The sequence below is a fragment of the Apus apus genome, chromosome 3 (assembly GCF_020740795.1).
Source record: "Apus apus isolate bApuApu2 chromosome 3, bApuApu2.pri.cur, whole genome shotgun sequence".
In the NCBI taxonomy this organism is placed as follows: domain Eukaryota; kingdom Metazoa; phylum Chordata; class Aves; order Apodiformes; family Apodidae; genus Apus; species Apus apus.
In genome coordinates, this window is record NC_067284.1 from 71587265 (window position 1) to 71730502 (window position 143238).

The 143238-nt window shown below is 38.6% G+C and overlaps 5 protein-coding genes and 1 long non-coding RNA gene across 16 annotated transcripts in view; 4 read left to right on the forward strand and 2 right to left on the reverse strand.

Moving 5' to 3' along the window:
- Nucleotides 1–10544: 10544 nt before the first annotated feature.
- On the forward strand, nt 10545–70719 carry PPM1B (protein phosphatase, Mg2+/Mn2+ dependent 1B). Of its 5 annotated transcripts, none has more exons than XM_051613760.1 (8): nt 10545–10766; nt 26743–26858; nt 36778–36914; nt 46907–47770; nt 49691–49808; nt 57781–57892; nt 61555–61612; nt 68865–70719. In XM_051613760.1, exons 4-8 carry the CDS (start codon nt 46925–46927, stop codon nt 68892–68894), a joined length of 1164 nt encoding a protein of 387 aa, XP_051469720.1. In that variant the 5' UTR covers nt 10545–10766; nt 26743–26858; nt 36778–36914; nt 46907–46924; the 3' UTR covers nt 68895–70719. The 5 variants fall into 5 exon arrangements, with proteins under 5 accessions (XP_051469720.1, XP_051469717.1, XP_051469719.1 ...); XM_051613757.1 differs by lacking the exon at nt 68865–70719 and adding an exon at nt 66872–68022; XM_051613759.1 differs by lacking the exon at nt 26743–26858.
- On the reverse strand, nt 10776–25168 carry LOC127382890 (uncharacterized). Its single transcript, XM_051615040.1, has 2 exons — nt 25089–25168; nt 10776–11601 (listed from the first exon to the last, which is right to left on the reverse strand). Exons 1-2 carry the CDS (start codon nt 25166–25168, stop codon nt 10776–10778), a joined length of 906 nt encoding a protein of 301 aa, XP_051471000.1.
- An 11484-nt stretch (nt 70720–82203) lies between the features above and the next one.
- Nucleotides 82204–96605, forward strand: SLC3A1 (solute carrier family 3 member 1). Of its 4 annotated transcripts, none has more exons than XM_051613858.1 (10): nt 82204–82714; nt 83530–83709; nt 84783–84937; nt 85967–86092; nt 89277–89396; nt 90380–90504; nt 91740–91938; nt 92734–92880; nt 94951–95067; nt 95648–96017. In XM_051613858.1, exons 1-10 carry the CDS (start codon nt 82288–82290, stop codon nt 95717–95719), a joined length of 1668 nt encoding a protein of 555 aa, XP_051469818.1. In that variant the 5' UTR covers nt 82204–82287; the 3' UTR covers nt 95720–96017. The 4 variants fall into 4 exon arrangements, with proteins under 4 accessions (XP_051469818.1, XP_051469819.1, XP_051469817.1 ...); XM_051613859.1 differs by lacking the exon at nt 95648–96017 and adding an exon at nt 95393–95639; XM_051613856.1 differs by having other exon boundaries at nt 82211–82714; nt 95925–96605.
- Nucleotides 96606–96816: 211 nt separating this feature from the next.
- PREPL (prolyl endopeptidase like) lies at nt 96817–115636 on the reverse strand. Of its 3 annotated transcripts, none has more exons than XM_051613853.1 (14): nt 114782–115636; nt 112325–112522; nt 111902–111968; nt 111036–111242; nt 108956–109079; nt 106475–106691; nt 105693–105878; nt 104085–104288; nt 103187–103362; nt 101470–101686; nt 101130–101279; nt 100088–100214; nt 98952–99034; nt 96817–96918 (listed from the first exon to the last, which is right to left on the reverse strand). In XM_051613853.1, the coding sequence occupies exons 1-14, from the start codon at nt 114998–115000 to the stop codon at nt 96838–96840; spliced, it is 2256 nt and encodes a 751-aa protein (XP_051469813.1). In that variant the 5' UTR covers nt 115001–115636; the 3' UTR covers nt 96817–96837. The 3 variants fall into 3 exon arrangements, with proteins under 3 accessions (XP_051469813.1, XP_051469814.1, XP_051469812.1); XM_051613854.1 differs by having other exon boundaries at nt 111036–111239; nt 112325–112525; XM_051613852.1 differs by having other exon boundaries at nt 112325–112525.
- On the forward strand, nt 98998–112496 carry LOC127382363 (uncharacterized). The gene is made up of 5 exons (XR_007888936.1): nt 98998–99086; nt 99839–99934; nt 105488–105532; nt 107748–108090; nt 112414–112496. It is a non-coding gene; the product is annotated as an uncharacterized LOC127382363 (long non-coding RNA).
- Nucleotides 115637–115689: 53 nt separating the features above from the next.
- CAMKMT (calmodulin-lysine N-methyltransferase) overlaps nt 115690–143238 on the forward strand; it is a 222510-nt gene continuing 194961 nt past the window's right edge. For both annotated transcript variants that reach the window (XM_051614202.1, XM_051614203.1), the window contains exons 1-3: nt 115690–116085; nt 121561–121727; nt 128756–128820. In XM_051614202.1, coding sequence (XP_051470162.1) covers nt 115987–116085; nt 121561–121727; nt 128756–128820 — 331 coding nt within the window. In that variant the 5' untranslated portion in view covers nt 115690–115986. The remainder of the gene's footprint in view (nt 116086–121560; nt 121728–128755; nt 128821–143238) is intronic.

Below are 143238 nucleotides of genomic sequence, written 5' to 3' on the forward strand. Positions count from 1 at the left end.
TCAGTTTAAATATAATTTGATTTGGGTTTCTATTTCCCAGAGAGCATAGCTTTTATTATGAACCTTTATCATGGCTTTTTAAGATATTATAAATTACATAAAATAAAACTGTCAACTGTACATCAGACCTTAACCTTGTAACTTGTGAAAAACAGATCACTTTATTAATAGGGTTCACACATGAGATGTCACCAATAAGAATGATCAGTTTAGGGTTTGGAGCATTTTCTCAAGTAACTTTTACTCCTCTTACTTCCTCACTGTGTCATATCAGAGGCTTTACAACTATCATAGTAACTTCCAGCTCTAATTCCCTTAGCTGTAGTTAATTATAAATATCCCAGCAGTTTCTCTCAGAGTTACTTATTCCAGACTTTCCTTATAGTGCACAGACTAATCAGAGGTCTTCTGGGGGGCCTTTCACTTTCAGAAATCTTGCTTTTAAAATGTCAAGTCGTATCACCAAGACTTTGTTGGTTTTGTTTCATTTTTGTACTGCACTGTATAAAATTAATGAAACTGCTCACTACTTCGAAGTTGAGCATTCACATTTAAAATCTGATGTCCTCTTGTCTCTAGCTTTAGATTATCCTTTAAATTAGAAAATATTGTCTAATAATTTGAAATACGCTTACTTAGTTGGATAACAGGTAGCTTGTTAAAAGGGTATGCTTTACACATTTCACTCAGTTAGTAGTTCCGTTGGCAAAAAGAACCTTTGCAACATGCTTATTTTAACTGGCCATCCTCTGGTGGAGTGTGGGAACAGAGTTCACAACATCCATAATACAGAAAGACAACATGCCTGTTCTTAATTTATATTTTTCTTTTTGACAGCTGCAACTACTAATTTTTTTCTGTGTTTCAAAGACACCACTAGACTTTATTTTTCCTTTGAGGGGGATCAGTCCTGTTCTTCTTACCTGGCTTGGATTCTTGCCAAGATAAGCACTTTGGCTGGAGCAGAGCTGAACCCAAAGGCTGTGATCATGATGTGAGTTTCCCTTTGCTGAAACAGGAGGGAGTTGGAGCACTTGGGACCTCAAAGGAAGCACACAGCATACTTAATGTTGACACTACTATTATGGTTGGCATATTTTGATCATCTCATTTTCTCTTTGATACTGATGTACAGTAAAGTGTGAACATTATCTTTAAGCTGCAATCTGATCTTACTGAGCTCTAAGTGCAGTGAAGGGCAGTGGATTTTCTCTTCAACAACAACATGAACAGCAGGAGCTCTGGAAATTGTAGTGGCAACAGCAGTTTCTGTTGTGACAGTTCTCTCGTAGGTCACCATGGTGAGAATGTATCTGAGTGGTGTTTTTTTTTTTTCTGTCCAGACACTAATATAATTTCTAGAAGCCAGAAGAATAGGTTATATAAGTTAATACCCTTGTTGTGAATAATTTCCATGTGCATATGCTAGTGAGAAACACATGCATTTTCTTTATGAAAAGGATTTAATAACTAGATAAAGAAGGACTTAAAAATAATTTCAAAACAAAATACAATTTATTTAAAATGGTTGTTCTGTCTGTCAGTACATAATTGGGAAAAATCCCACAAAACTGTTAATTGAAAAAAACACAAAACAAGCCAAAAACCTTAGCACATAACATAGAACCTGGCCTACGTTTTGCTTTGCTTTTCTTTGTGAAGGTTCACGACATGCTTACATGTTTTAACATTTAAAATGTTAATTTTTAAAGTGGGGATATTGCGCGAGAATGTGGGGGAAAAACCTGGATTTAGCATGTAGAAGGCTAAGCTCATTGCTCAGAGATCAAAACTGAAATGGACGCACCAAGACAAAGTGTCTGACGTGGGCCACTTTGGTGGTCAGGGATAGCACCTACACCACCCTACAGAAATGCAGAAAAGGAAGTATTTACTCTATTTTGCAACAACTTAGGGAGGGGCTCCATTTGGAATCAGTGTCATCCCTTTCGCCAATCATGCTTGCTAACTTTGCCTCCCAGCAAGCTGCTGTGCAGCCTTGTTGATCTTACCGGAGGGGTTTGGTGTTGGTGATTGTCTTTAACAGAATCACCACCAAGCATTTCCATTAGCAAGTTCACAACCAGTCAGGTCTGCAGCTCTGGCCTGCTAAGTCACTTCTTCTGGGGTTGTACAGCACTGGGATGGGTATCGGAGAGCACTGCTTAGACATAACAAGATTTCAGAGAAACAGTGGCCCCTCCCTTGCTGTGGGCTTATTTTTCTTGATTTATTTGATTTCTTGCCAACTTCCCTTTGTACTTTATCTGGAATTCAGCAGTTGCATACATCTATAAGTTACTCAACAGCCCCTGCTGCAGCTCATTTAGTTAGGAAAAGGTCAGTACTGGACACACCTCAAGTTTCTGTGAGAAGACGACCTGTCTCCCCACCCCCCTTGCCCAGTCTTTAAAATAATACAATTTAAAAATATTCTCAAGACCCACTTTGCTCATCATTTATGTTTCAGGTATGTGTTAGGGCAACCCTTCATACAGTGCACAGTTTGGTTGCTCGTGAAGGATGATGAGTCACATCCAGTCCAGTTTAACAGCTCAGCTGATCTTAACAGAATGCCCTTACCAGAAACATCCTCGAATAAAACAAACCGCTCACATAGATCAGATTGCTTCTGCCTGATGTGTTGCCCCATTCTAAGCAGCTTCTCTTACCCATGGGTAGAGGAGAACAGCATGGGTTAGGAGCTCCCTCTCTCACTGGGGGGTCTCAAGCTCCTGTTCAACAGTTGAGAAAAAGAGATGACAGTGAATAGAAACGTGAGGAAGCACTTTAAAACTGTCAATGATTTTATGAAGCAACCTTTGCCCTTCTCCTAGGGAATTACTTCTCATAATTACAGTAAAGGAGGGGTAAAATGGTGAATTAACAGTAGTGATGATTCCATATGAATTAGGAAAATATCACAAAGATTAATTAGGAAGCTGTTAACTCCTCAGTGTATTACTATTAGAGACATGCTTAGGACAGCAGTGCAAGTGAGCAGGAAAAAGTAGCAATGGAATTGCACCGACAGCAATGTATCTCAGCTAAAAGCTGCTTTTTTTTTTTTCTTTTTCAGTCTCATGCTTATTTTTGAATTTCATTAGAATGGCATGTAATGTATAACATTCTGTTTATATAGTATTTGAAAGATGTTTGAAGATTGAAAGAATATTGTTAACCAGAAGTAATTTACAGAGTCTAAAAGTAAGCTTGCTAGCCAAACTTGATTGACTTCTTCAATAACATGCACTTAAAAAGTTTAGAAGAATACAAGTGTTATACAGTTGGTTAACGTAAGTACTATACAGTTGAGCACCTTTACTACAAAGATAGGCTGAGAGAGTTGGGGCTATTCAGCCTGGAGAAGAGAAGGCTCTGGGGGACCTCATAGCAGCCTTCCAGTACCTGAAGGGGCTACGGGAAAGCTGGGGAAGGGCTTTTCATCAGAGAGGTCAGTGATAAGACAAGGGGTAATGGTTTTAAACTGAAAGAGGGGAGATTTAGGTTAGACATCAGGAATAAATTCTTCACCATGAGGGTAGTAAGGCACTGGAATAGGTTGCCCAGGGAGGCTGAGGAAGCCCCCTCCCTGGAGGTGTTTAAGGCCAGGCTGGATGAGGCTTTGTGCAGCCTGGTCTAGTGTGAGGTGTCCCTGCTCATAGCAGGGAGGTTGGAACCTGATGATCTTTAAGGTCCCTTCCAACTTTAACCATTTTTTATTCTATGATTATGCCTAAGCTTTGGAAGTCTTTAAAGCATTTTAAGGTCTCTTAATATACTTCAGTCAAATGGTAAAAAAAGTAATCTGAAGTCCAGATAGTGAAGAAAAAAACAGGGTAGTAATAATGATGAATACGTGTTACGGATGAGAGGTGAGAGTAGTGTAAGCAAAAATTAATATTCTAATGTCAAAGTAAACAGTTTAGCAAGGTTTTAGACTGCAAAAGGAGACATCTTGGCAAGAAGTTAACAAAACTATCACTTCTCGTCTATCTCCCATGCCACCTACAAGCATAGAATTCTGAGCTTCCCAGTAGCATGGAGAAAAGTGTGAACACCTGCTCACAAGTGATTGCGTTCCCATGGCAAATTATTGCTTATCAGCTAGGATGCTATTGCAGAGTATAGTAGCTTAAACTAACACATTTTACTTCAGCAGCTAGATGAGCTGGGAGCGTGCACACAGGCAGTTATTACAGCTTGTCTGAGGAGTAGTAACTTATTAAGCCATGCTAAGTCATGGCTTAATTACAGACTGGCTTGACAGCTTGTGGCTGTCTGTCCCTACCCAATTTAACAACATGAACAAGGCTCAAATGAGGGCAACAGAAATAATCATGGTACATCAACCCCTTCGGTTTGTTACATCTCAAAGCCAGCTCATGGCTGCCTGTGTGGAGCTCTGAATAAGTACTTCCACACTGCCAATTAAGTGCCTGTGTGAAGGCACTTAACCTGTTGCCCAGCCATGCTTAGGATTGCATTTATCATTCTAATGTTGAAACTGAGTGGCGTTTCATGCCATGCTGTGATGAACTAGAATATTCTGTCTTTCTTCCTCATCTTTTTGAAGTTATGAGCTCCCAGTGGCTAGGGGAAATTTCTGATATTAATCCCCAAATGTTTTGAAGTTAACTGCATTTTTATTCCTGCATCAGGTTTCATTGTGTATGGCTTCCTGGTTCTCTTGGCTGTTGGCAGCTCTGAGCACTGGGTCACTTACAAATTTTTTTCCCACCACCTTCTTCTGTCAGTGTCAGTAAGGAAAATATCTAATAGGTTTAAACCCAAAACTCATAGAGGGCAGGAGAAAAGAGAACAACCTTTACTCAGATACTTCACTGCTGATCATTAGATTTTGTTTTATCATCTATGGATAGTCCATCACCTCCATTAGTCTCTCGTACTGCTCTGCTACTTCCTATCACTTCCTCCTTTAACTAGAAGTTGAATGTTATTGTCAAAGAAAGATATTAGGTTAATCTGGTAAGGTCCATCTTTTGTAAACAAACATAACTTTTTCTCATTTACTGCTATACTTACTTTAAAAAGCTTACTGTGAGACAAGTGATTTCATTTGACGTTTTCTGACTTCTGGAACAGGAATTATCTGTTCTTTCTGCCCAGAGGATGTAGACTGTTTTATTTTAATCTTCTATGTGATACTAGCAATTTCCTTTCCCTCCTAGCTATTAGCCATCCGGTCCTCCAACCCTGTGCTCAACATCACCATCTTGACTGAAAACTGGGACCAAAAATATGCATAGTTTTAGAATCACATGCAGACTATCTCTAAACCCCACCTCTTGCTCACTGGAAAGCATAATCACTTCTTTTTTATAATGTTATGCCATATCTTGCTGGTTTTCCAGTTATCATTTGCAAGGTCTAAGTTAACCTGATTTTCCATATAAATTCTACCCTCATTCTCACGTTTGTTGACGTTTGAGATCTTTCTTGAACCAGACCTTTCTTTCTGTTTTGTTGTATGTTCTCTGCTTATAATTATTACCCCTCTCTTGATGCTACGTCTCTCCCATTCTTGCCTTGAAGCCTCTACCTGTAATTTTTGCTTTGTTTTGTGTGAGAAACAGAATCCAAATGGAATTAGCAATTTTGGTTTTAAGATACCTAAAGCCTCTTACATATTCCAATTTTTATTTTCATTATACAGTTTGATTTTTTTTTGCCAAGTCCCTTAATTTATCACAGCCTGCCTTTCTGAAATGGAGAATCTTCTACTTTCCTTCACCCCAGCCTTTCATCGGACAACCTGTGATCACATGCTCCAAGTTTATTATCTACACTCAGATCTTTGAGGGCATATTCTTGAACCACCCAAAAGCTTTACTTCTTATCGGCCCAGTAACAGTTTGGAGGAGGAATGAATTGACTGCCACAGTCCAGAATGTCCAACTAGGAGTAGTATGTATTCCCCAAACTCTTAACAGGGAATTTGAAATCTCCCTGACTGGTTCTTTGTATCCAAGCAGTACCATCTTTTTAATAATATGGAGTTTTCTAGTTGCCTCCAAAACTTCCACCCAAGGGTCTGTAACACTCCCAAATCCCTCTTAATACACTCTGTAAAAATATTTTCCAAAATTATAAGCTGTTTTCTTTGCAGAATATTGCTTCCTTAACATAGGATGTTACTACCTACATTTATTTTTACTTCTGTTTCCTCAGCTTCAAATCCCCTCTAATCCAGTTGTTCCAGTTAGGAACTCCGTGAGTTTTCTTTTATCACAAAGGGGTGGTCCTGTTTTATGAAATTCCTCCATTTTATTCCCAACATGCTAGAAATAGTATATCCACTTTTCAATTATTTAATTTTGACACAGTAACATTACTTGTTTTCTGCCTTTGTATCTGTGCCTTTTTCTTTGCTACTCATCCCACATTCCCCTATTTGATTCTAATCTTCCTCTTGTAGAGCAGAACCTAGGCAAAATATTACATGAATCTTTCCAAATTTTCTCTACTGATTTCTTAATATGAAGATGACCTTATTATCTGTGGTGATTTCTTTCCTTTCTTCACACATGGTGTAATCTAGAAGGGGTATACAGGGAAGTGGTGAAAAACTTAACTACTGTTGTTGAGTGAATTAATTTCCATGGGAAGTTACTCAGCTGAAAATGAAAGAGCTTGTTTGCTTTGCAGATAAAAAAATATTTGTGTATCGTGAATATTCTCAGTGTCTGAGAATGCTTTCTTGTGAAACTAGAGCAATTGTCACTTGTGGTCAAACAAGTGTGAAGGACAGTTAAAACACTAGATGGATACGTGCTTCAGATTAAAAGCTGACTTTTTCAAAAACAGAGGCAAAAGTTGAGATAACAATGTGAAAACACTGTCAGATTGAATAGCTTCCCAAAGTTACTGATATTTTGTGAAAATCTGTTTTACTGTTCATTCATTTGAACATGAGAAATTTAATTATTGAGGTTCATCAACAACTAGTCCTAAAAGAACAAAACTGTTCACAAATAACAGTAGAACATTAAAAAATGGGAATATAAAAAACTATGTATGGTAAGAACTCATTTTCATTCCTCTTAAATGCAGTATCAAAAGAAATTGTTTGCAAATTACCTTTATCCTGTACAATCTATTGCCCATTTATTGCTTAATATTTCTATAGCTCATAGTTACTTTTGTCACCACTAAGAATTAGATGGACATTGCATGTACTAACAACTGCACACACTTTTCAGGCATGCACACTTTACCATTGATCCAATACACATGTGTTCTTCCAAACAAATACCCTGCTTTACTACTGTTACACAAAGCTTAACTGAGGCCAGCCACAAAAAAGGCACAAAATCCCTAGATTAGCCATTAACTCCACATTGCCACATACAACCATTATTTCACTTAGTTATTACTTCACCTACCACCCCTGCTGCCTGTCACTATGCTACTTGCCTCTTGCCACACACACCTCTTAAGCAATGCCAGCGTTCAGTTTTAGCCCACATAAACTAGCCAGATATGCACATTTTCTAGTGATTAGGAATGTGCTGCTTACACTGGGTTAAGGACTCGTGCAGGGTGTAGATTTTTAGTTAATCTCTAACATTTAAGCAGGTCATTTTGAGTAGCAATAGGGGGTAAGATTTGTTACACTGGAGATAATGTAGGGTAATGTTTATTATTTTGGGAAGTTTGTTCTGTAAAGGTTGTACTGGTATTGATAAAGAAGTCTCTTATATTTCTCCAAATTTGTTATAAAACTATATATGCAGTTGGAGGTGAAGGTGAAATGAAGGGGATAAGAACCAGTGTCAAAATTAGAAGCAAGGAGAAAGGGTTAGAAGGTTTGAATGGCAACTGAAAGACTTGCTCGTGATTTCCTTCAGTATTTCTGTACATTTTTGTTTCAGTGGTCACTGTGGGAAGTACGGCGGCTACAGTAAATTAGATGGAAGAGTCAGTGGCAGCTGAGTATATCTTGGTCCTATTAGGCAAAATTACCTAATGCTACCTATGGTATCTCTCTGGCAGGTAGCCAGGAAGCAAAGTAGAAGGTGTAAACAGAGACCAGATAAAATTACAACCCAGTTCTGTATCTGCTAAAATCTGTGCAAGATTTACCATTACTTTAAACAGTCACAGGCCATCAAAAACAAACACACCCAACAAAAAACACCTGTCAAATCTCTTGAGATTAAAAACTATTTCAAAAGTTCAAGAAGCGTCTAGGTTGAATGATTTTTACATTCATCAATCCAAAGATACAGCAATTTTTAGCCAGATTTGTCATTGCTTTAATAGTATATGAAGTGTGTTTAAATGACTATGAGATAGAAGCCTGAGGAAAAGGGGAAAAAAAATTCCCTTGCTAGACATATAAATGTATCTTGAGTCCTAGGTCATGTGAACACTGCAATGTTAACTAGGTTGATTGGCAGCTGGGTCTGGGCACTCAAATTAGCTTGTCTAATGAGCAAGTTTTCTATGACAGATGCCTAACCACAGTCTCAGTGTTCTGGCTGCCCCTGAACCTGCTCACGAGTGCCTGTGCTGAGGCCATCCAGGTTTCATTCTCAATCAACTCTGTCAATTGGTAGAGAGCTGTGGCAAGCAGCACTATCACACTCGAGTGGCCTTTCCCATCTTCTTGTGGAGGAGAAGCACTTGAACCCACAGAAAACATAGCCTTGGCACTGACTTCGAGCTACGATTGCGCCAGTGAGCTGAGCTCGAAGTGCCTCCGTGCAAGGATTTTTCTAACGCGAGTGGCAGTGCGATGGCCTTAAAGCTAAAAGCTGCAGCGTGTTTTCTGTCCTGTACGCAGAACCCGGGAGAGTCTAGAAAAGTAACTCAACACTGCGTCTATGTCGAAGCCTGCCAGAAAACGCCAAGTGCGGAAGGGGAAGTTCCCATCTTTACCAGGGCCAGCTCCTTTCCAGACACAGCAAAAGATAGATGGGCGAATGGAAGTGTTCGGTAAACTGTTTTGACCTATGATCGAGTCCTGCCCACAACAAAAGCGTTCGCTCACACGGGGGGGCATAGAAAATACCTCAGCGTGAGGGTAGGAGGGCATCAGTAACCTACGATGGGGCAATTCGTGTGCCATTTGGGCAAACGGCACACTCAAGCTCAGGCACTGGGGAGAGCCGGGCAGGGCCGCCGCTTCTGTGCCATCTGGCTTCCGAGGGAGGCTTCAGTAACCGCACCACGGGGCTGCGGGGCAAGGCGGGAGTCGAGTCCCCCTCCAGAGACGGACCCCAGCCGGATTCCACCGGCCCCGTGAGTGAGAAAGATGGAAATAGCACGGAAGTACGAGGCAGCAGCAGGATCTTAAGTGTTCCTGACTGAACAAACGTGTTTTTTTTTTTTTGTTCTGGGGAAAAGAAAAGCGGCAGGTGAGCCCCCGCAGGAGGCTCACTACGGCCTCCCGGGGCGAGGCCCCTCGCTGGGGCCGGCGGTTGGGAGCGGCTGCCGTTACCCGTCAGGCGGCGGGTCCAGCCGCCCCGCTGCCGCCGCCGGCTCCTCGGCCCGCACCGCCGCCCGCACCGGGAGGGCGGCCCCGAAAAGCCGCCCCCGGGGGGTCCGTCCGCCCCCTGAGGAGGGCCGCGGCGCTCGAGGCCGAGGACCGAGACACCTCCAGCCTCCTTCCCTCCCGCGGTACGAGCGGCCGCTCCGCCCCCCCCCCTCCCGGCCTCCCGCCTCAGCCGCGGGCGGGGGAAGGCGCAGCCGCGAGCAGCAGGACGGCCCCCGCGCTCCCTCATTGGCCGGCGGTGACGTAATCGCACGCACATACGGGTACTCCCCGCCGCGGGACGGGGGCGTGTGGGGGGGGGGGGGCGGTTTAGCCGCGCAGTTCTGTGCCGCCCCGCCGCCCCTCGCCGTGCGGAGCGGAGCGCCGCGGGGTGCGGGACACGCTGCGCGGCTCCGCCAGGACCCGCCGGCCCTTTCCCGCCGGCCCCGCTTTATGGGCAGTGGCGACGGCCAGTCAGGAAAAGGCACGCCCATTTCGCGCAGGGGCCGGGGCGAGAGGGGCTGCGGGGCTGGCGGCGCGGGAGCCAATGGCCTGCAGGGAGCCCGCGCCGGGAGGGAGAGGCTGGGGCGGGGGCAGGGCGGCGGGGAGGGGCGATGGCGGTCGCTGGCAGCCGCGTCCGTCAGTCCCGCCCAGGCTGCGAGGCCGGATGAAACCGAGCGCGGAGACCAGAGCCCGTGGGCGGGCGCGCCGATCGACGGGCGCCGCAGCCAATCGCTGCCGGGGCAGAGGGAGCTGCCCAATCAGACAGCAGGGTTCGGGCGGGCTGGCCGTTGAGCGGCCAACAGACCGGCCGGTGGCGCTGAGGGAGGGCAGGGCCGGCGGCGCCAGGCGGCCAATGGCCACCGGGAAGCGGCGGGACGGGAGGAGCGACGGCAGCGGCGGCCAGTAGGCTGGGAAGGAGCGGGACGACCGGGGCCGGCACGGTGGCGGCGCGTTGGGGGCGGGGCCGGGGGCCGTGTCCCCACCCGCCCGCCCGCCCCCCCCCCCCCTCCTCCCTCGGTGCGCTCTGACGTGGGCGGCGGGGAGGGCGGGCCTAGCGGCGGCCTTTGGGACCGGGGCTCCCAACATGTCGGCGCTGCTGGCGGCGCTCGGAGTGCGCGAGCGGGCGGCGGCTGCGGGCGGCGGCGGCCAGCGCGGGGCGGCCCGCGCCTGAGGCCGAGCCAGGCCCCCTCACGCCTGGGCTGGGCTCTGCCGGCTTGCTCGGGGGCCCGGACGCCGGGGAGCGCCGATCCTTGTCCGCCGGCAGGTAGAGGGGTCAGGGCCGGCCGTGGGGCGCGGGTGAGCGGGTCGTGTCCGCGCTGGTTCGGGCCGAGGCGGGCGTAGAGGGATAAAGGGCCGAGAGGCCGGGCCAGGCCTGGGCGTGCGTGTTACCGAGCGGCAGGGCCTGCGCGCCTGCGGTGCGAAGCGGGGGCTGGCACGGAGGGGCGGCGAGCAGGGCCCGCTCTGTGCGCGTCCCCGGGGAGCGGGCGGACGCCGCGCAGGCCCGGCCTCCGCCTCTTGCCGTCGGGGCAGAAAAGCGGGCCGGGGGCCGCACCGATACGGTCTCCCGGTGGGAAAGCCGGGACAGGCGCACGGGAGAGGATAGGCGAGGAAGCGGTGATGAAGCCAAGCCCAGCGATGTAGCCGGGGCTGGGGACCGGCGGGCCCGCCCTCTCAGTGAGCCTCGGTGGGTCGAGCCGGGGCGGTGGCGGGGGGGGCTGACCGCCCCGGCTCCGCACGCCGGCCGCTGCGTATGGGGTGGGGAAGCCGGTGGGGCGGGGAAGGGGTCGAAGGTGGCCGGCGTGCCGGTAGCTGCGTGCGGAGCGGGGTTAGGGGACGGCCGGCGGGCTGGGCCCGTGCACGTGTATTGGCTGGGGCTGGGGGAGTGGCGGGCCGGGGGCTGGCGGGGCCCGGTGTTTACCGACGGGGTGGAGTGATGGGAGGTACGGACCCCGGTGTTGGAGGGAGAAGGTGTCGTTGGACCTGTGTGCCTTTGAGGGTGGTGGTGCGCGGAGGGTGTGAAGTCACGGGCGGATGGGCACTGCCTGGGCGCCTTTGGCGTAGTTGAAGGCAGTTTTCTCCTGTAGTTTGGAGCTTGCTGGCTCCGTGAACCCAACGGGTATAGAATTTGTGGCTAGTCGAAGGGAGGGAATGATTTTGAAGGACTGGAGGTAGCTGGAAAAATCTGTTTGTGTGTTGTTTTTGTGTGCTGTGGTAGGCTGAGGGGTGTGTTTTACCGTGAGGATGCAGATGGTGGATAAAACCACACATATTTAGAAACAGTGGTACGTGAGGGCACATGAATTTAGGAATTATAGATAAACAATCTTGTGTGTGTTGTTAGAAGTAAGGTGGTAAGTTGGCTGGCTTCTAAGTGTAGAGGAGGAAGAGTTTGGGTGGTAAGTCTATGTACAACTCACAGGCTCAGTGGTAACAGGTTGCTACAAGGTTCTGAACTTGTTTTGTTTAGTGGCCAGTGTGGTTAGACTTAATATGCGAGACCTTCATGTGTAATATGAGATGGTATGTGGACAGAAAGGCATGCATGTTTTTACTGTGTGTAAGTTGGTTTTGTGTGGTGCTCACACTGAGAGAGAGACTTAGCTGTCACCACCTCTGTGAGCCCTGTTCCTTTTGCGTTGAGATGGGTTATGGCGGCGAGCAATGTAGTCTGTGTCCTGGCAATATGGGGGGGAGCTGTGAATTGGTGTCTCTCCGCTGTGATGAAACCGAAAGGCTGGATATTTGTTGTTTAAACCATGGGATATAACTTGGAAAACATGTAGCAAATGCCCTGTGTTGTTGTCACGATGGTGCTGTTTGGAGAAAAGTCTGTGCGTGACCTGGGGAGTTGTAGAACTGTAGTAATCTGTATTTGTGACAGGTGTATCAGGCAGTGTAAATTTCTGTCTATAAGGGCATCAGTGCACTCTTCCTGTGAGTAAATTTCCAGGGATTACCATGGATTGTGAGAAAATGATGGGGATTGAGTGGCTATTTAGAAGTAGAAATGAATGATGCGGAGTCTGAGAGGTTTATGTACATTTGAAAAGGGGGGGCATGGGATGAGTTTGTGAGGATTATACATACACAGTGTGAAGACTACATTAGGCTATGTATACGTGTGTGTATCAGGGGAATGGTATTTGTGCAAAAGGGAAACTGGAGTTTTTGTGTTGCTGAGTTAGTGGGAAGTCTGTGTATGGAGACAGAAGGCAGGCTTTTTTGGCTGTGACTGTGAAAAGTTGAAATGGTTTGAGGGAGGGATGATGAATTGGTTCAGGGTCCCAGATGTGTCCTTAGCAGGTGGGAGGCTGCAGGAATTCTTTGCTCTTCTTGACTAGATAGAAATATTTTATAGTTGTGACAGTTAGTGGAAACTAAAAAAGTGAATTAAGATGAGGCAATTTGTGATTATTATGATTATCAGATTAAGGGAGGCTACAGAATAGTCAATAGGGTTTCTGTTAAAGGTGTTCTTTTCGTGTTCTGTTTGTTCCACTGGCTAAATTGTCCATTAATTTAAGAGTAAGCTTTTGCTGAAACTAGCACTTGTAATAGTGTTGACAGGTCAGCAGCTAATTAAAAGCCCTTAAAGTGGTCTAGACAAGCCCCACATATGTGTGGCTCAGAGGCCTGAATGTGTCTCTGCTTGTGCATCATATGTACCTTAATACTTTACCTGAATGCATGTGTCCAGAAGGTATGAAGTCTTCTGTACTGGGCATATACTTGTGTTTGAAAGAGTGTTAGTGCAACACTTGAAGGCTAGACATCTTTGAAAAGATGATCTGTTTAGAATGGAAAGCTCTTTGGCTCAGTTAAAAGAATAAACTGCATAAGTATATCCCACGTTCTATGGGTTTGTCATAGAATGTATTATTTCTTTACCCAGCCCCTCATCTCTTGTTCTACACAGATATTTAGAGGAGGTTGTTAAATAGGATATGTGGTTTAATTAAGGCACATAACACCAAAATGAGATAAACAGTATTAATGTAGCATGGAGAGGGCTGTATAAAGAGTGCATAGAACCTTTTTTTTTTTTTTTTTTTGTATTGTGATAGCTTTGAGGTGGTCAGTTAGTAAGGTAGGGAGCTGGAGGAACAGTAGCCTTGTAATAGTTATCCTGCATAATCCATTTACCTTCTTGCCTCTGGTGTGGAATTCTCATTGTTCACTCAAACTGTGCCAATGGTGATCACTAATGTCAGATTCTGACTTACTAAACTTGAGACCTTGACTTGCAGAAATACAAAATTATCACAACCAAAAGTAAAGCTTATTGAATTTGTGTTGAACATAGTTGTTAAAGGTGCTCGGTGTCAGAAGTACTTGGAATGAGTGACTGAGAGTAGTGAGTATTTCTTACATGAATGTGTTGCCTCCGTATTATGAGAAGAGGCAGTAAAAATCCACTCCTAATATTGGATGTAAAAATCTGTCTGTGAAGTATTTGTGTTATAAGAATAAATCTCTTTGGAACATGGTTTATTTAGACTGCAGCAAGGGATGGGGTTGTAAGTAGAACAAAGTTGTTGGGAGAGTACTGGCCCTCTTGTATGAAGCAAACTGCAGCACACTTGGCTAAATGCTACCATAATGTTCCTTGGGGGCTGTGTGTGGCTTTTTGGTTGGTTTTGGTTTTAGGTGTTGTATTTTTTTCCTTCACAAAACATTGGAAATTGATAATTTGGTAGTGTCTTGGACCATCAGTTTAGGAAGAATAATTAGATGGGCCATATAGACCTATTGCTGTAGTTTAGCAAGAGCTAAATACCTGTTCTTTTCTGCTCAGCACTGAAAGATAAGTAGCTAACCATTGGTTTTTGCAAGCTGTCTCCCAAGTGAATCAGAAGGCCTTGAAAGAATCCAAGCTTTGGACTTCGTGTGTGAATTACGGAAAGTGATTACTTTCCATAGCAGATTATGCATATCTTTGAGCCTATAGTTGCTTTTCTCCCTCTAACATTGAATCTTTCTGCTCACCACCTTAACTGTATCTAGTACTCTGAATTTTGGTTTTGTGTTGTTTTGGTTGTTTTTTTTCTTAATTCTTGCCACCTTGTTACACCAGGTTTCTTTCTGCTCCCAATTCAGCACTACATGTGTTTCTCTTGTCTGTGAAAATGAAGAAGCAACGAAGCATCATTCACATCTTGGGTCTTTTAGCAACCTAGTAGTTTGATGTGAACATTGGTTGTCTTTCTATATCGGAAGAGAGCAATTGTGATTTCTTTAGAAAACTGTTAAAAGTAAAAATTTTCGCTATCTTGGCTCCTCCCCTATTTGTCACTTTTTTAACTCTGTACTTCAGTTTTTTATGCATTATCATCTTCAAGATTAGGCTTATAGATGTACAGTGTGTGAACTGTGGTTTCTTCCTTCTCACTGTCTATTAGCAGTGTGAATGCAGGGTGAATGTTTTAAGAAGCTTTTGAGAGGTCTGGTTTAGTCCTGGTCTTCAATGTACCTAGTATGCGTATAATCTTGGAATTTAATTTCAAAATCTAGACAAGTAATTTCAGATTTTTAATCTAAAAAAACCCACCCAAATTCAAATACCATTGGACTATAAAAGTCCAAAAAAAGATAATTTTTTTTGCTTAGACAGTGAAAGATGCATCCCTAATGCAAGATCAAGGATGCTGAGTTTTCAAAAGATAATCAAAACTGTTCTTCTTTCACAGACAATCTCACAACTCCTCAGCTATTTGGCAAATGTGTTTCAGTGTTAGGCAGATGTCTAGGATGGTAGACTTTGGCTGAAATGCTTAAAATTTGGCAAATAAATCTTCAACAGATTTTATCTGGCTTTAACACATGGTACAGATATCTGAGGAATAATTCTGAAGAATTAGCAAGTGTGACTCCAAAAGAAAACTGGTCTGAAAAGCTTTGCATGGGATGGTAAGAGATAAATGAGATGAGCTATACCTGCTCAATTGAGATGAGCAGTTAAGCTCATATGAATTTCTTGAGACATTATTGGCAAGATGAAACATAAGGGTTGCTAATGAGTGCAGGTTAAATCAGTCTTCTGACTTTTATAAAAACTTACATTGGGAGAAAAGGCACAAAGGTGTTTCAATGTAGAAAACTGCAGAAGGGAAAACCCAATATCTCAGTGGAGAACAGCCTTTTTTTAATAATTTCAGAAGAAATTATTCAGGCCCAGATACTGTTCTGCTAGAAAAAATAATTCACCAACTCTTTTTCCCCATGCGTCACTAGTTTCTCATTATCATTGCTTCAATGCATCATTTTATGATGTTACTACATTACTGTCTCATGGCATAGGTTCTCTGCATCTTTGATGAGAAATAACATTTTCATTGAGTTTTCTTTTAAATAACTGGTACAACTAGGTGCTTAAGTCTATTTTCACAAGAGTTAACATGAGTTGAGCTTAGAAAAACTGTCAGTTTGCTTAAGGCTGTTTCAGACTAGGCTAAGATGGCTCTTTAATGTATATGGTAATGACAAGTTAATGACCACAAACTTCCAGGTAAGTCACAAAAGAAAGCATCGGTAGATCTTCGCAGTTTCCAGGGGATCAGAATATAACAGAAAATGTCTTCTTCAATAATCCTACTTCTCTGTCTGCACACCAGTGTAGGAACTTGACCTTTACTGAATGTAGAGGAAGCACGTCTCTGTATTGTTGGTATAAGAAGTGTTTTTATTTGAGGTAATGAACTAAGATGATGATGGTGGTGTGTTGAGGAGATAGCATTTCATTGTAATTTATTCATGCAATACTGCTTTGGCCTGTTATCACCAGCTCTTCTGTCCTACTAAAGCCATGTATTATTTGTTCAAAACTCATGATCTTGTATTTAAAATTTTGTATAGCAAAAGGAAAATTGATGACTGTGGAGAACAAATCTCAAATGATGGAACTATTTGTAAAGAATTGATATTTTTATTCAAGTGGAAAACTGAAACAATGAATATTATGTTGGTCAGCTTATTCAAAAACAAAAAAACCTCTTATCTGGGCAGCTTTGTTGGTTAAGCTGATGTGCAAGTAATATAAAGCGTTATCGAGCACATGCTGCTCTTCCTTTCCTATCAGCAGCTACAGTGAAGCCATTGATGTGGATTACTGAGTTGTTTTTTCAGTGTTATTTAAAAAGTTTTATAAAACAGTAGATGTAGATGATGCATGAAATGTGTAGATCTTGGGGTTTTTTAAATTTTATTCAGAGAACTTTCCTAGATGTATCCCACTGGCTTTTGATACTCTTAATTGTAAAGGAGCGAAAGCAAAAGCCGATGAATGTTGGGAGAGTGCTACTATAGTTAAGTCAGGAAAAGGAATACTCAAATTCATGGTGCAGCCCTCCTTTTTAGGGCTAATGAGGTGTGGGTTGGCAGCTTAAGTCTGTGGGTTTAGTTACTGCTGCTCAGTGTTCTCTTAAATGAAAGGGCAGTATCTGCCACATCGATTATATTTACATTAGTGGTATGCTGCAATTGAGGAAGGTTGGGGAGTGAAGCAGTAAGTTAGACGCAGTGTCCACAGTGAATGTACTTAATGAGAGTTTATTTTAGACTAGTCTGGTTATGTGGACTGAGTATGCTCCAAAAATTACCGGGTATTAGGTGTTTTCCAGAGTTTTGGTTCGACTAATATGAGAGATGTCCAGATGATGTGTTCAGAAGCTTCTCTGAGATGTAAACCAAAGCACAGTGAGTGGGGTGACTCAGATTAACTTCAAAAGTATGCTCCTGATCCAAGCTAAAGTGCTAATGTAGATGTACTGCCCAACAGGGTCTCTTAAAAGGCACCTTGAAGCGTTGCAGTGGGTGTCAAGCTGTGGGGGGAACAGCTTCTGCCTTTTCCTGCTTCCTAAATGCTATTGGCAGAACTGTAGAAATTGTCCTGCTGCTCTCTGAGTAAGGATTTTTTGTTTATCTTGACTAGTAACTGAATCGCTGTTTCCAAGTTATTGTCCCTAGTTTTTAAATTGTGTGTGAAAAGGACTGGTGTTAAGAGCTGCAATAAATTCTGGAAAGTAGTTCTTTCAGGGTTTGACTTTGGTTAATCAAGAATGAAACCAGCTGTGTGAGCACCAGGTTATGAAGCCTGACTTCCTGTGGCTTTGTGTCTTGTGGTTGGATTTTTCTGGGTGTACTGTATTGTGAGCTCTGAAAGTATTTTAATGTGTTTGGGGGACTGTCTGTCCTGCTGTCCTGGGAGGTTGTTTCTGGTAACACAGCTGAGCTCCTGCTCGACTTGACCTCAAGGGGTACTAGTTTGGATGTCTCTTCTTGATCTGACTATTTATCTCCACAAAACTCATAGGACCTGATTGTCTCTGAAATATTTACCCTTGTGTTAACTTCCAGATCATAGCCAGTTTCAATAAAACTTGAGGGGGGTGGGGAGGGGTGGAATGGGACATGGCACACACCATAGCTCAGCTTCCCGAGGTTATATTTATTTATTTTTCACTATTGCTGTTTCTTGTATTACTGTCTCTTTACATTTATTACTATTTAAAATTTCTTCCAGAAGAGTTAGGAGGAGTTAAGAGTATCCCCGTCCCTTTACGATTCAGGCAGCATATCTAGAAGTAGGAAATTGTGTTTTTAAGGGCAGCTTCTTAAGGGGTGCTGAAAGTGTCTTCTCTATAGCCTAGATAAAATTTTTGAGAGTATTCAACATGCTTATTAAACCTCCTTCAAATAAATACAGGTCTAAAGTTGCCTTTGTTGTATATTGTAGCCTTTTTCTACTACATGCTAATACACTGTGGTACCACATATGGTAGTTTTGGACCATGATTCTAGGAGAGAAGTGAATGAAGGTTTTGAAAATGAATGGTGTATTGAACCTTTCAGAGTCAGCTAGATCGGATTTTGAGGGTGGTGGATTAGGAATTAGAGTGGGGAGGGACTTGTGTTTGTGATCGCCCTTGTGACCTTGAAAAACTGCTGAAACTTCAGATGAGAAGTACTGTGCTGAAGCTATGTGGTACTGCAGGCTGAGTTCTAACAGTTCTGTCTTCACTATATGAAGCTAAAGAAATTGTTCTTTTGACTTGTTAATTGTGGGCCCTACACTCAAAGTACTGGCTTCAGAGAGCTTCTGTAAAGGTATGAAAGGTGAATCTAGTACGGATGGTTTCTCAGTTTCTTTCTACTCCTGCTCTCTATTTCCCTAGTATAGTAATACAGTACTTGTTTTATTTGTTCTGGTTGCCAACAGGAAAATCTCATCCTGGTCAGAAGGTACTCTGCATACCAGTTTGTGCACAAAACCTTTCTTCAGATACAGTGCTAATTGTAGGCACTGTTTTCTGCTGACTGACATTGAGTTTGATTCTCTATGGGACGTTTGAGAAAAAAATATTCTGGCTGATTTCTCAGGAAGAGGTTACTCTTCTTTAGTTTTCAAGACAAACATGAAGTGCTTTTCTTATTTCAGCTGTTGTAAAACTTGAATCCAGACCTAACAGAGGTAGTCCATTGACTCCCCTGGGTCCTAGTCAGTCCTATGTCTTAGAAGGCAAAGAAGCTTCATCTATCTCAGTAGAGCCCTAGTGCACAGTACAGTCTGTTAAGACTCAAGAACATCTTGCTTTGAGTGTCATCAGCAGAACTGAAGTGACACCTCTAAGGAGGTTATTAATGATGTCTAATTACAGGTGGGATTTACAGGCACTTTTAGTGAGTGTTAACTGTGGGCCTATTACCTGTAGGTGTATCAAACTGAATCTTCAAATAAAATATTTATCCATTTACTAACTTGTCATATTTTGTGAGTCTCTATCACTTTTCCAGAAGATGCGTAATAGCAAGTGATTTTTTTCTTTCACTTTTGCTTTTCTTTGAGATGTCTTTTTTTAACATTCATTTATGGAATGCAAGTGTGAAAAATACTACTGTAGTTCTAATGATAATATTAAAATAATCAATACTTGATCTGAAGTTATTTCATGCTCTTACCCTTACTAATTGCTTAGGCTGGTGGATTAATTGCTTGGAATAATCCAAAGTCTAGGCAGTGGCTGACTCTGTTTCTGAGGAGCACTTCTAAACTCGTAGAAGGTTGTACACAAGACTTCAAGTCATAAGGGTTTTATACATAAACAAAATGAAAACAATCTTGTGAAAACAATAGTTAGAACTAGTACTGGGGGGAAGGAGGTGTGTAAAACTTGTTTTGTAAATCTTTCACAAGTTCACCAGACTCGAACTGCTATTTAAAAGATAACCTAGCAATTCATAGGCATTCAGTCATTTAAAAGATGACTTAGTAATAGCGTTTCTTTGTTTTGTGGAAGGTTTTTTCAACCAATGCTCATTTAAATTATGTGCATCTCTTACAATGTAAAGAAACTAAAATCAATTTAATGTGACTCTCCTATCTCTTTTACTATTAATTTGTGGGATCAAGAAAAAGACAATACCACTTTTGTGGTCAATTACAATGGAAAGAGAATGCTTCACAGTTTCATGTTTGCTAGTGTCAAATAGCTGTTCAGTCTCCTGTGGAGGCAGGCCTTGAGAGCTCACCTGTGTGTTATAACTGGTGAAAGCTACAGTTTTAACATTTTCCTGTGTTTTAAAATTGAAATAATAATTAGACTTGTGTGTGATGTGGAAGAAAAGCAGTGTTAGGTTTCTGCCAAAGTGACATGGGTCTTTTGTATCCTACTATAATCACAGAATCACAGAATGTTAGGGATTGGAAGGGACCTCTGAAGATCATTGAGTCCAACCCCCCTGCCAGAGCAAGACCAAAAATAAGGCAGATCACTCAGGAAGGCATCCAGACAGGTCTTGAAAGTCTCCAGAGAAGGAGACTCCACAACCTCTCTGGGGAGTCTGTTGCAGTGCTTGTTAACCATCACAGTAAAGAAGTTCTTCATCATGTTGAGGTGCTATTTACTGTGCTTGAGTCTATTGCCCCTTGCCCATCACAGGGCACAAGTGAAAGAGGTTGTCACTGCCTTCTTGATGCCCAGCCCTCATGTATTTATAGACATTACTTAGATCCCCTCTTAGTCATAGTAAACAATGCCATTTATTTCACTTCACTTTCCCCTTTGATTTGCTGTATTTTGAACCATGTTGTTGCTTCTATATGTTTTATTACTGTATTTAAGTGTAAGAATGATGGAGATTAAGAGCTGTTAAAAGATCAATATGTAGCTTGTAACATTAGATCCAGTAGGATGACTTCTCACTTTCTTGACTAGAATGCACAAGGGCAAGCAATTCTAGGCCAGAGAACTTCTCTAAAATATTTAATGAACTCAAAATAGTAGCTGTTGTTAACTGTAACAGCTTACTATGTGGTTTCAACTACTGTTCCAGGATTGGTTTAATTTAAAGAAAAAAGGGAATGCTGTCAACTTAGAATATCTGACTTTTGGAGGGAAGGAGATAAAGTTACAGACTGTCAAAACAATTTCTGAACAATTTTTTTTTTAACGTGAGGTGACATGAGTCTTGACTTAAAGTCAGCAGGGAAGAAATAAAATTCCAATATAGTTTAGCATTCTTGAAATGAGATTGTGTGCCATTATTGTCAATGGCAGGGAATAGAATTTAAAATGGGCAAAAAAACTCACTGGGAAGAGTACTCTGAAATTGTGTTTTTAAGCCCTTTATTAATATATATTTGGAAAATATTTTCCTAGAAAAATATTGCATATTCTCAGATATATTTAATTATCATGCTGTTTTCAGTCTAAAGTTTTCTGTATTTCTGAATCTGTGCAGAGGGAAAGTAAGACTATGTTGAGGAGAAGTACTAGTCAGTTACTACTTGAAGTGATCTGTTTTCACTGTTGTTTTGTTTTGTACGTTTACCAGATTCATGCAAAAACTTGAGATAGAAACTCCATAACAGAAGTAATTAATTTTTTTGAAAGGTGTCTTAAAGTTTGTCCAGACTTGAAACCTGGTTATGTTGTCAGTTTCATATAGAAATATGAAGCTGATTTGAAAAACTTCTTAATAGGTCTCTCCATATTATTCCTTCTTCCATAGGCCTTATTCATTGGAGCACTGATTAAAACAGAAGCTCTTGCAAACAGACAGCTTAGATCTGTCATGAATTGTCAGATTTGTGCTTGAAGCCTTTCTGAAGTAATGGTCCTAGAACACTGTTTTGGAATCTCCATCATCCTTTTCTGTTATCTTCTTAGTAATCATCTTATACTGTCACTAGTAAAAGAAGAATTGGTGCACCTGTGAGCAGACTTTCTTCTGCACAGTTTATTTTGTTCCAATTTTGAAAATGTTGATTCTTTCCTCACAGTGTTTATCTTCTTTCTTTGGGTCAAAGTCTGATACTGTAATTGTAGGAGGGAAACTGAAATGTGGCAGGAGAGGAAAAGAAATGTAGTGTTTTTAGTGGGGAAGAAAATTGCAATGATTTTAAAGAATAAATTCTATGAGAACTTAAGCTAATTCTGAGGATACTTGAGTACACTATTCACTGAGGAGTGTTCCTCCTTATTCTTTTATCTCAGGGTTCTGTTTTCTGCTAATCTGTCTGTTCATCATGTGAAAGATTTTTATCAGCAGATATACAACCTCTCATTACCAGGTTCTGGTGCCTGCCACTAACTAGTCTGCTAGAGTTATTTGCCTTTTAGAGATATCATGACTCTTTGATACTGGCATGGGTAAAAACCATCAAGTATATGTTGACCACTGACATCGGTATTGCTGGGTGGGATGGGGAGGAACTTATTAGTTTTCATTCTCTCTCAATTTTGTTAATACTTGGTTCCTTTGAGCTAGTTTTCTACTGCTGTGTCCCTCTTGAAAAGGATTGAAAGGGAGTTGGAGAAGCTTTAGTCTATAAAGCTTTCTCCTGGACTGTGTTAAGTAGGGTGTCTTTTTTTCACCTTGAATTGGGTGAATACTTAGTGCATGGCATGATCTCTTATTATTGATTTAAGGTGTCATGGAATTGGAAGACCTGAATTGCTGTGGAAGTGAAGATTCCTTGAAGGTCTTTGGGTGACTGAGAGGATATACTTGGACTAAACGGCCATGTTCAGAGAAGGAAAGGAAAAATAGAGTGGGCAATAAAGCAATAAAGCTTGTTTGGTTCAACTGCCAAAGGGTAGTGCCCTCCAAACCCTAGAGAGAGAGTACAAAGGTAAGCCCAGCACAGGTGAAGAAGTAGTTAGCATGTAATTCAGTTGAAGCTGAATTTTTAATTCTGAATTTCTTCTGTGTTGATTTCTAGTCATCAAATCTTGTGCTCCCTAGGTGAGAGTGCTGAGCACTAGGTAAGTCTGCTTCCTGGGTCAGCCAGACACTGTTGTTATTTCTTTGCAGCTGTTTAAAAACAACGGATGTGACATCTTGGAAGCTGGCTAACTTAATACACGTAACATAGCTTTGTTCGTGTCTCTCCATTTTGGGGAGTTCATTCCCTCTACCCAGACGGCTTTCTGCTACATGCTGCCTAGTTGGTGGGCATCTCATGTCTTTTTTAGTTAAAGGTCCTTAGAATAATTTGTTTTTTCACCACTTTTCAAGGTTGATATAGTGCAGAAAAGACAGGTTTTGTTAGGTCTCAGCATGCACTCAGGCACTTGCTTCTGGAACACACTCATAATCTTGACTGTTTCATTAAGGAAAAGGTTCTCATATGATTACCTAAATATGTTAGTGCTGCTATATTTCTGCAGTTTTCTGTCTCTGACCATGTGTTTCTCTTCCTCCTCATGATGATACTTGGCTGTGTTTCATGGTGAAAGTGAGATATGTGATGTGTTGTGTGATGTGTTGTATCTGTTGCTGAGATTAATTTTCTTTTAGTTTAGCTTCTTGAATCAGCCTGTTACATGAGGATATGAGAACAACTACTGATGCAAAAGTTGGGATGGAACTCCAACAGTGGAACTGCCTACAGCAGTTACCAGTTCAGCTTAGCGTAACTTCTTGTAAGACTGCACCCTGAGATGCTTCAAAGGAGGTTCTTCCAGAGTGTAGTTATTAATATTGGTTCTTAACACTAATGATTTGGATACATGATGTATCCTGCCTTGTGAGTAGAAGTCCTAAATTTACTTGGAATTTTAATGCTGATTAAGAAGTCACACAGCTGTGAGTGTTAGCAATGTCACTAGTCATGTTGCAATCCTAAAGTAAAAGAACATGCATTTAAATGTTGATGTCAAAACCTCTATTATAATGAAATTAAAAATGCCCATATCTTCTTTTGGTTTTTCCCCAAATGCATAGCCCGGTACAGGTGTTGATGGGTCCCTTCACAGTAGTCATTCCAGTTCTAATTAAAATCAGCACTTGTTGACAGGAATCTTTATTCTGTAAGCATATGAGAATATAGCAGAAACCAAACCTTCACATAGCAAAGGTCATGGCAAGGAGTTTGTCAGAAAGTTCTTGAACAAGTCAAGCTGTTTTTCTGTGCTTTTTGTCATTTTTGCAAATTTCCTTAGGGGATAAAAGATCTGCCTCTGTTCATCTGCTGTGTTGTTGGCATTGTTCACGACTAAATGTGAAGCTAGAGTATCTTATCTACTCCCTGCTTAATGCATGAGTTTTGTGGAACTGCGAAGGAACTTAAGTGTTTTGGGTGAAAAGTTAGTAGCTTCATCACTAGTAGAGATAAGTTTGTCATTGTCAGGCACTGACTTTTTTTGTGTCCAGGAGTTCCTGGACTTTTTCAAATTCAGAGGTCTCAGTAAAGTGAATTGTCTTTCAATATAGTCCTGGAAAAAAAAAAAAAAAAAACAACATGAAAAGATGTAAGCAATCGGAATTTCAGAAATTATTTCTAATGTGCATATTTCTAATGAACCATGTTTAAGTTTTCTTGGCCGTTTGCTATTCTTTTCCACTCCTTTCTCATCCCTTCCTCTGCTGCCAGTTTCTGTAATAAATTTTAGGTAGAGTTATGAACACCAGATTTTTCCTTTTATAACCATTACTTTTACTGTCTTGTTGCCAGATGCCTTGAAAATTAGCCAGAAATTCAATTGTTTGATGGCTATGTTCACTTGCTGAGACTTGTGTATTTTTATGCACAGAGTTCTTATATTTAGGCTTTGGAACATTTGAATTCTGTAAATTGTTGAAGCCTAGAGGTGGTTCCTGTTCACTGTTCCAGACACCCTTGCTATGTTATATAATAAAGAAAGCATTCTGTTTCAATTTCTGGAAGTGCTAAATACTGCTTCATTTGGATAACACTATCAATAAGCTGTTTATATCAACCTGTAGCAAAACCCTTCTGGGGCCCTTGAAAAAGAATGTGACTGGAAATAGCCAGCATGGCTGTACTAAGGGTTAGTCATGCTTGACCAGCCTGACTGACTTCTGTCAAATGACCAGGTCTTCAGCTGCAGGAAAAGTGGTGGATGTTTCTTTGCTTTGACCTTAGCACGGCTTTTACAGTGTTCCATAGCACACTCCTATTTGTAGTCTGAATGGGAGGATTACTAGACAAGTGAAAACTTGTGAAAGGTCATCTCAAAGGTGGCTGATGATGGCTGCCTGGACAGTAGTTACAACTGGAGATCCTCAAGGGTCTATTGTGACCTGCTGTTTTTTTGTTTTTTTTTTTAATGTCTTTATCAATTACCTGGACGAAGAGGTAGAATGCACTTTCATCAGGTATGTGGTAGACACAGAACTTGGTGGCTCAAAGGCAAGGGTGGCCATCCTAAAGTACTTGGAAAGGCTAGAGCAGTAGGCTCATAGGAGTCTTACAAAGTTCAACAAGTACACCTGCCAAGTTTTGTTTCCAGGGTTGGTAACCCTCCTGCAGTGCTACAGACTGGATTGTAGCTCTACTAAGAAGGACCTGGTTCTGGTGAACAGTAGGCTGAATACAAGTCAGCAGTTCATGCTAGTAGTGATAAAACCATAACAGCATTATTCCTCTTTATTTGGCATTGACTGCACTTGGAGAAGGAAGTTGAACTGGATGACCTCTTGTGTTGCCCCTACTCTGAATCATTCTTGGAAGAATCACCTATGGCAGGGACCTAAGTATCTGAAATGATCAATACATTTTGTCTTATTTGGAAACTTGGTTCCTTATGCAAGTGGCATCTATTTCTAGTGCTGCTAAATAAAATAGCTGGCACATAGTGACTTACTGTTTTTGCGTATTTTTTATATTAAGCATTGGTTACTTGAAATCTACCTGTTAGTTAAGCAAGGTACATTTATTGAATAGCTCATTTCATCTAAGAAAAGAAGGAAAAATATTCTTTCTCAGTGGTGAAAAGGAAGTTTTACAACTTGATAGGGATCAGTATATCTAGTTTCTCCCTTCCCTTCGCCCATTATTCTGAACCTTGGAATAAAACAAAGCAATTTGTAGAGCATTTTTGTTTGAAGTTTCTGTGGAGAAATAAAGATACTGGAAAAGGAAACTAATCTTGGTTTCTCTGAGGCTGAATCATTTCCCTCTTTGCCCAGGCCTATGAAGAGAAGCTGTTATCCTGGATGCTGCATGTAGATATGTCCAAAATGGAGAAAGCTGTAGTCAAAGTCACTCTGCAGAAGTTACATACTGGTATTCTCTCCTCATGGGGGGTTTAACCACGGTACCTTAACCCTTCTTGTACCTTTCGGCAAAACAGCAACTTTATTTCTTCCTTGTAGTCAAGATAATTTTGCTGAATAGTCAGGTATGTTTCTGCTTTTGCTTTAAAGCAATCTGCAGTGGCTAGTAACAGGCTTCTTTGTAATAATTTCTGTGATTTAGAATAAGTTTTCATCTCAACTTTTAGTCTTTTCCTTTGATTGTGGCATCTGTATATATTCTTGTAAATGTTTGCATTAGTATCCCAGATTTTTTCATCCTCTCTCCAGTTAAACATGCATGCAGAGGTATAAGTGTATGTAGGCTGTCTCCCTGTCACATGTTTGTACATGTTTCTGGTTTGGAAATGGATTTGCTTTTACGTCTCTTATCAAGGTGGTTCATACTAGCAGCAGGGTTTTCTTGGCAAACAGTGGCCACTGAGTGGTGTAGCTTAGTTCACTTCATAGTTTCACCTCTGACAAGTGAATGGCATTCACCTGAGCTTTTGCTGTATTGCCTTGGACAAGCAGAAGCTTCTTGACTAACTTAGCCACTTCAGTGATTCATGTCTTTTATTAGTTCCAGTCTAGAAGTTACTAGTAAGCAGTCTTGCTTGAGCTTGCTTGAGCTATAGATTTTATTGAATGTTATGTTGAACTAGGAGATAAATCAGTCAATTCTTCCATCTTACTACTTTCAGACTCACAGGCTCTTCTGCTTTATTTACCCCTAATATACAAAGAAGTCTCTCTAAAGTGAATCTTTATCAGAAGGACAAAGATCTGGAAGAATCTTGACTTTTGTACTACATTCAAGGTAAGACGCTAGAAATTGTTCATGATCAGATGACGAAAAGCATGAATACTGAGGCTTGCAAAATGATCCTGTTTCTGAGTTCTTGGCTACTTGCATATCATACTATTCCTACATAATCTTATGAATATCTATTAAATATTAAATACTTATGCATAAGTCTGTGGAAATACACTGATGATCAGAGGCATATAAGTTAGCTGTGGCTGTGTTGCTTAACTACAATAGTTAAGGAGGTAGCTACACGTATCTAATTTTTGCTACGCAAAGCTGTCTTTTGGGTAGCACAGGTGTTCCCACTTCCAAAACTCGTACACTAAATTGCATGATATAAAATGGGATGTCTTACTAAATTGGCTGTGTCTTAGTAACTCTTTTTGGATTACTTCAAGGTTTTGTGCTGAGCTTTTTGTAATTTCTCTCTGAATGCAGTATTGCAGCTCTTGAGTGACATTTCCAGTTAATTTCAAAATACCAGGAAATAACTGGCAGTCAAAGGGCAGGTTTGCTGCATTTTAGAAGGAATGGTAGATGCATTTCTTTCAAAAAAGCCATAACTTCAGGCGCTATACCATTGCCATCTGTGTGCAAGTTAGAGAACTGATCAAATGGTAGGAGCCATTGACATCATTCAGTAGAGTGATTCCACTGCCTTCAGCTTCCATGCACAGTTTTCCAACATACTGAATGATGTTTGTTGTGTCGTTCCCACACTACCCCTAGGGAAGGGTGGAGGATGTAACAAGAAGTAGGGGGATAAAGCCTGTAGTAGACAAAGTGGAATTCCGTCCAATGAGACCAGTTGTAGGGGGAATGTTGATGGACTGTTCTGTTGACTGGACTAACATCAAGTTCATGACAGTCAAAGGGCGGATCTCAAAGTGGTTCAGCAGAATGGAGGGGCACATAGCTATCCCTTGCAGAGATGGTGGTGTAAGAAGGGGAATACACAGCCACAGTATCCAGCCACAGGGCAGATGGCGGAGACATTCACATGGAGTCACAGAAAAGGCGGTAGGAGATGTTCTGGGGACTGAAAAGTACAAGAAAGTCTTAATGTAGGCAGCTGGTTGCTAGCTCTTCAATTTTTGGGGGATGGAGACCTGCTGAACTTGGCACTCATTCTGAATTCAGCACCTATTTGAAGGTTCAGTTCAGTAGTCTTTTCTATTCATGTACCTATTTCTAATTTGTTGTGACTGTGTGGTTCTGTTTTTTATATAGTAGGTTTTACTTGAATTATCTGTGTAATCCTCAAGCTGAATGCCTACTTTTCTTTTTAAACTGCTAAATTAATTAGATTCTTGCAGCTGTCATTCTGCAAAAGCCTGAATACTTGAGTATTCCTTTGTGAGCTTTGTTTTTTTTTTATGGATTCCTAGCTTAATCCAGGCAGCTTGTTAAACCTAGTATAGAATACATGCAAGTTAAGATTTACATGTAGTAAAGTGTTAAGATGGAGGTGTGAGCTTTCGAAGATAGAAATTACTTTTAAATACTTTGATGTGTTGCCTCTATAACTGGGATGACAGAGTAGGGTGTCTGCCCCCTTGCTACAGTTAATGTTTTCTCTCATGCACCTTTGTGCTAAGATGTTCCCATCACCAATCAGTTTAACAAGGGCATGTCTTGCAGCCAACAGTGTACAGGAGCAGTAACCTTTGGTGCAGCTGGTGATGGTGTCTTAATCCGTGTTATCCAAATTCGCCTTCAGCTGATGTCTGACCTGGTGAATAGCATAAAATGAACATTGAATTATTAACATGCTTGCTTTCTGGAATCCTTTTTGCTGTGAAGTCCATGTAAGCTTACTATTACTGTATTGACTGCCTACAGTGCCCTTTAAGTACTCTCTCCAATATTGATTTCTTGAAAATTGGCATGGTCTTTTCTGCATGTTAGTTTTAACACTCTTGTTGATGATATTGCTCTTTGAATTGCCTTCTGTAGATATGGTTTGAGATCTGTTGTGATACTTGACTGGTGGCAAAATTAAAACAGATTTTACTCAATAGATTTATTTGAATCTTCAACATTAAACCATATATAGCAAATCAGGAGAGTTTAAACAGTATTGATTATAAGTGAGTCAAACTTATTTGTTGTGAAACTGAAGTTGCAGTACTAATTGGACACAAGCTTGTAAGTTGCCAAATGGCTTCTTCTTGCCAGGAACTACTCTGTTTAGATAAGTGAAGCAGTTCAGATAGCCTCAGTGCAGACACCTGAAAAAGATTCCATGTGTCCAGGCAACAATAACGGAGGCTGCTGCCAGAAAGAAGGTAATGGAAAATTGCTTCAGTCTGCAGTTCCTAAAGATAGTAATTTTTTTAAGACTTCAGAATTTTACTGAAAAAGTTTCTCTAGCCTGATAGAAAAGTAGAGCATGTTATGAAAGTGCACAGGGCAGTACTGTGTTCTCTGAAGTAGTCTGACAAGTAATCTGTGATCTGAAACCTAAGTTCTATAACATACTCTGGATTGAATAGTATGTATATTGATTCTGTTACAGTACAGCAGTGTATCATTACATACCATGTAGAAGCAGCTGCTTCTCTTAAGCATTTATTTATAGCTGCCTTAAAATGTTTTGAGATATGCTTTATTTGAAATCAACCAATTCAGTTCAATTGTCTTGATTTAGGAAGATTATAAATTTGTGTTAGTATTAAGGAAGAGACTTTCTAAGCAAATAGACCCACTCAAAATTGCTAAGATGTCTTTACATTTCTAAGTGTGGATTCTCTTCATACTACTACAGTGCTGTTACTGAAGTGACTTTGCTAATAGGTAGAAAAATACTAACATTGAAGAGACTAAGGAAAAAAATGTTCAAAAACTGTAACTGAGATATAAAAATAACTATGTATTTTAACAAGTCTTGTTTGGAGGCTTCAGTTCCTGAATTATTCAAATTAGGTATTTTTAAATATTTTGTGTATGTAGACTCTTAGTTAACAGATGCTTGAATTATCTCTTTCCAAGGTGTGTGCTTTGTAGTAAATATTGAAAGGCCTATAACGTAGTAAGTGTTAATATTTGGCAGCTTGGAGTACTGGTGTTTCTGTGTTGCTGACCTGAATGTGCTGGTGATGTTATTGTGTTGAATGACCTTATTTTGCATTTAACTCCTTTTGTGCTTAAACCTGCAAAGTAGTAACACAGCTAAAAAACCACATAATTAGATCCAAGAGTTAAAGTAGCATGGTAGAGAATTTATGCCTTTACTAACTGTCTGCATAGGATCAGCAGTAATGTCCAAAGTTTTTTTAATCTGTTCATTTATATGTGTAGACTTACCCTTAGAAGATGAGGGAGGAATAAGAACCTTGCAGTCTTGAAAAAAGGGGAAGCCCTTCTCCTTGTTACCAGTATCATATATAAAGAAATAGAAAAATAATTTTTCCTATCCCTTATAAATTTGATACAGCTTGATTTACATCTTTGTCAAACATCAATGTTAGAGAATTCTTGCTGTACTTTCTGTAACTGGTGATCACTGAAATAATGTAATTTTCATCTTTTTGCTTGTTTCTCACTCCACATTAGAGATTAACTTCCTCATAAATTTTGGATATTGTGGTGCCACTTAAGATTGTATGTTTTATACATTTAAGGTAGGGAAAATGTGATTAGTTAACATGCATGGCTTAATTACTCTGATAGGAAAAACGATATGCTGTTGTATCTTTGAGAAGCCTTTGCGGGGTATTTGCTCTAAATATAGGTTCTATAGAGAATGATGTGTTGCAGAAACTGGTTTTAAGCTTGATTTTTTTTTTTTTTTTTTAGGACCAGCAAAAATATAGGATGTCATATTGAAGATAAAAAAAACCTCCTTATTGGCTTCAATGGTAGTAGCCAGACTTCATTCAAAAGCTAACTTGATCTAACTGCATTGCTACTCACTAGATGCTAGGGTGAGATTCTCCACTCAGATAAAATTACCTTTTGTGAACTCTTAACTTTTAGCTGGCTTAAAAATCACTGAAGACTGTTCGAAAAAGAACTAGTCAAGATAACTCTCTGCAGAGAATCTGGTCTTCCTACAAGAGACTCACAATTATATCAATCCTTTGAAAATTATCAAACTTCTTTACTGTATCTTACAGCTAGAGCATCTTAACTTTTGGAGCTCCGTCACCTTTGCTGTCTTAACAATAGAAGTAGACAATTGTCAGTTTTCTTACCTCTTTATCTTACAATGTTTTGAAGTCTGTAACAATGGGGTTTCTTTGTCCAAATGAACATCCTTGCTACAGAGTTAACCAGTCTAAAACCTGATGCTTTCTCTGATTTTCTTGACAACTGCTTCTGTGAGAGTTCTTTATGGTCTTAGACTCGAGAAATTTTCTTGGAAGGCCTGAGGAAGAAAGGGCTAAGCCCTTTCTACTGCATAATAAACAGGAAGTTTTTATTTGCAAGATTACTTCTGAATCATCAATTGCTAAAACCTTTCTCTTCTGGGGAAAGGAATGACAAACTCTGGATGCTCTTTGGTACTGCTATAGTAGCTAGAGTGGATGAGACAGTCCACTTCTATGTGAAGTGATGTGTGGTTTTGGAACATGCCGTTTTGGCCTAGGATACTTTAGATGTGCCCTGTAAAGTTACTACTTGACAGGTGTGGCGGATTCCTTCTCAGAACATTTAACCAGTGATCAGGTTGTGATTTCTGTTTGTTTTAAGCAAATGAATATTTATAAAAACCTAATCCATCTGTAGTGACTGTATTTTTAAACATTGATTTGAAGGCCAGATGTTCAGAGAGGCGACAAATGGACAGGTGGTTGAAAATTGACTCATTAGTTGCTACCTGGGTATTCTGTCTAGTAAGCTGATGATAAACTTATCTCATCGGGAAACATCATAGCAATGTGCTCAAAAAATAAGCACTTCAGTAGTAGTAAACATGATCTTATGCCCATGTAAATCACTCTGGTGTGTCAGCTGGAATTTTGAATCCCTGTCAGGAAGATGGATGTTTGTGAACTCTGCATTAAGAAAAATGAAACATGCCTTTTTTTTTTTTTCATTAAGAAAAAAAATAAACAGCCATACATAGTATGAACACATCTTTCTCAATTTGCAACTCCTGTATTGCTGTGGAAGGCATAATGCATATCTAGAACTTGACTTACACTGTAGCCATAATGTGTTAAGATATTGATAAAGCTAGTTAGAGACTTTTGGAAGCTCTTCTTTAGAAAGTCCTAGCAGCCCCAATAAACTTCTGTGGGTTTTTTTTGTTGTTTTGTTTAATGCAGCAGTCCTCCACTTACAATCCTGTGTAGCTTTAATTGAGATTTTTTGTTAAAGAATGCTAACTTAGAAATGCAATAAATTTTAACTCTTGAAAATACTCTCTTCTTCTTAGTTCAGCTGAAGATTGGGTAACTCATGGGGTTCTGTACTTGGGTATTTTTACTGAACCATGTTAGGTGGTCTTTCTCTTCAGCATTCCTGAAACTGGATGTTTGAGAAGCTGTTCAGCATAACTGATTGAGAGATTATTCCGTATTTCTGTTCTTGAGTTACGCTCAGCATGACTGTGATCTGTTACAGAAGAGAGGAAGCAGTAGGTGTTTGCCAGCAGTCTCCTAGTTAGGTAAATGTAGATTGCATATGTGCATTCTGAATTCTAGTAAGGCTGGCTTTTGGTGTTCCTTTATCTTCTGCTTGTGTAATTCAACAGAGTTTGAGTTATTCATCAGCTAGATGAGCAGTCTGTGCTCCCGGCATTCACTTGTACCGGGAGTGCCGTGATCACTTGTACCTGGCATTGAATCGTGGCATTCACTTGTACCAGCGTAGCGTATCTGTGTGGCTGAGCCACAGACATTAGCATGGAAACAGAACGAGTTGCTGAGAGTCAATACTGCTTAGGCTACAGCTGCTGCCGAGACATCTGCATGGCCATAATATGAATCTACTGATCTAAAACTTACGTAAAAGAGAATCAGAATAGAGGAATTAAAGAAGTGCCTTACACATGTGTATTAAAGATAGGGAAAAAAAATGTCCAGAATAGCTTATGTACTGCTTTCTAGATGTGTCAAAAGTCAGCTTGCCAATCCTGTAGTCCGTTTGTGAAGTGATATCTAGAAGTAAGGAAGAATGCTAAGTCCATACGATTTTCAAGTTTTTAGACTAACGTAAAATACTAGTGTAGTAATGTGTTCCTGCTGGAAATTCAGCTTTGAATAGTTCAAATTACTAACTGGCAATGAATGTTTGAACTGCAAATTTCGAACTGCTGAACTAAATTTTCACCAGAACCCCACTTAAATTTACTTCATGGCATTTAACTTCTTAAGAAACCCTGGTTTTGCTTCTAAAATGTGGTGGAAAGATATTGCTGTACTTTTTACAAAGCTGTAATATTAGTTCAATTGCTTCAAAAAGGATAAAATACTTATATTGCTTCATAAAGTTTGTAGTTTCAAACTTTTGCTCATTCTCCTTCCTTTGACTGTTGTAATAATGAACATTTTAATGCAGCTTCCACATTTGAAGAAGGGGAGTGCGGGGGAAGCCGCACCAACAAAAACGCAAGTCAAGGCTTTTCCCAATCTTGGTTGATTCACAGTGTTTCTGTACAGAACCAAGAAACGTTCAGCAAATGGAGACAGAATTTGTTATCCTATATGTAGACTAAGGAAGAGCTACTCTGTGAACTCACAGCACAGCTAGTGCACTCCCTAAGTATGGTCTCTTATGTTCCTGAAAAAAACAAGCAGCCTAATGAATGCCTCTTTTAGGAGAGGGATATTACCTTATGATTACCATGTGTTGGGGATATGCAATTCAGAAGTTGCAGTATAATAGCTGACTTTTGGTAAGCTTAGTGTTGCATTTTTCTTCTACCTCATGGTATCTTCTGCAAAATATTTTACTTTCTTCTGCATGAGCCAGTTTACAGTTCTGGTGGGGACGATATTGGCAGTAGTGGTATTGTGATGTCATAAGGACAGTTAGGGCACATTAGATTAGAGCTCGTTTTGTTGATGTTCAGAGAGTGGATTGCTTGGTTTGTTCACTTGCAATGATTTGGTTATCCATAAAAGGTTGTATCTAACTGGTTTTGGAGCAGAATAAAACCAGTGTTTTTCCACATCCAGACTCTCTGATCAGAGTCTGGAAACTTGCAGAGGGTTGGATCTTCTGGGTTTTGTTTATTTTAAACATTAGGATTCAGCTTGAGGTTCATTAGTGTTTTGCCACCTGGGTTATTAAGTATATTTTTAACTATCAGGAAGACCGGCAATTGATACCTAAATAAGTGGTGTAAAATAGCATGGTAGGATTCTTCAAATGTCTGTAGACTGCTGCGTTTTTTATTTTAACATCCTTTTTTTGAATATTGTGTTTAGTTCTTCAGCAGTGATTCACTTATGATGGCTTTGGTTGCTTAGTCTTTCCCTTCTGAAGAAAGTACTGTACATGTGATGAAATTCAAATTCTTAATTAGCGAAGGAATATTCAAGTTGTGCTTAATTAAAAACTATTCTACTATAGGGTGCTGGTGTCTTAGCAGCAAGAATTATGGAAGTTTACTGAACTAACTTAGTCTTGCTCAAATATTCAGTGTTTACATGCTCCAAAGATCTAAGGAGCCCAAATAAAATGCTTAATGCGTCTTGTAATTTTGTTAAGCCTTTAATAGGAATTATTGAGCTTTATTCTCGTTACATAATTTATAATTAGCAATCTGGATAAGACCATTTCCTTTGTCTATGTGAGCATTTCCTGCACACAGGGCTAGATATAGTAGTATGTTATCCCAAAGCTGTATGATGAATTTATCTGTCTTTTCATGTGGAAAAAAATTTTGTAGCTTATTTGGAGAAGTAAAGAGTCACTATGGTGCAGGAGCAAGTAGGAGTAGTGTCCCCTGTTTTTCCAATGTTTGGTGGTGGAGTATATATCTTAAAATGTTTTTGTGGTTTGGGACACTGAATACGGCATTTCTCACTTCTGAGAACTCATGTAGATGGAATTTGTGTAAGTAGGAACATATTCTGAGCTAAGATGCTCTTAGCCCAGAATACCTATCTTTGGATCTGCCCTACTGTAAGCAACCTGTCTCCAGGCCAAAAATCACCCTTGTCTAATGAATGCTCCCACATCCTCTGTAGAGTTGAAAAATTTGGGAGGGGTCAAGCCTCTTACTTCTGGCAAGTATAATGCCTGTCTTCTGATACGCTTTTGTGCGTCAGCCACTTCTAAAGGCTGCTGGAGTACCATTAGAACTGAGGCTCTTGAGCACTTCTACATGCATACTTCTACATCCTGTACCATCCGAGTTAAGGGGATGTTCTGGTGGTGGGGGACAGTGCTTTGAAGGGAGTTGCATTCTGGTCACACAATCTGCATTTATGCCCTAGTCACTGGTGTGTTTAAGATGAGAGAATGAAGCTACTTTGTGCAATTTTGTGAATCTACACTGCTTGTTTGTTGTTTTTGTTTGTGGTGGTGTGTTTTTTGTTTTTGTTTTTTTTCCCCTGAAGTTGTGGAAACAACTATTTTACTGGTAAACTTTGTATCTGTTGGAAGGGCTTTTGCCATGTATTCCAATACAGTGATTTAGGATGTTTGCTGTCTAGGTCTTTCAAAGTACTTCTTCAGAATTCATTAATGATTTAGTGGATGCTGCTTAAGGTGTAGTTTCACGATATTCTGAGCAGACCTGAATTGGCACCAACTGCTGGTTCTGCATTTCTTGCACTGGCACTTGACTGATCCTGCATTTTCTAAGATGGTTCAGAGAGCTCCAGTGGCAGAAAATAACTTAATTTTTCTGGCTTAGTTTGATTCCTTGAACCATCCCTCCTGTTCTGGTGCCTAAGAAGAGAGTATTGGGGAAAATACAGGGTTTGCAGCAATGTAATGTTACTGAACCCCTACAACTCTTCTCCAAACAGTAGTAAAGTGTTCCTTCTTTGAGCTCTTTCTTCCTTTTGACACTTTTTGGTAGTTGAAAAACTCGGTAGTGTTTGGAGGAGGCAAGCCTTAATGAAATGCCATAGCTCTGTTCTTTAGTGAGTGGGTTGGAAGTCAAGGTCTCCCCTTTATCACTTGTTCAGCTTATCAGTGCTATAATCAGTATAAAATCATCAGTGTTAGAAAAAGTCTTTCTTCGTGCCTCAGAAAAGCTGGCTGTTACCCAGAATTCTTTCTGTGATAGTTCCTTCTAACAGTGAGCTGTCATGGTAACTTTTGCAAGATGGTTTGCAAGAAGGTTTATAAGATTAAATATGTAGTCTCTGATCCAGGAAAGGATTTGGGCGTTTGCATCCATTTGAAAATAATGGGTAGAAAGAACCGTAGATGCTTTTGTAGGTAACTAACAATTCAGATGTGTGTATCTGCCAGTTCTGCATTTTAAGCTGAATTTATGGTTAGTTTTATAGAAACTACTTTTAAAGAGACATAATTAGTCTTTTTTCAGAGGAGCTGAAATATTTTTGCAACTGAAGTTTATTGCTTTTGTTTTAAACTCTTGCACATTTTAACATCTAAGCAAGCAGAGTAAAGAGCTTAAAAATTATACATTTTGCACTTGGTGGGTTTAAGACTTATCAAACAGTCAAGGAGTGTATTATGTCATTTGAGCAAATGAATACAATTAAGCAAATAGCACTGTTATGTTAGTAGGCATGCAAAAGCTATTCCTTCTGTTAACTGAATTTAGGGACTTTAATGCCAGGTAATAGATGAGTTAAGTGCTAGTCTGTGCTGTGAAGAAAATAGGGAGGGAGGATGATTGTTTAGAGAATGTACTGAAAGGTCTTTTGACATCCAGGTGTAGCTTTAGTTCAAGGACTTCTATTTAGGAAAAACTTGTATTCGTGAAAAGTTGATGTACAAATCTGGTGTGAACCGTCTGGAATAGCTAACTGCTTTCTTTGTTTCTTTCTAGGAAATTCCAAAATAAAGCAGATGTTGTGTCCTGTACTGTTATCTCGAGGTTTTGCAAGTCATTCTGTTATTGGCAGCAGGAATGTAAACTAATTCTTTCAGCACTGAACTAGAACCTTGACGAGGTTACAGTTACAGGTAAGAACAAATTCTGCCGCTTGGAAATTTATGGGAAAGTATAATTGCTTTTACTTTGATTTTACTTGCAATTTGTAATTTTAAGAGAAATTTCAGAACATAGTGGGTAAAAGGATGTATTTTTTCTTCTTTAAATGCGTTTGAATTTTGCTTAATTTTGTTTTTGGTAGGGAGAAAATAGAACTTGATAGAACTTTGATAGGGAGAAAATAGAGAAGATTTTGTAGAAGCTGTTTTTGGAAACAAAAGACTGTACAGTGTCAGTAAAAGCCAAGAAGAATTTTGCCACCATGTGTTGAGATCAGCTTACTGTCTAGGTGTGTGGCTTTTTTCTCCAAGGGCTGTATTTCCTTCAATGCACTAATAGCAGTGCTGCTTAAGTTACCTTTTTTAATCAGTTACAGAAAATCTCTAAGTTATTGTTATAAGTCCACTGTGGCTTCAACTTTTGAGTGACTTTTTCAAAGGGAAAGATTGATGTCTTCTTCCAGGTCAGTGAAAATGTTTTGGCTGCTGGTTTTCTATCAGAACTTTATCAGACAGTGATGGAAATAACTTGTCCCACTACTTAGTCACTGTCTTCTCAACTTGTGTGTAGGGAAGTAAATCAATATTATTTTACTCGGAGTTCTAAGAAAAACTAATTCATTGCTACAAAGCTACATGAATAAAAAACCCCACACCACCACACCTGTCATAGAGATTGCATGTTTTGGTTTGTAAGTTCCTGAATAATTTATTTCTGGTTTTAAACAGGTAGTATGTGTTTTGAAGACTATCCATGAAATAGTTTTATTGCATACCCTGAATCTGGAAGATTATGGTCAAATTAAGGCCTTTCAGACTTGATTTCATGTTTTAGTATCTTTGACAGGAAGAGTTGCTTGCTTTAGGCTTTGTTTGTAAATAGTGCGAAGACAAGAATCTAGACTGTTGATATCAAGCAGTCTACTATGTCTTACTCTGAAGCTGGATGATACATACATAGGTCCATGACAGGTTTGTGCTGAGGAGGTGGCATTAATTGTTTTGCTGTTACACTGGAAGAAACGATTAAATGTGTTTGTGTTTTGAAGTGGTGGTGGTGTTTGGTGTGTTGGGTTTTTTTTGTTATGGTTGTCTTGACTGAATGTTTGTATTTAATTTGAGTGAGGCACAATTCTTAGTCTGTACAAGTTGTAGACTAACGATGTTGGAATGGAGTTCTAGCACTCATGCAGCCCAACCCTTGTGTCTGACTTCCTCAGATTTGTGTGTGAATCAACAAGTTACCCCTCAATAATGTAAATAAATGGTTTAATGGTTTACTGTGGTTCTGCAGACCTGCTGCAGAACACTTCATCTGGTCTTTCTGACCTGTTTAGGAGTAATTTATTGATGGTATGAATTGGTGATTCACTGCTGCCCTACTCTCACAAAAATGTCTCTGAAGCTTTTAGTAAACAAACATTGAAAAAGGTAAGAAGTTGTCTTAAGTGCCTACATTTTGAATGAGGGAGAACTAATTTTTAATGACATATTACTTCATGTTATTGAGAAAAATTCTTCAGTTTTAATACCAGTAGCGTATGGCTAAACATGTGTTCTCTTTCTACAAAGTCTTAGGTACTATTTCTTTAATAAAATTCAGACTGGTGGTGGTTAGATTAATGATTGAAAAGGAGCAAACTAAATTTAACTCAGAGAGAGTCAAATAAATAGTTCTGCATAGAAATAATAAGAAACTATGTTAGAGAAGGATCACTTTTCTACTGGATCGATGCTTTGTCATATACAGGTGCCACACGTGCATCTGTTTTGAACAGCCCAGTTAAGAAGTGAGAGCATTCTTATTTGCTAGAGGAAATATGAGCGGATAGAGGCAAAGGAATTTCACTTAGTGTAATGGGATATAAATTTTATAATGGTGTGGATAGTGGGGTTAAATAAGAGCACAGTCTAGGCTTCTGGGTGGTATAATAAAGCCACACCTAGTTACAGAGTTTGAGTTAAGGACAAAATGCAACTTCAGTGTTAATAGGCCTGAACAGATAATTTAACCAAGTTGGCCCATTTCACGTAGGTGCCAGTGCACCAAGCTTCTGCTTCAAGAAGATGGTACAAGAGCATGAATACTGGCTTATGTAGAGCTATCTTGGCTCTTACAGCCTTTAACCTTTGTCCTGTTCCTGTGGAGGTGCTAGAAGCAATAGTCTGCTTTGAGCTGTCTGGGCCCAGTGTTGTTGTACTTGATGAACCAGCCTGGGTATTTACTTATCTTGCGTATAACTTTTTGTATGGTTAATCTGTAACTCAGATAAACTGTTGGCAGATAATAAAGGGGATTGGATTTCCCAGACTTAGTAGTGATTGGAGGAAATCTTGGTAAAGAAAAACTGAAGTTACCTGAAAAACTAAGATGGGTGACACTGATGCAGAGATTGACTTCCATAGTGTATTTCTTATTGAGAATGAGTCTGCATTCTTCCTCTTCAGTACGTCCCTAGCTATGGTGCCAAAGTGAACTAAGGGCTGCTTGCACTCAGAAGGCACATTGGCAAGCAGAGAATTGTATAGCTAACTAAGAAGAATGCTGCATACTTTTTTCTTAAGCTTTTATTTGGCCACAAAATGCTATGAAGTTGACTTCTGCAGCTTACCTAAGGGTGACACTGCATATTAAGGGCTTGATGGCTGTAAAAATGCATCAACCTGGGCAGTGATTGGCTTTGTACTATATACTGTGATTGCTGTGTTTTTTGTGGCGTTCATCTTGAATATCTGGTATATGATCTCTAACTTTTCACCTATCAAACTGCATTCTAGAAAAATAAGAAGCCAAAGCATAGAAGTGTGCACTTGTCCATGAGAGACTGATGGGTGCCATATGAGCTGAACTCTGGCAGACCTACAGTTACCTAGCTTCATCCATGTTTTAATGAGGCACAGGAAAGTAGAATATGAAATGAACCTTTGAAAAAAACACAAGCATATATGTTTTTCTGGTGTTAATATAGCTAAAAATGTTATAAATTTTAACCTTGTGCTCCTTTCCATTCTTTCCTGCTGTCTTCCCTATTGAAAGTTACTGCCTCCCTTGAATTTGCTGTCTAAGCTGCTGACTTCCAAACCCACTGCAGTCAAAGTCATAAAGTTTCAAAATACTGAAGCTAACTTTGCACTTCTGCAGTGAAACAGCTCAAAGAGTAAGGGCAAAAACGATATCAGCCAGCAGTTCTGAAAGAAAAGAAATTGCTAGCACAATTTAGTAGCTGAAGAAGAACAGAAGTGATAATGTTTTTAGGTATTGCTACTCACATTGAAAATAGATGTGAATCCACAGTTTTAAATTACGCCTGTGATTGTTTTGTATCTCCAGGCCATTTTAAAGTAGCAGAAACACATTCTTAAGTCTTCATCTCCTTTTGAACTTAGTAGCTTAAAAATAGAGTGTGTGTGGGGGGGTGTGTGTTGTGTGTTTTGCTTTTGTTTCTTTTCCCTCAATTGCTGTAACAGTAGAGATGCAGAAATAAATTTCCAATAGCTGTAGCTCATGTAGGCATGTATTCTACTTGCAATGGGGATAACGTGCAAAATGGTTGAAATTCCTGGTTTGAAAATCTGTTGGGCTACTTTAGTGTCATCCTGGCAGGAGAAGTTTTTGGTAGCATGATAAAGGTTTATATGAATAGTTAATTTGTGTATGTCAGAATTTTTGGTCACCTGAGATCCTTCCTGATGCTGACTCCCATGGCCACAGACTTTAAAAACAAACAACAAATCTCTCTAAACAAATAAACTCCGCAGTGAGTGGACATGAATGGCAATTGCTGTCCTTTTATGTAGTTCTTTTTAAAGTGAAAATAAAATATTTAGATCTCATTCTTAGATTCATTGTGGCTACATATTTAGAGTAGCAACATATAGAGCATATTTAGAAGCCAAGCTTCAAGTAGTGGTTTTTCTCAGAAATTGAGTAAAAAATTGAATAACTATTTGTCTAATGTGAATCTGTGCAGTCCTGGTATTTTTATTGTCCATAAGTCAAAAGTGACATCAAGTTTTCTGGGGTCAAAAAACCTCAACTTTAAAGCTGGTTTCACTTATCAAATGAACTTACATTTAGTATATATATACTACAAATATATAGCATAATGTAACTATGGTTATATGATTACAGTATATTTTAAGTAAACACAAGAGTACTGAAAGATTATTTGCAATATTCTGTCACTGTTTCTTCTGTAAGTTGAAGGGTGTAGGGAACCTTAATGAATGTCAAAACTATCTACAGTGTAGAGTGTGTGCACATAAATACACACGAGAGAGTGCAAGATGGAAACAGATGAGCTTTCTGCCAAGGCCAAATTTGAATTTTTTACTTAAACCAGACAATTTCTTTCTTTCTGTGCTTTCAATAAGTTTTGAAGTTGTTTGTCAAGGATATTTTGATTATTTGTTACATCTTCAGTGTCTAGTGCAGCATTTTCTCTGTTAAAGCATCATGCTTTTTTTATAGCAGGAGCACATGTGCTTTGTAACAGGAAACTTTGGCACTGCTTCTTTTCCACAGCACTGGCTTATTAAAAATGACTGGCCTGTAGAGTGAATCCTTCTGAGGAAGAGACATTTTACAGTACACTTTTATGACCTAAGCCCAAAAGATTGATGTTGGACCATTTTCATTATACAAAAATGTTACTGCCTTTGACTCTGTTGGCCATCAAGGTATTAATCTAGTTCTGATGATCTCATTGAAATGGATGTGATGTGAAAATTATTTTATAGTATCTACAAACATTTTTATTATGGCTTTTAGACCTTTATAATCTAATTACTTATTGGTCGTCTTCATGACAACCAGCGAACAAGTATCTCTTCTTATTCAGTATAAATATATACCGAAAGGAGCATGCTTTTCGTTTAAAGTAGCTGCATGTATGTATTTCTGATGTAGTAGAAAATCATGGATATCTGTAACTGAGCAAGAACTGTTTGCCATTTTATAAGTACATCTTCGGAGAAAATCAGTGAGTGTGTTGTGTTTTGTTTTTTATTTTTTTCTTTTATACAGAAATTAAAACTTACGCATGGATCTGATTTTAAGACCCTTAACTATATGGCTCGTCTTCACTGTGTAGCTGTGGGTAAAAGGATACTGATAATGAATTTTACTTGTGTGTCAGAGAACATGGCTTTGGTCTTTGTACTTCCATACCTCAAAAGGGCAGATGTCTTTGGTTCCCTGAGCCTGAATTATTGCTTATGGTCCCTGTATATGAGTTAAGGACCTCATGTAGACTTTGTAGGAAACATCAGAGCAGAATGTCTGTTAGGACTTCACCAAAGTACACCTTGGGTTAGGTTTTTGTGCTGGGAAGAAGAGGTCAGCTTTTGTTAGAGACTCAGCCTTGAACTCCCTTGGAAATGGTTTAGCTGTTGATTTAAAACCAGAGATAAAGAGTGTACAGTAGAGTAGTAGTTAGAGCTGCTGCTTTAGCAGATTCAGTTTCTTCCATTGCCACAGAAGGGGGAGAGGCCAGTTTTTTCCTTAAGAGGCCTTCCAGAAGTCTTTGAGCCTTGGCAATTATTGGCTCTTACCAGCTGATTGATTATTTAATTTTTTTAGAATTTGTTTCATTTTTCCCTACAAAGATCTCTACAAAGGTGTTTGGGGCTTAATGTCCTAAATCCCTCAAATGTTGAGAGGTTTTGACTGTAGAAAGGAGAAAGCATAATGAAGTCCTCATTAACAACTTGAGCAGTGGAAGACTATTCAGTCTTGGCATGTTTGATACCATGCTGGGGGGAGCAGTCAATAAGCCAAAGGGTAGGCCTTAACAATAGATGAAAAGATCTTGACAGATTGGACAAATGGTCTCATGGTACACTCAGGAAGTTTAATCAAGTCATGTACCTGAAATAGAGTAGCCTTGTACTTCAGGACGAGTGAAGGCTATCTAGGAATAGACTTTGCAGAACAAGAACTGGGGGGTCCTGGTAGACAACCAGGACAACTGACTTGAATATTAGGGAGCAGTGTGTCTGTAGATGTAAGTTTGGACCACATTAGGATTTATCCAGCATGTTGGCAGAAGTGATTATTTCCCTCTATTTGTAACTGGTGAGACTGCATCTGGAATACAGTGTGGGGTGTTGAGCCCCTGGTATGAGAAGAGACATAATGGAGCAAGTTGAGCAGAAGAGGCTGGAGCATGTGATGAAGTAAGAACTGAGTTTCCTGAGCCTGGAGGAGAGCAGGGTCAAGGGGTGGATTAAGTTGCTGTCTTCCAACTATATAATGGGAGAGGTGAGAAGGCAAAGCTATGCTCTTCCCAGATGTGAAAAACTTAAGAGGCAAAGGACACAAGCTGCACTGTTGGGAGTCATGTTTTTGTTATGAACATAGTCAAACATTACCTGATTGCTCACTGGCTATGGAATTTCCATCCTTGGAGATGTTAAACACTTGACAAGAATCTGAACATCTTGAGCCATCTTTGGTATTGGATATCCTATGGCTTGAACTTTGAGCAGGCTTTTGGACTAGATAAGCTTCAGAGGTCTCTTCCAACATGAATCATTCTATGATTCTGTAATTCATGAATTCTGACCTGATTTAAGTGTTATCTGGGGGCTTCTGTCAAAACTGAATTGCGTCTAGCCTAGTGTGCTTAAAGTAATAGAGAGAAACACCAGGTCAGACCTATGATAGGCTTTGCCTTCTGTAGGATTTTTGCAGATCAGTTTGGTTGAGTGCTATTTTTAGGTGCTCAAGTCTGTTAACTGATCTAGCCTGAGGTGTTAGAAGAGGGACAAAACTAGATGTAAGTACCAGAGTACTGCTTTTCCAGTGGAAACTATTTTCTTTTTGTAACATTTCATTTGATAGAAAGCATGTAGTATTTTGTTTGTTGTGTTTTTTTGGATTGTGTGAGTTTTGTTTTGTTTTTAAAGCTGCTTTGCTAAAAAAGTCAAGTTTGATATGATACCATAAATTTTATTAAAATATCTGATTTACTTAACTAATGTATACATAGGTGAATACACCATTGAATTGACTGATAGAGGTATTTGTGTGTAACACCTGTTAGTAATATTCTCTACTCACTTGTATGACATGTCATTTGCTTGTTACTTTCTGTAACTTACTTGCATTTTTAAAACTACATATTTAACAGAATGGGTTCTTTTAAAGTCTTTTTGTGCCTTATTGGTAATTTGGATTGAAAGCATGAGTTTCAGTGAGTCAGTGAAATCACTGTTTCTTTCTTCCCTGCTCACTGAAATGTTCTGACTATTTCAGTTGGTCTTGCTGCTGTATATAGTCTACATAATATACACAGTAATAAAAAATATTTCTGCTTCTGTGTTTGGTGTCTCTTATAGGACCAGTCATAAAAGGAATCCTAAACTCACTGTTTTCTTACTGATTGTGAGTCTCTGCATCCTTCATTAATGAGTTGTAATACTAAATAGGATATTTAGAATACCAAGAATATAATCTTGAACAGTATCATCTCTCTTCAGTTTCTCAGACAGTACTTTTTGTTTTATATATGTCTTAACACTACACTCAATAGTGAGCTCACAGGCTTTTGCTGTTAGTTAGTTTTTGATCTTTTTCCTCATTCGGTTGTATGATTTATTTCACGCTTGCGATTTTAAGAACGTAAGAACATACTTAACTCATACAAGGTCTGAAGTTTTGGAGGACTTACATCATTTTGGCAGCATTTCAGTCCTTGTTTACATTTTACTGGTAAGAATGTTTTTGTGTGCTCTGAAAATAGCTTTATATCTTGTGTACCTTGTGAATGAGCAGTCATCAGCTATTAAAATCCTTTCATGCATCTCCTTTACTGATGTTACTGAACTACGTAGAACTTGTTTGGCTCTTAACTGAGAACATCAGTCACTGACAATACTTGTTTTTGGTACAGTCTAGCACTGCCTTCCTTTGCTTTTATGAGACCATTTTACACTGATTCTTTTTGGGGTTTTTTTAAAAGCTAAATCAGATCATTCAAGAGACTGGGTTGTGAAAAGCATTTTGTGTATCTTAATAAGTAATAAATACCTCATTTCTGTTGCTGCATTGTTTTCTCTGATTAACAATGTTGCAAATACTCTTTTCAGATAAAGAAGGAAAAACAATTACGCAAATAATTGAGCAGAATGTAACTTATTACTTTTACTTGCAAATTACATACAGTGTGAAGCTTACAACATACAAGTTAAGATGATGTAGTCGAGTAACATTAGAGGTCAGTGGATGGTATTTACAGAGATAAAGATAGTATTTGTGCTTTCTTGTACATTAAATTCTTTAGATATCATAAAATTGAACTTATTTGGAAGGTGAGGGAAGTTGAGGATGGATAGTTTGTGTTTGAAAGGGCTTAATGAATTTTCAAGTTGTTAAAATACAGGAAGTGTGTTGAGAATCTTAGATGCAGGTTTTAAATGATTCTGTAACTTGCTTTCTTGTATTAGCTGTGCTGTTAACTGTGAGGTTGGTACTTTTGGCTTTGTTTTATAAAATCTAACTTAAATACTTATGTTTGTAGGGAGTAAAATCAAATTGGCAACAAACTTTGAGCATGCTCTCATGTTCTCTTAATTTGGTTTCACTATAGATTCTGCAGCTGAGGATGTGTACCTTGTACATGGAATGCCCATTTTGGAGAGCATAAAAGGCTCAGGACACTTTCTTTGGTGTCATGCAATTACTTTTTTTTTTTTTAATGCCTACTTAGGACAATTTACTAAGTACAAAGCTTATTTTATAACATCAGACTTCTTGATAGCACAAGATCGGTACACAAGAGAACTGTTACACAAGTGTAGAGCTCTCTAATGAATGAGAAGTGATCAGAAATCATGGTAGTATCTCATAGCCAAACTAGAGGGGGTGATTGCACAGTGTTAGCACTTACACTGCCCATGCAAAACCTCAATTTCTAGCTGACTGTTCAAGAACTAATCTTCTCTAGAAAATCTTTCTAATCCTGGAGTCTCATTAGTGTTTTATTTCATGTCAGAACAGATAATTTGAAGACTCAGAACATGCTGTAGTGCTTGAATGTAGTATCTACTGAAATTCTGGCATTTCTTAGTTGATTTGACTTAGCCAGGTGCTTTCTCTCTACTTTTTTTTTAATAAAGTGTACATTAAGTTACATGATGTTCAGTTTCATACAGAACCACATTGCTCCTTTTGCATAATGTTAGTGAATCAAAGGTCATTAAACCTGAATTAAGACAGGCAGTAAAAACTGACTAGGAAGTAAACCAGATAAGGAGTTACTGCAGTATTTGGCTAAGTCTGTCTAAATTTGTATTAAAATAAGAGGGGGAGACACATTTCAAAAGAGGCATAACTGGTGAACAGACTGTTGGGATCTGTGGAATACTGGAGATCCTCAGCACTTCATGGAGGTCACTGTAACAGAAAGGTAGCATGAAGCTTAGATTATCTGGAGAAATGACACCTGACTTCTTGTTTGCTTTGGCAGATGCTCTATATTCCCCTACTGTTATTTTTACCATGCTTTACAAGAATACACAAGTAGTGCAGTACATGCAAAGCTAGCAAGACCAGTCAGTTCTTATTTCATGCCACAGTAAAAGTGCAAAGGCAGTAAGAGTCATAGGGTTGTTGTTTTTCCAGCATGAATTAATTTCTGCCCAGAATGACAAAGCCAGTAGGGCTGCAAAAGTATGTGAATTGCTCTGCTGTCATATGGGTAGCCTCTAATTTTGATGAAGTGGCTCTTTAAAAGACACAACATCCCACTAAAAATCCCACAAAAAATGCAAATGAGGTGCCTAACTTCACGTTTTACTCATGTCATTAAATAATTCCCCCCCCCCCCCCATTATAGTTGCTGACTTCTGCACACATGCATGCTGTATCACTTATTTTAGAAAGAAGAAACAGAGGAAAGGGAGAACAAAGCTTATATGGAATGTTTGGTTTATAAATAAGACTTTTCTTCTCTGTTTTCCAGATTCAATATTGCATAAACATGGGTGCATTTTTGGATAAACCAAAAACTGAAAAACATAATGCTCATGGCGCAGGGAATGGCTTGCGTTATGGCCTCAGCAGTATGCAGGGATGGAGAGTGGAAATGGAAGATGCTCACACAGCTGTTGTAGGTATTCCCCATGGCTTAGAGGACTGGTCGTTTTTTGCTGTCTATGATGGTCATGCGGGATCTCGTGTTGCAAATTATTGCTCCACGCACTTATTAGAACACATCACTAACAATGAAGACTTTAGGGCGACAGAAAAACCTGGATCTGCTCTTGAACCTTCAGTGGAAAATGTCAAGAGTGGAATCAGAACTGGCTTTTTGAAAATTGATGAGTATATGCGCAATTTCTCAGACCTCAGAAATGGCATGGACAGAAGTGGCTCAACCGCAGTGGGAGTTATGATTTCACCTGAGCATGTATACTTTATAAATTGTGGTGATTCACGTGCTGTTCTCTATAGGAATGGACAAGTCTGTTTTTCAACACAGGATCACAAACCTTGCAACCCAAGGGAGAAAGAGAGAATCCAGAATGCAGGAGGCAGTGTAATGATTCAGCGTGTTAATGGCTCATTGGCAGTTTCTCGAGCTCTGGGGGACTATGACTACAAATGCGTTGACGGTAAAGGCCCTACAGAACAACTTGTTTCTCCAGAGCCTGAGGTTTGTGAAATTTTAAGGGCAGAAGAAGATGAGTTTATTATCTTGGCTTGTGATGGAATCTGGGATGTAATGAGCAATGAAGAGCTCTGTGAATTTGTTAAGTCTAGACTTGAAGTATCAGATGACCTGGAAAAAGTGTGCAATTGGGTAGTGGACACTTGTTTACATAAGGTATGTAACTGTTTTCTCCAAGCAGCTGTTCTAAAATGATCTTCTGTTTAGATGGGTACAGTGTTAACAGCAGTTCCTGGCCTACACTCCTCCTTTTTCCTCTTCCTTAAACTTCTGTACCCATTTGACTATCTAACCTTGCTGAGGAATATACAGCCTTATCCTTTGTACCTGGAAAGGTGATAGCAATTGCAAAAGTAAAGATGTATTATTTTCTCAAGTAATGCTTGCATATAGTTCCAGCTCTAAACTCTGTTTCCAAACACAATTTTTTAAAGATGAATGAATTTTGTGCAAGGTATTTTGGTGGGGATTTTTTTTTTCTTTTAAATTGGACAGTGTATTCTTTGAATGAAACCAGTCTTTGCACCATCTCCTCTTCAAGGTATGGTTTCTCTGTCATCTGCAAGTGGTGTCCTTAGCAAATTGTTGTAGCTTAGATGGAGAAGCACTACTTCTACAACGGAGCTTGACTTTACTATTCAAATTTAGAGTTTGTTTGGAGCAACTATGGGTTGGTCTGCAAATGTTTCATAGGTATACCATTTCCAGCATTCCCTGAAAGGTCCAACTTCTTCTAGTACCAATGGACTTCCTTCATTAGGCCATAGACAAAACATGCAGTTTTGAGGAAAGTACTAAAATTCAGAATTCTAATCCTAAGGAGTAATTTTTTAAATTATTTTTTTTCCCCAGAAATAAGGTTGTATTTCGGCATATGCCATACATTGCATGATTGGTTTAAATGCTGTGACTTTTCTGACCAAATAACTGGTCAGCCTTGTAAAAGGATGGTCACTCTATTATACTTGCAGTAAAACTGAGCCCTGATATTGTGGTTAATTTACAAAGTCAGATCCAGGATCTCTGTGGTTTGTAACATTATTAGAATGTTGTCCTCTGTTTACAGGATGTGAAATGAACGGCATAACATTAACTGCTGTAAAAGGCAGGTGTCCCCATAAGCTTGGTACAAAGAGGGACATGGAACAACTCCTGAGTACTTCTGAAATAATTCATTCTAACATCAGATTCCTACTTAATTTCTTCAGGAGAAGGAGTTACTGTGATAGATAATAGGAACTGTCTGGTAGATTGGGTTTACAGAGAAACAATTTGCGGTGACTAATGACACTGAAATTTCTAAAAAAAAAATAATAATTAAAAATTGAGATGTTGATTTGAAACCAGGAGTTTAAATTATGGTTCTACTTAGTCTCCTTGTAGGAGACTTAGACGCTTTTAAAATTTGACTCTGGATTAAAATTAAAATTAAAATTAGTTTTAAAAATTAAATATGCGAAGGAAGGTGTCATCAGAACTTACTAGTGAAAACTGGCATTAAAGTCAGTATCTGAAAAAGACTGATGTTGCTCAAAACATGATGGACTGTAAGGTCAGGTTGGCCATACGAAATTAATGTTTTGTACTTTCTTGAAGTTATGTATGACACAGGTGCATTCTGCTAAACAGATTTATACTGAGTATCATGTCTTACATGAATGCTCTCGTACTGAAATAAAGTAGTATCTGGAACTAACTATTATGGTAGTCTAAGGTAAGTATTCTGCATTTCATTTTGCAACATGAGGATTTTTTTAATTGGCTTAAGGTAACATTTAATGACTGTCTAATTCCTGACCTCTCTTCTTGATACTACTTCAAAGTGGTTGACATATAAAGAAGTCCATTAAAATTTAAACTTTTAAGACAAGAATGTACAATAAAAATCTGTCGAATTAATTCTAGCAAGTAGTTTAGTTGGGAAACCTAGAGGTGCTTAATAACCAAAATACAGTTTTATTGTAAGGTTTCTTTTTTCCCCATGTATAACTTTAGTCTCATTTTTCTGTTCACATCATTACTTGTCCCAGATGCAATACTATAGTTCCTAACTCTTCTTTTTTCTTTGTCATACAGGGGAGTCGTGATAACATGAGTATTGTGCTAGTTTGTTTTTCAAATGCTCCTAAGGTCTCAGAGGAGGCAGTGAAAAAAGATGCTGAGTTGGATAAGTACTTGGAATCACGGGTTGAAGGTAAGAAGTCAGTTTTCTTAATTAGAAATGCTGGCATAACCTTGAACATGAAAACAAAAACACAGAAAGCCATGATGTCACTATACGTTGGCTCAAATTCAGGCCTGGCTTCTATTCTGAATTTTTGTGTGTCAAGAAAAATATTTCAAGCCATGTGGTTAGTTTATCGTGGTATTTGTCAAGCGTTTTCTTAATTTGAGCTTTAGGTTTTTATTTCTATCTTTACAAGCCAAAATGCAGCCACTGACCTTGCAGAGTGTTTTATTAGCTAAATAATTTGTGAACTTGTTCACATATTATAAAATATCTTTAAGATAGATACTTGCTCCCATTTTTTGTTTTTGAGAAAAAGTTGTGGGTTTTCATGAAGAAACTGCTTATTAATCTAATTATCCAAACTATTCTCACACTGACAGCTTCTTCAAATGTACTTTTGCGAAAGCCTAACAGTATAAATGGTTAAAATACCTATGAGTACAAGAGCCATAAGTCATCCCTTTGGAGTCTGAAGTGTCTGTGTGAATAAATAAATGGTATAGTCATCTAGAACTGTCATGGAGACTAAACTTAATTCCTAACCAGTTTCACTTAGTTACTGATTTTATAACCCTTTACTTACCTAGAAGATTGAATGCAACTTCTTTCATTAAGCACAAACAGTGAAAAGAAACTTAGCTTGATTAGGAATGAAAGGCTTGCCCTTGTATATTTACTGCTTTTCTGAAGCATTCTTAATGCCAGAAAAACTGATGTTTGCAGCAGGCTTTCAAACTGCTGCTTCTAATTTAAAAATATTTTATGCCTGATTAAGTCTGTTCTAAGGTTTGACAACAGCTGTTGTAGTGGCCTGCCCAACTTCAGTCTTCTCAATTACTCTAGTCATCTAGGTACAGCTCAGTTTTGGTAGAACTGAGGGAAACTCAGGGCAGATATTGAAAGTTTGCCTTTTTTATAATTTTATTTGTATGTTGGGACAGTTTTTTTGCACAAGCAACTGAGGCATGAAAATAACTGAGTTCTTGAAATAGTTTACTGGGATAATACTGTGAAGTAGCATCATTGGAGAGAAGCAGTCATCAGAGGTTTTGAAAGCCCTGTTACGGTTCTTTAAACTTCTGTAATCTTATCAGAAGAGTGCTGAAGCACTGTCACCTACTTATCGTGATGCTGCTTATTAACCTATTTTTTGGAGTTACCAGTTACAGCAACAGTATTCAAAGAAGGAATGGGTTTACAGAAGGGAAGGCTGGCTGGGCTAACTTGTAACGTTTCTTGACTTGTTTAAGCCCTGGACTGGAATATTCTGATCACTAGATCCAAGTTTAAGTGTGCTTCATAGAGAGTTGGTCCCTTTGTAGATGGATAATGAGTCATGTAGCATTCTTAGATACTTCCTTTCAGGTGCGGAAGCTAGTGGTTTAGCTTTATGCTGCAGTATTGCTGTCCTGATGGTATTTTGCTGTGTTTGTATTGAATAATGTGCTACTGGCATTCTACAAGACTGTTGAGCAGAGTTCTATGAAAGTAGTTTGAGTGCCAGGATGTTTAGGACTATGCAGGTCAGAACCAGAATGAATCCGCTATCTTGGGGCCGTGACAAGGTTTCAGTGATATAAACCACAGCTCTGGCCACTGACTGCCTGAGCTTGAGCATTTTTTATGAAAGAAGGTGTGACTGACCAAACTTTCTCAACATGGATCTGGAAACTTTCCAGACCCTGAAGTATGTTGTATATCATTTATAGAGGTAAAATACTTTCTTATGACTATTTGTTGAGAATTACTAAAGCAGGACTCCAGCACTATCGCATAGGAGATACATGCCACTTCTGTTTTTCTTCTTGATTTGGGTTTGTTTGAATATCCGAGGCATCCACTGGATTTTTAGAATTATGTAAAGGATTAGACATGTTTGTATTCAGAAGTAGTTTGTATCCAAATAAGTAGCATTAGGTATAAGTGAGAAATAATCTGTAGATCCAAGGGCATCAGGAATCTTCTGAGAGTGTAGAACAACAAAAATCTCAGACCTAACCATTCATAACTTAACACTAATTCAGTTTAAAGTGCAACACTGACATGGAAATGTATTTGCTGCCACTGTAACCTGATGACTGTGGTCAACTGTTTTGCCAATTAAGTATAAAAATTCTCAAACTCATTTTAATGCTAGAAATGACGCTGTAGATATTTTATAATTGAGTTTTTAATTTGCGTGAAACAGCTGTGAAAATCAGTAATGTTCTTTTTCTAGGTATCTTTTTATTGTTATTTTACTTAAGCAAATGAGGTAGACTTAAATATTGGGGGTTTTGTGTGCATTGGTGTCCCAGTATTCTAGATAGTTAATGTAACAAACCTTAATTTTTAAATACGTGCATAAGAATGCCTTCAGGCCCCAATACAAGTTATCTGTGAATGGTCTTATATTGTGCATGGTGTCTTTATTTCTTGTTTAAATGGGATCTAAATTGAAATGACTTGTATACTTGTAGTTTGTTGAGACTAGGGAGAGCTAATGGTCATTTCGAATGTTTAACTCTAGGCAAGATTCTCTGAACTTGGCTTACATCCCAGGCTTCCTAGATGACAGTAGCTAAGATGAATACCTGTTATCTTCCTCTGTTCGAGTACATGAGCTGTTAGTAGGCTCTGGGTCAGAGCCAGGAGCAATGAGGTGTGCACACAGTTATTATTCCCTGCTTCTTGGTGGTTCCTCTGTTAGCAAATAGTTGAAAAACGTATGGAACTGTTGTGTAGTTTATTGCTTTCATAAGTGAATGCTAAGAAGATTAATAGAAAAGCTGTCTTAATAACTTCTGATTAGAGTGACTGGATTAACAGAGGATGACGTAAGAAGCGCTATTTGCTAGTAACAATGCAGTGTTGTGGCATAATTGAGCTACTACTTTAGTATACCAAAATAACTTCTTAGCAGAAGTGTATTTTAGCTAGCGAATACTACACACACCAAAAACAAGCAGAGAGTTTTTAAGTTGGTATTGATGCTGAGCCAGTCTGAATGTAAATAAAAATGATGGTTAAGCTTAAGTGCTCCAATGAAATTAGTTGCTTCGAATCTTGGACTTCTGTTGCTTCAGCTCTTCTTGATTGTTTTTTTTCTTTTTCTGCATGAGTTCCCTGTGTCATTCTGTGTTCTGCTAATTGGACAGAGTGCAAGTCCTTTAAATGTCAAGTATTTAGCAAGAAATGAGAGTTAGCATATGTGAGGAAATTATGTCCCACAGTGGAGAAAATAAAGGAAACAAACTTCAGAATAACTTGAAATATCTACCTGTTTTCTAAATGTGTTTGTAATAAATTCTATGAAATTGTCAGTTTGACATAACTACAGTTTTTGCCATGTGTATGTGCTTTGAGTATTATTAGTTCAGAAATTATATAGAGAAGCTTAAACAAAATGTTTCAAACCACTAAGCAGCATGGGGAGAATGGTTTGGAAAAAAAGCTGTTTTCTTTTAAAAAAGTTGTCCAGTTTAAAGGTTAAAGCAGTGAGCAGAAATGCTTTAAACTTGAAAATAGAAGGGGAGGGAAGTGTTGAAATAGTAAGAAAAAATTTTGGAAGGCGGGAACATCTTTTTGGTCAGGAGAGGACAACTGCTTGAGTCAGTTTTGTGATTTGTTTTTAAACTAAATGCAGTCTGGAAAACAGTGCAGTAAATGAGCTGTACCTGAAAGGTCTAAACTGCCTTTAGGGAAAAAAACTGAAAGCCTTAGTAGATAGATCATGATGTGGATAATATGGATTTAATAATATCTTCTAGTTATTTTCAAATGACACAAGTTGTATTTCATTAGATCTGTTCTAAATATAGTTTACCACTTAGGGTAGTCTTCTTCAGGGATGTTATATTTACTGTGATTTATCTGTAGTTCTAACGTGTTTCAAGGCTCTGAATGTGGTGAGCTAGGCAGCTAAGTTCAAGAATGTATGTTCCATTGCAGCAATTGGTTGTCTATGGTGAGGATCTGTAGTAGATTTGTTAACATTTAAAGTACGAGACTAGATGATAACTGTTCATTCCTTTTGAAAGGCAAGTAAGGGACCTTGTTCATGTAAAATTATTGTGCGAAACGATGTTTCTTTCTCTGTTAAAGAATTAACAGCTCAGAAATTATATGCAGTTGGTTGATAGACAGTAACATTTTTTTGTATATATGTGTAGTAAAAACATTTTGAAAAAAAATCAGCTTGTCTTCAAACTACTAGCCTGCAAAGATGGAGATGTCAAATATGTGAGTTCGCTTAGATAATCTCATCTTTCAGTAAGTCTCAAATTTGAATCAGGGAAGCACTGGCACTCTAGTATAAATCCTTTGCGTCTTCCTGAAGCAATTTTACTTTGCAGTGGTATTTGTTCCTAATGAATGTACACTGTTCAATATTGAATATTTTTTTTTTTTCTTGTGGAACATAAATTTCAAGCTGACTGAACTAATCTATCAAACCTTTTAGACAACAGGTTGGTTGGGTTTTTTTCAGTGCTGTGCTTGGACATTGTAGGCTTTGGCTTGGAGAGAAAGGCATTGTTTGAGGCATGCTTTCATTTGGGGATTTTTTGTTTGCTGTTTTTTCTAGAAAAATCTTTTCAAAAGCAGTTTAATACACGTGACAATTGTAGTCTGTCTTTGTACATCCCTAAGTGGAATGCCAAGATCCTGTGTATTTGTACAATGAGTTATTATTTCCATAAGATGCTTCCTGAGTTATTAAAACACAGTTATTGTTTTAATACTGAAACTGTGTTTTTTGTTTTAAGAGTTACTAAAAAAATAAAGTTGGCACGTGATAGTTTATAGAGATTTCTAATGGTGGAACAACGGTATAGCAAAGCTCTTTTCGTAGTTTGGGTCTTGAGTTTGACACAATGTGTGTACCTGCATTCCAAAGCTGCCCATTCAAGAGTATTCTGAAATATTGAGGAGGTCATAGTTGACAGCTTATGATAGAGTCATTTAGGATGATAAGCACAGCCATGCTACTGTTTTCAGTCATTTAGCTGGTAATTTCCAAAGTAATGCGTACGTTTGGAAGTAGTTAAGTTCTGTTGTCAGTCTTTTCTTGCTGCCGCTTTGAAGTGCTACTTTGTGTTCTCTGCTTTTCAGTTGTTTCTTTTTAGAGATCGGAAGTTTGGTCACAGGAAAAGAAAACTAGGCAGACAAGTCAATTCAGTTCTTTGATATTTTTTTGTTTATTTGAAAGGGTGTATCCAACATGGAGATATTAAAACAAACAACCCCAAGTTGTAAATAAGGGCACCTGTTCTATGGAGACTTAAACGGTCTTTATGTTAATACAGTGAGTTGGATGGTGCATTTTACATACGCAGAGTGTATACCGTATACAAAATAGATTTGTCATAGTCTTATAGCTGGAGATGAAGGGAGATGCTGGAACATAAACTTCTAATGCTGTCTGGTTGGGGACTTGCATTGTATAAAATTGAAATAAAATTTTCTCTGAATTTTCAAAATGCTCATCTCTGAGTTAAGTGTTAGGCTTTTAATTCAAAGTACTTTAGGACTATAAAGTAGTATACTAGCAGACTTTGTAGTGGATTTTCATAGATTTGCATGTATGATAATATCAGGAAATTATTATTTTAAGTGTCTGAATTGCAGGTGTGTTCTGCAATTGTGTTCTGCACATTCAGGGGAAAAAAAAATCTGAATTGCATTAACATTGCTTAACATTGTGGAGATGTAGGTGAAAACCTTGTAAATGCCTATAAATCTGTTTCTGAAAGTGCTGGCTTTTAGTGGCCGTTGTCAAAGAAACCCACAATGTAGATCGGCTAACTGATGTGTAATGAAAAAAAGTCATGCTTGGTCATTTGCTTTGTTCCTGGATTTTCTATTAGGAAGTTGTGGTTTTGGGGTTTTTTTTTGTTTGTTTGTTTTTGGGGGCTTTGTTTTGGTTTTTTTGGGTGTTTTTTTGCTTTTGTTTTTGGGGTTGCTTGTTGTTGAGGTTTTTTTGAGAGGGAAGATGTTTTGGATGAAAGTCACCCTAATAGCAGGAAAAGAAAAAGGAGATGGTCAGTGTAACCAGAATTCTTGATCTTACACCATCTAGAAATGGGAAGAAGATGCTCATGGTTCAGTTTAGCACTCCTTGAGAAGTGGTTATACAGTAAAAGTTAAAAAGTAAAAGTGTCTAGTACCAAGACATATACAACAATCCTTAGTTGTGATTGCTTTAATTCCTTTTTTAAGAAGATACGAAAACCTTCTGCTTGCATTACTGTATAGTAATTGCATACTTGTATAGCTTTTCTTATTTCTTGCTGTTTGTGTACTTTTAGTGTATGTAGAACCAGATACACTCTTGGTATAAAAAACAATGTGTTGTTAAACACTTCCTACCAGATGTGACTGAGGAAAATGATGTTACAGTGATACAGTCTACTTCTAACTAGGTAGAACTGCACAAAAAGAACTTGTGGCTGATTTGTGAGAATGTGTGTGGAAGAACTGATGAAAGTCCTAAGATTCAAGTATGCATGTTCAACTGTCATTTCCTTTGCTAGTCGTGATTCATTCTTAATGGATGGGTGTATGATAATATACATAAAAGTTCATGGAAGAATTTTTAATCACTTGTAGTAGTAGTAGTAGTATACCCAGCTTCTTATTCATTGTAGAGATTGTGTGATGCTGACTTAAAATTGGGACATAGACACAGTGCCTTATTTGTTACAGTATAGTAGAATTACTCTAAAAGTAGAATTGCTTTAGGTGGGGTTTTCTACAGATCTCCCTGACACAGTGCAAGTACCTTGTAAGCACTTTATTATTTTTCCTGTTCCTGAGAGAAGCCTGAATATCACTTGCTTTCTAGATAAGTGATAGCATGAGATGTTTAAATACCAGAAAACTTTGGATGCAGTGTTTGAAGTGAATAGGTGATGCATATTTTGGCTAACTTTACAAGCTCAAATTGTAGCTGTTTCTGGGTTTAATTGCTGGCTCCACATCAGACATCCACAATATTATCAATTGATTGTAAGAAATTAAAGTGATTTGTTTATCTTTGGATAGTAGCCAAGATACAGACTGAGGGTTTTTTTTTAGGGTGATACCTTTTTAGTTCTTTTGTGGCTCAAAGATTTTTTTATCTAGAACAATGTCGACAGGAAATGACCCTCCATTCTTTAGTTTAGTTGATTTTCAGAAAAAAAAAATCTTATGTGACACATGCATATAGTTACAATTTGTAGATAACCTAGTGAATCTTTCTGCGGTGATAGTAGTTGAATGACCAGAGGCTGACAGCTGGAAGCTGATAGTATTATGTCTACATGAACGTGCACACAGCTATTACATGGTCATCTTACAGCAGCTTTGATGAACGGTGTTGTGAAGATTGACTTCAGTTTAGGCAGTTCTTTTTGAAGGCAGAGGAACTTGCTAGCACTGTTTTTGTGTGATACTTCTGTGTTCTGTTTTGAGCACTTCAGTCATAATGGGCCATTACATGTGTGCCTTTATTGTATGATGGTCTTAGTGTTTATGCACTGGAATCTGGACTTCAAGAATACAAGGTATTGCTCATGATGAAGCATCCTGGGAAGCACTGGCTTTTTGGCATCTACCTTCCGAGTATGTTGCAATACAGTGGGAAGGTGACTGAAACATATTCCCAGCTGTCTTCATTCTGGAAGAGAACAGGCTACTGTCTCCAGGATATTTCATCCAGTTCACAGTCTATTTCCAAGTTCCTGTTGAGCAAGAGGTGAATTAGAGGCATACTGGAAGGGCAGGCTATGGTTTTGAATAGCTCTGTTCCACCATGCAAAGACTGTTTACTTAAAATGTAAATAATGTTTTCTTTTACATGCAACTTTTTCCTGATGTCTCAGTTAAAAAGTGATGGTATCTTACATTTTAGTGTCTTAAGGAGTGGGTGTTACTAATTCAGTAACCTAAGGACTTTTTTCTGTTTTTAAATCAGAAATCATGGAAAAATCGGGTGAAGAAGGAATGCCTGATCTGGCTCATGTTATTCGTATTTTAACTGCAGAGAATATCCCAAATTTACCACCAGGAGGTGGTTTAGCTGGCAAGTGAGTACATTACTGGAATTTCTTAAACCGTTTAATTCATTGAAACAGATGCTTATTTAAGTTATACTAAAATTAAAGAAGAAAGTTGGGTTTTATATTTTAAGCTAGTTTGCCTTTTGCAGTGTGTAAACATTTGTGTCACTGTTCCCATTCTAGAACAGTTAAGAGGAAACAGATTGATCATGTTCTGCTACATAACTTAGTAGTTTACTATTTCCAGGTAGCCATTTAAAAAATAATTTAAAAAATTCTTGGCTTTTTACTGCTTTAAATTTTTTAAGAACTATCAGTAATATAACAGGAATATCAAAATACCATCTCAGTTTTCCTGAATCCTGTTCCTTCCACCACCTAATGTCTGCTCAGCTAACATTCTCAACAGAAAGTTGTTTTTTCTTTGTTTAATCTTAAACTGAGTGTTAGATAAGCAAGAATATTGAACTAGGATATGAATTTTAAAATTTAATTGGAGCAAAAATTCAGAAATTGTACTGATTTTCTATAGAAGCTAATGTTGATATTCTAACAACATAAAATTTAAGGATCTTAATGAACAGAATTAGGGATTCCATAAACAATTGTTACTCTAGAGTTTCCCAAACAGTGGGACCTATTATTGCTGCCTAGCATAGCTCATCTTTCTTCTGGAATCTTTGTATTTTTCAAAATATGAAGTCCTGTCCTCTGAGCATTTGTGTATACATCTCTTTTCACTGCATGTACTTACTAATGAGCACTGTTTGCCATTATTTGTTTTTTTTTTTCCTAGACTTAAAAGTACCTATCCATTCTGGGCCTTTTTCCTCACTTGTGTGCATTCCAGACATTCAGAGAAGTTGTAGCATGCCCATTGTTTTAGTGCCTCCTAGCTCATTAATAACTGCATCATGTACTGCTTCAGTGTATTGGAACCTTTGCATATAAATTCTGTTTCAATTTGTTGTGACCCATGTTGCATTTTTAATGAGCTTAGCTTCAGAATTTGCCTGTTGATATCTGTCTTTCCATTTTGACTTTTGAAGTCCTGCTTTACATGAGTAATTCACTTTGTCCTTCTGTTTGAACTGCAAGACCTGGCTCAAAACAGGTTGCATTAAGAGCTTGTCTGTGGCTGACATCCTTGGTTTTAGCACCAATTGTAGTTGCTCCTGGTTTTTTAATATATCTGATCTGGAGAAACACAATGCAATGAAAAGTGTATGTAGACAAATTTCAGGAACCTCTGAAGCAGCTCATCTTCTTCTGGCACTGTGTACTTTCTTCAAGCTTCTCACTTGTGTAGCCTGTACTGGCTTATTCTTTGAGGCAGGTGATCTAAAGGTATCAACTGTGATATGGTCACTTGATGGTGGTGTTTTATCCTTTAAAATCTTACTCTTTGAAGATTGCTTCTGGCTTGACTGGAATCCCCCTGTAACTTCAAATGCTGCCGAAAGAATGGTCACTTTGTGCTGAAGAAAACCAGAGTTCTGAGCCACCCTGTCACTTGGGCATTAGTACTTCCACTCAACATTCTGCCCCTAAATTTTCCCTTCAAAAGCAAGTACAAAAAAATAAGCTGTTCCAAGAAAGAAAAGTGAGTTGGAACGATAGGAAAATTTCCAAGGGCTTGAGTTTTAAGTCTAATTCAAACCCTGTGCAATGGCTATCTGCTGCTTCTATGGCAACTTTGCTTGGACTGTCCAGGTGTTTTGTTACAGGGATGTGAGATGCCACTGCTTACCATGGCACAGACATTTGGTCAAAATTGTGCTATTCCACCTTTACTAAATGTGGAACAAAATAGAGAGAATCCCTTCCCTGTATCATCTGTGTAAATATTGTTTCTTTTCTCTAAGAAAATATTCCATCTGTGCTGATGGATCTCACACTTGCTCAGCCATTCAATCCTTCCAGAATTCTTATAGCATTGACTAACTAATGTGCCTTTGGAGAAGTTGTGTTCTTCAGGGGGCTTTTAATGTTGGACATAGTTTTTTTAAGTGTCACTACTAATTTAATTCTGAACTTCTTTCAGGAGCTTGTTCAGATACAGCCCAAAACCTTCATGTGTGAACAAGCACAGATTGCATATACACCAGTGTCTTGAGCCTTTGTTAGGCATCATCTGTTGTACCTTCTGCGCGTCTTGGTGTGGCGTGTCTAGATAAATGCCAGTTTAATCATTGACATATATTGCCTCTTAACACATGATAACAAGATATATTTTCAGTGCCATAGATCGGTGGTCATCCTGGGACTTTGATTGCATTATCCCTCTCTTTAGGCCACAAACCATCTCCCAGAGTTCTGAGTGTTTTACTAGGTACTGTTTTAAATGCTGGGTCATGACTAAAAAAAATGTCTTCTGATGCTGGATGCTAGGTAATGAGGTTATCTGATTTATTTCTTTATCTTAGAAGTCCACATAACTGCTACATTCCATTCAAAACTCAAACTCTTCTGTTTTGAATGGACTTTTACTTCCATTATATGAACATAAGGACTGCTCATACTAGATCAGACCAAGGATTGTTCTATCTATATCCTGCCCTCAGGGTAGGTGAAAGTAAATGGGAAGAACCTGGAAAAAAACCCTGGAAAAAATGTAAAATACTTCCCCGTTATTGCTTAGGTTTTCACCTGCTTACAGCTAAAATGCTTCCCCATCTTGAGATAGTTTGTGTACTTCATGACTTAGAGGTGCTCTTCCATGGAATTTTTAATGTGTTCAGAAGGAATCTTGTCAAACTTTTCGTATCCTTAATATGCTGGAGGAGAAAAAATTTTGTTGCATTGTGAGCCATCACTGCATATTTTTGCCACATCTGCTGCTTTCTTTATCTGATGCCATTGTGCTCTTTGGTTGGAAGAGTCAATAGTTGGTGCTTATCCACATTGTGTAAGACATAATTATTATAGATCTTGGCAACTTTCAGACAACCAGTTCATTTTTATTGAAGTTTTTGATACCTTTGATCACATTTATTATACTTGTCTGAACTTTTCCCAGTTCTTGATATGATTTGAAGATGCAGGGACAAACCCTTTTTCTTCTCAGAAGTATATCTATACTTTGTGGTTTATTTTTTATATGCTTTTATGCGTAGTTTTCTTGCCTGTGAAGGTGGGGCCTTGACAGGAAAAAAAATCTAGCTAATGGCTTTTGGGTTTTAATATCTACAGTGTGAATAGACACTAGACAACACATCTCAGAGGTTGTATACTTGGCACCACACTTCAAAAGCTCACAGACAAGTAGTACTAACCTGTGTATGTGTAAATGGGAAATGGAAAAAAACTGTCTTTAAGTTCCACATTGAGAAATAAGTCAAGAAACCAGTTAACTTGAAGAATTCTGTTACAATAAGCAAAATACAGGTTTAAATGTTAATCTTGGCAAAGTCTGACTATGCAGCTGGAACTTAAAAAGATGTAAAGGGAAAAATTGTGGGGAGCATAGGGGAAGAAAATGAATTGCCATGCTTACTCATTACATATCCTGATTTACTGCTAAATCCCCAAACATCATATTGAAAGTAAGTAAAGACACTGACTCTTTTTAAAAGGCAGGTTAAAGACAAAGCATCATAAACACTTGAAAATTCTTACTGTGCTCAAACTTTGAAAGTATTAAATGTTTTTAAATACTTTGTGCTTAATTTAAAATTTCTCTTTTTTAGGCGTAATATTATTGAAGCTGTGTATAGTAGGCTGAATCCACACAGAGAGAATGAGGGGGTAAGTTCCCATTTTGATTGTTACACTTCTTTGTTAATGACAACATCAGTAGTGTCATGCATTAAGCAAAAGGTGTGCATCACTAGCAATAAAGTATTACAAACAAGTATTATTATAAAAATAAGTAGTAGTAGTAGTACTATACAAATACTTATTGTAGCATATAGTTAAATTTGGCCTTGTTTTGGATGGCTCTGAGACAGAGCTTGATCCTCAAAAAGACAGGAAACTGACATCAAACTAAAACATTTTTTTAAACATTTAATTGACTTTTTTTCATTCAAATCTGTGAGGCAACAATACATAGTTTTTTCCAAATTATAGTATATTATTGTAAAAAATTACAGTCAGCATATTCATTGCTTAACTAGCTATTGTATCTAATGTCCAAAAATCTAGTAGAAAACGGGGCAAACACACTTCCTATCCTCTTCTGTAAGTGTGGAAAACCTTGATACACTGAATATAAATATAACAAGACTATATTGACTACTTTTTTAGAGTTTGCACTACCTTTAAATATCTTATGTGCAGTGATCTAAGGAAAGTGTAAAGTGATTTAGTTCTGATTTCTAAAATTACTTATGTTCTTCTGCCCAGTTCCTAAAAGTTGAATTTTAAATTGTATGTTGAAATCTGGTTTACTGAAACTTTAAACCTGATTACTAGATTGTTCTTAATCTTAGTGTAAAGAGCAATAGCTGGTGTTCTTATCAGTTGTGGTTAAATTTGTTTTTAAAAAATTTTTGGGAAACTGAAAAAATAATAGAAACATCACTGCTCGTGTGTACACATTGTTATTTTCTATGTAGATTATGTGAACTAATATGTGAAGATACCAATCATCTTCTAGTAAATCCTTTGCTATATTTTTTTCTCTTCTGAGATGGCTGCAAGGTCCTTGGATAGTCATTACATTGAATAGTGGTGTGGAGATGTCAACTTTTTTTTTATACGCTTAAATGATTAATTATGTGCCTTGAGATTTTGAATATGCATTCTCACTACAATTATGAATGTTTTCCCACTGTCATCTTTTGTTGATTGCCTGTATTTGGTATTCTCTTAAGTTAGAAAGTCTGTGTAGGTGGAAGGGGCCTGTGTTCTGTTAGAATACAAATAGAGAACAAATATTTAACTTTTTAATGTTTAGGATTTATTCCTTTTTTTATTTTAAAAAAATGACAGTATATAATGTTCATTTAACTTTCAACAGATTGTGCAACAGTACCCCAAAGAAAGCTAGACAAAATTTTACCAGCTTCTTTAGTCCTTCAGGAAACTCTGCACCTCTATCAGCCTGCTAGTACTTTTCATGTTTAGCAATAATTTTGTTCCTGCTTTAGGGGTAAAGTTATTGGTGAAAGTGGTTTGTGTGAAGATTATGGCAGTTGGTTAAGTTTGGTGTTCTGGATTTTTTTTAAGGAAAAATAAGTTCATCTAATGTTAACTTTCTAGGTACCATATGCTATAGTTACATTTCTGATGCATCTTTTCTAACAAAAATTTACTTGTCCATAGGCATGCAAGCTTGCTGAAAGTCCTAACATATAGTACAGCATCCTTTTGTGTATTTGTTGCTCCAGGAAACTCTTGTGCATCATCCATTATAATTTATTAAAATGAGATAACTAAATATGCAAAATACTTATGAAACAATATAGCTTTAACCCTTATTGCCATTAGTAGTGTTGACGTTGACTGGCATTAGAATCCCTGGATAGTTTTTTTGAGTCCTTTTAAATTGGCTGCAGTCTATTTCGTAAACTTTGCCTTCTGTTGCTCTTTAGTGCAAATCTTGATAATTGTGTTTTCAAGTACACTGGATTAAATTTTAGTTTGTTCTTGAAGTAAGATACCATTTGTCAGTAAGTACGTTTTCATCTTTCCATGCTAAGTGGTTCTGACCCAGAGCAGTTTGAGAGGAGAACATGTTCTGAGTGAAGGATGCAATTCCAGTTTATGCTTTGTCAGCAAGTAGGAATTGTTATCTTATTGTCTTGGAGGTGAATTAATTTAGTGGTCCTCATCTCTGAGGTGATTAAAGCATTACTTCCTTGCTAGTCTTACTCAGTTCCAAGTATATATGTGGTGATCTTAGTCTCTTGAACTGAATATATTCAGTGCGTGGGTGGGTAAAAGGGAAGGAAGCTGTTCAGTTACTCAACATCAGACTCTCCACAATGTCTACACACTGATGGTGTTGCTACACATCTCCTGTTTAAACAGGAAGCAAAGGTAGGAAGGAAACATACAGTACATCCCAATTATGACATTCCCAAGTGAGACTGAAATCTAATAATGCCCGTTAAAATATACATTTATATATCGATAGATGTGTAGAATGAGGGAATGAGGAGTGGAAGAATCCTTGCTGCAGCAGCATTCAGAGGTCACTAGTGTGGCTTTCAGGGTATAGCATTCACAGGGCTTTTTTTCTTTTAGACATCTCAGCAGAGTTCAAGTATTACATAAATCCAGAGTTGGAGAAAGCCCTGCAGTAGTCTCACAAAGAGCAATTTTGCCAGGGTTCGGTTTCAGTAGAGGGACTTCTGCTATAAATGTGGTGGCTTGTGAAGAAGTTGTAGAGGTCTTATGTATTGCAACTTGGTGGTTTCAGGTCTTTAAAGGGAATTTAAAATAACTGCTTCATAGCTAAGCAGTTGATACCACTGTAATGTTACAATACTACCAAGTCGTTGTTCTAGTTAAAATGTTAAAGTATTACTCTTTCTCTAATGGTTCTTCTTCAACCATCCTTTTGATGTGTTCCTAAGAGTAGGAGGCTACTCTCCGATTAGGCTGCATGAGTGTTCATGTGTTCTTGAACAGAAGGAGCAATGCTACAATTACAGTGGCTATGTTAACAGTTTCAATAGCGTTTAAAGTGGGGTTTGACTGTCATTTTTAAACCAGTCATGTTTCTCTTGTGCTTTTACTAATACTATGACACTTTGCTGAATCAAATCAAATGCTGTCATTAAAGGCTGCTACAGATTATTTTAAGAATGTTGTCTTTTTACATGTTTACACACACATTCTAAGTCCTGTCCCTAATATGTAGCAGCCTTTTTTATATACAGCAGAGCAGAACTTGTGTAAAAATTGTGAACACTCATGTTAAATGTAACTAGCAAAAATAAGTTTTTGTCTGGTCAGTACCACCGAGTTGAATTACAACATGAAGAAAGACAAATGTTGATTTGCACAGTAATTATAGTTTTCAGGTAGCCATGGATCATTAGAGAGAAATCTGCACTATAGTGTACATATAGCGTATAATATATAAAAGAGGCAGTTTCTGTCCTACTGTTGTTTGTCAGGCTTCTTGCCTGCTAGCACTGAGGGAGGTGGAAGCACAAAATGGCCCAGCATCAAACAGTGCAAAGCAGGATGTGAGTTGGCATATCAAACACTAACAGCCCTGTTGCTTCAACTCCTACTGGCATTTGAATTGTTTTGGAGTCTCAGAGCTGCTGTTATATTGCTTATTGCTTTTACTCTTCAGTGCTGCATGGGGGCAAAAGTATTCACTTCAGTCTGCCAACAGAATTTTTAAAGATCTGAATACTGTGAAATGTGAAATTTCAGGTTGTATGTTTGCTAATGTCAACCTTGGAGCAAAACTGATGGGATAGAGGAACTACAGAATTTCGAGGTTCTCTGAAGTGAAAAACACTGGAGTTCTTCAGCTGTGCTGTCTTGTTTAATATTAGCTACATAAATAGAATTTTTTGTCAAAACCTAAGGAATAGGATACATTGGTAGCCTGATCTTGATGTGCAGAGTTTTCACTAACTTTGTGTTCATGGATTCAAGTAGTCCTGCTTCATACATAAAAACTACATTCTCTAACTTGCTTCTTACTGGACTCTTCAAGAGCTATCTCAATGAAATGCTAGTACATAGGAGTCAAGACATTTCAGACTAAGACCAGCAAACCACAGTGGAAGTATGTCTCTATATGCAACAGGTGAAGCTTCGAGGGATAGCGTTATATGCAGTAACACTCATTTTTGTGGAAAATTTATCCCATTTTTAACTTAAACTGCAGCAGTCAGTCCTGAGGCTTCTATTCCAACAACATCCAAAATCTTACTGAACACAAGATATTATCTTAATTTTGCTATTAAGCTTGTGAGTGACTGCAATACTTGTAGTTTGTGAATCTTTTTGACTAGATGACAATAAAATGAGGTCAGCATGAGAAAAAGGCAATCTGGATTTTGCCTCTAATGTATTGCAAAACCTGCCAGCTTCCAGAGATGGTTCAATTTGTCTAGCTCGGTAACTTGCTAGGTATTAATCATTTACAATGTACCATTCCCTTAAAGCAACAGTACTGCTTTAGGCCTTTAAAGTTCCTTAACAGATGGATGGGCAAGTCAGTTTCAAAAAAACAAGCAAAAAAAGCCAAGAACGCCACAACTTTTTTTTTGTCAACTAAAGGTTTGTAGCCAAATAGGTGGTTTGCAAAGGGCACCTCCATTCCTTAATCAGTGCTTGTTACTCAGGTTTTGTGCTGTAGGTTGTTAGGTTTGACTTTGAATAGCTGTTCTACCTATTAACTTTTCTAGGCAATACACACATCTGTCCGAAATAGTCTTGTTACATGGTTAAAAACGCCAGTACTCCTGGTGCTGATAGGTGACTGTGTGTTGTTTTCGTGGCAGGATCATGCATGTAAAAATCAGTCTTTAATGAAGAGAGATTGTTTTCTGCAACGCTTTGAGCATTTGTTTTTATGTGATGCTTCAACTAAACTGCTAGCAGTGGAGTTATCTGTTCTCTTAGCTAAGTTTTTCACAGATGTGTGTTGGTATTGGCGGTGCAGAAATTCACAATTAAAAGTATTGACCTGATGGCTAAAGAAGCTAAAATTTAAAAATTTTTCACTGACAACGACCACAGTTGTGGGGAATGTCAGATACACTCACTGAAAGACAGTTTGAACTACAGTGGAGTTAGTTGGGAGAAGGTACCATGTTGGCACTGTCTGGCTCAAAATAAATAAAAATTACTTAAAATGCTCTTGTAATAGATACAGTTTATTAAATTATGTTGTAGAAAGCAGACAAACATGGATGATACTGTTGTAAGTTGTGTTGTAAGGTGTTTGAGATTTTAGTAGAGCAAAGCTGATGTTTTTTCAATCAGAAAAAATGTGATTTTTTTTTTTGTGCTTTGTTTTTTTTTTAATTGTTGAAGAAATCCTAGTTTAACTACTGATTTTTTTGGGGTCTTGAATCTTAAAAAAAGGGCCCTGGCGAAGCCGAGGAAAGTGGAACGCAGGGAAAGTTGGTGGAAGCGCTGAGGCAAATGAGAATTAATCATAGGGGAAACTACCGCCACCTGCTGGAGGAGATGCTGGTTAGTTACAGGCTAGCTAAGATGCAGGGAGAAGAGAGCACTGCTGAATCAGCTGCTGAATCGGCTTCAGATACTCATGCTGGACCCAGTCACCTCGTACCAGACCCCCAAGCAGACTCTGAGAATCACCTTGCTGGAGTACAGAGCTCAAACGAAGATTCAGGGACGAATGAGTGAGAAACAGACATAACGCTTTACATAGTGGATTTAAGGCTTCACTTGGCGTGTTTTCCTTTGTTTATATCTCAACATTTGTCACGTCTATCCTAGAAGTCTGTTTTTACTTTAGTTGTTTGTACAGATAGCTTATACAAAGCTCTTTTTTTCCTTAGAAGTTCAACTACTATAGTATATGCTATGAGGCCATGTGCAACCTGCTCTAGTGGGAGGTGTCCCTGCTTGTAGCAGGAAGGTTGGATCCTTACGATTTTTAAGGACCCTTCCAACCTCAACCATTCTATGGTTCTGTGATTATAGTAATTGCATCTTATGTTGTGTAGCAAGCAGTTAATTTCCCATTTGAGATTTTGGGATGATTTGTTTTTTTTAATCCTGTGACACCAACAATAAGAATCTAATATACTGATGCAAAAACAAATTTTAAAACTTTTTCTTTTAAGTACCTTCTTAAGTAATAAATTTTCTGGTATATTCTTGCTAATTGTAAAGTAGTTCACATGTTAATTGTATTTCTTGTGCAAATTAATTGAATTATACCAATTCTTCAGCCTTTTTTTTTCTCAGCATCATATATTGCATGCTTGTTTGAATTGTGTATAATTTATATTACAACAAAGTTACAAAAGCTGTTGTGTTTTAGGTTGTTACTTAGTCTTCATTAAAAACATTTGTTTTTTTCCAATTTAGATTTTATCTATTGTTCATCATAAATATCTTCTTTCTAGATGTCTGTATTATTATTTCCCAGGTTGTAGCATAACATATATCCAGAAATGAAAATGTACTTAGACTTAGTACCTAGTATCAAGTTCTAAGAATTTGTGTTCAAGTGAAAATAAAGAATATGCTGTGGAATCATATCTGTATGCATATTGACTCTTTTAAGCAAGTAATAAACTTCCTTTGAACTGCTGTCATTCTGACATGACTTGAAACTTTTCATAGCTTCTGATATTAACTCATTATGTTAAATAGTTTCTTAGAAATATCTGAATAATTTTGGGTTTGGCACATTCATCATAATCTTCTATTTGGGTAGCATTTCCCCAGGTTCAAGCTAAAACATCAGCCATATAAAGGAATAAACTGGCTATTCTACTTGGGTGTACCTTCTGCCAAATCTTTTCTGTGTCTTTTGGTGTACAGCACATGTATGTATAAGCATTTGGGTAGATCAGTAATAATACTGGGAATTTACAGTGATGGTAACTACTCTGCTAATAAGTTAAATCTGAAATTATTGTGTCAGTGGTCACTTCATAATACAACACTTGCACAAATATGTCATTGCTCAAAATAGGTACAAATTTTACTGCCTTAATGAAAAAGAGACCGCAGGAATTTCTGGTGGACCAGAAACACCTGAGTTCCTTAGTATTTTATAGATATATTGTTCCTGGTCCATAGATGTAGTATCTCCTGACAGCTATGATTTAGTACAATTTTAGATAATACTAGTTTTTAAGTCTTTATGCTTTAATAGCTTTACTGGGTTCATGTTTTAAAAAAGTAAATTCCCTCATGAAGCTGAAGAACAGAGAATGTTTGTGTGTAGAAGTGGGCAAGTATGGAAAAGAAAAGGAAAATGTCATCTGTGTAACTCTAGTATTCTACATAATTATGACACTTAAATCCAAAGTGCAACAGAATGTTTTGACTTGCATTGGTGAGTAGTAATATTTCTCCTCTTCTCTTTCTGTAGGGTGCTGGAGATCTAGAAGATCCATGGTAGCCTTACAAATCTACTAAAATGCTTTTGATTCTGAAAGGGGGAAAAAACTTTTAAATCTGTTTTCTTCAATACAAGGGAAAAATTCTGGTGGATTTCCAACATTTTGTGAAATGGGCAGAAATATATTAGAATTTTCCATCATTTGTTCATTTTTGTGTTTTCTGATATTGCCACTCTTAGCATTGCCTGTACTACAGTATTTTTACCAGCCTCAGGCATACTGATTACATCTGTAACGAACTTTGGCCCTAAGAAGGAAGGAAGGAAGGATTTACTCTCTCAGCAGATTGGTATATGTACCTGAGGTGCATGGGATTGTAGGCATACTCTGAAGATACACTGTGGCTAAATGAAGTGTGCAACACACAAGCATGAGAGTACAAGTAATTGTTTGAGATGCTACTTATTTCACTTTGAGTTGGAAGGCTTTGCAGCTCTGTGGCTTGGAAGTAATTTCAGTTGGGCAATACACTATCAGATGTGTATTACTATTTTATTTTTTTTTAAATTTTCCAGTTTTACCTGTATTACCAGACCGTTAGGTTTCCCTGCGGTGTCCAAATTGTGATATGTTGCCTACTGCTTGCTTGAAGATAAGTGTATTTGGCAATAAAATATGAAGATTCTAGGCATCTAAAACCAGTAAGAATTTTACGCATGTGTACAACACACCCTTAAACTCTTGCTAGAGAAAATCTTTTAAAACCAAACTGATGAATTTATAGTTAGTAGTGACTTGCTTTGACATCTCTCACAGCTGCAGGTTTTTTAAAAAATGCTGAAAATTTGCCTTTATTATCATGTAAATTGTGATTATTTTTTTGTTCTATATGTGGTTTTCTATAGTTTTTTGATTATTTTTTTTCAGCTTAAGATACAGACAGAAGTCTTGTGTAATATGGGTATAATTTTTAATTGTTTGCATTATTTTCAAAGTTCAAATGATCACTTTGAGATTACTATAAATACACTTAAAATTATCTATTTTAAATTAAGAAAATATTAGAGATATTTTCATGGGTTCGATGACCTTTCATTTTATAAGCAATGGGCATGGTACAGAGTGGCTGTCACGTAAGGTACTTGAAGATTCTTAGTTTAATTCTATTTTTGCAATAACCTTGACTTTTTTTCTGACTTCTTTGAGTTGTGCATGTAATGAGTCCAGTAAATGCTGAAAATGGGGAAGAGTAAAGTATTTATCTAAAATAAAAGCTATTGGGGAGGGGAAACAATGAATGTATCCATCTGTACATGATTTACATGCTGTGGATGCCTTGTAAACATTTTCCTATTTGTTTAAACTGTGTTTCAGCGAGGATGTAATTGCCCTTGTGTGTAGTTTTAAGCTAATGACAGTCATCAACTGGTTTTGTGTGAAATTGAATTAATGGTATTTTTCTGTAACTTTATCCCCATGGTGAGTCTGTAAAAACCACACGCTCTTTCATACTGGTGTGCTGAAGGCCAGCTTTCCCAGTCATTTTGATTCACTGTCTATCTGATTTTTTTTATTTTTTTTTTTTGGTCTAGAGAGGATTATTGCCACAGTATATTTTATTTATTCATTAGATTTTAGCCTTGTAAGTTAAAGTGTTCTAAATGATGATGTTAACAGGTATTTGTCCCTTTTACTGTTTTGGGTTTTTTTTGGGGTTGTTAAAAGATAGGGAATGAAGAATGCAAAATGGTTTATTGTTCAGACTGTCCGCTCTGGTCCAACCCTGTACTGATAGTACCTTCCCAGTATGATATTGTGATGTTTCATACAATACAGTGAACATAACCAACTTGTTATCTTCAATAAAGGATTGCTAAAACAGTGTGATATGCTTTATATTTTCTTGAGAAGGGTTTATCAAGAGGATGCAACTGTTCTATATTAAAAGATAATCGAATAGGATTTATGAGCTGTCTTAGTGGTGGATTTGTGTTCTACAGCAAACATGGCTCTTTGTTATAATAAGCTGGAAGTCTAAGAGGCCTTCTCTGTGGGAGACAGAAGAGTACAAACATCTCTTAGAGCTCCTAGAGCAAATCCATCCCAAGTTCAACTGGAATGAGTCTTATTCCAGCTACAAGAGAGCATTTGTTTGTATCTAAAAGTTCAGATTAAACTTGACTCTTTAGTTGGTTTGTTTATTGAAGTTTCTTACGATCCGAGGTTACACCTGTAAAGTTTTACTTCTGTGCGGTGTTTTGGGTAGGAATTTCTCCAGTGTTATCACTCAGGTTAAAACCTTAATGATTTATTTATTTTTTTAACTTATTAATGAAATGGTTTAACTGGGTGGGAAAGGAGAATGAGATCCTGTTAATGACTTGTCTGAATACTTACTGTTACTGTGGAATGGGTCTATTTATGAACAAACTGTAGATTTTTGAGTCTTTAAGTTTTGTAAGTTTTAGGAATTTTTTTTGTTGGATCTTCTTGTACAGCATGAACCTTGCATGCTTTCCTCATGAACTGCAATGTTAATACCTTGTTCCACTGGTAGGAATTATTGTGCTTTATAGGTTTCCGTCCTATGAACACTTACGTGTGTAGGTTTATTTACATCATGTGGATAGTATCCCTGAAATAAAAGGGTCTATGATTTTATTATATAGAAGGTTTTTCAAAGAGAAGGACCACAGCTTGCACAGCTACAACAAAATGTGAATCAAGACATCTTTTTTTGTCCCTCTGAACTAGCACTACTTTCCACTCATAGATCCACTGGGTTCCAAATTCTAATAATGTTTTTAGTTTTATCAAAATATTTAAGATTTTAGCAGCCTGGGAAAAACAAAAAACACCTGTGTTTTTTTATTCTCTTTTCTTAGTCTTAGAAGTCTGAATATTTGATAAAATTTGTTCATATATTTGCCTTAACTTGTCCATTTTAACATTTGTTTGAAAATGCTCTTTTAATTATATTGCCACCTGGTAACTAATGTAAAGGTACTTCTGCAGGATGCTGAGAGTGGGGAATGTCTCTTCCACCTCACATCTTTTTGACGTGTCAAATTCTGCTTGACTGCTTATTTTTTCTGACTTCTGTAATAGGGACAAAATAGTCCGTGTCAGTTCTCAAATCTGCTCTCTAATTTTGAGCAAAACAAAGATTTGGTTTGAGTGATCCTCATTAACATGTTAAATAGAATAGGGAATAAAGAAATGGATGTAAATATAAGTGATGTCATCCTGACCATCTCAGTAGGCTCATATGGGAGATTAACTACAATGAAAGTCTCCTTTTAAACTGGATCTTCATGTATTTATTTGAGCCTGCCTGCAAACTTTTGCAGGACTTGGCCAAAATATCCATACTTTTCATGGCCCTTGTGTGAGTCTGATGCTAATGTTGATATTTAGGTGAAGGAGCAAAAAACAAACTGTATCCTCAAAATGGTAAGATGTGCATTCTTTTTACATATCCCAGGTTAGCTATTAGTGGGTAGGTAGCTTCTTGATACCATGTGTAAAGGAGTTAAGTCAGCCACTTCCTCTGTGTGCTTTTTTATACTATCAGCCATAATCACTGGCTTAAGTCTTAAAAAATAAAATTGGCCCCAGAAAACAAGTAATTTTTATTAGGTACTTAAAAGGTGCATGATGGAAATAAAAATTAATAGGAAGTCAAGATCAGTTACAGCATTGGAACAATATTTAGTGGGCAATTTTTAATTCTGGAAGATGAAGCAAAAAAACAGTGCTAACTAACACTAGGCATCAAGTCTATTCTGGAAAAAAAAGCCACAGTGCCAAGCAGTTTTGAGTCTATCATTGAATTAGGGTTTTGTTGGGCTATAAAGCAAATTGTAGATTTAAGGATGGTCTGCTGAAGGCATGTTGCTTTTGGCTCTTTATAACTGTACTTTTTAGCCCTAAAATAAAAATTAAGTCAGAGGGAGGTAGCTCCACTGGTGCGGGTGAGCAGCTGCATGGAATACTCCCAGAGATGAAGGCAATTGGAAAAAATGCCAAGAAGGTACCCAAGTTGCTGAGCTTTTGCAGTATAAGCCAGGTAAGTATGCAGTTTATGCAGTTCAAACTCCACCTGGGATCTCATGCGTCTTTATTACCCCTTTCTTTGTGTGAATCTGAGCTTGTCCTGCTTGTTTTTATTTGGACTCTTGCTGTATAGGTTGGACTTGGCTGTGCTTCTCTTGTGTTCCTGTCTCTCCTGGACAGCATGGCAGAGCTGCAAGCTCAAGAGCTACAAGGGAGTGCATCAACGATCTTCAAGGTCTTTTCCAACCTGAATGATGCTATGGTTCTGTGTAATGAAAGACAGACATTTGCTTTAGTTATCCTTTGGGGGGAAGAGGTGGGGAGCGGATATGTGTGATAATTGTCACTCCACTGTTTGAGTGATACAGCCAGGGGAGATTTAAACTCAGTAAGTGAATACTGGATCTTGAATGCCAGGCAATTTTGAAACAAAACTTCAGACTGCCAGGAGTGCTTATGCATTCAAGTGATAATGTTACTGCTCTGTTGTCAGAAAAGCTTCTTAGTTTCACTTCAAGGCAAATATATATAGTGTAGTTCATAATCCTAAATGGTATATACCATGGTGGAGACCTAACTGGAATACCTGTTGCTGTAGGAAAACTGGCACCAACCATAATAAAATAAACTTTAAAGCAACAACAACAATAAACCCATGCCCTCCCAAAAAAAAAAGAAAGAAGAAAAAAAAAAAGCCAAACTCCACCCTTGAAAAAACCTGCTTTCACTACATTTGTTTATCACTGTTTTTAGAAAAGTCAGTTCAAGCCAGGGTAGGAAGAGTCAGACTAATAGGGCCTTTGTTATAGGAAATGTTACATGAAAGAGACTTGAACTTGAGATGGTTGTAAATAGTTGGGAACTAGTCAGCATCGCTTGGGCTAAGTGAATAAAATTGTCTAGGGAAAGTTTAGTCAGTTTTCAGACAGAAAATCAGGAACATTTCAATGAGTATTTCTGACTTCTGGGCTTCCATTTCTCATCTGTTAAGCAGCAGTGGTGCTGTACTACTTTTCATAAGCAGTGAGGAGAAATACCTTTAAGAAGACCAATATTTTGGTGTACTCTTCCTTTGTGTAGCAGTAGTATCTGAGACTTGAAAAGGTGTAGAGAATCTCAGTTCTGGCATTGCAGCACTGCAGGTTCAGTTTGGCCTTGCTGAAATGGAGTTGCGTTCAATGGTTTGTCTCACAAAAAGTAATTAAAAAGTACCTTTTTATAGGTGATGGGGTGGCTGAGGCATCTGATGTGGACTGGAACGATTGAGCAGAAAATGTGCTGTTCACAAAGGGAAACAGATCTAAGGAGAACTGTAGTATTATCCCTGTGGAAATGAAAATCGGTCCTGAGGTTTGTGCCCATTAGGCCATTTCTTGTGTATGAAAAAAAAACAACCTTCCAACTCAAAGCATAGTAAATTCTGGGGGTTTTTTGGTACATACATAGGAACAATATTGTTAAGAAAAATACCTCCCAAAAATGTAATCCCTCAAGAAGACAATACAGAAACGTATGGCTAGTGACTGTCATAACACTGCAGGAATAATGTTTTTTTTTTTTTTTTATGAACTAAAAACAATGTTTAATAGTAATAAAACCCTAGAATGTATGGATCACATAGAAGATGCCTCTTGGAAGGTTTTTAGCCTGCTGCTGTCTAGTGCTGATGCGCTTCCTGTGTGAACACCACTTACGTACTGCATGCATTGACAGTGTTTTCCTTGTGGTGGTGTTAAGCATGCTTCCTTTATTCCCTTTTGGTTTTGGACTTCAGTACAAGGAATGTGCAATTGAGAGATGCTTCATATGTATGTAGCAGGCAGGGGTACAGCATCTGCAGGATAGTGTGGGATCTGGAGTTAATGTCCGCAGGGTCGTGTGGGAGCAACAGGGAAGAGAGGCTGTTAATCTGATGTGTGACTGTGCTGTGGTTGTAGGTGAGGGGAAACCAGCACACCTTTGTAAGAACTGGGGGGAAGTTGGGCTGTGTGGCTGAAGAAGGGGCCACAGGGAGATTCACAGGGTGATGTGTAGAGGTTAATACTTAACTGCTAAAAAACTAATTTTAAATTGTGGAAAGTAAGAATTGTCTTCAATTTTAGCCTTTACATTTTCAGGCCAATATGAAATTTAGGTTCTTAAGATTTTTGGAAATTACTTCTTACAGTTGTGAAATTTTTCTTCGATGGAGAGGTCTAGTTTGTCCTGACCCAACAGCTCCTTCCTTGAGTACAGAACCCTGCATGTGCCAGCCCTTGCTATGCAGCATGCTAAGTCAGTGTAACTTAGTTGGAGAAATGTGGTTTTGTTTTACCAAAAATGTGTACTTCCAATTCTTCGGTTTCTCTTCCAATTTACACATTCACTTTCCTGTTGTTGCTGAAACCACTTAACTGTTGGTCACAGATGGCCATTGTAAAAGCCTTGGGATGCAATTCAGTAGTACAGAGTGAAACTGTTTGTACAAAGACTGGAGACTTTCGATCTGAACTGAGCTCTTTTAGCAGGAAGTTACCTCGGAGAAGCACAACCCGAGTAGGTATCACCAATTTGATATGTGTGAAAAACACAAATTAGTTGCAAGGAGGCCTGTGTAGATGCACTGATAGAGACAGGGAAGGATTAAATCCATTATTCTGAGCTCGGGTGAGGATGAGTGAGTGCTGGATAGAACTGTGTGATGTATGTGTAATTCCTGTAGGTGGGGAAGCTGAGGCACTGTGAAAATCAGTACAGCTTGTATAGTATGGTGATGGTCATGCAGTGTCAGCCCTGCAGAGCAGTGTTCCTCATTTGACAGCTCCCCAAAAAGCCTTTCATCCTTCCACATGAGGAATTGCTTAGTGCTCAACAGACCAAAACTTGCTCCTCAGCTACTATTCAGTGACTGTAAATTGCCTCTTAGTAACACCAAGGATAGATGTGGTAGTGATGCATGGGCTGTTTAGCTGTGTTTTCTGTATTATGAATTTCCCATTTCAGGGATCTTTCAGCCGCACCAAGTCACTGTTGAGTTTACAGCCATCAAAGCTTCAGCAGCAGTCTTTCAGAGTTTAATACTGTGCTGAATAATCCCCAGTTTACGTAAGGGTTAAATTGAGGTCTGAGTCTCTCACTGGCAGAGCTTTTAAGGACTAGGCTGGAAAATAAAATTCTTGGAAAGCTGTCATTCTCTAGTGCTGAAGTGTGATGGGCAAATGCTGTAAAGGGAGGAGTGGTAACAGTGTAGTTTGAGAAGGGTGCAGTTGTGTGTAGGCTTCCTCCTGGAGAGGCAACAAACCTGGAGTTTTAAGTTTTTCTATAGATGTATGTTACTATAGTGTCTCACCCACTGCAGGGAACGGATCTGCATGCTGCTGTTCCAACAGTGAGAATTGGAGGATAATTGTTTTCATTGAAAATAGAGGGAAAAGCCAGCTGTGCTGATCACCCGTGGGGGGCAGGGGCCAGGTACCTCCTTCCCCTGAAACCTACCCCTGAAAAATCACGTGTGCCAACCAGTGGCTAATTACAGCGTTTATAGTGCCATTAACCTTTAATCGGATAGTCCATTAGTGGACTGAGAGCATGAAAAAAAAAATAACAAAAAGATACCCACAAACCATGTCACAGCATCCCACACAGTTACATTTTGTGCCCCTCCAGGACTTGAGGCTGGTGGCAGAAACCTCTTCACACGTGCTCAGGGTTTCACAGGATAAGAGACACCACATCAGAGACTTGTTCCTTGAGAGCATCTCCCCTGATGGCTGCCCTTGGCATCAAGGGAGGATTTTTTTTTTTAGTGCTGAATGAAATGTAGTTTTAAAGGTCATCATCTATCAGCCTTGTGGGAGCCACAGAGGAAAAACTGACAACCATAGTGTTTGCCTCTTTACATGGATGTAAAGCTGGCCCTCGTTCTGTAAATAATAAGGTTATATTTAGAGATGAAGTGCATTGTGTTGTGTCAGACTGGTTCCAGTAGTAACAAGACATTTAATGAAAAAGCATTAAGCAAGAGAACTTTTTAACAATAAACATCTTCCCACACTTAGCACATTAGGGTGCTTAATCACTCCTCTGTGTGGTTTTTGGTGTAGTATGTATGGTATTGAATAACTGGCAAGCTACTTGGCATTTGTATAGCATCAAACAGCAGACTACTTAGTCAGCCTGTGCATCTAAATAATTATATATAAGAAATACTTGTGGAAATTAATCCCTCCATCTTATAGAAATAACTACGGCAATCTGTGTGGAGATAGCTGCTATTACTGCCCACATACTGATTGGTTTTGTTTCCCTATCTAAACCTGAGGTAAACAGAATAACTGGCACAGAATATGAAGTGTTTTCTTTAGTATTTAATGCTTTTCAGTAGATTCTGCTAACACAGTTGCAATGGCTAGTTACTTCTGCTAAACTATAAAATTGCTCAGGAGGGAACAGTTTCAGAATTGCTTGAGAGCAAGCCAGAAGCATAATGCCTGCATACATAAATATATTTTAAAAGGCAAAAGTTAAAGCTCAGTGGGAGTTGTTGGTGATCTGCCTCTCTTCAGATAAAGTTTACAGTTTCCTTTTATCAAATAATTTTAAGGCGAGCAACTTCTCAAGTCGAGGGGGGGCGGGGAAGGTTCTGTAATAAGAACAAAGTATCTGTGTAGTTTTATTTTTAGTCAGACTGGAGAGTTGGGCAAAGAGGAACCTGATGAGGTTCAACACGAATAAGTGTAGGGTCCTGCACCTCACGAGGAATAACAACATGCACCAGTCAGATTTAGAGCTGACCTGCTAGAAGGCACCTCTGTGAAGAAGGACCTTGGAGTCCTGGTGGACAACAAGTTAATCCATGGGTCAGCAATGCACCCTTGTGGCCAAGACGGCCAATGGTATCCTGGGATGCATTAAGGAGAGTGTGTCCAGCAGGTCGAGGGAGGTTCTCCTCCCCCTCTGCCCTAGTGAAACCACATCTGGAGTACTGTGCCCAGTTCTGGGCTCTCCAGTTCAAGAGGGACAAGGATTTACTTGAGAGAGTCCAACGGAGGGCTGCAAGGATGATTAAGGGACTGGAACACCTACCTTATGAAGAAAGGTTGAGAGACCTGCGGCTGTTTTGTCTAGAGAAGACTGAGAGGGGATCTTGTTAATGTATATAAATATCTGAAGGGCAGGTGTCAAGAAGGAAGGTTCAGTCTCTTTAGAGTTGTGCCCTGTGATAGGATGAGGGGCAATGAACACAAGCTAGAACATAGGAAGTTCCACCTCAACATGAAGAAAAACTTCTTTACTGTAAGGGTTACAGAGCACTGGAACAGGCTGCCCAGGGAGGTTGTGGAGCCTCTTTCTCTGAAGACTTTCAAGACTCATCTGGATGCATTCCTTGTGACCTGCCCTAGGTGGTTCTGTTCTGGCAGGGGGGGTTGGACTCGATCTCCAGAGGTCCCTTCCAACCCCTAATATCCTGTGGTTCTGTGAAAAAATACAGAGGATGAGGTACCAGATTTCAGACTCGTTCTCCAGGGTCTGTGGTAGGTGCTCATCCAAAGCTATTTTAAGGTCCTTGGCTGTGTTTTCACTCCAGGTTTTCTAGAAGAATTTTTAATATTCAAGGTCTAGATATGCAGCCTAAGCATACCTGTGCTTTGCTGGTACCTGCTTGTGCTGCAGCTCTTACATAGCAACGTGGTGCTGGTCTGAAATACCATTGAAGTCTGGCTATAAAAAGTATATTCACCAAGATGACAACCTGCTTTTTCCAGCATGGGTTATGTTCTGTTTTAACATTGAAATAATGGAGTGTGTCCCTGTATCTTTTTGTACCCCATAGCCACCAGAGGGAGGTTGAGGTAGTGTGTGTGGGTTCATCTATATACAGCCTCTGGTTCCTGCATGCTGCCCTTATCTACCACAGCAGCATAATCCTCCTATCTTCAGCTGGGCACTTGGCAATTAAGACACGATCTGCCCTACTTAAGGTATAAATAAGCCTTTAATATTACTTGGGGATTACATTAAGAGAAGAGGAGCTCTTTTGAAGATGCGATTCCTGTGTGACAGGGCACACAGATCAGGCCTCTGCCATTGCCCCCCTGCAAGACATTTGAATAAGGAAGGGGGAAGTCATGGTTGCCCAGCTGTATGCATGGAGAGCAGTGGTAGCTTCTAACTAACAAAAGATTAAATTGGCCTTTATCAGCTGTTAAAGTATGCATACTAAAGGTTAACCTCCCTATATCTTTAGATCAAGCATGAACGTCCATGCAGGCAGTTATCACCATTAAGTTTACTTAAAGAAAAAGGGGTGGGGGGGGGAGGGCTGTGAAATACTTGGAACCAGAGTTTCAACAGTGTTTTGGGTAGCAGTGAGGTTGTACTTGAGTGAAGTGGGATTAGGACCCTGATCCTCTGTGGTTTTCATACTTAAGTGTGCCATGAGCCACTAGCAGAAGTTAAACCCCCTCCCTGCTTTTGATTCCAGCAGCATTTGTGGGTGTGAGACTTTAACTGCTTTCTGCTCCTTGCCTTTTCTCTAAGGGACAGACATGGGCTAAAATGAATATTAGATGTGAGGGCTGTTGATTTGCCTGAAGAACTTCTGTGAAGAAGAACACAAGTAGTTGTGCTTTATGTCCTGCCACTCTCCCTGCCTTGCCTTCTCATCTTCCTCCCTGTGCTGGGCTGGCAGGCGCATTCATGTGATCTTATGGAGACCAGGTGGATTAGGAATGGAGCTGTCTGAAGAATGAAATTACTGTTTTTTTCAGATTAATCTGTTTCCCAGTCAGGTTCACTGCACAGCTGCCTGGACACTTTACCTGGCACCAGGCAGGGGGCAATGCAAGGCAGGAACAAGCAGTCAGGGATAAGAATTGATTAAATTAATGTTAAATGCTTGTGAATTACACAAAAAACCTGCATCTTAAGTCATAGTCATGTAGCATTGCCCATTGAGCAGCAATTTGTTATGATAAACTACGTGTCTGTGTCCCACTGAGGTGCCAGAGATGCTTTTATTTGAAAAATAAACAAAAATCAAGCAAACAAAACAACATGGCTACTTGGACCACTACTGTACAATCTGCTTCTTAGTGTTACTCCTGCCTGACTTTTTTTCAGTGAATGTCTCTCTCTAACTTTTTTTACATAGTACTTGCCCCTCTTTTTCTAAATATTGCAGCAGGAGCCAAGCCTCTTTTCATAGGGGTTGGCTTCTACCAGTGCCATGATCTGGGAGGCTTGGATCTATTCCTGCGGTGAGTGATGACGTTTTTGGAGGGTCGTATGCATTGCTGGGGGTGCACGTGCATAGATATTTTGTGCCTGTGTTTTTTTATCTATTATTTTATTTATTTATTTATCTATTATTTTTATCTATAAATGTATTCTCCACTCTGATTCTGTATCATGGTGGCTCCACTGTTCAGAAGTGTGCTTATGGGCAAGAAAACCAAAACAAAACAGAAAAGAAAAAAATTAAAAACTGCAAAACAAGCAGACAAAAAGTCTCAAATAAACAAAAGGAAACAACCCACATTGGAGGGTGCTGTGAGTGTGTTCCCAGACTTCCCCAGCACTGAGCCCTGTCTCTGCACCTGACTATCTTGAGCCCAGTGTCCTTGGCTGACCCACATGTTCTCAGCAGGCAGCTGCATTTCGTTTGTCCTTTGCTTTTGGCTCTGACTCTCTTTGGTTCCCACTGTGCTTAGGTGCTTGAAGGAGCTTTTGGGAAGGAAGCCATGGACTTGTTTAAAACTCCAAGTTTGGGTAAAAAGCAAGAAGGGGTGGAGGAGTGCTAAGATCCTGAGTTGTGTGTGTTGCAATCTAAAAAATTGTCTATATTTCTACATTTGTTATTTTAATCTGAATTGAAATCATTGAAGTGATTGAATGAGGAGATGGGGAAGGAGCTGGTATTCTGGAAAAGATGAATGAAGGATACAGCTGAGAGCAACACATTCAGTCCAGATACTGAGTACAAGCTTATGCTCTGAGTGCTTGTTCCAGCCAGGGAACTTTTTCAACTTACTGATACGTTGATGTTAAGACTGCAGAATCATTAGATAGAATGGAGAAACTTTCAAATAATTTCCTGGGAATGCTGAATTACAAGCACTGAAACTACTGCCACTGTCTCGAACGTTCCACCGATTACCAGACTCTGCACAGGCCGTGGTTGTTACCAGACATTGCTGGGAAAGAAGGGGAAGAAAAGGATTAAATCTACCAGAGAAGAAGACCTTAGCTCACCTACAGGAGAAGTAATGTGATTTTGAATCAACTGAATATTGCATGTTGGATTTTTGTCTGTCATTAGTTTATGAACTTTTTTCATTATTTGAGACAAACATCATAAATACTTTTTTGAGGCCCAAACTAACCTCTTGTCCACTGCAGTTACCCTTGGGAGTCTCCCCAAGAGACTGACCCTACTGGTCATGGGCAGGTATTTGTTTTTACATATGATAAGGCAGCTCCTTGGCAAATGTTTATTGCTTTCTGATTCCTTTGGTATGCCTGGGCAGAGAGCAGTGGCTGGAGGGGCCATCTTAGGGATGTGAGCTCGCTGGCTTCAGAGCAGCTGGGCCTTAGGGCACACGGATGTGTATGTCTGCACACATTTTTGCAGACTTCAGGCAATGCTTTTTCCTGCCTACAGCCGTAGAAAGGGAGAAAGTAAAGGTTGCTGCTAACAATTAAAAAAAAAAAAAAAAAGGAGGAGGCAAAAAAAAGGCAGGGAGGGGGAGAATTCAATAGTGCACAGTGGGGTTTTCTCAAGTCTTGCTTGTGCCAAGGGTTGGTATGTGCCTTATCGTTTTTAACTGATGAAGAGTTGTGGGTGGGCTAGGCTTGGCTAGTTTGGGGGCTTTGTTTTTCTAAGCTGTGAAAACGAAGTGCAACCAGCTCTTGTATTTTTTCTCCTTAGTTTGTATTGTTGCTTTTGGGCAGGAAGTTGTCAACACCTCGTTCTCTTGTTGTCCATGTTTAAATTACTCATTGATTAGTCAGACTGCTTTAGGCAGGGGATGCCATGATCAGTCTGGAAAGCTGCATTTTTACTAAATTTTTTAATAGTGAAAAAAAACAATATCCAGATTTTCCCCTGCTGTCAAAAGGAAGTTTGATGTACTGGAGAAAGCAACAGTAAACATAGCTCTGCTTGGCTGATACAAGCAGTAGGCTTACTTCCCTGGAAGACTGTGCTTTCTTGTAGTGTTTTGTTATCTTGCTGAAGATGCCTGTTATGTAGAACAGTGGGAGCACTTTGCCCTTTTTGTCTCTTTGAACTTTGACCAGTTGGTGAGGATTGATTATAAACCCAGATGCTAATTACACCACATCTCATTTCACTGAACAAAGGTGTGTTGGCACACTTCCTTGCTGTGTCTCCAGGACAAGACCCAGTGAACTAAAATGGTTGAGGAGGAAGCTAAGAGCTTACCTATGGAGCTGAGTGAGAAGGGAGGTGTGGAGAACAACGGATTTGTTCAAAATGAGGCTTTTGATGACAAGGAGACAGATACCAGTAGCCAAGAAGAAATGCCAAAAACCTGCGTTGTTGATGTGAACCCAGCTCCTCTGGAGGAGCAGGTGGTGAAGCCCTATGCGGGCATGCCAAAGGAAGTCTTGCTGAAGTTCTCCAGCCAAGCCCGGTACAGAGTCACCAGGGAGATTCTCTTCTGGCTCATAATTGCTGCTGCCATCGTGCTTGTGTGCGCTACGGTTGCGATTATTGCTCTGTCACCAAAATGCCTTGACTGGTGGCAGGCCAGTCCTGTTTATCAGATCTATCCTCGTTCCTTCAAGGACAGCAACATGGATGGGAATGGGGATCTGAAAGGTGGGTGTATTTCCATTCTTGGTATCTGGAAAGCTGTGTAGCAGTTTTCTGTGCATATGTGTGAGTTTGTGTGTGTGTATATGTAATTTTAAAAATCACCATACAGACCAATAATGAAAGCCTCCCTGATGGAAGGGAAGAAAAGTTGTCTGACTAATCATTAATGGCAGCTCACACTGTCATGAATAAATCTAAGAGTTTCTTGCTCAAGTTGCCAAGCCTGGATTTAGAAGGGATGTTTAGAACTGGGGCTGGAAGCCAGCAGGAGCACAACTGCCAGCAGAGTGAAATACCTCCACAAAACCAAGGTCAATCAGGAGGATGGGTGGTGCTGAGCAATTTGTCATCTTAGATTGGTTGCTTTCCATAAGGAAAAGTGAGAAAAAATAAAACTGACAAAAAGGAGAGAAACTTGTGTTACTTTTTGCTTTGTTCGTGGTCTAGGTGTTTTTGAGCTCTTGCAGGGAAAGCAATGCTGTGGCTGCATTATAACAAAATATAGGAGCTTTTTTTCCAGAAGTGAGTGCTAAATTTATTAAATGAGAATGTGAATATTTTTATAATACAGAATAAAAATTTGCTTTGCTCTGATTTTTTTTTTTTTAATTCCTTGTAAAAGTGGCTTTGAATGGTTTCTGTTCTGTGATCTCACGCTATCCCAGAAGAAATGTCAAGGTTGCCCAGCTGCCTGAGATCAGTGAAAACAGGGGATGGTTACATGTCCAAGGGGCCTGTGTATCATCTTTGATTTGGCCCTGGGGCAAAATTACTCAAAAATATTTTCTAAAGAGAAGATGCCCTTTTCTTTTAAATAGGTATCCAAGAAAAACTGGACCATATCACATATTTGAATATAAAAACCATCTGGATCACCTCTTTCTATAAGTCTCCCTTAAAAGACCTTGGGTATGGAGTTGAAGACTTTTATGATATTGATCCCATGTTTGGATCAATGAGTGATTTTGAGGATCTTCTTGCAGCCATACACGACAGAGGTAAGCTGCAACTTAAAGGAAAATAAGTCTATCAAAAGATGTTCACTCCTATTATCCAGGTGTACCTTCTAGCAGTAGATTATGATTTGAGATTTCAGTTTGTGCATCTGGCAGTTCCCCTGTGGTGGTGTTGAGTAGAAGCAACTGAAGGTGCCAGTGAAGGGTATGTGTTGGCTCCTGAGCAATGCAAGCTGGGGATGGCAAGCATTTGTGATGGCTGGCTGCTGCCCTGGGGCACTTGGGCAGTGCTGGGAGCAGGACTGAAGGTGTGGGGAGCTGACACACTGTCCATGCTCCCTCGTGCACATAACTATGGGCATCAGTAGTCTGGGGGATCAAGGTTGAGATGCAGTTGTTTATGGCTGAATTTTATGACTGATGGCTGCTTTCTGGAGAAAGCAGGGAAAAAATTATGGGGTTGGGAAGGCAAGTAACATACACTTCCTTCCTGCAATTGCATCCTTGGTAGGTGTGTTTATTCCTTGGACCAAATGTTTGCTCACGTGTTTCCCCTTACAGCTGTTGGGCTGAATGGAAAATGCTTTGCTAGTCCCAAGAACATCTGGGATTTCAAAAATGTCTAGCTTTTAAGAAGGGTGAGGAAGAACATGTGTTCCCTGATGCCAGAGTAGGGAAGTGCCTTTCCCACCTGGGAAGTGGGAGACAGATGTTGAAGTCAGAGTTAGTGGAAGTGGTTGGTAGCAGCAGAAAGTGGTTCTGATTTTTAATTCCTCCTTCCTTCCCTCCCCAGCAATGGGCAAGGGGGAACAGGACCAGCAAAATGCTTTGCAGTTACTTGCAGACTCTTGTTAGACTAACTGCATCCATGGTCTGGAGGTTTTTGTTTGTGATTGTGCATTCCCATATCAGCAGCCAGTGGGGCTGTGCTGGTGCAAAATCTAGTGTGCTCACCAGTCCCTTGAGCCTAAACCCTCCCAGCAGGAGCCTTTGTCTTTTGCCAGACCTCTGGGAAGGAAGAAGCCTAAATGCCTCTGGTACTGCATTAAGAAAACAAATATGAGCTTTGTCTTAAAAGGCTAAATGTAATTTTTTTTAATGGTTTGATTTTTAAGGATTAAAGGTGATAATGGATTTAATACCAAACCACACAAGTGACAAACACCAATGGTTTCAGCTGAGTCGCAATCGGACTGGGAAGTACACAGACTACTACATCTGGCAGGACTGTGTGCAGGCTGCTGGTTCCTTCACTCCTCCAAACAACTGGGTAAACATGGGAAGGGATGCATGCAAATCCCAAACTGGAAGCAGGCTGCCAGATAGCCAAAGCAGCTGTAACAGAACTGTCCCAATGCTCCCTGAGTTATAAATGACTGTTGAGAGGTACAAACTGATGTTACTAAATTAAATAGTGCAGACTAAGATTTAATCCAGATCAGGGTGGAGGGGTTCCTCCTTCAAACAGAATTTAAAAAATTACTTTCCCTCAGCATTAAATCTTCACTCATTAAACAAAACAAAAAAAGGGATAGTTGTGAACAAGTTGTTCACATGTGCTCCCTTCTGTGTCTCGGTATTCCACGCTTGAAATTTCACCTCAGCTCCTCTGAAATCATAGTTGGTGGGGTGAGAAACAAAACAATGTGTTCTTAGGGGTTTTTTGCCTTTTTCTGGAAGGTGACCAGGTCAGAAAGTGGGTTGCCTATTTTAAATATATTTATTTGAAATCTGAACTGATAAGTGCATGATTTGAAACTCGCATATTCTAAAGACTCAAGGTGGAATTAATACTTTATACCAGTTAGTGTAATTTAAAAAAACAACAACAAAAACAACAAACAAAACTTAATCTTAATACCTATCTTAGCTTTTGGAATCTTCTATTAGAGATGATTCAGTTAATGTCTTAAAATACTGTTGTTGGCACTTCAAAGAGATAATACCAGATTGCAGAAAGCACAGTTACCTAAAGGGAGTTTTAAAAAGCGTTAGGAAAAGCAGTTCCAAATGAAATGTTCACACCAATGTCTTCCACTCTATTCTAAACAATTCCTAGTGAAAGTCAATGAAACAGAATATTGAAAAAAAAAATACACATGGTGAAACGTGACTAAAAAGAGAGCAACTAGCAGGAAAAGGAAATGTAAAATCTGAATAACAAAAACTACTCAAACTGTAATTAATTGATCAAGCTTTTTATGCTCTATTATATGTTTGTAATGCACCACATCCTACAGTATGCACAGGAGTAAACGTTACATTAAGAGTTCTAATTATATTCCCTTCCTATGAGCAGGTGAGTGTCTTTGGGAATTCCAGCTGGCAGTTCGATGATGTCAGAAAGCAATGTTATTTTCATCAGTTTGGGAAAGAACAGCCAGACCTAAACTTCCGCAGCCTCGCTGTCCAACAGGAAATCCATGTAAGTACGGAACCCGCCGCTGCCGCGCCAACCGCAAAGCAGCTATTTCTACACTTGACTTCTCCAATGATTTGTGTTGCATGATTTACAGTCTAGTTGGAAGTAATACAAGGGTTGCAGCTTATGTAAACTATTGAAACAAAAAGGTGTCCAGACGAACATGGAGTTTATAAGCAAAATTCAAGCTTTCTTTTGTAACACTCCCAGTATGAGAGCTACTTTCTTCAAGTCGCTTCAGTTTAAAAGCAACTGAAAAAAATCCAAACAAAACTATCCCTGAGTGGAAGTTGTGGCAGTAGGTGATGTTGTGCTCCTCTGGATTTTAAGCAGGTGTGGTTATTGCTTTTTTTTGTTGTTTGTTTGCTGGCTTAAGTCTCCTACTCTGAGAAGTGCCTGGCAAGATCTTGGATGTGTTTTTGGAATAGGCTATTGTACTTTTAAAGGACCTCCCTTTTGCTTTCTCTTCCCACTAAAGGCTATCTTAAAATTTCTTGGATTTGATGCTTCAGGAGCCCTTTGCTTTTCAGCCTAACCTTATTTTGCAAGTTGTTCGTACTTATCTCTCTATGAACCAAACTTGTCCTTAAGCTGAAACAGCTTTTCCCACCCTTGTTTATGCGCTTTTTTTTTTTTTTTCTCCAGCTTTGACAACATTCCCCTTCAGCTTTTGGTAAACTAGATTACTTGGGGCAGACCTTTCCAGACTTCCCTGAAGTGAGAAACTCCATCCCTTTGTTAACCCCTACTTATTCCTCACAGCTCTTCCAGCCTGAGGCTTTTCTGAAATGCAAGAAGCCAGAATTAAAAAAAAAGAAAAAAGATAAAAGATGTCTGGGCAGAATCTTGTACAGTGGCATAGGTACTTCTCCATCTTTGTCCTAAGATTGCTGTTTCTTGCTTTGAAGTTGCTGCTAGTAGCCAAACGATGCAACATGACTGCTTTCTGGAAGCAGTTAACTGCTTTCAGCTCTAGTGTCTATCAAGAGCCAAGGATGAAAGCACTTAGCACGTTTGGATGTTGCATCAAGGGCAACAATAAATGGCAGGATTGACATGAAAGGTAAAGCAGCTTTTGCACTGAAATCTGTGCTGAAACTGAGCTGAATCACCTGAATGGAGAGAAGTTTTTATCTCTATTGATACAAGCAGCTGTTAATTAGCCAGTCAGATGTGGGGATGGCATCTGGTTTAACAAAGAAATGTTTGTATTTTCAAGAAATCGAGGCAATGCTGATTTGAATTACAAGGAATGTCTGGGCTTGTGGATAAGAGACAGATAGCAGAGTTTCGATCTGTCTACATCCCTGATGACTTTACAGGGGAGAGAGACAGATGGGCAGCCCCTGTCAGGGCTGAAGTGCCTTACCAAGCAAGGTGGTGCTCTGATGAACCTCATGCCTGTCTCCATCATGTCCCCAGCAGACAATGTAGAATTCATTAAAATATGGGGAAGTGGGCCTGAACATGAGCCTGGCAATTGCTGCTTTTTGCCTTCCCCCTCTCCCTTTAAGTTATACCCCATCAGATAGTACAGCTACCTCAGGTATTTTGATTTGGTTCTCAAGTGTTTGCTACTTCATGCTGTTGAATCTGGGGGTAGTCTTCACAGCTGCCCAGTTCTACTGTGGTGGTCTCACTGTCTCTCTGAGGCTTCTCCCCTCACTGCAGGTACTGCATGTGAATGAAGAAACAAACCACTTCTGGTCATACATTTTAACTAACACATGAAATGAGACTGCACTTGAGACTGGTTCTTGAAGAACTCCACTACTAACCTCTCTGTGACTTGATTCTTCTCTTAATGCCACATCTTGTCACTTGCAACTTTTTTCCTAGCATCATGCATATTTTTCTATGATCTGGCTAATTTATTTTTTTTAGTGGTACCTGATACATTACTGATGCTCCATCATTAATTGCTGCAGCATGTTCAAGAATAATCTTTGTCTAGTATTTTAATTTAAAATCAGAGGGTTTCAGAGGGTTAGGAGGTCTGAGCAGGAAGCAAAAGGACTCTTCCAGAGAAGCTCAAGTCTTTGGTTTATCCACATGGCGTATAAGAGCAATGAAATTTAGTAGCCAGCATGTGGCTTTGTTGTATAAATAAAAGTAGGTCAGTCTCAGTGAGTCCCTCGTCAGTGCTTGGTATTTGCACTGCTGATACCTGATGTTGCTTTTCTGATGAGCACATGTATAAGCATGAATTAATTTTCCATAGACTCAGTGTTGGACAGACAAAATATTGAGAGCTCCTGCTTTCAGAATGGCTGTATGAGAAAGCACAGCTCAGTAAGGCCAGAGTCTTTATTTGTCAAACAAAAATCTGTAAAGCCTGAGCATAGACTAGTTCTACTCCAGCCTATTCAGGCAAGTGTGCTTAATATATTTAAAGAGAGCTATTGAATTGCCTTTTTAATTAAAAAAAAAAAAAAGTTTGTCCTCAGATGAAGAAAAGTACCTGATCTAAAAGAACATTTGCAGAAACCACTCAAGAGGGACTGAATTTGAGTTGCTGGTTAAAACTACAGCAGTTAAAACTATAGTAATTTAATAGCTACTGAAGTAGGATATAATTTTACAAATAGTGACCAACCTCTGTATTTGATAGTGAAATTACAAATCAATAGTGGTTAACTTGGAAATAACTTTTCATGTTCCTGCAAATCAACAAATACGTCTGAAAATAAAAGCGAAAAAATAAATAAATCACATCAAATAAGAGAGAACAAACATTTTAAGAGCTCTGTTGTATAAAAAGAAAACTGGTGGCCCAAGGTCTGTGCAGAACAAAGTCTTATTGCATATCAATGTGCTCTAACAGGGTGCAGCCATGACAAGTGTTCAACAACAGTGCTTAGTATGGGCCCAGTTGTTTTGATGGATGAGATTAGACACGGCTTTTAGTGAGGCATGTCCTGGCTTTGGTCCTGTGAACTGCAGGACAAGTTACAAAGCAGTCTTTGTTTTTATACTGGATGAAATAATAAGACATGCTTTCTTCAGATCTTGGTTTGACCTTAGGTCAACATGATTCACTTCAACTTGAGGTAAAATTTGAAGTACAAATTAAAAATTAAATTGTTATATATTAATACCAACTAACAGGTTTAGTTTTCTTTCTAAGTATGTACTAGTTTGAATGGGATGGGCTCACTTGGAATTCTCAAATTTGACCTCTGTCTAGGATATTATCAAATTCTGGCTCGGCAAAGGAATCGATGGATTTAGTTTCAGCGCTGTTAAGTATCTTTTAGAAGCAACACATCTACGGGATGAGCCTCAAGTGAACAAGTCCCAGAATCCAGTAATGTATATGTTCTGTCTTTGTCTTTTTCCTGTGTTTCCCACTGGGGCAAGAGGGTGTCTGTTTCTACTCCTTCGGGTCTTCATAGTGGCTTTAGAAAGATAGAGTCAGTCTTCCTGAGGTAGATGACTCCTGGGCTCCCTGCAGAAGGAGCACATACAAGAAAGAAGCCCCTGAGCTGATCGTGTAGGTGCAAAGAAGAGCCCTGTAAGTGGGAGGAGAATTGTCCATAGACCCTTTGTATTTCTGTTCCAACACAGTTGCTTTTCAATTTATTTATTATCTTTTAAAAAGACCAGTCTTGTGATTTTAATAGTTGATTTGTTATCTCTGGGGAGCCCACTACAGAAGGTAAGCTCAGAGCTCTTGCTCGCTTGGGATCCTGTAGCAGTCTCTATTAGTACCTATCTGTCTACAGTGCTAGTAGGAATTGGAGTAAAACAAACCCCCCTCATACTGGCAGTATGTCACCGTGGGAAGTGGCCAGACATGTTCAGAAGCACCTGTTATTTACACCATTTGCTTTTGCTGAGGCAGTGAACTTGGGGACATTCCCAGGTAGTGCCAGCACTAAGAACTGTTCCCCTGTGGGGAACAGCTGGGCACCGCATAAAACTGGTCAGCTCCTCAAGTACTGTTGCCTTTGTAAGTTACAGCTACACTGTCCGTCTTTCCTGGCTGGTGTGTGGTCACAGTACCTGCTGTGTTTGCAGCTCCGGACGGGCTCAGTGGGTTACAGCTGTGGCTGGACTCTCCCTCATGAAAGACAGGATCCAAAATAATCATCCCTCTGCTATCATATCTTTGGAGTTCCCCAGGTGCAGTGCAGATCTGCGCTGGTAGTGTCGGTATGCTTAACTAATTTCAGTTAAAAATTACCCAGACTGGTGTGTTGCCTCGGGAGAGAGGATGGGAAGAATTTGGAGAGTTCTGAAATCTTAAATATCAGAGAACTAATGGGAATTATTACATTCTTCTTTAAGGAGAGTATCACAGCTTATTCCCAGCTCTACCATGACTACACGACCACACAAGTTGGTATGCATGATCTGATCCGTAGCTTCCGTCAAACCATGAATCAGTTCAGCAGTGAACCTGGCCGATACAGGTAATCTTCAGTACACCTAGTGGATTTTTCTCTAATCTTCTTATAATATGCCATAAAGTTTTCCTCTTCAAATGCAAATTGTGGCTCATGGACTATATTACCTCTTCCCCAATATGCAAGGGAAAGGAGACTGGCCCTGGGAGCTCTGCTGTATTTATGGACTGTACAAAAGTAAAGAGAATGGGCAACCATCTGGACCACAGAGAAACTAATTAATCAGCACATTGTATAGTACTAATAGTATGGCTGATGTCGACACATAGTCACAGATTGTTAAAATCATGGAATAGCTGAGTTTGAAAGGCACCGCTAGCGATTTTCTGACCCAACTGCCCTGCTCATCAGGGTCACCTAGAACTGGTTGCTCAGGACCATTTCCAGTTAGTTTTTGAGCATTTTCAAGGAGGGAGACTCTACAGTCTCCCTGGGCAAGCTGTGCCAGTGCCCAGTCACCCTCACTGTGAAAAACTTTTTCCTGATGTTCAAGAGGAAACTCCTGTGTTTTCTGTTTGTGCCTGTTACCTCTGGTTCTGGCATGGGGCACCATTGAAAAGAACCTGGCTCAGTTGTCTTTGCACTCTCTGTTCAGATAGTGTTATACATTGATGAGATTCCCTCCCTGTAACCTCTCTTCTCCAGTCCCACCTCTCTGCCCCTCCACACAGGAGAGATGCTCCAGTCCCTTACTCTTGGTAGCCTTTAGCTGGACTCTTTCCAGTATGTCCATACTTCTCTCATACTGGGGAGCCTAGAACTGGACACAGTACTCCGCATGTGGCCTCACCAAAGCTGAGGGGAAGGATCACCTCCCTTGACCTGCTGATAACACTCCTCCTAACGCAACCCCGATGCTGTTACTGCCTTATTGAGGCAAGGGCACATTGCTGGCTCATGTTCAACTTTGGGGACCCCAGGTCCTTTTTTGTGAAGGAAAGCATGGAAATTGCTGGAATGAAGTTATAAGAATTCAGAAAGATAAGACTTAGGTCACTGACAGCCGTGGTTTGACTATTGTAGATTTTTCTCCAGAAATTTCCAATAAATATTTTTTCTCATCTCATCTACTTTACAAAATATTGTTTCTCTGCATTCATCTTTTTTGATGGGGAGGAGGGAAGCAAACCTAATTCTTAATGCTGTGTTATTTTCTAAGTATGTCCAACACAGTTCCTAGCTTTCTGCTCTGTGCAAACTGAGAATGAGCCATAAAAGGTACTTTGTGTCCTCCTTTGTAGGTTTATGGGTTCTGAGAGTGATGAAGAGGAAGACATTGAAGCAACGATGATGTATTATGGAACAACTTTTATTCAAGAAGCAGATTTTCCCCTCAATTTCAACCTAATTAACATGAAAAGTCTATCAGGCAACAGTATTTTTGAAGCTGTCAGCTTGTGGATGAAAAACATGCCAGCAGGAAAATGGCCAAACTGGGCGGTAAGTGTTCTAGACTGTTACAGGAAGGGCTTGTTTCTATTGGTTATTGATAGAAACCTAGAGGTGATAATTTCTCTTATGGTGATGGAAGCCTCCCCCACACATGCACACTGATTTCAGTGGGATCAGCAGCAGCCTGAGCCCATGGCTTGCCTATAGTTGATATCCATGTGAAACTGTCAGACCACCATAGTCACAGTTGTTGGTGTTGGCCAAGCAGCTGGCTGTCCTCCCCTTCAATAACAGTTATGCCCCCTGTGCAAGGGTGACAGAAGGGAATTTACGAGCATGCCTCTCCCGTGCTGTCTCTGATGCAGTATGGGAGATTGGCTTAAATCACCAGTGAGGGTGGGATTGGTACAGTTATCTTTGTCTGTAAGCTGACTTGGTGCAATGGATTCTGGAAACCTCCCAAGGCCGGGGAAGAACAGAGCAGGCAGGTGAGGGCAGTTAAAACCTTGCTGGTCTTTGCTGGAATCATGTTCAGGATGTTCAGGAGATCTCTCCTTCACAGGGCAGAGGAGATGGCAGAAGTCTGAGGGAGCTGTAATTGTGGGGAGTTATTTGTCATCAATCCCCACTGCTGCCTCATGTGCTGCTGGCAGGGTTTCTGTGTGCTCAATTATCTGAGTCAGAAGTTTCTACTGGCACCAAGATAAAACAGGTATTTGCCCTGATGGGTCTGAAGGGATAAGAAAAAGGAAAAACCCCTAATATCTTGTTAAATGAGTTAACTAATTTCACATATGCATGGCATTTTATAATGTGTGTTTAACAGAATTATGTTTTCTTCAGGTTGGAAGCCCTAATGCTGCTCGGATTTCGTCTCGGATTGGGAAGGAGTATGTCAATGTTGTAAACATGCTGCTTTTAACCCTCCCTGGTACTCCTGTGACATACTATGGTGAAGAAATAGGCATGGAGAACATTGCATCAGAAAACGTAAGTGAAGAGCCTATAAACTCTGACCCTGTTGCTGTTTAGTTCTGAGTAACAGAACTTTAAAGAATACAAGAACTTTAGTTAACCAAACCCAGTCTTTCTCATGGTTTAGGGGGTTTTCAGTGTTCCCCGTGGCAACACCGACGGACAGCACATGGAAATGGCCAGGCCAGAGACCAGAACCAAAGCCTTGATGTGTGTCTGAACTGCTAGACTGCAATCATAGCTCCTGATTTCTGTCCTCTGCCAGATCAGTTTTGCATGGTTTGTAGCAGTGTTGATTTGCTTCAGCAGAAAGAGCAGCAAGTGCCAATGCCAGGCCTGGCCTAGTGGTTAGGAGAGGTGTGTTGCAAACATCTGAGGCAAGAGGAATCAAGCTGCTATCTCCTTCCTCCTACAGAAGCACCCTAATTGCTATGTCAAAGACCATTATTTCCTGGCTGCTGTTTAAAAGAAAGCAGAATTCCTGAGAGACCATAGCTACAGTCACCACCTCCTGCAGACTGCTTTGCTTGGACTATGCAAAGGCACCTGTGTAAGCCACCCCCTTCTAGAGGCTCCTTCTGTGCCCAAACTCTGAAGGAACCTCCAGAAAGGGGTGGGTGTACAGACCAGCCCCTGCTTATCGTTGCCCCGATGGCAAGTAGAAATGGCTTTTGCTTGTCATGCAGGGTTTTTTTACTTGACTTTTAGATCCCTTTCCAGAGACGATTTAGGTACCTGAGTCTGGGAACTCGATGCCTAGTTTGCTTGATCATAGCTACAAATAACCAATGATAGGATGTTTGTGTGTGTTGGATTACAGAAATTTTCAGAAAGCCTCTGTTAGGGAATGAAACAGCCTCTGATGATGTTGCCAACAGTGTTGGATATCCCTGTGCCAAAGGGAAAGATGTACAAAGGGAAGAATTCTTGCACATGACAATCATCAGGTTTGTCTGATTCAGATATGAGGAAAAGATTCTCTGATTTAAAAGGAAATTGCTTCCTCTGAGAAACACCTAGGTCAAAATATCTCCTGCAGTTTCTTCCTGCTGCTAATTACTGATGACAGAATGATCCTCCTCAGAAAAGTGTCTTGCCCTTGGCTCCTCAGGGTTTTTTCTCTGTCAGTGGCTGTCCTGTGGCTCATGGCTTTGTAACAATGCTAAACCACTCTTCATTCGGTCTGGAGAAGAATCCCTGATTAATGGATGTCTTAGAAAGCTGGAGAGTATTTGCTCAGGGTATAGTTTTTAGCACCAGCATTTGAAATAATTCAGGAGAAGCTGAAAGAGATAAAGATGAAAGGGAGTCTTAGCAGTGTTGAAAATTTAGGATTTCTCCCCCCACCCCTGCTTTTCAGAATGTGCTAAAAGGAGAAACCAGTTATTTATAATGTCACAAAGCAAAGTGACAATTTCTTTTGTTGAGCTGCTGTTCTGACAGATTGCACTGAAAATTGCACTCTATATGAAAAAAAGTTTTCCTGGAAAACAAACACTCAAAGCATGTGCAAGATATTTTATGCCCTCTTATATAATTAAATTTAATGTGTCAGATCTTTTGGCAAGCTCTTCGTTAACAACACGGAAGCTTTTTCAAAATTTTTTCTGAATTCTTCAAAATGAGAACGTAAGACTTTTTATATTGACACTTTTTAATCTGCTAAAAGTTGGTTTTCAATAAAGTTTTTGCACTTGGAAATAATCTTACATTTCTAACACAATCAATCCTGTGCAATTGTACCCCTTGTCTACATATTTATCAGAATATCCTAGCTGTCATTAGTAAACTTTTATCCAAATATCCGTTGTAAGGGAAGACAACTCTAATGGGAATTACACATTTTACCCAGTGATGCTGTATCCATGAGACCATCCATTTTCCTCCATTTCAGGAACTGTCTTGATTCTTATTTTTCTCTTTAGATTTGGAGCAGGATTACATCCTTAAACTAAAGAAAGCAATCCTGCAATCCTGAGCGTTTGGAAGATGTGAGAACATGCTATTCACAGGATAACTTTTTGAATATACTAATCAAAACAAGTAATTTCTTAGTAATGGCTTCTACACCATTTTATTTTCTAGGCAATCTTTCCAGAGAAATCCCCCATGCAGTGGGATGGTAAAGTTAATGCTGGTTTTACTGAAGGCAACAATAGCTGGTTACCTGTTCACTCTGACTACCAAAGTGTAAATGTTGAGGTAGGTATCTCAGCGTGACTAACTGATGGTTTGAAAATATTTTAATGTATCTATTTTGCTCTGCCTTCTTTTACTTAGTGGGAATTGGTGTAGTGTAGCTAGTAAGAGCAAACTGAAGGGAGGAAAATAGAAAGGCATTGAATCCTAACAAATTTTATTAGAAAAGGAAGTCCTCGCGTGAGCAAGGAGTCTACTTTATATATATTCATTTATGCATGGCAACTGCAATTATAATATAGATGTGGAAATCTGGTTCTTTCAAATAATTAAAAGGATGCTAATATTAAAGTGAAATCTGGTCTTTTTTTCACTTCTATTGTTATAGAAAGCCCTGGCCTTGTAACAAGAACTTAGCATGGACCATCTGTAACATTTAAGTTATATACAAAGTTTTTTCAAGGCAGTTGAACAGTGAATCAAGATTTTGCTGATCTACAGTGCTGACCAGAATTGAAGAAAAACAAAAAAGAAATCAAAGTCAGGAAAAATAAAACACAGAACAAACCCTGTGACTTTAGCAGATGATACTGAGCTTTTTTCACTGAGTCTAAAGCTTTAAATGACCGTGGCTTTCTCTCAGATAAATGGCACTATAAGGACACTGTGGGAGGACGAAATAATATTAGTGCTGGGGAAATTCTGTCCTGCCTAATAACCTCTGCCATTCCCGAGTGCCAAGGAAGTGCCGAAGGAAAAGCAGTTTTTCAGTGGAATTTGCAGGCAAATTTGAAGAGAGGTAATTGTCAAAATGGAATTCTAACAGGTATGTTTTCAGTAGACTGCATGGGCATGAGAGGTAAGTAATATTTCCTACATTCAGTGCTAAAAAATGACCCTATGAATGCTGATTGTTGCAGATCCAGATGACCTGGTCCAATTCAACCCTGAACTTGTACAGAGAGCTAACTCTACTTCGCAGCAATGAGCTAGCTGTCAGTCGAGGGTGGATGTGCTACGTCTGGAATGACAGCAATGTTTTTCTGTACGTGAGGGAGTTGGATGGCTTAGACAGAGTCTTTATGATGGTTCTCAATTTTGGGCAGGAATCGACAATAGACCTGCAAGCTATAGTTCCTAGCCTTCCATCTGAAGCTGTTGTAAGACTAAGTACTAATTTTAGCAACGCTGGTAAAGCTGTCAATACCAAACTAATTAAAACTGAGAGGGGAGAAGGCCTGGTCCTTGAATACAAAACAGCAAAGCCTGTTCATACTATGGAAGCTTTTAAAGGAAATTGTTTTGTGGCAGAAAAAGCTTGTTATTCCAGTGCCTTCAATTTACTCTATGTGAACTGTTAAGTGCAGGTGTAGAATAACCAAGCTTCATGTTAGTTTGGGAAATACTGGTTTCAGGGAAATGCTAAAAAAATTGTTTTCTTTGGCTTTTTGAACTTTTGTGTACAAAATGAAATGAAAAATTAAAAAATAAAACTGATACCTAATTGTCTTGTATCTGTATTGGTGATGAAAAGGAAAAAGCATGGTATAAAATCCCCATTAGGGTCTGTGGAGTAGCAAAGTAAACCTGTCCTAAAAATACGTCCTTTTTAAGTCTGTGTATTTTTGTGAGGAAAGAAGAGCTGCTTTCTAGGTGCTGCCTCTTAGGAGTTCTTAGTTTGTATATTTATACCACATCCAGCTTTGAATCTCTTGTCTGCTTATGCCCATAAAGCAGGGATCCAAGAGGGCAGATCCTCTGAAGAAGGTATTTGCTTTTCATATAAATAAAAATCTGACCCAAAGTCCTTCAGATGGTCAATATGTTTATTAGCTATTTGCAGGATTTGTTACGATGTTGGAGATGGCATGCCTCCTCGAGCTCTTTGTTCAGAAAAGCAAGGTGTCTTGCAACCTAAAACAATGAAAATACATAATTACAAAATAAAAAATATCTTTGTATGATAAACCTTCAGGTTCTTGCACAGCTCTTCTAACCTTCCGTTCTCATGCTAATGCTAAGCAACACCTCGCCCTAAGACAGAATAAGGCTTTCCCTGAAGTAATTAATTTTGGGAATAACATCCACAACAATCAAGTAATAGTTGCTAGGGTTTGTTAAAATTAACAGCAATAATATTTGTATCCAACTGGGATAGTCTGAAACATCAGTAACAAGATGGCAGGCCTTGGCAGTAGGCTGCTTTTTGCATGCGCCCTTTTAGAAAGTGCAAAATGTTGAAACCTAATTGTAGTAGAGTCCTTTGATAGTACAGATCATGTACTTCAAAATGCGAGGATCAAAGCCCTCATGCATGTTTTACTCATGAGGAAGATGGAAGTAAATAGCCAGGATGACAATTTTAAGCACTTCATAGTCTACAGTGCAAGACTTTTTCTGCTGGAACTGTGTCTTGCACAACTTAAAGCCTTTCATTCGAAGCTCAGCACTTTACAGGGGGAATTTAAAACAATTTTGAGGCTTAAGACATAAGGAGGAGGTTCAATACTCTGGCACTTTCATATATATATATAAAAAAAATAACAGAATGTTAGGGGCTGGAAGGGAGTCTAACCCCCCTGCCAGAACAGGACCAAAAAAAACTAGGGCAGATCACTCAGGAAGGCATCCAGACAGGTCTTGAAAGTCTCCAGAGAAGGAGACTCCACAACCTCTCTGGGCAGCCTGTTCCAGTGCTCTGTCACTCTCACAGTAAAGAAGGTTTTCCTCATGTTGAGGTGGAACTTCCTGTGCATACATATATGTATGTATAAATGTATGTATCAAGATATAAATAATTATATATGTAAAAAACCCAGCAGTTGCTCTTGCAATATGTATAAAAGGTTGCAACAACAACCTTAATTCCAGCAGGTTTGGCTTTGGTTTTGTTGTGGTTTTTTTCCTTTTAATACTTCAAACATTCGATCACAGAATCACAGAATGGTTTGGGTTGGCATGGACCTTAAAGATTATCTAGTTCCAACTCCCCTGCATGGGCAGGGACAGCTGCCCTTAGACCAGGTTGCTCAAAGCCCCATCCAGCCTGGCCTTGAACACTTCCAGGGACAGGGCATCCACAGCTTCCCTGGGCAACCAGCTCACGTCTCACCACTCTCACAGTCAAGAGTTTTGTTCTAATATGTAAGTATACCCTCTTCCAGCTTAAAACTGTTCCATCTTGTCCTCTTGCTGCAAGACCTTGTAAGAAGTCCATCCCCAGCTTTCCTGTAGGCTCCTTCAGATACTGGAAGACTGCTATAATGTCTTCTGGGAGCCTTTTCTTCTCCAGGCTGAATCTCAACTCTCTCAGCCTGTCTTCATAGGAGAGGTGCTCCAGCCCTCTGATCATCTCAGTGGCCCTCCTCTGGACTCACTCCTAACAGCTCTATGTCCTCCTTGTGTTGGGGGCTCCAGAACTGTAAACAGTACTCTAGGTGGGGTCTCACAAGAGGTGAGTAGAGGGGGAGACTCCTCCCCCTTGACCTGCTGGCCATGCTTCTTTTGATGAAGCCCAGGATATGGTTGGCTTTCTCAGCTGCAAGTGCACATTGCTGGCTCATGTAAAATTTATTAACCAACATCCCCAAATCCTTCTCTGCAGGACTGCTCTCAATCCATTCTCCATTCAGCTTGTAATTTTGCTTGGCATTCTCCTGACCCATGTGCAGGACCTTGCACTTGGGCTTGCGAAACTTCGTAAGGTTGGCATGGCCCGCCTCTCAAGCCTGTCAAGGTCCCTCTGGCTAGTGTCCCTTCCCTCTAGTGTGTTGGCCACAGCACACAGCTTGATGTTATCAGCAAACCTGCTGAGGGTGCACTCAATTCCACTGTCCATGTCACTGACAAAGATGTCAATGGCTGCATGAACTACTGAGGCTGTGGTATCAGTAGAGGGGACACCTCCCTGCAACATATTATAGGTGGGTGCAATAAAGGAAACGTACCTCATTGAGTGAATCCTCCCAAGATGAATCACAATGATTGCCAGTTGCCTGGACGTCTAAGATGATATTAGGGATCCAATTTCCTGGAACAATGAAGCTACTGATCACTCAACATTGAATGAACAAGGGAAAAAGGTAAGTGGGGACAAGAGTTGTTTAGGGCTAGGTAATTCTACCTTTTGTCCTAACAATTTTTGTTATGCTTTAAGAGAAAAAAAAAAAAAGAACAATACAGGGGCTTGCTGGATGAACTACTTGTATTTCTATGAAATACATGTTTATAAAGTTAGGGTGTTTGTTCTCTGAGTCCTTTTGGAAAAACAGGCTTTTTTCTTTCTGAGCAAAGCTCGGAACAGCAATTGCAGGTTCTGCTGTTCTTTCTCAGCCACTGCAGTTGTGCTGCTAGCAGAGAAGCAGCATAATGAAATTTAGAAAAGCTACTTCATGGTCTATTTTGGTACTGATGGTAAAAGCCTCTCCCAGATTAGACGGTACTAGAAAATAAAAAGGCTTGAATGTACCTTTTACTGGAAACAGTGCCAAAGCTAGTGTTAAGTTTCAGGTATGAAGGTATTTATGCTTTGGCAGACACCGTTGCCATTCTAACTTGGGACTAGCACCTGCAGTTTTAGCAAACTGGGAAAGGTAGTTTTTATAGAGCAGCAAAAATAAGATCTGTATCCGTGTGTTGTTGAGAACTGCAGTCTGACTGTCTCAGTTGCTGGGCTAGCCCTGTCCAACAGTTGCCATGTGCTGGGGCCTAGAAAGTAGCAAGCCCAGCTCATATGCTCCCAGTCTCTATTTTTTTTTCACCTCAGAGGGTTTCCTGAGCCTGCTGTGGTTTGTTGCTATTAGTATTTCACACATATGGGTTTAACTCTTTTCAGGCAGATCTACAATGCAGTGATACCTGGTCCCTTTCAAGACTCTGGAGAGTGCATCTTAGAAGTTGAGGTTTATGACTGCACACCTCATCTTTGCAGGTACCTAAATTACTTCAGAGCTTTAGACAGTGGATTGTATCATACAAATGAATGCATTTAAGGAGGGGTCAACCTCTGTGGTGTTTATTTATATGACTACTAATATTCTGGTTTAGTTCACTCAATGTATCTGTAATATTCTTATTCTTTTACCTTTCTGACTTGTTCTGCTGGCGTGATCCAGTGCAGCCTTCCTAAATTTCTGAACATACCGCAAAACTCCTGTTAGCGGTATCCGCTGATCATTTTCATACGCCGTGATAAAAACTGAAGGATAACACTGAGATTTAAAAAACAAAACTAGTTAAAGACCTGACAACTTGATTTTTCTCAAAGTTACAAATTCTTCTCTTTTTATCTGACTGTACTGCTTGTTACAGTTTATCTAAAAGGACATCTGTTGCATAATTACCTGCTCTTACAGACTTGCATCTCTCTAACTGCAAAAGTATTTTGGTCTGAAAAATGACTTCATATTAGAGGATCATTTGCTTGCCAAAGGTAATGAAAAGCATCCTTTCCCTGCTGGCAAAGGTCTGACACGTGTCTGCTAGCTGATGATTACAAAAAAAGGGGGGTAATAATCATGTAATGGATCTCCTTGGAATAGCAGGTTTACTTTTGCAATCTTTCCATACATAAAAGTAACCGGTTCTATATAGTAGGATTTTACCTGATGAAGCTATGCAACACAGCTATCACATAACTTCAAATGTCAAAGTTACAACTCTTTCCCATTTAATTGTTTGCCTCTGAAAAGGTGTTTAATTGGTGAAAAATACCTCCTTCCTCCTGTGACAAACTGCAAAACCCAGAACAACAGAAACCCCCAAAAAAAGGAGAAGATATTTTACATGTTGAGGTTTGTTATGCAATAGAATAATCCATTGCTTCCTGGCAGTCCTACCACAAAAACAGTTTTTGAAATCTATTGATTATTTCCAAGAATGTGTTTGGTTAATTTCAGTAGTCACTTATGACTCCAAATATTACTAAGATTATTACTGAAATAGTTTGCATTGATTCATTTTAACACAAAGCAGCAGCTAACACAATTCTAAAATACTGAGATTTAAAGTACTGAAAAGGTAAAATAAACTACTTTTTTCCTTAAATTTCAGTTATCTGTTTTTGTTTTCTTATAAACTGCTACACTTTATTACTGTAGTATTCCACACAGAGAGCAGAGTTTTACCTGGGTCTTAATATTCTGGTATGGACAGTAGCTTTTGATATACTTCAGACATTTTTCATCTGCTAATGGATTTCCCCATTCTTCCTGTTCTTCAATTGTCAGGGGGAGATGAGTTTGCATCATTGTGTTTAGAACATCTACAAAAGGAGCCTTTGAAGTTATTTATAAAAAAAAAAAGTTGCAATTAGGACACAGAACCTTAAATGCCTAGGTCAAGGTTTTCTCAAACAAATGAGGAAAGTGAAACCTGAATTGGAATGTTTCCAATTCTGAAACTGGTAGAACAAAACAGAAAATACAGTTTAATGTCAAAATCTGTAAAAGGTCTGCAGCACCTCACCTGTAAAACCATGGCTCTGATAAGTTCTGGGTCAGTGTTGCACAGGGCTCCTGCAAGAACTCCTCCTGCACTGGCAGCTGCCAGTGCTGTGTGTTTTGGCTGAGAAAATCCTACTTCGTGCAGCAGTGAGATGCAAGCCCTAAGGTCATGGAGACCTTTGAGTTTATTATGCTGACATCCATCTCTGTGCCAGCGAAGGCCTAGCTCTCCTCCACCCCTGAAATGTAAAGCAATTCAAGTTGGAGTCTCTTCAGAAAACACTGAATGGCAAAGCTTCATTCAGATAATGAAAGGACAGCAGCAGACACAGAATTGCAAAACCACCATCTGACTTTCCAAGTAACTTTTCTTCTAATTATTCTTGTCCCTTATGGCTAAAATACACAATATATATTTTAAATACACAACAAAAAAATCGTGCATGGTGAGTGATGAAACTCCTACCTGCAGAAGGGCACCCTGTGCCTGGTATGCTTGTGTCCTGGAACTCACAGGAAAAGCACCACTTTAGGAAATGACACTGTCATTGCAGGCAATACAAAATAGGACATTACTTTTATAGAGGAAACTATTAAAACTACTTTTTATAGAGGAAACTATTAAAAAGAGAACTAAAACATTTTCAATACTTCTCACTAACACTAGCATTTGTTAAAAAGATTAAAATAGTGTATTTCAGTACCACACTGAGACTGTCAGGATGTCTTCTGTGTAACTTAAATTATGTGATTGTTAGAAAGTGGTTTGTTGGTGGTTTTTTTTTTTGTAGTTTCAGCATTTTAAATACTACATGAAATGTGACATATTGTAATAATCACAGAAATTAAAAATCAATTTATATTCCTTTTCATGCAACTACAATTTTAGTTTTCAGCCACCTGATGTTTCCTTATTTAATATTTGAGTTTAAAATTAACTGATGAGACTGCCAAAATTCCTCATCTTTGATGAAGATGGATTCTTCACCCAGCACTGGCTTGCATCTTAAGATACTTAGAGGGGTGGGAGGAAGAACAGCACAATGCTTACTACTGCATTAGCAGATTGAATATATTTGTATGCTGAATTTGTTTTGGAACTGGTGTTTCAAACAATTGCTCATTCTCCCCTTTCCTTCCCCTGCCTAAAGTGGTTCTTTTGTTACCTTCCTTACCTACTGAACTCTTATCTCAATGAAAACGTGAAGCCTATTGTACACAGTGGTTTTATAAAAACAGATTTGTAGCTAAACTGGAGAAGGAGGGTTTAGCCAATGAAAGAACGAGATGAAGGCTAAATGCTCAGTTGTTGCTGTAGAAGGCAAATGGCTTTCAGAAGATGCAGACAGACCATTAGTACACAATGGCCTCAGAAAGAGGAGGAGGAAGCACATGACTGCACTTTGAACATGTTATCAACATTTGTCTTGAGTAAAGATGCCACAAGAAGTAATGAGACTTGAGAAGATTAAAAGCTGCATACAAACATCCTGTTGATTTAAGAAATGTAAATGCAGTATGTGGTCTTGAAAGTGTAATGTTTTATTCCCCTGAGGTAAATGTATTTTTTAGTTAAAAATGACTTAAAAAAATATATCTAAAAAGAGATGGAAATGAAAAGCATGAAGAATTAGGTATAGCTACATGAAAAAATTCTTTTTGTACCCCTTCAATCACATATCAAAAAATACCTGTTTGCCCCAGATTGAAACCTTACTTCCATTTTGTATTTGACTTACCTAACATGGCAATATGCTAATATCCAACCCTCTTCAATTAACAGCAGCTTCTCTTCTCTGAAGCTCATGTTCAAATCTATGCCATAAGCTCCATATACATGAACTAGAAGTGGTTTCCCGTGTAGCTCTTTAGAATTCATATTATGAAAAACTGTAATTGGCACCAAAGTTTCATCCTGGAAATGAAGGAGTATTTTACAATAAAGGACATTTTAGAAATCTCAATGACACATGGCAATGAAAACTTCAATTATTTATTTTAAAATGTGTTTTTTTGATTACAGTAATTTTTTTTCACTTAGAATGTACAAAGCACTCTTGAAAAATAAAGCAAGAGACTCAACCTCTGCTGTGTAGGCTTATGGATGCAGAGTGTAAAATTCAGTTAAGTGCAACACCTGAGGAGTTTTTAAACTACCAGAACACCCAAGTTTTCCTTCCTGCTTTAACACCAAGAATATCTATTATTAACAAAATTGTTTACCACTTGCTGCAGCACAAACTCTTTATTAACATCTCCTATTTTTTAAACTCAGTCTGTTAAAACTTTCAAGAGCCTTGATCTACACTGTGCAGCTGGTTGTGGGGTGTTCTTTCATTTATCACGGAGCATAGATGCCTCAACTAGCAATTCTGAGTTACACTATACTGAGATTCTTGACTCGTCATGTACTGTTATCTCCTGTAGCGTACCCAGGGCAATGGGAAAAAAAATCTTATCACGACTCTTTCTTGTTCTTCTCTGTAGCACCGAAGAAAACACCCACTGTTTAGTAACTATAGCACCAGCTGCTCTTTACATTTTTTAATCTGTATTCCCTGCCAAATGCATTTTCTTTAAATGGGTGGAGAGGAAGGGAAGAATAAAGGGAATGGGAAAAGGACTGAAAAATCTTACCTTGCTTTTAGCTAGTAAACGTGTAGTGTGACAATTCGTAATAATTGGTACCTCTTGCACAGCTTGTTCAATGAGATTATTTTCTTTAAATGAATATGCAAAACGCTTAGGGGGGTGTACTGGTGAGGTGAGCTGAAAATAGCAAGTGCTGGTGGTAGGTTCAGGATGAGATTCCAATTCAAATTCACAGGCCCACGTAGGTAGCTGAGAAAACACAGCATTTGAAGTGAGACCCTGACGTGGCTTCTGTAAATTTTGCCTAGAGAATGTCAGGGTAATTATCTTCAGTTTGTACATAGCACAATCTGTATTTCTTTTACATTCAGTAATGAAACAGTAAAAAAGTGAAAGACTTTGACAAACTTTTCCCTTAAGGCCACTGGTTAAAGTTCAACAGTGAAATAAAAAAGAAAAATCCAAATTCAGTTTAAAATGGTCGTTAGTGCAGAGGTTTATATTTTTTTAAATTAATACGTTCTTTGAAATGATTCTGCATTGGTTTTGGTTTTTTAGATCCTATTTCCCCTCTGATTTCCAGTCCTATTTCAACATGTTATACAGCCAAGTCCATGTCAGTTGTTATGCTTTTGCTGTGAGTTAGCTTAGTAATGCTAAGCCACTGAAAACCCCTGCTTTTTGACTTGGTTCCTAGTGCCAGCCATTGTGAAGAACAAAACCCTTTCCTGGCACATTCACCCTCAGACACTTACTGCTATTATATTTAAGACTTTTAACTCTGCTAAGAATAAAAGAAATCAAGAGTCATTCTTTGAGACCAGCAGGGACACAGTCAAACCCTCTGCCAGGCCACTGCTTACTTGGGCTAAGCTGCTAGAGACTTCTGAAATTGCAGCAGAAGTCCAAGTTCTCCAGGGTAACTGCTGACCCTTTCTGAATAAATAAGCTAAGACCCTTTTTAAAAAAATGAAGGGTTTCAGAGACCATATAGTGTACTTGGAAAACCTTTTTCTGTAGCAGTTTCATAGAAAGCAGCATTGGTAGCTTGTCACAATAAACTTGTGAGTTCTTCATATTGTTATTTTTCAGGCAAATAAATCAATTAATTATTTCATCTGAATGGTCTCCAGAAATCATGATTTTTAATTGAGCCACCCTGGTTTTAATCCACATGTATCCAGCAACAACTAGAGAAGGGAAGACATATTTTGCACAAATTGTACTGCAGTGTCCATATTTGTCATCTGTATGTTCTAATCTTCTGTGGGAGGCTTATTTCCTTGCTTACACTGGTAAGTGTAACCAAAAATAGGCCCAGTAAAACTGAGTGTTTAAGGACTCAAGTCCTATTTTACATTAGCAATCAGCTGTATTGTAAAGAGCTTGATGGCAGTAAATTGAAGAAAGAACTGCCTTATAGGATAGCTTCTCTCTTAATTTCCCAGGTGCTACAATAAGCCACCACCTGAAATCCTGAAGAACAGCCACAGGTAATACAATTCATCATAATGACAAACTTGGCAGTATTATAGTTTCCAAACTGCTGCTGCTCTTGGAATTTTTAATTGCTTTCATTAGAGTGCTATGCTAAAAAAAAATGAAATAGTGATGGAGAAAATATTATGTTGCTTAAGCCAAGCCGAAACATACCTTTATAGACTGAACTGAGTGCGAAACAAAAGAAATCACATTTAAGTAAAGATGACCAGCATTCTTCAGGAACATAATACAGTGATCACCGAACATCTCCAAGTCTACTAGCTTGGTTTTCTCTTCCAGTGCATAAAATAACTGCCAGTTCTCTATGCCACTGGAAGCTACTGGTGCCTTCATCAACTGTAACAACAAAAAACAACTTTGCATTACTAGGATGTTACATTACTAGGATGTTAAATGTTACAAATAAGATGTTCAAACACAGAGGTGATCTCATGAAACATTTTTATTGCAATAAAAATACTAGTTTGTATTGGAGGGTTTCGCCTGCTAGAACTTGAGGTTTTCAAACTCCCTTTGCATGGGCAAAATGGAAGAACTATTCAGTAACATTTGGAAAAGTAAATTCAATTCTCATAGACTAATCTAAAGATGATTTTTCATGAAGTAAGTGCTTTCAGTGTGTCCAAGAGAAAGGTAGGTGGTTTGGTTATGCAGACTGAGATCACCATTTAAATTTCAAGTATGGGGAAATGACTGCTGAAGCATACTCATTTCCTGACCTTGCCAAAGGAGTTGGGATCAAATTGGCACATAACAGGCAAGACTCCATGTACTACTCTCAGTCTTTCAATCCATGTAGCTCTCTGTTTAAGTCTCTTACATTATTTCAGTAAGGAATGAAGCACAGAATTAAAAGTCAGCCCTACTATTCTACATGATCTGCAACAGGTATCTGAATGAATCCTATGAATCTTTAAAGAAATTCTAATTACCTTATATTCTGCAGGCTCTCCATACGTAGTAAGAATATATAACTCATCATTTCTGTGTTCAACGTGATAAATGACCCCTTTTGTTCTTGCTTGCACAAGGGTGGGTAACTTAAAAGGATGTCTACAGTCAACCAGCCACACTTCTGATGTTGTCTTGCTGTTGCTGTTGATAGTGAGAAAACGTCTATCTTTTGTGCAACATATGTCCACAAAGAATCTGTAAGGAATAATTAAAAAAAATGGTTTAACATTGATTAGTATTAAAAAAAACAACACATTGGTTGTTTCAGAATCATGGGCTGCCATCTGCAAGGTAAGAAGCAGCATGCCTATAAGGAGGCTGCAGTATTTCCAGACTAACTGGTTGCCAAACCCACTCCTGCAGCATTTACTCTGGGATTCAAAACCCCACAATCCCATGTGTGTGGAACCTGAAATCTGCAAGAAAAGATTGTTGCCCAACCAAATCCAGGTTTTTGCATTACGGATACTGGAGGCTCATTGAGATATACAGGCTTAAAAATTCAGGCAAAATGTGGAACTTCTTATGGATCTTGAAACCCTATTAAAAAAAACCAGCAGTTAACAGATAATTAAATTAAAATTGGACATTATGTGGGAACACCAATAAAAAAAGGAAAGCAGGAATTAAAGATAAATTGATAAAAAGCCTAAGTGTTACTGACCTAACTTTGTCTGAAGCAAGTAAGACATAAAAAGACTTAAAAAACATAGTACAGAGGCCTCTGTGAGACAAGATGCTGTTGAAGTAATAAAGCTGGAAAGTAGGAACTGGTTTTGGAACTATTTAAGAATCTAGGAACTATCTACTGGTTTTGACTGCTTCTAAAATCTAGAAAAAAACCCCAGAATGTTAATCAGTGGCTGGATGCTAATATTAGACATGTTCAGGCTGAAATTGAAATTTCCAATGAGTTATCCTAATTAACTGGAATGTCACATCTTGGGACATACCAGTTTCTTTGCCATTTTGAATCTTTAAGACTGGATGTCTCTAAAAGCAAAACAATGTCCAACCAAAGATCCAGAAGATTTGATCAAGAAACTGCAGGGTTGACTGCTGTAATCTGCATTATACAGTTCAGATACATGACTGTGATAGTGATCCCTCGAGACTTCAAAAGATTTGACTGGTGAAGGAAAAGATGCTTTAGATAGCATTTTCAGTGTCTTTAATCATTTGCAGGTGGAGGAACTATAATTGTTTTTGGTACTGTTGTTTTTTCTAATTGCACCCTCTTGACATCTTTAGGAGGACGGGCACAGCTGTGAAATGAATCAGCCTCCTGCCTCTCTAATGCACACAAATTTGGCAAGAGCATGGCACTGCTTTCAGTAAAGATTCCAACAGTTCATCTCTGCTGACCTTACCTTTAAGACAGTCAAGCTGAAATGCAGGTTATTCTTCTTCTTCTCAAGGACTCTAGCACCGATACTACTTTTTTGTCCTTGTAGCTATTTTTTTTTAAGAAAGCCAAGAAATTTTCAGCTTCTAAACCAAGAAAAATGGATTGCACCTAGAAGAGCTGGTGAGATGTAGAACAGAGCAGCTCAATGCCAACACAAAAGAATGTCTTGCCATCTCCAATGAACAAGTGAGTTCAGTTATGAGCTGCAATAGCATATGAACCTTTCGAGTAAGTTTCTAGTAGATTTACTGTAATGACCATGACCTTCAGAATTATGCCAACAGTTTCCCTGTGGGGAAGTGTCAGGTCAGTGCAACTTGATTGTCCAAAAGCATGCATCAAATGCAGCTTGAACAAAAGGATCTTATTTTCTCCATCTCAACTGCTGATTTTTTTTGGGTTTTTTTAGATGAAAGTATAATTGAAATTTCTTTACTGAATATGTAAGTTGAATTAGGAACAATCACAAACATTTATGGAATGCTGTAGAAATCTACCACGTTTCATGGCTGAAAAACTAGTTCTGCACTCAATTCAGCAAGAGCTTTCTTGTCTTCTGAAACTGCTCCTTAAAGAAAGGTTATTGAGAGGGTATTCAGTCAACAATAGTTCTGTCTCTGGGAATGCTATAATGATTTTGCTCATCCATTACCCAGAGCAAGGATTAGCCTGAACTTCTATGTTTTTAAAAAGATGTATCAGACATCAATAGCAGAGAAAACAAAATGAAATCCACAGTCTGATTTACCCTGTATGAAACTGTCACACATTTATTAAAGGACACCCTGACCTGAGACTGACCTTGACATTTATAAACTCAGCTGAACTCGTGAGGTAAGAGAGGAAAGTTAAATCTCTGTTGATCACATATCAAGAGGGGAACAGAGAACATTCTGAGACTGCATAAGGCACTACTGACAGCAGAAAAAATCTAAAAAAATGCCTTTTACCATTTGAAATATGATACGGAAGAATTTGTTTTCCAAACCAGTTACATTTTATACATAAAATACTTTATGTATGTAAAGGACTTGTTATATTTTAGTATTACCTTGCATCTTGTTCTGTATAAACTAACTTAGTATGTTTCTGATTAGCGAAAGTGGTCATAAACACATTCTGGCATTTAAGATTCTTCTGACTTGTGTAATACAGAACATCATTTGTAGCCCATTCTGGAAAAAAGACAAACACATATCAAAGTTGGAACAGTCTATATATGTAAAGTATATATTATTACTGGTAAAAAATGGAGCTCCATAAACACTGGTCCCAATGCTGAAAATGGGACTGAGGACAGCATTTCTACATCCCAGAGGCTGGGGTAAGCCACAAAAAGATTTTTCCAGTTTTCCCTGAATCCCACAGAACAAGGATCTCATAATATATTAAAAAAGAAAGAAAAAAGGAAGAAAAAAGGGCAGAGGACAAGGGTCAGGAAGAGGAAGCTCTTGACCCTGTGAGAGTTCTGGAGGCAAGAGGAAAATAAGAGTATGTGTGGCTGTTTAAAACTAAGCAGAGAAACAGAGGCTTAAATGGAGTCAGCAAGATAATAATGAGTGCTGCACCACTGCATGTGACTGCATGCAAACCATTTAGAGAAAAGAGATGATGCATGTGTCCCATGGGTACTGCTGAGATCTAAGTTCTTCAGTTTTCTGTGCTTGTGTATGTGTTAACCAACATTAGAAATGTATAAATAGAGAAACTTTGCTATTCTGAAGTTTAGTAATCTGACTGACCCAGCCAAATTGCTGCTATCTCTGCTGCTCTAACAGCCACCAGAATGATGTTTAATATAGACACTTAAAAAAACTACTGTATGCTGTCTTATGCATAAATACTGATTTTCAGTGCAAAACTCAAGGAAGTACCACACTGAAGAAATGCAAACAATTTGCTATCTGCACAGCAATGTGGCTTTAAAATGCACAGTTGGCTGAGGGTTCACTATGAAGATCTAAATATTCAAGACCTTTCATTTGTCTGCCTGCTATTGCTGACCATGCTATACAAGCATCCACTTTGCAAGCAGTCATAACATTTATTTTTTTTCCTCAGATCGAGATACCGCTGTATTTTGTGATACCTCTGTACCTCACTTACACTTGAGTAGGTTTACAAAATGGGTGTAATTTCTACCATTCCAATAGTAATTTTTTGTACTCTATTATCTGCCATAATCTGTCACACCTATGGAGGCAATGGGGATCTGTTTTTTTCAAATGTACTGATTCTCCAGAGAAACCTAGAGAGCTATTCAAATCGACTACAGTGAAAAATGTCACTGATAAATTTTCAGGCCTGGTTTCAACAGGCATTATAAACTTCAGTTTTGCAAACACTTAGTTAAATTCCTGCTACTCTTCATTTCTGGAACTAGAAAGTTTTACCTACAGTTTTAAATTCATGCCCTGCCCAGGCAAATTCCTTACTGTACTATATATATACTTGATGATAGCTAAAAATATAATCCAAAATAAAAGATGTGGAACTTGTATACACACTATTGCACTCCTTTTGCTAGATTCTTTAACATACCACACAAAAAAAAGACTTCCCATTCACTTCAGTTTACCTCTGCTTATTTTAACAGCAGCGTAAAGCTCTGTAATCTATTATAAAAGAATTGACTTAAGGCCTCTTTGGGCTGTGAATGGTGACCCACATCCTAGAGTCCAGCTGAAGTTCCAGCCAATGCTTAATAGTTAGGCAGCACCTGCACATTTTTCAGTGAAGCAATGTGCCTACAGCTATCAGTGACTACAGTTGTAGCTGTAAGGGTTTAATAACTACAACATTTCTCAAAAAGATCTTTATATTGCAAATAGTTATGTCAGTATATTTTTGAAGAAGTGTATTGAATTAAATAAAGACGTGTGACTGTTCAAACATGTATAAATGTTTGCTTTTACAATGAACAAGAACTTGTATCATAAAAGCAGTCGCTTTTCACCCACATGAGATAACTTGCAATTGTGCAGTGTGGGAGAAATAAATTCAACAGCTATAAGGATTGAATCTAAAAATGTTGCTTCCTTTTTAAAAAATATCTTACTATTACTTGTAGACTTACAAAAATGTTGTGCTGAAAGCAGGTGTGATCCACAGCACATTTATAATCAACTTACCAAAACTAAATACATTTGAAATTACTTTTTTCACCACAGGAAAATCACCAAGTTTCATAATAACGCAGGTTGCCTCTTCAGAATTTTCACTTTTTAAGCTGATGGCCATGTATCTCTGATCTGGAGAGATTCTGATCCGTTGAATGAAGGCATCAGAAAAGCCAAGATCTTCAGTACTGAATAAAATGTCAACATTTGCTTCATCTACTACATACAAAAAAAAAGAGATAGCAAGAAAATAATGTAATTAAGGCCCTATCATAATGAACAGTTGCTGTTAATGCCTGTATTTAACAAGTCTGCTTGCGGTATGCACAAGCACACTACTGGAATTTATTAACACCAAGTATTTGACTCATGAGGTATTTGCAAATGCACTTTGTAAAATAAATTCAAAAAATCACAGTTCCAGGAAAAAAAAAAAGTATTGTAGAGGTTATTAAAAATATTCACAAGTGTAGATCTTGGCTTCTTGTAAATGTGTTATATTTTAAAGTTTGGATACCTAAAGCACAGTTGTTTTTACTAAATACAATTAGTAATTTTTCCCCCATCCCCTCAGATATAAAAATCATTAATATGCCGTTCCTTTCTCAAAATGTTGTTAGGGCTCTGAGAAGAAATGACTTCTCTCTTTCCCGTCCAGAAACTTGCCTTAATATCAATATAATAGCCCCTAACTCCCTTCACCTTGCCTTTTGAGATTCAGGATTCTAGAATCGATCAGTAAAGAATTTTATAAAAGTATTTCTAGTTTAGGTATTTTAAGAAACAGAGCAGTTAAGGTTTAATATAAGAAAAGTACACTAAGCGATACATGTATAACATTATAGCCATTGTACCACCTTAGGAAGAAAATCCCTTACCATCATCTGCTTTTGAAAGAAAGATGCAGCCATTCTCTTCAAAGTACACATTCTCTCCAACCGTGATCTGTTCAATACAAAACAAACATATTTCAAGTCCAACATATTCAGTTAGACTATTTCCTTAGAATCCTTATATTCAATCATTGTTCTGCAGAACACAACTGTAACATACACAAATGGCAGAATATAGGACATACATTCGATACTAAAGAAATATTGCAGGCATTGGAAAGGTGCTTTCAGAGTTAGGGTACGTTAGCTACCCATACCTGCTCTGAATTTAACAAAAGGCTCAGATTAACTTCAATTGCTCGTGTAACTTCCAGTGTCTTGTATTTTTTATCAAAAAGTCAGATGATTATTGTATCTTTATTTGCTTTTTCTCAGGGATGAGAAATGTTTGTACTTTTTGCCACTTACCCTTGGGCTTCCTGAATTCAGTGTGTACTTGTTGTGCAATTCTTCTAATTTTGTCTTGATTCTTTTTGTCATGGCTTTGTATCTTGCAGAAATATCATTCCAATTTTCCTGCTCTGATTTCAGAAGATCCTTGGTTAAAAGATCTGATGTTATTATGGATGTATTTTGTGTCATTTTTGAATGGATTTTTGATCCTTCCTGCTGAGAAAGGAAAGGCAACAATGGCTACAAACCAGCACTCCATACTCCAACATGAATATATTGAAGCAATACTGAGATTTCCTGAGCTACAGACCCCAAACCATCTTTTCAATGCTTTCTGATCTAATATGGAGGCACTGTCAAATGTGCTTTACTTGACAAATTTACTGATGTCTCCTCTTAAAAATTCAGGGTGTGCTCTTTTTCTAGAATGAGTTTTTATTTAACTTTTATGAAATTCTGTTGTTTTTTCCTCCTTCAGAGATGTTGTCTCCTGTCTTAAGAGTGTAGTTTCTCATTTCCTTCCCTTGACAACAATGCCACCCACACCTCTATCCCTATACCTACAAGTCCTAGCAGCTTGTTCAGTTTCTCATGCCAGCTCATCAAAAGTGTTAGTGTAAACATTCACAAAGTGCAGAATGAAGTGAAGCAGTGAACTGCTACGGGATCTGCAACAATTTTATCAGGAATAAGCTTAAGGATGTGGTTTTCCACAATCCATGAGCAAATTACTGCTACCTCTTTGCCAGCAAAGCTGTCTTCTTTTCAAAAAGTGTTATTAACATATTAAAATTCCTAACACAATGCTACCCTTCTTTGCATGCTGTAAAGTCTTGTTTGATCAAAGCTTAACATACACTGCAGTACCTAACACTGCACAGATCACACAAAGTAGCATTTTAAAAGATTCCACATATTATGTCAGTGTGTCTAAACTTAAGAAGCAGTACACATTCTTTTACCCCATCCTCACTTTGCATCAAAAACTGATAGTTTGTTCCTGGTTTGTCTTCACAAATGTGTGTCATTTGGTCTGTGAATGTTGTGAGTAGACTTTGAATGGAGAAGAAACTATCTGCTCCAGTTACCAAACTCCCTAATCACTCCCCTAAACCACATCATTTATTAGGGCATATGAGTGTTCATTACTGGTTCAGACGAACAGTCCCTCCAGCCTAACAGATCAGATCAGAAGCATGAGTCAAAACTGTGAAAGCCTCTGGAGAAGCTCTGGAGCAACTGTCTAATTGGTCACAGTAAAAAAACTGCAGGATGTGTCAGCTGTGCCACAGTCACTGGAAAAATGGTTGCAGCACCATTCCCCAAACCAGAAGCAAGCAAAAACCGCACAGCAGCCACAAATACTTAGGGAAGTGGAAGAATGAGACAAGCACAGATTACATTCCCCAACAGGTACTCCCCCAGGCTTCTACGATTGTCACTCAAGAAGTTCCTGAGCTGAACCTAGTCTCTAGATATTTTTAAAGTCTCTTTCATGTACGTGTATCATCTCCCCTTGTACCTATGTAAAATTTTAGCATCTACAGCCTATTTTGGCCATTTCCACACTTTATGATTTTTTTCATTAATTCCCCTCCTTTTGTTTTCAACAGTTCCCACTGCATTTATTTGGAAACGTTGTACAGAGCTGCTGGCCACAGTGTAACCATATATTATATTTCACACACAAACTTAGGAACTGTTTACATCGTGGTTAGACATAACAATCTTTGTGTCACCTTTGAAGAAGTGCTGTTAACTTGAAACAATTTTAGAACAATTACACATCCATCTGAAAACATGTTCAACCTAAACCAAAACACCACTCTTTTTAAACAGCATTTATACAACATGCAGATAAATCAGTTTACTGCATTATCATACTGCACTAAGCCTTTATAGTGTCTTGAGCAAGCTCTGTATTAGAAGCAGGAACAGAAAACCTGAAATTACTCCAGATCATCCTCTGACTCTGTGCATGACACATTGCCACTAATTTGCACAGTATTTACTTACAGAAATAAATCCAAGAACACTTTAAAGTATAGTTTATCACATGTGAATACTATTATGAGAAGTCAATAGAATATTTTAGTATTTAATATGGTGCAAACCATTATTTACTGGTCAGCACAGAAAAAGGAGCCAGCTCACAGTGGTTAACTCGGGTGTCATCAGTCTGGACACTTGCCCTCTATGCTGGCTGAACTCTCCCTGCACTCCTTTTCTGGAAGATACCAACTTTAAAAAAATTGTTATGGTAGGAAAATTTACAAAAATGCACCTTTACATCAAAACAGTACAGGAAAGTTGAACAACAGTACGTCTTTGAACATAACTGACATTCTAGTATTTATTCCTGTTTCAAACTCTGTAGGAAATGTGTTTCCTCAACATTTGGAAAATACGGCTGGCTTCCTTAACAGGTGCCAGGGTGGTTGTTAGCATTAAGCCTACACTTAAACAGCATACCTTGCAGGAAAATAATCTCCATGGCAGGATGCTTCCAGGTGGCAAAGTCCTGCATGTGCACGTACTTCTTGAACAGTCCAGGATGTGGCTTTTTTTTTGTTTTATTTTACTATAAAGACATATTGTTTGAAGATGGTTATGCTTAGAGTAGCATCTCTCACTGAAAATAAGGCCTTGAAGAAGATTTTGCAGTCCAACACACGGCGTCCTAACCTTCATTTCTTGATGCTCAACCTGAAATTTCTGAAAATCCCAAACTGCTGATCATTTACACTGTGTGTGACATACACAGAACACAAACTGAAGGCAACACTTCCTTTCTTTCAGAGAGTTGAGACTGATTCATTAACTCACGTAAGAAACAGTAAAACTGAAGCTATTTTCTTAACAACTGGTACACACAGCTTAGCTTGCAGATGAACCTGCGTTACTCCAAAACGTGCTTCCCGTGGGCTGGAAGTTTAACGGAACTATCAATGAAGAGAAAGGAAGATGCAACTGTGCACGTTGCGAGGCTGAAAGACCAAAAACCGCGAAGCTTTTGGAAGTTTTCCCCCCTCTTTGGAAGAACGCCGTGACAACACGACCGCTCTACCTCAAGAAGATGATCTGGCGGGCAGCAAGAGCTGCACAGGGCAGCGGCCCGGCCTGAGGCCCTACGGGGGGGAAGGCCCCGTGGCTCTCACGGCCGCCGCCCCGTCGTCCCGAGCGCGGCCCGGAGAAGCCGATCCCGGCCCCGCTCCCCACCAGCCCGGCCCTCACCGCCGCCGCCGAGCCGTGCCAGCGCCAGGCAGCGCCGGTGCGAGGCCTGGCCGTCACACGAGGGGCCGGCCCGGCAGAAGATGGCAGGGGGGCAGGAGCCGCCCCCGCCCCGCTCCCGCCCCTGCCCGCAGCCAAGATGGCGGCGGGGCGCCGAGCCGGCCGCGGCGGGCCGGCACCGTGATGGCAGAGCGGGGCGCGGACCCGCAGTCGCTCCCGCTTCTCCCCGCGTAGTTTCGCCCCGGGGTGCAGAGGCCACAAGCGACCCGAGGTCCCCGGTGCGCCGGGAAAGAGCCGCGTGCCTTCTGCCAGCAGCCCGTCTCCTCAGCGCTGCCCCGGGCGGCCGCGGAACACGCTTTTGCCCGCAACAAAGATGGCGGCCCCCCGCCTCCCCCTGCAGGCCTAGCCTGGCGCTGGCAGCTGCGGCAGGTCCCCGCCGGCCAGGCATGGCTGAGGCTGCCGGCTCTCCGCGCCGCCCCGCCGCGGGCAGGTGCGGGGCGAGCGGGGCGGGGGCGGCGAGAGCCCGCTGGCGGCTGCTGGGACAGGTAGGGGCAGCCGGCGGGCGGAGGGGCTGCTGGGGTGGCGGGGCGGGGCGGGCCGGGCCGGCGGCGCAGCCCGGAGGGGAGCGCGTCGCTGCCTCCCCCTGCGCCGGGGCGGTGTCCCCTGCTGCCCCTCCGCCCGCGGGCTGCGGGGCCGCGGGGCCGGTAGCTGCTCCCCGCTCCCGTCCCCGCCGTGCGGGGCTGCTTGTGCCGGGGGGAAGGGGGCGGGGAATCGTGCTGGCGCTGGGAGGCGTGAGGAAAACCGAGCGGTGGAAATCCGCACCCCTGAGAGGGGGAGGTTGCGGAGGCTCAGGCTGCTGGGGCTCGCAGTCCTCTTCCTGGGGGGGAAAAAAAAAAATAATAAAAAAATAGGAATAGTAAATACATCTGTACGCACACTCGCAGGGCTCTCCAAAGTGTGCCCGCGGCAGAGCCCCAGAGCAGCCCGTGGTCTGACGAGCGGTGTCCGCGGGAGGGGGGCAGCCCCGCTGCAGCCCTGGTGCTGGGACCTGCCTGTGTGGTCTGGCGGTGCCCCTGGAGCGGGGCATCTCGGCTGCTGCCGTCCAGCGCCCACCCTTCACCTCCCTGCTCCCGCCTTGCATGCGGAGCTGAGGCGAGACCCCCGCGTTGGTCTGGAGGAGGGAGGGCAGGAAGAAGCGGCAAGGGGTACCCAGCCGCTCCGGGAGAGCAGCAGCTCCTCGGCTCCGGCCCGGAGTGCTTTTTTTGACCCTCGAGGAGCAGTGCAGAGTGGGGAAGGATTCCGCGGTAGATGAAACAGATGGCACAGTTTCGTTAGTTGTTACTGTATTGGATGTGATGGTTATGGCCCTAAATGAAACCTTTAGTTTTTGCGCAAAGGGACGCCTGGAGAAGGCAGGCGGTGGGTCTGATGGCAGCAGGGGCACCTGGCTGCAGTTGAGGGGCAGAGTGGGGAGGTTAACGCTGACCTTTTACTTGTTTGTGTTTTCAGTTTGTAAATTTGCTAGTCCTGCTCAACAGGACAAACTTCTGTTGTATTACACTGTAAAACAGGAAATGTCAAAGTTGTTGGTAGGAATATCAGGTTTATCTTTGCAGGTTTCAGTTCTAGCAGACTAAACAAGTTGCGCTCTGTGGCTATGCTAGTTATGGTTTCTTTTCAACATGCTGCCTTTGTTATATCCCTGCCTCTTAAAATCCAGGAGCTTTTCATAACAATTGAATGGAGGTGTGTGAGGTGGGTGTATTTAGGCATGTGGGGGGAAGACTTCCATTTCTTCCTCAAGCTACATGTGTCGGTGACCTTTTCCTCTGGAGATGCCCTGGGTTTTTCCATGTTCTTTAGCTTTTATGTTGATTTTTATGTGGTACAATGAGCAAGGATCAATTTAATCTCACTGGTACATCTGAAGTAAAAGACAGTTCTGCAGTCTTTACTACAGCAGTGCTTGGATCTATCTATGGATTAGGTATCAACCTTCCTTTACATCCATCTTTAAAGGAGCACTGTCAAAGTATTCCTTACAGTGCTTTTAAAAATGCTTTTCACACTGCTTATAATAATGCCTTATGTGAAATCAATTCTGTGGTATGTTTATATATTGAATTTGCTTTCTTTCAATGCATACACAAATTGATTTGCTATGGTAAGGATTCTTGAGTGCATGCTCGCTGATTTAATTAAGAAAAAGGCCCTTTTATCAGATATCCTACGGAGCTAGCATAAAGAACCAGGGGTTTGCATAATTACCTATGTGTTCTTTACCAATAAATTTCTTTATGTATGTACTGAGTTTGAAATTTGGCAATATTTTTAAACTTAGCTTGTCAGAATCAAGGAAAATTTTTTTTACTTAAAAAAAAAAAGCTAAGTCACACAGTGTGCATTTATAAATGACTGGAGTAGATTTGGTACGGCTGAGTTTCAAGCTCTACCAGTGTGTGCAATTGACAGCATTAGCCAGTCTGTTGTCTTTAGCAGGGAAGTTAGAGGAAGAGGCATAAACTAAGTTGTTCCCTATATGTACACTTGCTCCTTATGGAACAGAGAGTTTAATGAAAACTTTACTGAAATCTGTAAGCTTTATATATTTATTCTGCCTGTTACCTTCCTCTTGCTTTTCTTCTCACAGAAGTCTTGCTTACCTACTTGGTAATGTACTTTAGCTTTCAGAACTGAAAAATAAAAGCTAAAATGAGAATGGGACAGTGGCTTCTTTTTCTTTCTTTTTATTCCTCTTCTCAGCAGAACTTCTAGAATTTTTCTTCTCTTCTTGTTCCTCTCTCTGTAGAGTGCCTGTGCTCCAGAGGTTTTCCCATGGTTTTCTTGGTCTTGAGCTTGTACATTGTTTACAGTTGAATACAACAACTTGGTTTTCATTTCTACTGATGATATTTAGGGATGGTGTGGTTATAGATTATGCTGTAGCTGATGATGTAGAAACTTTCTTACGTGTAGAAAATACCATGTTCCTGTCAGTGCCAGATTTGTAGTCAAGATTTGTAGACCATCAGCTGTTACTGAGTTTGGCTTTTAGTCTGACTAGGCCATTCACAGTGAGATACGCAAAGAAATACTGGGACATTCATGTGACTCCCTTTCTCTGTATGTTTTTTTGTTTGTTTGTTTGTTTGTTTGGTAGGTTTTTTTAAGAGAGAGCAACTTTAGGTTTTATAGGGAGTCCTAATACTGTCGTTAAATAACGAGAGTCCTGCAATTGAGATGTGTGGTAGTGTTTTACTAGAGTATTTCTGAAACAGGAGACAGTTTGGTGATGCTTTTTAAAAAATGTTTTTCTGTGTTAAAGAAAGAATTGCCTTAGAATTTGATATTGCTTGGTGAGGTTAGAGAGGAAAGAAAACACAGGTTTGAGAGTGAGAAAACTGCAAGCTAAGAGTTTGTTTTGGTTTGGTTTTGTCATTCTAGGTGTTGTTTCTTGTAAGGAATGTAATTTTTGAAAGCAAGTAATTCGTTACAGAACCTAAAATATTACTTATTTAGGTAATATTTGTATGTATGACCTGTGTACAAGCTTTGTGTACACCTGTAAAGATCTTATGCAGAACGTAAGTCCTTTCTCTGCTGAAAGATCTTGAAGAGGGTGAAACAAGGCTTCTGGTATTTTGTAAAATAAAAATATGCAGGGAAGCTTAGCTGTAGAAAGTAGAGCAACCACCAACCCCAACCAAAGAACAGTAGTGTCTGGTGATTCCTTCCTCACAATAGTTCTCTACCTCTGCCATCACTAAACCCAAGGATTACATCTATTCTGCTGAGAAGCCTTTAGCTTGCTTTGATACTGGCTACTGGTTTCATAGGTCCCTGGGATGTGTTCATTTATATTGTTAATGTGCAGGAAACCGGGGAGCTTCACCTTCCTTAGGAAAGCATCATGGAAAGACAGAAGACTATCTTTCATCCTCATCAAAACATTATTAAGAGTTAAGATGTGTTTTTCACCTTTTGGCTTTTGTGAGTGGATTATGCTATAGCAGCAGCATATCTTTATGGTTTGTAACTCAATTGTAATGCTTTTAGGAACTGATGAGGAAAAAAATACTTTAATCCTTCTATAAAAATACAGTAAGATATAAAGAATATAACATCATCTTCCTTTGTGCTCTGTTTTCTCAGTTATATATTGGTTTTAAAAATATTTTTACCTGCTATTATCATTTTCAGATCTTGGACCTCTTGATTTTACTTTGAAGCTGAAGGAGAAATGGTCTTCTGAGTACTCAGGCAATCATAAAATTTGCTGCTAACCCAGAGAATGCATTTTAGTTGTCAAAGTGATCTGTTTTGTTTCCAGACATGCTGCTATTATGTGAAGGCCTTAATTCTGCTAGTCTTTTAATTTGGTTCTCCTGTTTTGATATTTTTCCTGTATCGTCTACGTGTGTATTCTTCCCATGTGTTACAGAAGTAGAAGAAATAGTGTGGACAGCACACAGCCATTTTTATTACTTTGATGAAAATGCCTGTGCCTTTCATAAGCTGAGACCTGCCCATGAGAATAGATCCCAAAGCAGTAAACCCAGTGCATCAGACCTGCTGTTAGAAGCTAACAGCATATCAAATGCAATTGCTCTGCTTATGTATGTAGTATTTCCAAGATCCTGCAAGATAATAATAGGTCATTGCACCAAATTGTAAGGCTGTTTGATGTGAGTGCATTTCCAGTTAAAGTCAAATGTTGTGCACAGTAAAAAGAATCACTGACCCATTGTTTTGTTGTATGGATCCCATATGCAAAGCTTCCGTTTCAGGTTTCATGAATCTGCACAGATACTTCTCATTTGACTTCAGATTTAGCTCTGGTTGGCAAAAAACCTGCATTGTGTCACTCTCCTACTCAATTGTAGCTCTATTTGTAGTGATGAGTTTATTTTCTGTTTGTTGTGGGGTTTTTTTCTCATCACTGTGGACTGCTTATGCGTCTTCATTTAAAAAAATGCAGCGGTTATTATTTATGCATTCCATCCAATGTTAGGAGAAAGAACTCAAACCTGGGTCATGTCTCCTTCTAGATCACTGACCTAAAGAATAAACCTTTTTATCTGGCAGGGAAGTGCTAGTTGTCTTCTGTGCAATGATACAGCCCAAATGGGCTGGCTGCCGAGTTTTCCCTATGGAGGAGCTGATACCTCACTCACCAAAGATAGTTGAGTGCAGCAGACTGTGCAGGACAGCGAGCCCACATTTTCACTTTCCTGAACAAGTGTTTTAATAATCTAAAAAATGTGAATGGCCACATTCTGTCTCTGCCACTGCTTTGAATTCTCCAGTCTCTTAGCACTGAACTTGGTGCTGTCAGTGTATTTTTGATTATTAAAGACTGACTAATGTATCCAGTGGTAATACATCCAAGTAATAATACGCAGTGGTGGTATCTGAAAACCTTGGGCCTGGGACAGGTAGCAAGTTTCTCAACTCAAGCAAGTTTGGCAGCAACTCTGCAAGTGTGCAGAAGGCCAGGAAGTAGTCTACCTGGCAAACATATCACTCAGGCATCTGGGGATTGTGTTTTGAGTTTAGTAATTTAAATTCTACAGAACATAACCTTGCTTTTTTGTTTCTCTTTTTCAACCAGGACAGTGAGTGGCATAGAAATTGCCTAGTGAGGGCACTGCTTGGTTTGTGAAAGTTTCATTGCGGTGGTGATGGGAGAATAGAGGATAATCCAGTTTGCCTCTTGAATTCTGGCCGTGGGTTTGCTGGAGCAGGAATTAAAAAAGCAACTTGGTGTACTTCTGAACACAATACATTTGCGTTACAGTTATTGAGACATAATAATTTCATAACCCATTCTCGACCCCTACCATTAATACCACTGTTGTTTTTCTCAGGCTTGACATACTTGGACTAGCTATTCATAGCTATTGGCTGATAGCATAGCTATTATGGTTGATTCCAGACTTGCCTCTTCAGTTAAAGTAGCCTGTGTTTATTCTTTCCTTCAAGTTTTTTTCTTAATGTTTAATTTGTTCTTCATTTCAAAGGTTCTGAAGAAAAAGCACTTGGAAGATGTGCATCTCCAACAAGTGTCTGTAAGAAGGTTTGCATCGTTCAATCTCTTTTCAGTAGAAGACCAGAATACAGAAGATGAAACTGGAACCTGGGTTCAGTATAAATGCATCTTTTATCCTGAGTATAGTGTGTCCTTAAGGTAACCATCCCTTGGGTTTTAAGTACTTCCTATGGTCTTGTACAGGCCTAAAATATAAAACTCATTAGTCATTCTTCCAGAGTTTTGTGTAACTAGGGCATAGTTTACAATTAACCGTTAGATGTTATCTTTAGTTGTTTGTTACAGTAAGCAGTTTCTCTGATCTTTTCTGGTACATTTCACTCAAGTGTCAGAGCTTGACTGAAAATACTGATGATTGTACCTATAAGAGAATACAGAAATGAGTGTTTCTTTTATATTTCTAATAGCTTTCTGTTTTGACGTTCTTCAAATATAAAAAGGATGTAAAAAATACTGATGAACACATTTACTGGTAATCTTAATAAAAAAAATTAATGACATGTTATTCATAAAGTTTGAGAAGCTTTTTGGTAGTGATCTATATTTTATTCAATTTTCTTCTTAATAGTTCTTGTAAAACTCAACGATAATCTGGAAGCCAATTTGCAGAACAAAAGAATAGAAAGTTTTCTCTTCCTACACAAATGGTTTATGGCTAATGAAGAAATCTGTTTTATATTAGAGCAGGTACAACAAATTAAGGTATGTGCATTAAAAAAAAAAAAAAAAAAGGGCACACAAAACCAAAACCCAGAAACTTCCCAAAAGACCCTCCAAAGGAGTGTTAATGAAAAATCAGTTGACCTCAGCAAACCAGAAAAGTTTATAGCTCCCATTCACTACTATGTGAGGTTGGTTTCTTTTATTTTTCATTCTCTTTTGCTTTTCATTTCCTTTTCTTTGTTCAATTTGAACATATCTATAACTTCATTTTGCGTCAAAGTTATCACTGCAACAGTAACTTCAGCATCCCTCAATTAATACTTGTTTTACAGCCCCTAATTAGCCCTGCTGAGGATGTAGGAGTGTGCATTTTGTGCATAGTAAAGGTTATTCTGGAGAGCCTGAGTCATCAAAATTGTAAAGTGTGTTTTTATTTAACTGGGACCTTTAAAATAAAGTCAATCTCAGAAACTAAGATGTAATACAAACAAGTGACCATCATTAATGACATTTTTGCAAGGTTATAAAACCAAATAATAAGAAAAATCTAACCAAATCAAAATCAACCCCGCAACACTACATGCAGGTTGCCTTAAATTTGCAGCTGGGTAAAAAGTCAAGTACAAAATTGTGTAGAGTTTTAAAAAGCCTTAATCTTCCATTTTCCAAGCTTCTACTTATTGACACTAGAAGGCTTCAAAAGAAGACTTTTCCATTTGAAAATACTGCCTATTTGTAACATAAGTGGGTACAGTGTTTTTTCTGCACTTGGACTTCTCCAGTGAAGTGTTAGGGAATGTTACAGATTTATCCAGATGCTGACAGCCTACCTCATCTCTTTGTGCAATGTCTCTCTTCCCTAGTTTTAGGTCCTCAGAAGCACACTGATAGTAGGAAAAATAAGGCATTTAGGTAGAATTTAAGTTGAGAGAGGCTGCAGTGCTTAACACTGCAGTCATTCCTCATTCAGTCTCCTGAGTCCACTGCCATGATTTCCAACACTCAAAGTCAATTGATTTACTAGTTATGGGAGTTTTAAAGTAGAAGGTGAGCTAGGGTTCACCTGTGCCAGCAGTACGAAAGGCAAGGGGGCTTACCCTGACTTTTGATATTTATGCACTTCTGTTTCCATCACTTCCCATGTCATAATTTTATTTAATATTTTTTATTTGGCTAATAGTACCTTCATTAATAATAGGACACAGCTCAAACTGTAGACTGCAAATAAGCATGTTTATTAATGCATTATTTTATTATTGGTGATGATTATATAGTATTCTAAGTTTGGGGATTTTGTTTTTACCTTTTATGGTTCTTTGAGTTTAGCCAGTGGAAATGTACAGTTTCTGTGCTGGAGAACACTGGGGTCACATTGGCCTTCAAGAACTCTATATTAGGGAGAACAGAGATACTGTTTCCTAATGGGGATATTTTTTCCCCCCCTGTATTTTGTTCTTTTCTAGAAGATACTCAGTGATATACAAGAAGGGTAATTACTGATAATTATTTTAGGAATAATGATTAGAACTTACTTACACTTCTCTATTAAAGTGTTTTCTTTAGATGTTGAAGTCACAACAATAGATAGGATATGCTTATTATTTCAGAATGCTGCTGGATAGTGGAGGAGAAGATACTTGCTGTATATTTTGCCAGGGACAAAGTATAAATACCTGCAACAAAATCCACATTACCTTAAGTCTGTATTAAAGAAAGTTTCTTCCCTGTGTTTGCAGAAGCAGTAGTTTAAGGTGGTAAACATTACAGTTTAACATAAAAAGAGTGACAGTTCTCCCTGAAACTTGTGTATCTAGAAGAGAAGAAATCTTGGAGTAAGCATTTCTGTATCTCTGAGAGCTTATCATGTCTTGGAAACTTCACCATCCTCTGTATGTCTGACAGTCTTCCCTTAAGTTTTCTCTTCCCATTGGTAAAACATTAATTTTCATCAGGAGAAACAATTTTTAAAATACAACAAGAGCATATTATTAGCACATCATTAGCAATAACATCAGTCAGGTAATCCTGGAACAGTGTGCTTGAGTAGAAGAGTCTTTTTTATCTATCTTTTTGTCAGGAAAAAAATGTTGCTACGGCCCCTCCAAAACCTTGACGAAAGTGTTTTTGAATTTTCATCTACATATGTTTTCCTTATGCATTAACATCTTCTTGAGAAAGCTCGTTGCATATGTGGGATGTTAAAAGGATTGTCAGCTAATATCTTGACAAGACTAAATACTTAAGAAAGTTCATAAGGTTGTTTGTGGCTTTTGGCAAAGAGTATAAAGGTCAAGCTGTATCAGTTCAAAGGCTATCAAAACTGATCAAATTGTATATTCGGATATGCTATGACCTAGCTGGAATTACTGCTCTAGAGGGATGTGGGGACCAGTTTATTAGGCAAATAGAAGCTTTGGTATCAACTACCGGGCATATGCATGCTTTTCTGAACTTAAGTTGCTATTTTTCTAACCAAATTCAGGTTGGATGCACAATTTGGGAAAGAAGAGCTTATGCCATGTTTTTCTCTCCCTACTTGATATTTAGAACCACTCTTAATAACCAAGCTGCCAAAGCAGGAAGCCAGAAGCACCACTATAAGGCAATTTTGCTTTAAAAAATTAAGTTGGATTTATGTGCCATTTTGGCTAGATCCTGGAAGTGACAAGGGCATTGACTCATTTGAAAAATCCCCGTGATGCTTCTGGTTAAACAAACAGTGATCTGTACTGTGCATAATGAAATCTAGATTCACGATACATAGTGGCAGGTGGTCTCTTGAAGTTTATATAGGTACTAAGGTGCTTCATGATACCTCTGGGGTATGAAAAGGCGTGTCTGATGAGTGTGATTTTTGTTAGAAGTGAAAGGTGTGTCAAAATGACATGTGTTATAATCCAGAATCTCATTTGATTAGTCTAGTCTCATTTGGATTTATACTGTATTTGATGCTTCTACACACTACATCCTTGTCTTGATGATATGAATTGGGTGGCTACATACAGGAAATAACTCTCTTATGGTGTTTGCCATTAACGTTCATTATAAAATAAATCCCTGAATTGACAGGAAGTCAGCCTGGGAATAAGGCTGAAAGTTTATGGCTGTCTAACATGTTCTGTCCAAGCTGGAATCTTGCTACATTTTTTACATTCAGATTTGGATACAGTAAACTAACGCTATCTAGTCGGCAGGTGAAAGATCTGAACTTCATTTTTAGTGAAATTTCTTGCAAACTTGAAGTGGAAAATTGTATCTTTCATTACACATATTGTCTGGCCTTCTGGATCTTTTCTCCATTAAAAAATATGTTTTTATTAATAAAACTTTCCTGTTTATTTCTTAGCTTTGTTCAAGTTCTTTTTAACTTTGGGGGTATTTCACTCTGCTTTCAAAATGATGCATGTGCTAAAGACGCGTTTTCTTGGTGATAGGAAGATACATATTAAGTATGTAGATCAATTTTTAAATGTTTATTTAATATTGCATTTCTGAATCTTTCTATTCTTGGGAATGTGCCTTTAAATTTAAATTTTGTATGAATAGTTTTAGTAATGAAGTGATTATAAATCATAAAGATGCAGTGTCTCACTGTGAAGACGGTGTCTGTCTTTTAGATCAGAAAATTATTCTTTTATTAGAGTTAAAAAAGGAGCAATCAATATCTTCAAATTTCCTACTTCAGTATATAGATCAGCTTTAAAATTGCAGACTCATTTTAAGCAATTAGAGAAGAAATAAGTTATTTCTGTGGTAAAATATTTTCTACTGATCAGTCATTTGGTGTTTCAAATACTAAAAGGCAAAACTGAAAAGAACAATCTCAGCAGCTTAGAGAAGGGGTTAAATATTTGTAGAGTGTTAAGTGATCTTTGCAAAATGTCATACCTTTATTCTGAATATGAGTGAACCTTCAGATAAAAATATGAATGAAATTATTAGAATATTCTGCACCTGTTAAACCCAAACCCTGTTGCGTTTCACAATGAGTGTGGAGTGGGCATCTGTTGAGGAGAAGGGGAAGTCCTTCATAGCAAATCTGGATGATTCTCATCATGAAGTTATGGCTCACTTACGTGCTTTCCCTGAGCAGTATTTGTGAAAGCAAGAAAGAGACAGAGTTAGAGGAAGAGGCTTTGAAAGTTGCAGGCAGCCAGAAAAGGGTGCCTGTGCACAATGCCTCCCCTGCCCAAGACAGTGAAACTTGGGGTGTGCTGTGTTTGCCCTTGGACACCACAAGCTTTTGGCCACTGAATAATAAATGTAGGAATATGCTGGAAATTTGTGTGTGTTGTTTTTAGTTATGGGAAGAATGTTTTATAATCAGAGGAAGAACTAATCCACAATGAAAACTGGGAGTATCAAAAACAATAATGCAGATTCAGAACAATCTTAAAAAGAGTGTGTGGCATGCATCTATTGTGGAATCTCAAGTTTATTCTTCAGGCTGAGGTACTCAGAACTCTCCACTTCTCATCTCCAATTCTAAACCATTATTTTGGCAACAGCTTGAAATTTGGTTTAGTGATAATTTTAAGGCCAGTGTCCTTGTGCTATGGCTGTGTCATTTATCTTTTTTGCCTTTGTCTACCTTTTGACCCTGAAGTATATAAATTGTATTATTCTCTAGACCAGCACACTCCACTTCTTTTTTTCTTTTTTCATAGCATTTTTGAAGTACAGGTAAGTAGTTAAAGTTAGATTGCTCAGTTGTTCATCCTCACCTGTTTTTGCTTCATGGGGAGATTTCCATTATAAATCTCCTTTATAAATGGATTATATACGTAAAGAAATGGATGGGAGGAAAAAACCCAGAAACATTTTATCCCAGGACTAATGTGCATGTCAACAAAGATTAAAATATTTCTTGACTGTCTCAGCATTTCCCTCCCCCCTCCCCTCATCTTACATTCATTTAGAGGATGAGACATTCACAGCTGTCTGAGAGACTCCAGCAGTGTCAGACAGATGCACAATTATGGAGTTTGTAGGGTGCTAAGGAGTCAGCAAGGGACAGTTTAAAGAGCAGCTCTGTGGTTGGCAGAACTACTGATTCTGGCTGATTTAACTTGAATTAACTCTGCTGCATCAGTTACTCAATCTGATTGAAAACAAAGTTGAAAAAAAAAAAGTTCCCTTTTAGTCCCAATGATCTGTCAAAATTCTTGTAGGCTTCCTCTGCAGTTGGGGAATGTATTTTTGGGTTGTTTTTTTTATGTAGCTGGGAGAATAGCTCTGAAGTCCAGTCAAATACTTCACAATATCTTTAATATATTTTGTTGCCTCTATTTATGACCTCATTTTAGTTCCTGTTAATTTGATTTCCATTTGATTTTCCTTTTTTTAAGAATTACTCTAATTCCTGTTTCACATTTCCCAACATTTAACATGTTAATGTTTCTTAATTTACTGCTTATGCCTATCAAAAGTTAGATAGCTTTCTTTTTCTATGAAAGATACAGTTTCATCTTTGCAAAAAGGTTGATTTTTTTATTTTTTTTTTCCTCATTATTACAACAATCGTCCTTCAGGAATTAAAAGTTGAGAGAATGAGCATTAATTTTGTAAGTGCTAGAGTTGTTCTTCCATTTTTTCAGTGTTTCAAATTAGCATGTTCCTAAACAGCCTCAGAAGCTGTATTTGAAAAATTATTAAAAGACTGTATTTTTGTATATTACTGCTGTGCTGAGTTCTATTTAGTTTTTTTAATAGTGGTCTGATTGTTGCAAAGGGTAAGATTTTTTTTATTTGCTTCATTTGGGGCCTAGATTAACCCAAATATAAAATAGTTAAATTGTTGCCTTTTTGCATGTGTGTGCGTGAATCCAGCTAGCCTGACATCTGTAACATTTAGAGGAAGCTTTTTAGGCAATTTTTTATTGAACTTTGGTGCATGTTCTTTCTGCTGCTGTCAGTGTTTTGCTCACTGTGCTCTAAAATTTGCAGTTGCTATGTGAAATTAAGTTAATTAATGTGTTACCCTCAGTTTTGAATGTTTATTTCACTTGGGTAATGCAAATGTAAAGCCAAAGAAAATGCAGTTCACTGAGCACATTAATCAGTTTCATTGCTCACAATAATTAAATTAAGTGTTCTTGGTTTTGTGGGAGAAAATAGGAACGTGTGTACAGCTGCTGTTCAAAAAATAGTCTATTCTTTTTCCTTTTCGGAGAAACCTTTACCAAAATTCTTCATTTCCTGTACATGAGTTCCACAGCTAAACAAAAAATTATGCTCTTTGGAAATGTTTTCATTTTGATAAAGTATTAGATTTCGAGAAGCATGTTCCTGGTTCATGGATTTTAGTGATGGAACTTTGAAGACTTGTGATTGTCCCCTTGTTTTCCCCCTGGTGGCTACAGTAGTACCTGTTTGCCACTTGTCTGTGAAAGGGGCTTGTGAGAATCGAATGGGTGCAGTGAACCTCTTTTCTGAAGAGGCAAGATGGTGGGTTTTTTGTTTGTTTATATGTTGGTAAAGTCACTGTTTATGTTTTCTTCCAGATTTCACAATGGACTCTTAAATGTTCAAGATGTTCTTACAAGTTTTGACAACACAGGGAATGTCTGTAAGTCATTGCTTATTTAAATACAGTCCTGTGTTAATAGAAGTCTAATTGTATTTATACAAAGTATTTCTGTATGAGGCCTCAATAATAATTTCATTTAGCTTAGAAATGCAATTACTGTGGTCAGAGATACAGATCTGCCTACCACTGTGTTTTGTGTGTTACACCGTGTCATGTAGCACAGTTATTTGTGTGGGTACATTTCTAAGTCACCCCAGTGCAGGTTATTTTTGGTTCTGTGACTGCAGCAGGAACATTAGAGCAGCTGAACTGGGTTGGACAAAGAATTAGTATAGCCCATTGATTTGTGTTGGCCAGTGGCTAAGAAGCAACAGTGCAAGAACGTGGGAAGCAAATAATGGTAGTTGTAGCTTGGAGAGGGCAAACTCAAACAGGAGAAAAACAAAAGGAAGCCCACAGTTACATGAATTCAAAAAGCAAAGGGGAAAAATTGTGCAAGGAAAAATTCACTGAGGCTATTAACTGTAAAGACATTGCTTATAGCTTAGGAAGTGGTGGATGTTAGGAGAATTAATGGGGCAGCAGGAAGGTACGTTTGTCCTGATCTTTCACTCTTGTCTAAGCATCAGTTACTGGCTGCATTAACCTGAGACAAGATAAGCCATAACTGGACCTTCAATATCTGACCCAGTATGGCTCTGCTTCAGTATACTTATTAATGAAATTATCTGTGCTACTAATGGACTTCAATTATTAAACTGTGGCACATAATGGAAAAGAAGCTGAGCAAAAACATTTAAATATTTTTGATGTAATGAGTAATTACTATGATATAATTAACATCTGCAGATACACAGATATGGTTCTTTCTATGTTTTCAAACAAGCAAACTGATAGAATAAAGTTTGGGGGGATCTCTGTAATCCTGCCAGATATTCAAGAAATGTGCACATATCCCTTCCTACTTATCAAAGTAATAATATAGAAACTGTTCTGATATATATTTCATCTTAAAACTCCAGTCTTAGTATTCCAAAGCTATATTTCAATAAACATTGACTTTTCACTGGCAAAAATGTGAAGTTATTTAATATACTTTTTCCTTTAAAAGGAAAAAAATGATAATAAATGTTGTGCTCTCCTTTTTTGAAATTTGCTACCTTTTATTGAGTTCTGAATATTGAAGATAGTTGTGTGGCCCCGCCAGAAAATGCTTCAGGATATATTCTGTAACTGTTCTCTGATTTCTGAATGAAAAAATATATCTGAGGGATATATTAATATCTAAATTAATAATGAGAAAGAAAATTCAAATTTATAATGATGGTTGATAGCAACTACAGATGTAGGCATCATGAACTGGATGGTAAACACATTTAGATTTAAGACATTTAGGATCTGGAAGAAAATGCTTTGCTTAAATTGTCAGAGCCATTTAGAGAGATTCTGTGATGCTGTGAGATTTGATGTTCTAGATTCTCAGAATAAGAAGCTAGAGGGACTTCTGAAACAAGTTACTTTATTCTCATTAAACTGTTCTCAGTAAGGGGAAAAAAATTGGAAAAAATCCAAACTGAGGTTTTGGATTTGGGAAAGATACTGTTATATTAGTTCATTACATAACAACTCAGATATTTATTTTGAACAGCAGAAAACCCCCTTTTTTAATGTCTAAAAATGCTTAAATACTCACCTTCATGTACTGGATCAAGATCATGTACCTGACTCTGTTAAGCATGGCAGCATGATTTCTTAATCCATGTTCATTCTGTGAGTATTCCAGATGGTGATCAATCTACACACAATTCCTTGTTAACACAAATAAATGACTTTGCTAAAGTTTTCATATGCTTTCCTCCTGTCAGAGGTGCTCTTGGCTCTTCTGTTAACTTTTTCTAGTATTCCAGCTACTTTCTTATTGATTGCAGGTGGTAGAACAAGACTTTATAGACACAACACCAGTGCAAACACAAAAGTAATATGACATTTGTAGCTCTTACAGTTTTTCTGTATATACAAAGATTCACATTTGTCCTTTTGGGTGCAGTATTGCTTTGAAGGTTCATGCTGTGCTATGGTATATAGTGTTTGCTATGTCATTTCCAGATTCACTGCTTCCACATTTTTAAATGTCTGTGTCCGTAAGTGTCTGTCTGTATTGATGCACATATGACTCATTTATGCCCATTTTACTAAGTACTCTAGATTACACACTGTTAGGGTCACTGTAAAGTATTTATATTCTGGTAGCATGTGGTACTGTCTTGGAGTGTGACAATCATATTCTTTTGCTACCACCTGTATGGAGTCAATGTCCCCAGTGCCCAAGCTGGAGTAACTATGTGTTTGTCACACCACCATAGTGAAGTTCCCCAACCATGTGTTTACTGAGCTGCTTGTTTTGGATCATACCTGACTGAATTTGTGTGCAATCCCATTATTTGAATTGGCTCCTTCTTTGACTTTTTTTGGGTGTATTTCTTTGTTCTCTTTGTGTTAAGCCATGGTGGAAATGGTAGGTGGTAATTCTGCCTCCTTTTACCCCCAAGAGTAACTACAGTTGTAGTATTTCTGAAATTTGGTTGACTGTATTTTACAATTGCTGTGGTGTTCTTTAAGAACTTTATATTACCAAATTATAGCCTACCTTAAAAAAAAAAAACAAACCCAAACCAACAAATATTTCTAAAACGGTCTTTAATAATATTAGATTAATTCTTCTAATACCTAGTACTAATGGAACTAGCCCGTATTGATCATATTCTCAGTCCCATCTATAGTAACACACTCTGTGAAAGGACTAATTGAATAATTATAGACCTTAACACTCTTTTAGGACACACTGCAATGTCAGAATTCATTTACTGGACATTATACTTTATGTAAACAATTTGGACTGAGTTAAATATTTTAGTATTCTGTGTGTTTGTTTTGGCTGCCATACTGAGCATTTATCAGGCAGATGAATGTTTTGCTAAAGATTATTAGATTATTAAATAGTTGTGTATTAAATATATTAGATTTTGTAAAAACTGAAACATTGCATATTACATCCTTTAAAAACACATTAATTTGTTTTGAATTACATGGTTTGTATTATTTTAGGGGGAGTTTTTTTGTTTCTTCTGGTAATGTTTCTAAATACCTTGTGTTGAAACAGGCTGTTTCCAGGAGCATTTCTATGGTCTTTTTATTTCAATCTTTGGTTTTTTCTGCTTACGTCTTTTAACAGCCACATACACCATCACCATCAAAAGAAGACTGGTAGAGCAAAGTTTGGTTAATAGTTAATACCACTTTCTCTACACTCCCATTAGGTATCAACTCAGTACAAGATGTGCCACTAGCTGGCAGCATTATATAAAATATCAATAAGCAGCTTTTGGGGAATACTTGTGACAGCTTCCAGAAATGCTGCCTGAAGTAAGACTTCAGGACAAAAGTGAAGCCAGCTGCAGTAGCTGTACATGGTGTATTGCAGGATCCTAAGTGTTAACTCTGGAAATTGCTTCTGCATGACGTCTTGTTCAAACTTGGTACCTACAATTTCATTCTGTCTTCTACAGGAAGATTTCTGAAGATGCATTTCAATTGTAGGATTGCTACAGTGAATGAAAATTCACACTACAAATTAAATTGGTTTTCACTTCCCCCCAAAAAAGTGATTTTTTTTCTCCCCTGCTCATCCTTTGTGGGAACAGACTTTCCATGTGAAAACTCTAGAAGAATTGTCCACACAGACAGGATGCAATTCTAAGTGCACTTCATTCAGCTTTAATTCTGTGCATAGAGTGGACTCAGGGAAAAGAGGACTGATGTAAAGGAAAGAATCAGTCTGATTGTTTTAGATGACAGTATGCCATCGGTTAAAAAGATGGTGCATCCTGAGACCATCTCTAGTCCTAAGACAGTACTTTAATAGAACTGATAGATCCCAGGCTGAAGGTTCTGTGGTAGCACTGTGGGATGACATCAGCTGGCTCCAGGAGCTGCATGCCATGCTCATCCTTGCAGAAGAAAAAATCTCTTCTGCAACCGTATGTCTGAAAAGCAAGGAAAATTCTGCAAGAATGAGCTTTTGAGAGTATCACCTTCCCCTGCCTTTCATAGAATCATAGAATGGTTAAGGTTGGAAAGGACCTTAAAGATCATCAGATTCCAACCTCCCTGCTATGAGCAGGGACATCTCCCAGTAGACCAGCTTGCACAAAGCCTCGTCCAACCTAGCCTTAAGTAGTTATGACTGAAATGCTTGTATAATTATATCCCTGCAGTAATAATTTCAAATTATGTATAAATTTAAAGTAAGTGAAATTATCAAGGGCCAAAATGTATACCTCTTTACAATTTGCCACCAGTCTAAGCAAGCTACGTTGTCTGTAAAGGAGAATTTTAAGCAGTGAAATACAGCAGGGTTTAGGATTTTCATCCAGTATCTACCTGATGTTAACACAGCAACAAGATATTCCAGAGTACTCAAGTAGTATAAAATTGCATACATACTATAGGAAATAATTCTCTTGTAAACTGCATATAGCATTAGTTAATATTTCAAGAAAGGACATGATCAGTACGTGTTAATTTGATTTGCTACTTGGTTGAGTGTATAATTACATGTTTTGGAACGAAAAAAGCAGCAGAGGGTGCTGCAGTTACAGAGCTACACAGGCACATATTGCTGGTTCTGGTAGGCAAGTAGATCCTGCTACGACTTAAGCTTTCGTTTTGGGGTAGATGGATAGGATAGCTTTAAATTCTATTGCCTCTGTTTATACAGGGAAAGCAGATAATCGGTGTGAAATCCAGAAAAAGTAGAAATATATATTAACTTTTTTCTTGAAAAATGTTATAAAAGCTTTTTATTGCTGGGAAATGTTGCATAGTTTCCTGAAAACCTAGTGTTTGCTATAGCTACTGTTACAAAACACCTACTCACCATTTTCTAAACAGGTTTTATTTGTGATAATTTTATGTTTGGAAGTTTCAGTCTCAGAAGCAAGTTCTATGTTGAAGAAAGTTGTGTTTTGTTTTGTTTTATTTTTTTCAGGTGTTTTTGTGTTGTAGGGTTTTTTTGTTTTGGTTTGTGTTTTTTTGTTTGTTTTTTTTTTAACTATATTTATTTCAAATAAATGAACTAGTTAAACTGGAATTTTTTTTTTTGCCCCTGCATATAATATTTTTCATGAAAATAACACGAGAGAAGGATTTTTAACTTCAATTCCACATTGGTGTTTTTGGAAATGTGTATCAAAGAAGAAAAATGGAAAAAACCCTGAGTTTCTCCTTTTACTTTTCAATTCTTTTTTTTCAGATTATATGACTTTTAAAATTATGTTTTAAAGTTAAAACTGGTAATGGATTAACTTCTTTTTATTTACTTAAAAAAATCTAAATCTACTTAAAGAATCTTGCCCTCTTCCTTCCTTCCTGCCTCTCAAGTAACTAGAATGGGAGGGGTGTCTTCTTTCCTGGTAGTAGCATACAAGGATGTGTTCAGAGAGCTACTTGTTTCTTCAGAGCTCTCACTGCGTGACTCAAAGGTATCAGAGCTCCTCTATGGAGAGATGGTGGTAGCTACTGATTTATTGTGCCTGGAAGGAGAGATGCCATCAGGCTACCTGGGGAAATGCATAGGATAGCATCCTTTATGGCAGCAGAGATGCTCCTGTATTTCATTATGTATAACATTATCTAGAATGGACAAGGGAGCAGACTGCAGTTTTCAGGTACTGCTGTGGAAGTTCCCACCATTTTTTTTAGAGGAAATGCCTTGTTTTCTGTGGTGAAGAGCATACTGACTTGAACATGCTTCCTACCTCTTCTGTCTTAGTAGGTATTTTCACCTGAAGAAACTGCCGCTTGTCTTCTGAGCCTTCTCGCATTCCACCTGTGCACAGTTTGAAATTGTTTACCATGTTAGAACCTCACACCTTCTTGAAAAAGTCTTGAAGGAAAAATAAGTTGACTGGAAGAGTGTTTGGATAGCAATGATACATGTAGTTTTGAATGTAATATTGTATTTATGATACCTACAATTTACTATTCACTATGCAGCTTCCTTTTAAATAAAACATTTCATGATTAGGGTTAAGAAAAAACAGCTGTTTTCTCCCTCCCCCATGACACTCACTTCACTGAGTCAGCTTGCAGCATCATCCCAAGCAGTCACATTGACATAACCAGTATAAAGCTTATGGAATGGAGCAGAAAATAAGTATATGGAGAGAAGCAGGTACCTTTTAAATTACTCTTGCTACCAGAATTGTTTTTATGAAACTGTTCTCTGAGGGAACGTCAGTGATTTGTTTGTTTTAAGTACTGTCCTGCAGTTTTCTGCTTTTCTCCACTGACTAAAATCTTATTTTTATCAGGAGCCTATATGTGAATAGAATAATCATAACTGTGTCCAGGAATCTGTTTTCTCTGAAGTATTTTTTTCTACTACATATTCCAACATAACCTGCCTAGACTTTCAAACATGGCACTAACTCAGAGAAGTGGGAGGTGAAGAAGCCCAGCTTAGCTCTTCTGAGTACCCTCTTTCTTCCTTGGTCAGTTTGGAGCTTTTGTAATAGTTGGCTCTCCTGTTCAGGAGATTGCAATGAGCACCTTTTGGTTAAAATATATTAATCTATTGGAGCAACTGCAGTTACTTTTCTGTATTGCTGAGCAGTGTTTTGTATCTTGGCACTCTCTGGGTTTTTGCAAAGGATCTGTTGTCTTAATCTTTATAAAAATTGGTGGCATAAATATGTTTCTAAGTGTACAATTCGTGCTAGTCTGAAGAAGAGTATGACACCTTAAATTAGATTGGTAGAAGAAGAGTGTGAATTATTTTATTTCATGGGTTTTACTTTTCCATTGGATAAGTTATTCTAATCACCTTTTTAATTGAGATAGGGTAGGATGACAGTTGTAAGCATCTTTAAGGTGTACTATGTTATGAATTGAGCTTCGCCTTTTAATGCATTGTAGAGTTCTCTCTTAAAATATTTAAAATTTGAAAATAATTGAAATAACCAGTTAAAATTTACCTTGTTGTGCCGTAGTTTGTTGCCATTTGGGTAGAACTTGTATGTTTCATTGTAATAATTCTTTTTGTTTTCACCATTCTTTTTACTTGCCATGTTCTAGCCCATGCGTTCAGTGTTGTGCTCCACAAAAGTACAGGCATGAGGTGCAAAACATGCTCAAGAAGTGCCATACTTGGAGTAGCTCCTTGAGTAGCTGCCTTCTGTTCAGTAACACACAAAGTGGCTGATGGGATTTGACTTACACATCAGATGGGGCATTCCTCCATATTGTACTATAGTGTCACCAGTGGCTATAACATGGAGAGAGCAAGGATGGTCCCTGTCAGCTACAAATGTAGCTGAAATGATATGTGTAACTTGTATCTTGTTTTGGTCTTGTTTTTGGTCTTTTTAGAGAACTTTTAAAAAGTTGCACTGAATTTAATTAAAAAAAAAAAAACAAACACGTTCATATGGATGAACTCATGTCTTCTTTTGAAAATGTTGGGGTGAAATGTTTCAACTAATTCAGATTCCGTTTACAAAATTGCATTCAATCAAAACTATTTTTAGCAAAATATTGCTGGAAATGATGACTTGAAACATTTGGTGAATAATACATCCATTTGAAATTTTTTGTCTGATGATAGTTCTGACTGAAAAATCTAATGAAAATTAATCTACATAGCTGTGACCAGAAGAAAAACCTATAGAGAAATATTATTCAGGTACTTAGCTTGACAAATTAAATACTCTTATTGAGTCTCTGTACAGTTAAATAAAATTGTATTATTTTAAATAATTTTTCAAAATATTTTCAATAATATGGAAAAAATAGACAAGGCATTATTCCAGAAATCTAAAGAACTAATTTTTGTTAAACCCGGTGGATTAAAAAAGCTCCCTATATAAGTGGTTTGGTAAGTAGAAAATGTATGAGGATTATGTGTGGATCTGCATGTTTGTAGGAATTACTGGAGGTGCAGCCTTGTGGTTTTCAATCAAGACTGCAGTCCACCTGCAAGAGATTTGAGTGACTAGCCTATAAAACAGATTCAGAACATACTGGTTCTAGCAATGGTGATTTAATATATACTCTCCTTACTGGTAGAAAATATCTCCGGATATCTAATGGTAGTGTTTTTTACTAAAGCTTAAACTTAGTTTTGCTCATTGACAAAAAGTAAATTTTCTTTTGTAACAGTTTTTTAGGTATTTTATCACATGACCGTGCCTTGATCTTCATTTTCTTATGTTGAGCTAGCTAAATTTTATCATTTTTTCTTAAGTGACATTTTTTGCTAAGTTCTGACTTTTCTTTAGACCCTGTACATGTGTTTTTTACCTATCTTGAACAGTGTCAAAACTGGGCACAGTAGTACAGTTGAGAACTTCATAATGCTTGGTAAACCAGGTGATTTTGTATTCTACAGCCTGTAATCACAGTGTGATTTTTACTCATGTTGAGTTTTTGACCTGCCATAAAATCCAGGTCCTCTTCAAAAAAGATCAGTTATTCTTGGTTGTGCATTTATGTAGCAGATTATTCTTACCCAAATGCAATACCTGATTCTTGTCCCTGTTGAACTTCTTCCTGTTTCCAGACTTCTCCCAGTTAATTACTTTCGTCCTTTGAAGCCTGTCTTTCAACATATTGGCCTTCTTAAGTTGATATATTACTAATTTAATAAGCATACTCCTTTCATCATCTAGATGATTAATGAAACCACTGAACAGAGCACAATCTAGTGTAGGCACTAGATTATCCACTTGATAAAATCACCTGTTTTTAGTGTAAAAAAAAATAAAATTTTCTGGAGTCAGTTTTCTTCATCAGCTCTGCACCTGTCTCAACCAAATTTAATTTAGACTGTTTCTCATGAAATTGGCAAATGACTTTCTAAAGTTCTAATATAAGACACCTACTGCCTCTGCCCTACACACAAGCCTCTTATCATGTTGGTCTGGTGAATGTTTTGTTAATTAAAATCTGTAATTTGTTTTTTATTATTTATACTTTATCATGTAGTATGCAACTAAAGAATGAAATGAATCTTTTTTGAGTTTTTAATTATGTGAAGATGAGGGAGAGGATTAATTGAATGAAACTTTATACGTAATTATAGAATGCTTTATTGTCTTCTGCGCTGAAAGCTGCCTGTTAATTTTCTTTCTTCTATTTTCATTCACTTCCTAAAGCCATTGTTTTAAACGTTTTAACTGCAGATGTACCCTGTCTAAACTTTGTGCGTAGTTTTGTCTTGTTCTTTGATGTCCTGAAGGAAAACTCCAGCTACGCTGAGATGTGTACTGGTTTTGAGACATTTGGTAGTCTAGCAAAAATTAGAATAGGATTGTAATATCTCTCTACCCTAATACCCTCTACCTCCCATCTCCCAATGTTCCATAAATGCAATGTAAAATAATATAAGATGGGTTGTAGGTTGTTTGTTGTTGTTTTGTTTGGGTTTTGTTGTTCGGTTTTTTTTTGTGGAGGGGACTTTTTTTGTAATTTAGTAGTACTCAAATATATTTGTGCTTCTTGCACCTGAGAAATTGAATTCTGCAGATCATATTCAGTACTAAAAATAATTTAACCAGTTATACCTTATAACACCAACTTCTTGTCTATTGATATTTATTGTTAAACAGTGACCTGTGCTTTGTGAATTAAATTTATTTTCTTTCCACCTACACTAGCGCTGCCTGAGTGTGTGTTTTGCTATATAGATTTCTTTTTTTTTCCAATTTAATTTTTAGGTTACCCATTGTGTTTAAGCCAATTCCACTATTTAAAGGTAGTGTTTTGTTGTCTTGTTTAAATATGTGTTTTGCATCAGCTCAGAAGAGGATAAGTACTGCACTATACTCTCAAAAGCACCTTTTTTGGGTATTAATTAATCTGTACAATATCACATTCATGAAATAAATATTAGATATAACTTACAGGCAGGAAGTCTTGGAAACCTCTAGATATGCTACAGAGCTGTCAACGGGGTAGAAACTGGAGTCACAACAAGACAACTTGCAGTGGTGAAGCGCTACGGGCCACCATCAGACCTGACCTCTAAATTGTGCAGTACTACATTTTCCAGAGTGTCTACTTATTTTAAATGCGGCTCATTTGGGTTATCTAAAGTGAATGACTTAGAGCTGTGTCAGAAAAGAGAGTTAGGCGTTGCTGAACTGAACTTTAGATGCCTTGACAATAAAATTTAATCCTCCTTCAGGTAAGGAGGCATTTCTACACAAGTAGTGGCATGGGCTGGAATTCATCACAGGTGTCACTCCAAGAGTCATGTCATTAACACTCTTCCCTAACCTGATGCATTCATGTTCTTAAATCCTTTTATTTATTTAGATACTTCAACTGTGTCCATCAAAAATATGGAAGGAATAACCAACCTTTTTTTTTAACCTCCCATGGGGCAGCTGCAGATTTTATGGAAAATTTATTTGGTTTCAAACAGGAGTCTAGTGGTTATAAAGCTCGCCAGGTGATTCCATAAAAGTAGGGGAGGCCAGCACACCTGAATTAGCAAAGGCAATGGGCTCAGAGCTTTTATGTGCTCACTTACGGAAGCTAATTTTGGACAGTTAAGAACAGTATTACTAAATGTATTGGGTGATCCTTCATGATAGCACATCAGGCAAAAAAACCCACTCCAATCTGTCAGGAGTTATGAATTTAGAATGTGAAAATAGCAGCTTTATGCATGCCTCAGTGAAAGCACATACCCAGTTCCATGAAATCTACCTATTCACACAGCTAAACCACTGTACATTCTTTTTTTTGTGTAGTTAAAGACTGCTAAAATGAGCTTAGCCAGATAAACAGGTTTTTTTATTACTGTTAAGAATTAACTTGATAATTTTGTCCACAACAATAATCTGCTTTTAGCTGCACACCTCCTGTGAGGCTAGTTATTGAGAGGTGTATCTGAGTAAATTCTGACATTATTTCCTCAGTTAAAGTAATGGAGGAGAATGTCTTAATGAGATTGTCTCAGGAAATATTTTTATGTGGGTGTTATTCATTTGGTAGGTTTTGACTGGACTAGCACAGGTATTTAGTAAGCACCAGTGAACTATTGGTATTTATGGACTGTAATGTTTTTCGCTTTGCCAGCTGAGATTAGTAGGAATAGCTTTCAAACATAGATCTGTGAGAAAGTGTCTGAGCAAAATTTGCCTATCTATATAAAATAACTCTTATTGGGGCATTAAGAACAAGGACTGGTTTTGTTGCATCCATTTTTAGTTTAATAATAATCTTTGAAAATGATTGAAACTCCATAGGTCTAAGGTACGAGCTTAAAAGACTTGTGAATGTTTAGGAACAAATGCAATTTAGTCATCCTTTATTGTATGTTGGCATACTTAAAGAATTTAGAGACTTTTCTCATGAAGAAACAGACTTTTTACTTGGTATAAAGTTGGGCATTAAAATCTGAACAGTTTGCAAAGCTTTGACTTAAAAGTAATGACATTTAAATGGTAGTGATAGCAAAAGGCAACATACTCCAATGATTTTTAAGGTGAATTTCTAAGCTTTTAAGGTTATATCACTACTCAACAAGGCAGTAGGACCAACAAAATGCTTAAAAGATACACAGCAATAAAATGGCCATACAGGTTTGGCATTTAAAAACTAAGATCTCTACACTACTTTCTAAATGGACAATAAAATATACTGTCTTTGAATTTCTCATAACTTTAAGGAAAAAATCCAGTAGGTGTACACTAAGACAGTAGGACAATATTAATCAAGGGAGAGGTGACAGCTTTTGGAAGCTCTCCAAATAATATCTGCTGAGGGCTTAGAGAAACTTCCTATTGAATTATTTTTCTTATTTTCAAAGCAACTGTTAAAAAGAAGTATTTATCCTTCCCCTTCCCATTGAAATTTCCATTTCCAGAATCAGAAACAAGCTGCCATACCGAACATTGATAAAAACTTAAATTACAATAGAGATATTAAATATGTATTCAACATCAGCTAGTTAGAACTACTTCGTTCATTGCAATCTTTGCTCTAACTGATAAACGCTTTACAATGTAAATGTTTGCATAATGGAGCAGCCAGTTGCATGTCTCCTGTGTTAGCCTCCAGAATTTACATCTCGCGCTTTCCTTTAGCAGGCAAAAGTAATTGTGATAACAATCAACATATATAATACAGGATTCTAAATACTTAGTTTTGTTGACAGTACTGACAGCACAACAATATAGATTATTTCAGACAAATAAAAAAATTGGTAGAGATACTCTAAGTGCTTTAAATCTGTTGTGATCCTCATTATTTCAAATACGTATTTCCTCATAATTACTATAGCATTTTCTTTTGAGGATTCTATTTATATGCTCTTCAGAAAATGATATTGTAAATATTTGGCAATAAAGTACACAACCACACATTTTACTGTTTGTTAGGGTGACAGCCTAACAGGAGGGGAAGCTGTTATGCCAGGTAATTCTGCAAGGCTGATCTAGAATTGGATGGAGCTGCTGATGAGTAAGAGCAATCAATGAAAATTCTGTGTTTCATGTATGAGTTGTTTCTTTGGATTGTTTGTTTGTTTGTTTTAAAGTAAGCAAAATTGTCAGGGTTTGGTGTTTAAAGAGCTCTGTACAACTGTTGTATTAGTTCAGTGTAAACTGTCAAAAAGAAACAGGCAAATTCTGGATATGGTGAGTCCAATTATATAAGGTGCTTTTACAAATCTGAGCATTTAAATATAGGGATATGACTTGTAATTACAAAATATTTCATAATCCAAAATCAGAAATATGCATGTACTGCTCAGAAGATAGTATCCTGTGATTTTTAAGAAAATACATCTAATTGGCATGGACTTTTTAATGTATGTGTATATCTATAGGTATATCTAATTATTTTATATGCATAATCATTACATCTGTAACTTTTACATATATAGTTATATAAATACATACATATTCACATTTTATATATATATATATATGTAAGAAGAAAACCTGGATTTTGAACAGTCTTTTTAGTAAGATATTGTCAAAGATTTATTTGACCTGACAGTTTACTTTGAGCCTTCCTGAAATAGCATCTTATTGGTGACATAAATATTGTAAGATGATTAAACTAGAACTGCAATGTGCCATCTTTCTGCAAATGTTTGAAAGTATTGTCAGCTTTTGAATTGCTGTCATATTTTTTCAATTGTTTTTAGTATAAGTAAAATTTGACTTCCCTGAGTAGTATAAAGAATCTCATTGTCTTCGGCAGGGCATGTCAGATGAGTAAGAAACATTGTCTTCTCTCTAACATTGATTTTTAAACCCCCCCCAAATTATTTTAATTTTAATGAGGTGAGAATCTGGTAACGATTGAAATGTTTTCAGTGCTGAATAATGAGCAGCACGGTAGGTGACATTTGGCATAGAAATGAGTACTCTTCCTTGTTTTTTTAAAAGATTTGAACGTTGGGTAGCATAGAAGTAGAAAACAAAACAAATTTAGGACTTTTTATTCCAAAAGTACCAGTTGAAAAAATAATACTTAAGTAATGCAGTTAATTCTTTAATATATATTACCACTTTCATATTAATATATTTCAGATTTTCTAGATACATGTTTTATAATTTGGATATATATCATAGTTTTCAGATTTTCTAAATTTCATTAATAAATATTTTAAATTTGAAGGACGGTGACAGATCGTGCTATGAATGTTTCCTCTAAATCTTTCAGTCATTCTTTTTTTCTACCACAAGACTTCAGCCTAAATATGGGGAAAGGATCCATATTGCTTTCTGATGTTAAGAGCTGATGATAATCAGAGAAGGGAGTGGGACAAACAGTAAGCATAATCAGAAAGGGTCATAAAATAAGGAGTGCATGGGGGATAGGAATGAGTAAAACCATAGTGACTGGGCAGGAATTGGAAATGAAGACATATTTTATAGGTTTTTTTCCAAGAGAGAAACCAGATTGGTCAGAGAGAAGCCTAGGATGAAATGACAATGAATTAAATGAATGAATATGTCCTAAGAGTAACTGTGTCAAGACAAGAAGTCAGTGGTGGGAGAGTGACTGTGCTAGCTCGGCTTCAACAGGACTGGAACGAAATTGAGGGTGCACCAGAAAGCCTTCCCACAGGACCAGCAACAGAACTATGTTTCCAGACATCTCTGTGCATCACCTTCCTATGACTGCACAGGTGAAATACAGCTTTCATTCTCTTTTACTGCAGCTCCTTGTAGACTGCTGCAATGTTTTAATTTACTTACTTGTGTAATCATAAAGAAGTTGAGCTAATCTGAAAGTTGCAATCCTGCAACTACCTATGGAGGAGGTGATATTTTCCTCAAGACCTACCTAACCTCAAAGCATGCGTAGATTGTGTATTGCATCTGAGAAAATAAATGTGCCTATAACCTGTGCCACATCTCTTAGAGGCATACAAAT

What these genes read in the sequence shown, in the direction of transcription:
- LOC127382890 (XM_051615040.1), bottom strand. Translation starts at nt 25,168, where the DNA reads ATGGCCACCCTTGCCTTTGAGCCACCAAGTTCTGTGTCTACCACATAC. An exon ending in CATTCTACCTCTTCGTCCAG is followed by an intron (nt 11,602 to 25,088) that starts GTAATTGATAAA and finishes GGGTTCACGGAG; the next exon opens with CCAGCAAGCTCCAAACTACA.
- PPM1B (XM_051613757.1), top strand. Translation starts at nt 46,925, where the DNA reads ATGGGTGCATTTTTGGATAAACCAAAAACTGAAAAACATAATGCTCAT. An exon ending in TGGACACTTGTTTACATAAG is followed by an intron (nt 47,771 to 49,690) that starts GTATGTAACTGT and finishes TTTGTCATACAG; the next exon opens with GGGAGTCGTGATAACATGAG. An exon ending in GGAGGTGGTTTAGCTGGCAA is followed by an intron (nt 57,893 to 61,554) that starts GTGAGTACATTA and finishes TCTCTTTTTTAG; the next exon opens with GCGTAATATTATTGAAGCTG.
- SLC3A1 (XM_051613856.1), top strand. Translation starts at nt 82,288, where the DNA reads ATGGTTGAGGAGGAAGCTAAGAGCTTACCTATGGAGCTGAGTGAGAAG. An exon ending in TGAACAAGTCCCAGAATCCA is followed by an intron (nt 89,397 to 90,379) that starts GTAATGTATATG and finishes TTCTTCTTTAAG; the next exon opens with GAGAGTATCACAGCTTATTC. An exon ending in GAAAATGGCCAAACTGGGCG is followed by an intron (nt 91,939 to 92,733) that starts GTAAGTGTTCTA and finishes TGTTTTCTTCAG; the next exon opens with GTTGGAAGCCCTAATGCTGC.
- PREPL (XM_051613852.1), bottom strand. Translation starts at nt 115,000, where the DNA reads ATGAAGGTTAGGACGCCGTGTGTTGGACTGCAAAATCTTCTTCAAGGC. An exon ending in CAGCAGAACAAGTCAGAAAG is followed by an intron (nt 99,035 to 100,087) that starts GTAAAAGAATAA and finishes TCATTGTTCCAG; the next exon opens with GAAATTGGATCCCTAATATC. An exon ending in GGGAGGATTCACTCAATGAG is followed by an intron (nt 96,919 to 98,951) that starts GTACGTTTCCTT and finishes TCATTGTTTTAG; the next exon opens with GTTGCAAGACACCTTGCTTT.